Source organism: Melitaea cinxia, chromosome 21 (genome assembly GCF_905220565.1).
Source record: "Melitaea cinxia chromosome 21, ilMelCinx1.1, whole genome shotgun sequence".
Lineage (NCBI taxonomy): Eukaryota > Metazoa > Arthropoda > Insecta > Lepidoptera > Nymphalidae > Melitaea > Melitaea cinxia.
The window spans coordinates 6,575,448-6,695,221 of record NC_059414.1 but is presented as its reverse complement, the minus strand read 5'-3'; the positions used below and the strand labels follow the sequence as shown (position 1 = coordinate 6,695,221).

At 31.9% G+C, this 119,774-nt stretch overlaps 7 protein-coding genes and 1 long non-coding RNA gene across 11 annotated transcripts; 3 read left to right on the top strand and 5 right to left on the bottom strand.

Moving 5' to 3' along the window:
• The first annotated feature begins 4,081 nt into the window (after positions 1-4,081).
• Positions 4,082-20,911, top strand: LOC123663984. Its single transcript, XM_045598621.1, has 8 exons — positions 4,082-4,166; positions 8,620-8,675; positions 8,755-8,889; positions 10,154-10,292; positions 10,896-10,957; positions 11,479-11,613; positions 12,537-12,679; positions 20,471-20,911. The coding sequence occupies exons 1-7, from the start codon at positions 4,082-4,084 to the stop codon at positions 12,666-12,668; spliced, it is 744 nt and encodes a 247-aa protein (XP_045454577.1). The 3' UTR covers positions 12,669-12,679; positions 20,471-20,911.
• A 66-nt stretch (positions 20,912-20,977) lies between these two features.
• Positions 20,978-32,499, bottom strand: LOC123663983 (mediator of RNA polymerase II transcription subunit 29). 2 transcript variants are annotated; one of them, XM_045598618.1, is made up of 5 exons: positions 32,177-32,499; positions 31,969-32,030; positions 31,356-31,440; positions 29,850-29,948; positions 20,978-21,204 (listed from the first exon to the last, which is right to left on the bottom strand). In XM_045598618.1, exons 1-5 carry the CDS (start codon positions 32,375-32,377, stop codon positions 21,085-21,087), a joined length of 567 nt encoding a protein of 188 aa, XP_045454574.1. In that variant the 5' UTR covers positions 32,378-32,499; the 3' UTR covers positions 20,978-21,084. The 2 variants fall into 2 exon arrangements, with proteins under 2 accessions (XP_045454574.1, XP_045454575.1); XM_045598619.1 differs by having other exon boundaries at positions 20,978-21,201.
• Positions 32,500-33,716: 1,217 nt separating this feature from the next.
• Positions 33,717-37,604, top strand: LOC123664054 (DNA repair protein RAD51 homolog 3). Its single transcript, XM_045598674.1, has 7 exons — positions 33,717-33,963; positions 34,041-34,171; positions 34,537-34,643; positions 35,064-35,230; positions 35,310-35,438; positions 36,205-36,396; positions 37,464-37,604. The coding sequence occupies exons 1-7, from the start codon at positions 33,919-33,921 to the stop codon at positions 37,494-37,496; spliced, it is 804 nt and encodes a 267-aa protein (XP_045454630.1). The 5' UTR covers positions 33,717-33,918; the 3' UTR covers positions 37,497-37,604.
• Positions 37,504-58,660, bottom strand: LOC123664053 (annexin B9). 3 transcript variants are annotated; one of them, XR_006744755.1, is made up of 9 exons: positions 58,553-58,660; positions 58,266-58,303; positions 56,674-56,850; positions 48,719-48,923; positions 44,349-44,578; positions 42,019-42,115; positions 39,765-39,946; positions 38,183-38,292; positions 37,504-37,774 (listed from the first exon to the last, which is right to left on the bottom strand). XR_006744755.1 is itself a non-coding variant. In XM_045598673.1 (8 exons), exons 2-8 carry the CDS (start codon positions 58,293-58,295, stop codon positions 37,888-37,890), a joined length of 972 nt encoding a protein of 323 aa, XP_045454629.1. In that variant the 5' UTR covers positions 58,296-58,303; positions 58,553-58,660; the 3' UTR covers positions 37,504-37,887. The 3 variants fall into 3 exon arrangements, 2 of the variants coding, with proteins under 2 accessions (XP_045454629.1, XP_045454628.1); XM_045598673.1 differs by lacking the exon at positions 38,183-38,292 and having other exon boundaries at positions 37,504-37,938; XM_045598672.1 differs by lacking the exon at positions 38,183-38,292 and having other exon boundaries at positions 58,553-58,656.
• A 1,109-nt stretch (positions 58,661-59,769) lies between these two features.
• On the bottom strand, positions 59,770-62,034 carry LOC123663824. The gene is made up of 3 exons (XR_006744708.1): positions 61,946-62,034; positions 60,365-60,565; positions 59,770-59,959 (listed from the first exon to the last, which is right to left on the bottom strand). It is a non-coding gene; the product is annotated as an uncharacterized LOC123663824 (long non-coding RNA).
• A 1,262-nt stretch (positions 62,035-63,296) lies between these two features.
• On the bottom strand, positions 63,297-74,275 carry LOC123663823 (protein Pixie). The gene is made up of 12 exons (XM_045598461.1): positions 74,202-74,275; positions 73,757-73,971; positions 73,137-73,352; positions 72,392-72,599; positions 71,840-72,026; positions 70,926-71,047; positions 70,201-70,301; positions 69,655-69,832; positions 66,027-66,148; positions 64,911-65,107; positions 64,326-64,560; positions 63,297-63,466 (listed from the first exon to the last, which is right to left on the bottom strand). The coding sequence occupies exons 2-12, from the start codon at positions 73,967-73,969 to the stop codon at positions 63,419-63,421; spliced, it is 1,827 nt and encodes a 608-aa protein (XP_045454417.1). The 5' UTR covers positions 73,970-73,971; positions 74,202-74,275; the 3' UTR covers positions 63,297-63,418.
• A 607-nt stretch (positions 74,276-74,882) lies between these two features.
• Positions 74,883-80,175, top strand: LOC123663906 (copper homeostasis protein CutC). Its single transcript, XM_045598549.1, has 4 exons — positions 74,883-74,982; positions 78,288-78,433; positions 78,990-79,031; positions 79,131-80,175. The coding sequence occupies exons 1-4, from the start codon at positions 74,946-74,948 to the stop codon at positions 79,707-79,709; spliced, it is 804 nt and encodes a 267-aa protein (XP_045454505.1). The 5' UTR covers positions 74,883-74,945; the 3' UTR covers positions 79,710-80,175.
• Positions 80,176-84,167: 3,992 nt separating this feature from the next.
• On the bottom strand, positions 84,168-117,387 carry LOC123663989. The gene is made up of 7 exons (XM_045598624.1): positions 117,185-117,387; positions 112,103-112,311; positions 93,206-93,381; positions 90,336-90,442; positions 89,482-89,669; positions 85,010-85,122; positions 84,168-84,743 (listed from the first exon to the last, which is right to left on the bottom strand). Exons 1-7 carry the CDS (start codon positions 117,385-117,387, stop codon positions 84,519-84,521), a joined length of 1,221 nt encoding a protein of 406 aa, XP_045454580.1. The 3' UTR covers positions 84,168-84,518.
• Between the last annotated feature and the right edge of the window lie 2,387 nt (positions 117,388-119,774).

Sequence of the window (119,774 nt, the reverse complement as noted above, 5' to 3'; positions counted from 1 at the left end):
CATTAATGACTTTTAGGTAGGCTTCATGTAGGCATAGTGATCTGAAATCGATTCTTCGGACCAAATATATCGATTTTTTAAATCGATATATTGTACTGAATCGATTCAGTGTATCGATATTTCGCTCTTGAAATCGACATTAGATTTTTTCTGTTTTGGTAAAAACCATAAAACTATTTACAATTATCGGAATGTACTCGTGATACTATGGCGTTGCCGGTTAAAGTGTTAATTACTCAAAAACTCGCGAAATAGTATTCCTTGTAGCCTCTTTCTTAGTGTATTCACTCCAAATCTATATCTATTCTTCATATTTTCTCTTTCTATTATTCTTATATTTCTTATTTATTATATTCTTTCTGTACCCGACCGGTTGTTGTATCTATATTGTATAAATGCATATGGAGTCAGTATTTTTTACTGGCATTATTATTTCTAATATTTGTAAATGTTCGAATGCTTTGAGTATAACAGGCCTCGGTACTGTTTGGTTTGATGAGTTTGGTGGTTGGTGGATGGTTTGGTTTGGTGATTCTACTGCGGAGTGAGCTAGCGAACCATAAGGCTTCTGCAAAGGAGGCAATGTAGGGCGGTAGAAATTGGATTCTACTGCTTTTGACAGAGACCAGAATTGTCTACTACCAGGGGGGTAGGAGGCAAGTTTTGCACCTATACGACGGACATGGTCGGATCGGGATCTTTGCAGTATCCGCTTGCAAGACTTAGCAGCTGAATTGAAAATGAAGAAGCTTTCTTCCTCGTGCGAACCCTCCGCGCTTCAGCTTTGCCATCGCGAATTTGTACCCAAGCTTGGCAAGCTGACTCTTTAAGGGCCTCAGCAGGGGCGCATTCAGCATTGTACCGGGGTCGGGATTTACGGTCGAGCGACATTTTGGAAAATGATATAAAATATTCCATTCCCTGCCGAATCACGTCTGCAACTGCCTCAGACGAGCACGAGAGGTCACCCGAGGAAAAACAGACTTGTCGCCAAGAGAAAGATGCATAGAAATGCCGCATCTCTTTCCAGTCTGCCAACTCATATCGCCATACTCTTCTTGTGCCCCTTGGACAGTTGTCCGGAGGAGAGCAGTTCGACACGGATTTCACCAAATAGTGGTCGGATGATCCCAGCGGGACAGATACTGAGACCCATTGTCTGTTCGGATCTGTAGTTAGCAGAAGGTCCAGGCAGTTGGCTGTATAGCTAGCGGTACCCGTGTTGCAACCCGTACCATCTGGGTGAGATCCAGTGCTAACGCAAATTTACGCACCTCCATCCCAGCATGGCATGTTTTCTCATACGGAAACAACCACTGCTCGTGGTGGACGTTAAAGTCCCCGAGAAAAACAAGTTCGCCGTCAGTTACCTTTGCTGTGCTTTGTCTGCCATCTCTGTAAGCTGGTCGAAGAGTCTGGTCGTCTCCTGATCTCTACTCTGCGACTGATAAATACAATCAGTCTAAAAATTTTTACAGTTAATTTTTCTACAATGATAGCACTGTGCAGTGCTCGCTGTGCATATCGGAACAAACCCCATATTTCTTAACTTTTTAATGTAACAAACATATTTAGAAAATAAATGTCTTCTTTTACACCTGATCTGATACTTTAATATGGTAATAAAAATAATTTAAGTATCGAATTGTTTATTATGGTATCTTTTTTGTTTTTCATAAAAGGGATTTTTATTTACATTGTATATCAAACTCGAAAAGAAATCAATTTTTGTGAAATCGATCTTTGGGACATCGATTTTTTTATGAAAGGATTCATAAAGCTACGATTCAAATCGGTTTAAAAATCGATCTTTTTTGGAAAGAATCGCCAACCCTACTTTTAGGGACCTAAATGTTAATGTCAAAATATAATATAAAGTACAAAAGTTCGATAATCATTATAGTCTTGCATTTCATCTCATTAATAATAATAAATAACTTTATTGCACACAGTAAATAAATAAATAAATAAATAAATATCTACACAATACACACACGGTCGTCTGTTCCTAAAGTAAGCAACTTAATGCTTGTGTTATAAATAACAGCCGACTGGTATATAGCTACAAATTTTTTTTTTTTCGATAAACATACTTATAAATAATACATATATAAATATATAAATAAATATTTATATTACACCCAGACTCGGGGTGGGAATCGAACCCACAACCCTCGGAGCAGAAAGCAGGGTCAGTACAAACTGCACCAACGGGCTAGACAGTAACATATAACAATTACATAAGAATAAAGCTTGAAGGGAAAAAAATACATCGCATGCAACGGGCGGTCTTATCACTAGATAGTGATCTCTTCCAGACTACCCACCAGAAAGGAGCTTTTATTTAACTGTAAATAAATCAAAACGTTTTTAATTGGAACGAAGTTCCTTACGGCAGGCTTGACATTTGGCTGGGCGACCGAACTGAAAAAAATGTGATACTAAAACCGTAAGAAAATATATAACGGAAGTGACGTAATATCAGTCGCACGACTGTATAATATGACGTTTGTAAAACTAAAATATTACTAGTAAACTTTTTTTTTAATTATTTATGTAATTTTATACTGTCGAAAAAAATAAATAAAGACATGTTTTTTTATTTCACTTAATTGTTTGAATTATTATTATTATTTTATTTTATTTTACGGTATTTGTTATTTTCTAAAATACTAAATTTCCTAAATACTTTTATGTAATTAATTAAAAACCAATCAACAAAATTAAAAAAAAATCAAGAACTAGAAAATATATAAAAAATTCAACATATTTTTTTTCAAATTGTTTGCTTCTATACTATCCGAAGGAAGTTCGTTCCTACCTGGTATCTCATGACAACACATAATTTCTTTTAAATGTTTCATGCATCCATTTACTTATTTTATATAATAGCTTTTAATGGTAAAAAAATGCACAGATGATTTTGCCAAAGTCACGTAGGATGGACGAATATTAATGCTGCATTAATATTCATCTTCAATCAATCATTCAATCAAATAATCATTCATTTGAAGTCATTGTCTGAAATTAAATACGTCTGAAACAATTCATCTTATAAAAAAGAAATAGTAATGAAGTTGATTTACCGAATCTACATATTCCGAATCAATAATAGCTTCACAATGACCATAATTAATTATAATTGCAAAATGACGAAAAGTCTGCTGGGTTCAGTGTGCAATTTATGTTTCCTTTAATCTTTACCTAATTTAGAACAAGCAAAGAGATTAGCAAATAAGGGCAAAAAGCTAAGGTAATAAACGTTGCGTAATTTGCTTAGGTATTTATTTTGAAAGGTTGTAAAATTAAAACCAGTTCGAAAAACCGATTGAACGGTAGTTTTCTAAATAAACTATAAGTACTTAATAAATATTTACATAGAGTGACTCTTAGAGAGATTAAAGCCTTTAATAGATGACTACCAATTAATCTCCTGTTTTATATGTTGCGAAGCTATTGAGATAAAAACGCGGGGTAGTAAAATAATAATCATATAATTTTACTTTAAATTAATAACTTAAATTCGTTCATTGAACAGGATGCAGTAGTTTCTTAGACATAGTGGGAATAAGGGTATGATGGGGCTGGCATGTCTGTGTATACAAAAGTCCCTCAAAAAAATAAAGAACAAAAAAAAGGATACTTCATAAATAAAACTTCTAAAAACTTATCTTAAGCTAGTAGAATTTCTGGTAAGAATCGGATCACGCTTCTTTTTAATTTTGTTCTGATACCTATTGCTATGAATGAAAAACACAAAGGTATTAATTTCGTTCATTATTTTCTGTCACATATTTTGTTGCCTACATGTTCCTCTACGACGCCGTTCAATTTAAAAAGGCGAAGAATTTGAAATTGTCACTGTAGAAGAAAAAATAAATTACCTGCTATGTATGAGATGTTTTTATCATGGGCAACCGGCATTTGAAAAGGTTCGCGCCTGTTTACAACTATTGTATCAATTTACAAATAAATCAAATGGATAGATGTTTATTTTGTGTAGTTGAGTTTCGGACACCGTTGCAAACGGACGGGTGGTAAAATAGAACAAGCGCGGATAGTGCTCGTGATAAATACGAAAATGGAGTTAAATTTTATAACAACCCTTATAAAGCACGATGTGAACCACAATGTGAAACAGTGTTTCAAAACGAAAAAGCCATTTAGTAAGTTATGTTTTTATCCTAAAATAATAAATTATTTACTAATAATTATCTAATAATTTAGTAGTTAAATGACATTTCAACAATAAATAATTTTATAATTATGTATTATTTCCACTTTTTCATACTATATATAATACTTTATTTCATACAATTTAAGACTACAAGAGACGCGTACCGCGTAAGCTTTTTTATATAAACCTTCAAGAGCTTTTTGGAAAGACGGCCCAACGTAGAAGCTTTTCTAAATATTTTTCAGAATCTATAAAATACTTCCTATTAACTCCATTGCATTTATTTATACAAATTATTTCGTAATCTATATTGTTATTATTGTACTTTATTTATTGATTTGTTAAAGTTAACAACCTAAAGGATAAGCTTTATTTTCTTTTTAAAGTTAATATATGTGCTTACACTCGTAATCAAGTTGTTTGTTCATTTGATAACGAAACATATTTATAATACTTAATATCTAATAGAGATGGCTGTATTGTTTTGATATAATTATAATGGAATATTGACCTCTTTTACTTAACGTCTTGTTAACAATTAATGATGAATTTATAAATCTTTTTAATAATTATATTTTTACATGTATGGTTTTAATTGTGTTATCGTTTCTGAGTTGAACTTTTTATGATCTTTTCTTCCAAGAATCTACTAGAAAACATATCTTAATGAAATAAGTTGTGTCTTTACAAACATACCTACTTTAAAAAAAAGGTCGTAGTTTGTAACCCTCTTTACACTTTTGGTTAATACCTGTGAACTAAACTAAATAAATATCATTTATTTTATTAAAAAAAAAACTTTGAAGCTGTAAAAATATTATTTAATTCTTCGTTCATTCTAACCTCATAACTCTAATTCTAAATTACAACAAATAATTAATTTCCATATAAAGAGTTCATTGAACTTTATGATTCCACTCATTTGTATCGAATACTTATTAAACTAGGAATCATTATTTGCACATTCATTATCTTATTTTACGTAGTAGTAGCCTAATTTTAACATGTTAAGTACGTGACTTGAGGCACTGTCAATAGTTTCTAGAAGGCGGGCGGTGCCGGCGACCCATGTGCATCCCTAATTCCCTTTGTAGCGTGTATCCCCTTGGCTAAACCGGTTATGGTTTTAAACAACAGTTTTGAGAATTTCAAGATTTTCCCATTCATCGTCATTGTTTTGGACAACAATCAATCAACTTATCAACATATCAACTTAGGACATTATAAGACTATGTGGTATCGATGTGAACTAAATTAAAACCTTTAATCTGACAAAACGTTTACCGATACATACGTTGTACCAGGAGTCTCGAAATGGTAACTCAGGACCAAGGCTATCGGCGTTATTTCAATATTTTTATTAAGTCTTAAATTTGAACTAATCTTAGCTCACATTATGAGTGCTACGACACTGTTGTTGTACGTATGAGTGTAACGGATAGAAAAAAACGTAAACGTAAAAAAACGTAACGAAACAAACGTAACGAGCAAAAACGTAAACTAAACTCGTGTAAACTATATTATAGAGGAGAGGGACTACTTGTATCTAAAGATTATTTAATAAAAAAAACTAAAGTATAAATCTCTCTCAGTACGCGTAAAAAACTAGGGATATTACGGAGTTCCGTAATATCGGTAATAATTATCCGTGATAATTACAGATGTCCAAAATAGAAATCTATCCTTGCGGATAAACCGCAACCAAATCCTATACTTACAACTGTATTAAAATATTCGAATCCATAACCATATTGGAAATTCCATTTCCGTAACATCCCTGTTAAAAACTATCGAGTCGTTACTTAACTATTACTTTAGTTATGTATGTTGATTGTTGGTATGTATTTAAGTCAGTTTACGTGTACATAATCGAATAAACTCTATTCATTTAAATATACTTACAATTGTCATATAGTAATACCATATTAAATAATATTGATTATATCGCTTTAGCCTGTTATATCTCACTGCAGGGCATATGCCTCTTTCCCCGAGTAGGAAAAGGATCCGAGTTTAATCCACCACACTGTTCCAATGCGTGTTGGCAGATATATTTCCTACTATGAGTAACGGTCACTACCAGGTGTACATGATAACAACCAGGACCGAAGGCTTAACGTGCTCTCTGAGGCACGGTGGGAAGACCCACAAGGACTGCACAAACACATAGACCACGTCAAACATCTGTATGGTCAATAAAATGTTTGTCATGTGCAGGGATCGAACCCGTAACCGCCGTCGCAACAGCCACAAACCAGTGCTGACAAAAATGATGTATTGTGTCAATAAATTGTAAATGAGATACATTAACATGGCAACAACTAATACGCCTTAAATAAATACACTAATTTATTAAATTATAAACATTACAAATAACAGTCATTAGTCATAGCCTTGTGCTTAATGGAATATTCTCATCGTCACAACGAAATGTACTAAAATAACAAACTTTCATTATCATTATAAACTACCTTACATAAGTAATAAATAGAACATATTTAGTGCCCTCTTGCATTATACAGAATGTTCGATAACACAGAACGTGATCTATTACACCTAGAAAACTCCCCATTTGAAGGAATGTATTTAGGAGACTAGTACAAGTACACCAGGTATAAGAAGTTCCTTCTGAAACCTATTGCGCGTTCGTTAAGTTTTAGAGCATGTTAGAATATAAATTCTCAGTGCGCTCTTATGTATAAGTTTTTAAGGGATATACCGGGAATTAGAAATGAAAATAGCGGTAACTCCTGTAAAAGTGTTGATATGATACGGACCGTGAAACCTTAAAAACTTACTCATAAGAATGCACATATATTTTGGCAACTTTGCAGACGCCTTAGGTATGGCCGCATAAGATAGCCAGCGTAGTGATAAACGGCTTAGCTCAAGATAAGACAATTATTAAATCAGGCGTTCAATTTAAGATTTACGCGCTCAAACAATATCTCAGCTTCATTATTTGAGTAGTTAAATACATATATTTGTATACAAATAGATAATACATTTTTAATGGCAGTTTGACAAGCCTTTTTTGTTATTTTTGGTTTTACTTAATATTCATAATATTACAATAGATAATTAGTACCTACATAAGATAGGTAGATCCGATATGGTAGAACAAAGCAGGAAATATCCTGCTCAAAATCTGGAGTAGCCCAACTGGGGAAGTACCTCGACCTTACGAAGATCACAGCTAAATAATACTACTTTCAAGAAGTGATGTGTTTCTGTGGTGAGTGAGGTGACCAGAGCTCCTGAGGGAGACTGGGGATAGGGCTTATAGCAACTTGCGATACTTCTGGTGGGTGGGTCTGAAAGCTACGGTAACTACTTACCATAAGGTAAGCCGTACGCTTGTTTACCGACCTACTTGCATAATTAAATAAATAAAAAATTATAAAAAGTATTCCTCATTCGACTTTCAAATGCATTTTACCTAACATAAATTGTTAAGAATAAATTTTGCTAACAAATTTTGGATTGGATAAAAATAAATTCTAAAATAGAAATTCAAATGTAAATTACTTATTGTTTTTTTTATAAATAGCAGTTACAAACCTTTACAGTGAACTAGCTGTGCCTGCGGCTTCGCCCGCTTTAAATCAGTGTGTCACAAAGTTTTCCCGGCAAATTTTCTGTGAAACTCTCATCAAAATCGGCTTAGCCGTTCCGTAAACCTTCCTCTTGAGCCCTCTCTCCATTGGTGAATCCGCATGAAAATCCTTTCAGTATGGTTCGTTGAATTCGTCAGAATTGTGATAGTATTGTAGTGTAAATATATTTATATTGCCTGCAATTTAGTTTTTAATATGGTTCTATATAAATATATGCCACGGAATAGCGTAACGAGGAATCCTCTGTGACTCCGTGACGACAGGGACGACAAAATAAAAAAATATTCTACGTAAAGGTTAGATATTGTAAAAAATATTTTTTTGGTACTACGTATAAGTGATAAATATAAATGTTTCTTGAACACAGAGTTGCGAACGCGGTTATTTTCTTTTAAGCCGACCTTGCTGTATATGTTTCATACAAACTATCGACCCCAATTAAACGCCCTTAGCGGTGGAATATCACAAAATCTGTTCACACACATCACAGACGTCTACTAACTATAATCTACCTCCCTGCCAAATTTCATCTTTGTCATCCAGCTGTTTTTGAGTTCTCGTGATGAGTGAGTCAGTGACCTTTCTCTTTTATATATATACTAGCGACCCGCCCCGGCTTCGCACGGTTGCAAAAACTATCAGTGTTTCTCTACTATATTATGAATGTATTATACATATAAACCTTCCTCTGGAATCATTTTATTTACTAAAGGCAACCGCATCAAAATCCGTCGCGTAGTTTTAAATATCTAAGCGTACAGACTGCGGAAAGCGACTTATACTATGTAATTAGACAAAAATCTAATTCAAAGTTTTTGTTTACAGTTACTAGAAAAGAGGAAGTAATGGCAATCAAAAGTAAATTCCCAACTAAAATACCGGTAAGTAGCCTATTTCAAACCCAAGTTATCTTGTACAGCAACATGTTACCAGGTCTTTAACTAATATTTTTCATTTCAGTTAATAGTGGAAAGATACTACAAAGAAAGGAATCTACCAACGTTGGACAAAACTAAGTTCCTGGTCCCAGAAGATATTACGATGTCGCAATTCCTAGTGATTATTCGAAACAGGGTTAAAATAAAGCCAAATCAAGTATGTGAATACTACATAATAAAATTAATAATATTTAAAAAATGTGAAATAGTTACGTATATGACATGGCCTTATGGCTAAGAAGTGACCTCTTCCAAGCAATCTTTTTTAGAGGAGATGATATGCTGAATGTAGATGTTCAGTTTGATTTTTAGGTGCATATACGTAAGAACTTAGAGACAAATAATGAGATGAGCAATTCAATAAATATCAGTTTTTTTATTCTATTTTGCTTAGAATATAATTGTGTCGAATCAAACGTAATCAAAAGGTCAACTTCTTGACTTCTCGAGTTGACGCACGTGAGAAAAGCATAATGTATTTTTATCTTAATTGAGGTTAACTAATCAATAACAAACAGTCAGACAAAAAAAAATAATAATTAATAGGTACCTATTACTTATCGTAATTGCTTATTTGTATATTATGGTATTGTTTGTAGTGAAGTTAAACAAAGATTGATTTTTGGATAACGACGTTATAAAATCAGACATACCTACTTATTAGTAAAATTTCTAAATAAATAGGTACAAGGGTAACGGATGTAATTGAAATTGCATTTAGCTGAAATGCATTGAAATATTTTTAACACGAATCGTTAAAGATCGTTAAGAGTTGTATTTGTATCTATATTTTGATTGTTTTCATAGCATTATACCGTATGAACTATGAATTGGTTTTTTACGGTACAGACACTGCTGCATTTTTTCAAAAAAAGGTCAGCTATTTATAGTGGGGTAAGAAACTCCCGTCGAGACATTTTAAATGAAATGCGCATACCATATAAATAAAATATAAAAGAGGCATAGATAGTAGATAAATATTCAAACATAAAGAAAAGCTAAATTAGTAAAGCTTTAAACTTTTAACTTCGTAATTTTTCCTTTTAATCATTATGAAGTCAAAGTCTGGTTGGATAAATATCCGTTGCTATAGGAAAATTGCATATTTTCATATTTTCAATTACTGTAGTTTATATTGTAGGTACCTAACTGGTTTTGAATTTTTTTCTTAGTAACTGTTTAGTCTCGTAGCGTTTCTTCTCAGCAGATATGGAGATGGTTGTAACTCTTTAAATAATGATTAAGCACTCTTTAGGTTTATTAAATGAGGCTATAATTTTTGATAGGTACAATCAAAAGGGACGAAATTTTCGAAACAATTACTGTCTTTATAAAAAAATATAAATTACATTATCTTCGATCTTGTTTAACATCACTTAGTATATTCAAAAATTAAAAAATGTTTATTTTTAAATCATCAGGCCCTGTACTTGATAATCAACAACAAATCGATGTTAAGTATGAGCTTGACTATGGCACAAGCTTACGAGCAGTATGGCGATGAAGATGGTTTCCTATACATAACCTACGCATCGCAAGAAGTTTTTGGTTACCAAGACGGTAAGTGTAAAAAAAAAAACATTACAATATTTATTCATCTTATTGTTTTAGTAAGATGGCGTTGTTTATTTCAAAGCTGGATTTGTAAGAATAAACAAAAATCACTAATTATCTATACAAATAAACAAAATTGGAGTGTCTGTTTGTAATAATAAAATAACCCCTTTTGACAAAATTTATATGGATGTATACACAGTACATATACCAAAATAACATATTTTAAAATTTTTGTCAACTGGAACAAACAGACAAACATCTGTCTGTTTTTTCCGGCTAATCTCTAAAACGGCTGAACCGATTTTCACCGGACTTTCACTGGTAGATAGCTGCTATAAGGAGTAACTAAGGCTACCATTATTTTACATTTATTTATTTATTTTATAACTCTGCGAACTGAAAAATATTTTTTTGTTTAAAATGCCACGCGGACGAATACCCGGGCACAGCCAGTATGATAATAAAATTGAATATGGATAATGGCGGTAGTTTGTAATATAAAAATTTGCTTGAGAATAATATGTTATAGGAATTTAACTGCAAATTCTAATGTTTTAAAGTGTTGATTTGATTGATTTATTGTTTAATCATAAATTGTTTTGACAGATATGACGGAGCCAAGCAAGGAAGTCCAAGTGATCAGGGACAGATTTCCAAACAAAATTCCGGTGAGTGTCTGTTCCAAATAACCTGTGTTTCATTTATATATATTATTTTAATTATTCCAAACATTTTTGTATTGTGTGTGTTTGTTTTCTAATTGGGTCTAAATGAAGTGTTTTAAAATAAACATTTATGATAAGTGTGTTTATAAAAGTTCAAGTTCAAGATAATTTAAGGCCTATTTTTGGAAATAAGATTAGCAAATAATAATAGTAAAATAAAAAATACAAGATATTATCTTTATAGTGTTTTCGAGAGCTAACTTATCAATACGAGTATTATAGCTTCAAACAACTATTGAATAATTGTATAAATTAATGCTTGTTTATACATTGTTAAAATCAAAATAGTAGGTACATTGACCAAACAAATATAGTAACTCGAGAGCGAGGGATGACCTCCTTGATTAGAAAAGGGTTACTAGATAAAAAAAAATATTTAAAATATTAATGGTTTATTTATTAAAATTTAATATAATAAATAAATATTCTTATTATAAAATTCTGTGATTATTTGTTCTATTTAGCTGTACGTGGAAAGATTCGCAAATGAAAAGGATGTCCCAGTACTAGGCAGGAATAAATTCTTAGTACCGCAAGAGCTTACGATGTCACAGTTTCTGTATATCATTCGCACTAAGATGAAGTTAAGAGACTCCCAGGTATGTGCATTTTGACAGTGTATTTATGAAAAAAAAAATTATGCCATTATGTGACGCTGTTTGACATTGCGTTGTTATCGTACCTTGGTCGCAATGATTTTGTGACACATTTATGCAAATTGATGTCACAGAGATCGTTATATTTTTGAATGGAAAAGTTACATTAAAAACAAACTGTCCAATAAAATTGGACTAGGTTTTTATCTCACTCTTATTAGAAGTATTTTCTTTAGTGTCTTCCACTAATCACGTGAGGCTCGAAAGGAGAGGTGTTCAAGGAGGAGGGGCTCTATTGAGATATAACGTTGAACGCGCAATTTTTAAACCAAAAAAAAAAAACAACCAACAAACCTCCAACCTTGATGCTTATCTTGAAATAAGTGTCATTAATTTTCCAAAATTTAACCTAATTATATCATTATACCTGTATTGCAGTGGCGTAGCGAGGGGGGGGGGTCAAGAGGGGGCATCATGTCCCCGGCGCTAGTACATATTAGGGGGGGGAGGTATTGTGCCCTGGGCGCGAGTTAAGCTCGCTACGTCACTGGTGTATTTAAAGATTATATTCTGAAAATTTGAATTTAATTTGCATAATAAAGTGTATCTGATTTTTGGTTATGGAGGAGGGAACTCCAAAGAAACGCTGACTGCGTCAGTAAAATTTTGCGTTTTAATGTTATAGGTACGAGTATAAAGATATCGTACGCAAGTCTGGTATTACAATCGTAGTTAAATTGCAGGTTTTCTATTGTTTATATAGTTTAAAATAGACGCCACAATGAGACCATTGAATAAACTTAGTTTACTGAAGAAGAAAAAAACAATTACATTAACATTGTAATATCAGATTTTCTTTTCAATTACAATATGATTTAAATTTACATCATTCATTTTCATCATTATCATTGATACATTTTTTTTAGGCCTTGTATCTGCTGATCAACGAAAAAGTGATTGTGAGCCACAGTATGACGATGGCTCAAGCATACGACCAATTCCAAAGTCCAGACGGGTTCTTGCACATAACTTACGCCGCACAACAAGTCTTCGGTTAACAACACATACGGTCAGTTTTACTACCATATTTATGTATTTATTTTTTTGACGTGAGAGCGTCTAATAAATCAATGAAAGCCAGCTGCATGCACGAAAAAGGATCAGTTATTGTCCCGTTACGCTCATTCTACGCTGGCGCCGCATCTATCTCTCTTGCACTCGATTAGCCTATGCGTCCGAGGAGATGTTTTGTTATGATGTTGTCATGTTAAACTATCGCCCGTAAACAAACTTTACAGATAACCAATTTTTTTCTATATATAAAACAGTTAAAGTCCAGTTTCTAAATTCATAAAACGAACGTTTCGTGTTTTGAATATAGGATCGGAGCTTCAATTATTCTGTAATATTTTTATTTTTTATTTATAAAAAGGGACCTGAAAGTAAACGTGGTAATTATTGTATTTATGTATTTAAGTTATAATGTACAAAATTTAGAAAATTCATGTTGCTAATCATAAACAATCTATTATCATAAGCATGATTGTGAACAATCAATGTTTATGATAATAGAAATGAGACTACTTTTTTACGGTCATGTTTAATACTGAAGTTAGGATACACAAGTGTTATCACAGATAAAAAAAAAAAAAAAAAAAAAAAACAGGTGGACCATTTCTTTAAACTTCCTACACTTAATACTTAAATCAAAACAGAAATCTCGTGTACTCTCCCTGAAAACCAATTATTAAAGTACTGGACATTTACATTTTGACAGTGGCTCTGTGTATAACAGCAGGGGCGGTCAACGTGACTCAATTTATAAAACATGTCGATACAATTTTACGTCGTCTAGTAATAAAATCCGGTGGATATTCATTACATCATTTCAGCCTAATACAGTCCACTGCTCGACATAGGCCTCCGCAAGTCTCCTCTCACAATTTAATATGTCTTACAATTTTATATGTCCTTATCAATCCGGTTTCCATCCCTCCCAAAGCACTGTTGGAGGATGTGCGGTGTACAATGGATCAAACCAAGCTCACTGCCACAATCCTGCTAGACTGTAGCAGTGCTTTTAACTCAGTTGATTACGACATTCTTCTTGGTATTCTGCGTGCAGTTAACATTTCACCTGCAGATATGGACTGGTTTCACTACTATCTTTCTGGACGTCAGCAGTGCAGCGGAACGTTACTTTCAACGGCAACACGTCAGATTGGATGGAACTTACTGCTGGTGTTCCACAAGGTGGCGTCTTATCTCATTGCTATTTTCTGTGTTCATTAACAATGTTTCTCGTGTTATCACTTCTCCATTTGTATGCAGATGACTTACAAATATACAGACACTTCCAGTTGACTGAGTTGCATAAGGCTGTTGAAAATTTAAATAGTGACCTTGTCGCAGTTCAGGACTGGGCTAGGTCTTTTGGTCTGGTGGTCAATCCTGCTAAATCACAAGCTATCATTATTGGAAGTAGTCGATTAAGAAGCAGACTTGACTGGGAATTGGTTCCTAAAATCTCGTACTCTGGGGTCCCAATTCCTTACTGTGATAAAGTTAGGAATTTGGAGCTCATTATGGATTGCAATTTGTCATGGGCAGCTCATATCAGCGAGGTCAGCAGAAGAATACACTACACATTTCACTCTCTCAAGCGTCCTCAATATTTTCTTCATTTCCAAACCAAAATTATACTTGCGCAAACCCTTCTACTGCCTATCCTTGATTATGCTGATGTATGCTATCTGGATGTGACTGAGGAGCTACTTACAAAGTTAGAACGACTCCAAAATCTTGCCATAAGGTTCATTTTTGGCCTGCGAAAATTTGATCGCATCACTCACTTTCGTGCTCAGTTAAAATGGCTCCCCATTCGTCTTCGGCGTGATATGCGCATCCTTTCCACTCTCTTTAATATCCTTCATGATCCAAATGCTCCATCGTATCTTCGATCCTGATTTCACCTGCTGCCCTGATATATATGTATATAGAATCTGAATCTCGGAAACGGCTCCAACGATTTTCATGAAATTTAATATGCAGGAAATTTCAGGGGAGATAAATAAATCTAGCTAGGATTCATTTTTAGGAAATGTCGTTTTATCCTAGTTTTTAGACAATGAAAAAATGCTACAATATCGTTAGAAAACGAAGTTAAATATCGCAATTATCAAAAATTTGTAATAGCTCAGGTAGTAAATCGGCGGGGTCGTGATCGACCGAAAAGACCACGATTCAAATCCTCAAATTTCCATATCGATTATTGTTTTCTCTTTTTTTTTCTAAATGCACTCGTTATTTTTTATCTAAATAGCCAGTTCTTATTTTTTATTATTATGTCGGTAAAATCGAAAAACATTATTCATATTTTATCATTATTATTTTTTAATTATTTTTTATTTTTGATTTTTTATATTTGTTTATATTTTTTTATTATTGTTTGTAAAAAAATATTCTTCATATTTTATAAATATGTAATTCGTACTTTTTTGGCATAAAGTTATATGTCTTCAATAAAGATAAGAGTGGAAGCTCCGCAAAAACATAACAGGGCTTAGGATGGTGTGTAGGGTGGAATTTGATTTTTTTTTATATCTGTTACATATTCTCCTATAAGTTTAGTTTTTAGTTATTCGATTAATTAACTACTTGGGTGAAAGATGCTAGGTATTGATGAATGTATGTATGTGAGTTTATTTTCATTACATTTATATTAATAACTAAATAAAAAATATGAAATAAGAGTAAGTGAATATACTCTATAAATATATCTGCAAATTTATCTTTTAGACTTTTGCTGCAGTGATTGCCATATTTGTTATTGTCTGTATTGTTCTAGCATGTGTTTCTGTACAATATTTCTTTTTCTAAAATAAGTAGTTTATTTGATTATGATGTCTTATAAATAAACACACTTTCCAAAATTGATTTAGCAGGATTTCCAAAAAACCAGTCTTTATTAGGCGCAATAATGAATCATGAAGGCCGAAAAAGGCAAAATCGCTAAATATGTGCCTGAGTAAAAAAGTAATTTAAAAAGTAAACAGGAACGAGGACTTCCGTTGCAAAACTCGATAGTAGTTGTTTATATGCATACTCCACACTCTCGATAGCACGAAAAATAAATGCATTCTGCCTCCACTGTTGCTACCCTTTTGGTAAATAATCAGGCAATCATATTGTCTTGAACCCCTCTAAGTTTTGCTACTTGAAAAATTTGTTGACATTTTTTTTTTACTTTTGGCGCAGTTTGTAGTGGCTCTGCTTTCTGTACCACGGGTTGTGGGTTCGAGTCCCGCCTGTCTGGGTGTAATTGTAAAAAAAATGTGGAGATAAAGAATACGTTATGATCATTACCTCTCGCGTAATAATAATATTATATTTTTATTGTACTCCAAAACGCAATCATACACAGTAATAAAAAAAAGATATACAAAGGCAATATATTCGAGATTATAGACGAGATATAATTTGCTTCAAATAAACTCATAGCACATTGTTAATCAAATAAAAAGAAGACATGTTAATTTAAATGTCTCAAAATAAGGCAAAAGCTTATTCTCCGATCGATTACAACAAAAGTTAAGTAAATCAATTTATTTATTGATAACGAAATCATATATTTACTTCGCTAATACATCAAATACAAACAACTTTATCTTGCTCCTCAAGAAATATTAAAGATGATTCGAGAGGCTTCGAGTCAGATTCATAAGATTTTCGTTTCAAAGATTAATAATTATATTTTCTTTTTAAACTTATTCGGTTTCAATATTGTAAGGTAATAATTAGGTGTTGATTTAATAAAAAAACGGGCCGATTAAGATATTACTTAACATGTTTTGTTCCTTTTATTTGCTGATAATAAAATAAGTTAATATTACTTATCAATTCTGATTTCAAATATGTAGGCTGGATATAGCCAGGTGTTAGCCCATTAAGGATTCGTTTTTGTTTTGTTTTTTTTTTAAAGATATATAGGAACCGGACTTAAGGCAAAAAAGTTTAAAAACATAAGTTTACATGAGAAGAGAAATTATCAGATGAGAACTCAAATATTAATAGACTATTTATTCTACCTCTTTAGCAACAAACGCCATTTATATATATTCACATTACATTAATGATGGTCAACAGCGAACAAGTTGGGGATTTTAAGATTTTCAATAAAGTTATCGTAAAACGGACATACAGTTTTGATTTATTAGTTTGTTGTTTTGATAACGCTCAACTTACAATGTTGGTAGGCACATTGATGTGGAAGAAAACATGCATAATTTACACTTTAATACGTCAAGCCGTTTTATGCACGAGATAAAAACTATAATGGCAGCACTGATAACTCAACCGTTACTGTCTAGTTAGACTTGAATTAATTGCTTGAATTACGTTTCAATACTTATATGTCATTTCTGAAGGACGTGTTTATGAATGGTCTTTTTTTTAATTTTTCGTTATTGACACACGTGAGTGCACTTGGCTACCATCCGTAAAAAAAAGTGATAACTAGTCGCAAAAAATAGCATTATGCTATAATGGTGCTATATTAGTAATAATCTACCATACGTATTACTGAAGAAGAAATGATACGAATTAAACAAAATCTGGTTCCATTTGAGCGTGTTGCTAAGGAGATAACTTCAAATGTATTGTCCATTGGCCATTATCACAAAGGGTGATTGCCCCCGCTTTAATCGACATAGTGACCGGAACTATTAAGTAATGTTATACGACCGCTGTAATATTAGCACATCTATGGCATTATTTCATTATTTGTTTCCATGCATACGGCCATCTAACTGATAAACCTTGAAAATTTATTCAGATAAGAGTGCTCATTTTATTTATAACAAATTAACATTTTTTTTTAATAGAGTATAAACTCTAACTATAAATAATTATGATTCTAATTCTACACAAATTAACGTCATATTCAACTGTTACTTTTTTAAACAATAATTGTTATCTGCATACGACATTATGGAAAATAACGATCCTTGGAAACAATTTAACTAAATGAAGCTATTAATCAACTTGCAAGGGACAACTCCCTATCTTAATTACGACTGAGTTCCTTTAATAAGTATTTCTACAATTTATTTGTATTTAAAGTTAAATCTATAATATATATAAAAGCGAAAGGTCACTCACTCATCACGAAATCTCCGAAACTATAACACCTACAAACTTGAAATTTGGCAGGTAGGCTCCTTATAGGACGTAGACATCCGCTAAGAACGGATTTTACGAAACTCGACCCCTAAGGGGGTAAAACGGGGGTTGGATGTTTGTATGAAAGTCCTATGTTTTTGAAGTAAGAGACCTGAAATTTAAAATGCATGCTCTATAGATGGTGAGAAAGTGTCCAAATAATGTATCTTTAGAAATCAACCCCTTTTTGGGGTTGAAACGGGGGATGGTACGTTGACTCACTGATCACGAAATCTCCGAAACTATAACACCTACAAACTTGAAATTTGGCAGGAAAGCTCCTTATAGGACGTAAACATCCGCTAAGAACGAATTTTACGAAAATCTACCCCTAAGGGGGTAAAACGGGGGTTGGAAGTTCGTATGAAAGTCCTATGTTTTTGAAGTAAGAGACCTGAAATTTAAAATGTATGCTCTATAGATGATGAAAAGGCGTCCAAATAATGTATCTTTAGAAATCAACCCCTTTTTGGGGTTGAAACGGGGGATGGTAGGTTGACTCACTGATCACGAAATCTCTGAAACTATAACATCTACAAACTTGAAATTTGGCAGGAAGGCTCCTTATAGGGCGTAGAGATCCGCTAAGAACGGATTTTACGAAACTCGACCCCTAAGGGGGTAAAACGGGGGGTTGGAAGTTTGTATGAAAGTCCTATGTTTTAGGAGTAAAAGAAATTTAAAATGTATGCTCTATAGATAGCGAGAAGGTGTCCAAATAATGAATCGTAATCTATATATATAAAAGAGAAAGGTCACTGACTCACTCACCACGAGAACTTAATAACCGCTGGATGGTCCATCCATCCAGGATGGACAAAGATGAGGCAGGGAGGTAGATTATAGTTAGTTGACGTCCGCTAAGAACGGATTTTGCGATATTCCACCGCTAAGAGGGTTGATAGTTTGTATAAAACATATACAGCCTGAAAATAAAACTAAAAATGTGGTGTATAGAGAGGTTTTATAAAAATAACTATTAAATTATACTAAATTGTGCCTTTTAAAAAGTTACTCAGTTTGATAAGCATTTCAAGTGACTGAAATAAAAAAATAATTTGCGTTAAGCATCTTAATAGTAATGCATATCTTCATAACCACGCGGACGTAGTCGCAGGCGATAGTTAGTGTATTATAAAACAAAGTCCCCAAAAGTATATGTGAAAGATTCCTTCAAAATCTACTGAACGGATTTTCATGCGATTTCACCAATGGAGAGAGGGTTTGGAGAGAAAGGTTTACGGAACGGCTAAGCCGATTTCGATAATAGTTTCACTGGAAGTTTGCCGGGAAAACTTTGTGACACACTGATTTCTACGCGGGCGAAGCCGCGGGCACAGCTAGTATATATATATAAATTATCTATTTCATTAAAAGTTAACTTCTACCAAGTAGATAATGATTTTAATTAAACTTTCAATAAAATCTAGGTACGAGTCAATTAAAACAGACACGGTCAGGGGTGATAGATTATCACAAATATTTCTCTAAAACATCTAGAATCCTGTATGCACTAGTTACACTCAGTCGGCGCGGCCAGTGTTCCTGGGCCCGTATTATTCCACGGCACTCGTCAATAAATTATTTATGTCACAATAATATCTTTATCTCTCGGGTCGCGTACACAAACAACAGGCCGAGGAGCGAGGACTCGATACCAGCGATTGATGTCCTTTCTTCTATCTACTGCCCCCCGGGGGCTGGCTAGGTGATTCATTTGCATCAAGATGTCCTAACATATAGTCATACACTAGAATTAGTCGCTATTTCACTTAAAATTAATATTATCACTATATTAAATGTTCGATTCTGTCATTATATTTATTAATACGTGAAGCAAAATCTTTGTACCCCTTTTTACGAAAATTGAGCGGACGGAGACGAAAGCGAGAGATGTGATAGGCTAAACGATGGGCAGAGCGACAACTCGGCAATCATTGTTGTGATATTTGCTCTTATTAATAATAAATTAATAAACGCTTCACACTCAACGGCCCCCAGTAGGATTTTCTCCTGTGTTGGGGTTCCGGAAACACACACAATATACAAGCACAACGCCCAGACTACGACAAACATCTATATGGCCGATACAAATGTCTGTCGTGAGCGGGAATCGAACCCGCGACCGCCAGCGCAACAGCCAGTGCTATGACTGCTGCGCCAACGCGTCGTCAAATCCGATCATTCTCTTATCCGAGATTGATATGTATTTATCAATATTATTTGGTCAGTATAACTTTTAATGAAATAAATAGGTTTTAGGAGAAACTAATGGAGTTTAAGAAGTAAATAAACTAGAATTAGAATAAAAATAAAGTCAGAAATGAAACGTATTTATTTCCCGCCACAACCTCTATTAAACAAATCAAATTGCCAAATCAAACAAAAATCAAAATTTACTTTGTGTAAGATAATGTTAAAAGGAATTAATTATGAATCTGTCATTGTTAAATTATAGAAGCTTGCCTGTGCCTTGCAAAGCATTTTGAAGTTTTTGAAGTTTACAAATACCTTTTTATTCATTATATTGCTCAAATATTACTACTTACATAACATTTGAAAGGTTCAACAATTATATATTTGTTTGAAACATAATAAATAATCGTTTTTTTTTTAATTTAAATTTATTTTTTCTTTACAGGTACAATTTCTGGTCAATAAAAGTATATGAAAATCTGGCATTTAATGAAATGAATCTATTTTAAAGACTGATAGTATTTTATTTTTGTGATACATCTAGTTTATTGTAGTAGTAGTAACAGTTTTTATAATATTTTCCTATTATTGTAATGATGTAAGGCCGGTAATTCATATATTATGTCTTAATAAAAGAAGTAATTATTTTAATTTTATGATCTGATTATCTGTTTATTTTTAGTGTTTCATTTAAATTAATAATGATATTTAATGAAAACCATTACATGATTATTATATGTATAAAATATCAGGAATATTTATGATCTCAAGATATTATAGAAATTTGGCCGCTTGCCATATGTTAGATTTATGAGTGGAAATATTATTTTGTATATAATAATATTTGTAATAAAGAGTTTTATATAAAATTCATAAAATATACCTAGGTAACTGTTAAATGAAATTTTAAGGTTTGAGTACGTTTTAAAAATGATTTATCAATAAAATACGATTAAATTTAAAATATTCGTGTATTTAATTAGATTATAAGTAGTCTTAAAAATACAGATTATACAATAAATATTTTTCACCTTCCGTTGTTGTTTTATTTGTCTATGGTCATTCAGCGGGCGAAATGTTTTGAGCGGCGGCTACGAGCGTGTCGTGGATATCTTTAGCGTACGAGATTTGAAGTCGTACTGTGTTTAAATACTGCGGGTAGCTGAGAGTTGTTTCCTGCTGAATAAAAAAAAAAACATTCATTTCAAAGTTTTTTGTTTATTTTTATTTAATTGTTGCTCATTGATGGTAAAGTTTTGTACCTAGCTAGTACTTACGAAACAATTCGTTTTGTAATAAAATACTACTATGATATGAAAAGTCTGATTATAATTGTGTCGTAATTAAAGTGAAAATGAATAAATAAAGTTAATTCTTAAAAATAACCTTGTTTTCCCTGGGAAGGATACTATAAACTCTTCCCTGTTACTAAAGTATCTTCCCCTGTGCTGAGTATTTTCCCTGGTCACTTATAGAACAAGACCATCACTTCAGCCTATTGCAGTCCACTGCTGGACAAACCCCAAGTTTGCGCCAGACATTATGGCGCGAACTCATGTGTTTTGCATGGGCATGGGACTATGGAGTCACCACGGTGGGCAGGCGGGTTGGTGACCGCAGAGCTGGCTTTGTCGCACTGAAGACGTTGCTGACACAGGCCGAAGGCGGGCGTCTTCGGCCTGTGGATTTCAAAGCCAGCCGTTGGATGGTTATTCCGCCATCGGTCGGCTTTATAAGTCCCAAGGTGGTAGTGGAACTTTGTTATCCCTTAGTGGCCTCTTTCGACACCCACGGGAAGGGAGGGGGTGGCTATATTCTTTAGTGCCATAACCACACAGCGAAGAAGAACGAGATAAAACCAACTTTATTGGCCACTTTGTAAACATTTTCAAATTAGCAGTGTCAATAAAAACATGAATCCTTGAGTAAAAAAAAAAAAATACCCTGCCGCCACTTCCATTAACTTAGAATGACCTATAAGATAGATTTACCGATTTATTCGCTAGTTTGTAGCACAGAAGAGCTTATGTTTCATAGGACTAAGTTCTGACGCTCATACGGTTTTTGATATTACCTACGACACTTTATTTTCTGTTCTACGTAAAAATAGATATAATGTCTTAGTTACAGATTTCTGTAATCAAAGTTTACAATTAGTAATCAACTTAGTGAATGATAATTTAAAAAAAATTGTAAGCAATCGATAAAATACAAAACTAATTAAACCTTCAACAGCTTTTCACGGTAACTAATTATTATTGTGGCTTTCTCCACAATATCTAAATGTAACGTAAAAAAATGCAACTCATAAACTTTGTAATGTGCGTACATATATAAGCAGCTGACACCTAACAGCGCCCAAATATGCGTTCCTCTTATAAAATTCGCCTCCAACGCCCGCAGCGTTTTTTACGTTAGTGGAACAGCAATTTCAGCGGTTGTGGTTGATGGCGTTGTGGGCCTTTAGTGGAACGCGCCATTTATCTTATGAATTTTCGACCAGGAACACGTGACACGTGTTGACTGAGGCAAGTTTAACATTTTTACCCATCACAAAAGTGCACAACACCGCTAAAGAATTTTTCATTTCAATAATTAGTACCTGGATGACAGAGCTTTGCTCGTTTGTTTTTGTGAATCGTGTTTATTGGAATTTATACATATATAGGGTAAAAAGGGGTATTACCGGTCAGGCGACAATGCCGGTCACCGCAATATTTTAAAAAATACCGTGTTAGTGCTCTCTCATGCATTGCTTGAGTATGGCGTAAGCGTTCCCCGCGCCGATGCTACGATCCCCGCTCAGTTCCAAGTAAGCGTCAGGCAGAATCACACGTCAGATTGTTTCGCGCCACTTTTTTATAACTTTTTGATCACGGAATTTAACATGTGAGTGTCTTATTTTGCGTATTTTATTCTTTGTTAGTGGTAATTGTTGCCATTTGTTTATTTATCTACACGTTGAGTTATATATTTCATGCTGTTTGGGACAGGTTTTTGTTAAAATTATTATAAATCAGAAAAGTATAAGGATGGCTAATGCCGGTCATGCTGACCGGTATTACCCGCTAGTTTTTTTTACAAATAGATATTTTAGACTTTTTTATTCAGTTATTTTTTATGTAATTTCCTTTTTAGATGTCGGGATTTCGAACTAGGAGAAAAAAATTGAAGGCGAAATGGAGCCAAGATGATATAAATAGGGCATTTAAGCTTGTCGAAGACGGAACCGCGATAAGAGAGGCTGCACGGTTGAATGGTATTCCATTTTCAACCCTTCAAGAAAGGCTTAAGAGCAAGAACCAGGCGTTACCAGCTATGGGAAGAAATCCAGTCTTCACGAAAGAACAGGAAGCGGAAATGGCAGACCAAGTGAAGTTTCTCGGCAATATATTTTATGGCTGCACTGCCATTCAAATAAGGAAAATGGCTTATGAATACGCTGTTCATAATCACATAAAGCACAATTTTAACAATACTTTAAGAATGGCTGGGAAGGATTGGCTTACAGGATTTATGAAGCGAAATAAGTTGTCTGCTCGGAAAGCTGAGGGCACGAGCCTGAATAGAGCTAAAGCTTTTAACAAGCATGAAGTTTCTATATTTTTCAAATTACTTGAAGAGTTAATGGAGAAATATAAGTTTTTACCAAGGAACATATTTAATATGGACGAAACTGGCATCACATCAGTGCATTACCCGGGAAAAGTGATAACTGAGAAAGGCCAAAAACGTGTAGGCTCTATAACCTCTGGTGAAAGAGGGACGACAGTTACAGCTGTGTGTGCAGTAAGTGCTATTGGAAGTTACATTCCACCAATGCTTATATATCCTCGTCAGAGACATTCACTGGCACTGGAAAACGATGGTCCACGTGGTGCAGTATACCGGTACTCGAAAAATGGATGGATCAACGAAGACCTTTTCATAGATTGGTTGAACCACTTTGCTGCTGTCACAAAACCTTCTAAAACTGAGCCAATACTTCTCATTTTGGACAATCACAGCAGCCACATTTCTTTGAGAGCTTATGAATTTTGCAAGGAGAGTAACATAGTTATGCTGTCATTACCACCACACGGCTCCCACCGGATCCAGCCCTTGGATGTTTCCATTTATGGTCCTCTCAAAACTGCCTATAAGCAGGAATGCAATATTTTGATGAAAACTGAATTAGGACGAAAAATCACACAAAACGACATTGCCTCGCTTTTTAGAAAAGCTTATCAAAAAATAGCAAGCATCCCAAAAGCTGAAGCAGGATTTGCTGCTACTGGAATATATCCCCTAAACCCAGACGTGTTCACGGATGAAGACTTCCTAGCTGCTGAAATTTTAAACAGCAGTGAATTAATGATATCCGTAGAAGAAAGGCGCAACCAGGATAATAAAACTCCAGAAGTTCAAACCATCTCACTGAACACAGAACCACACATGTCATCATCCAATTCACCATCACTTCTCATGGACCAAAACCAAATAGCACCAGAAACTAATATTGTGGAATCTACTCAAGTTCTGCTCCCTTTCATAGATAATGCCACTCCATCTACTTCAGCAGCTACCGCCAAAGATCTTCTACCAGTTCCAAAGAAATCCACAAACAGTAAGAAAGTGCAGGGAGCCTCTCGAAAACAACATGCAACAGTACTCAAAAATACTCCTTTCAAGGAAGCTCTGATACAAAAAGAAGAAAGAAAATTGACGAAGGAAAAGAAGAAACAATGTGGCGTAAAAATGAAACTAGAAACAAAGACAAGGAAAAGACCAGCTAAACCTGCTACTGTCAGAAAGGTGAAAAAGAAGCTGCTTCAGGATAATAACAAGGATCAAAATTTATCAGACTCGCAAATCGATATGGCTGACGTACGCGATGATGATGACACCGATGTCGAAGATCTTGAGAACAAATGCATGTTATGCGACGATTATGGTCGCAACAACGAGCTTTGGTACAGGTGCGTACAGTGTGGCCTTTGGGCGCATGCCGAGTGCTCGGGTTATGAGTCACCCGAAGGCTACGTGTGCGATTTGTGCCGATAAAAAGCTTGACCGGCATTGCCAACCTGCCGACCGGGATTGCCCGCCATGTCGGTCAATACCGGTCAAAGTTCTTTTATTTTTAAGAGTTGATTATGGATTTTTTTAAATTAATATTGATCTCAATGGCTGTGATTTCGTAAGAAGAATACCTTAAGTTATGTTTTATAAAAGTTTTTTAGATAAATACTTATTTTTAACAGATTTATAGTTGTTTTCATTTAAGTGACCGGTAATACCCTTCTTTACCCTAATAACGGACCCGGCAGACATTACCCTGCTCGGAAAACAGATGCCAAATTTGATTCACACCGATAGCAACGCCACCTATCGGGTCCAATTAGGATAAAAACTACCAATAAGTTGAACCTAATGTAAGCATCTGTAATGCTTATAAAATTTGATAAAAATTGATTCAGTAGTTTCGGAGTTTATCGCTAACATACATCGCGACACGAAATTTATATATATATATATATATATATAAACGAGATATACTCGTTTAAAGGTATCAGATAAACATTAGGAACAAATGACAAAAGGCTTGTCTTAAACAATATAACTTAATTATCAATAGTTACTAAACAACATAAAAATATAAATATTAATAAAGCACTGGTTTATAACTATTCAGGGTACTACAGAAAAAAATTATACATGCAATAAAATTCCTTGATAAAACCGTATTATGGTTATGCGATAAACTCGAATAATCTGCTTTCCACAAAATATAGGAAAACTACATAACAACCACTGATTAAACTATCAACTACTTACATCACAAGTAATTAATGATACAAATAATAATAGTTAGTACTTTAATAAATAAGATCGTGACTTAAAAAAAAACATGACCCTATAATATTCAGAGTGTCGAATAAAGTAAGATTTATAATATACAGCTTATTACGAAAAGCTACTGAGACCATAAACAAACCTCATCGGTCGCGTAACTTTTTTTAAATACCTAAATATACGTCACACGGTAAATATTTTTATTGTTATTTAATGTGGGTCACGCTGAACATGACCTAATTAAATGAAATGTTATATTTACGATTGATACTTTAAAGATGACCCCGTATATTTTTTGATGCTAATTAAATGAGAGTTTATGATAAGGTTTCAAACTCACAAACATGTTTATTTTTATGCTTAATTATCGCCTAAGGAAATATTTATATCTAACTTATCCGTAACTACCGTAAACATAAAAGTACTACATATATTTATTACTTAAAGATTAAAAAAATAACACATGTTTATTAAAATGCATATTAACGTTTTTTTAACCGACTTCCAAAAAAGGAAGAGGTTCTCAATTCGACTGTATTTTTTTTTAATGTATGTTACATCAGAACTTTTGACCGGGTGGACCGATTTAGACAATTTTTTTTTTAATCGAAAGGTAGTGTTTGTCAATTGGTCCCATTTAAATTTATTTGAGATCTAACAACTACTTTTCGAGTTATATCTAATAATGCGTTTTTACTTGACGCTTTTTTCGTCAACCTATGTTGTATTATACCGCATAACATTCTACTGGATGTACCGATTTTGATAATTCTTTTTTGTTGGAAAGGGGATATCCTTAGTTTGGTACCATAAGGAAACCAGGATCTGATGATGAAATCCCAGAGAAATCCAGGGAAACTCTCGAAAATTCGCAATAACTTTTTACTGGGTGGACCGATTTTTAATTTAATCGAAAGCCGATATTTATCATGTGCTCACATTTAAATTTCATCGAGATCTGATTTGCACTTTTGGAGAAATCTTTGATAATGCGTATTTACTTGACTATTTTTTCGTTTACCTACGTTGTATTACTTGTCGATATAATTGAAGTCGGTTTTTTCGGAAGGACAATTATTATTATCAGTATCATAATGAGAACTGTCAGTTTATAATTTAGCTTACGATTCAGTCTGTAATATCCCACTGCTGGGCATAGGCCTCTTTCACCATGAGGGAGAAGGATCGGAGTTTAATCCACCACGCTGCTCCACTGCGGATATATTGCTTACGAGTAACGATTGCTATCAGGTGTATATGATAACGACCAGGAGCGACAGGTTAACTTACACTCCGAGGCGCGGTCCACGCGGTCGGCGAGATCCACGAGCACAGACAATCACACCGGAAATAAATATTCGAATCGAACTCGTGACGTGCTTCGGTGCCGCCGACAAGGCACATGCACCATTACACCAGGACGGTCGTCATAACATATAATTATCTACTACTATTATTATATTTTAACCGTCCCTGAAGCAAAGAGCCGCGTAAGGAAAAAAAAATAACCTTACTTAGTAATTGTAGTATACCATACCATACAGATGTTACCACCAGATTACAATTTAAAGGGTTACAGCGAACATATTAGAAGCTGACAATTCGCATATTAATAAACAAAAAAATGTTTAAATTAATAATGTACCTAACATGTACCTATCTAAGTTTTATTTTTTGTCTCATGATAATATTTTTCGTCGTTTAATTAGTGGTAAATAGCATTTGTTTCCAAGGCGTTGGCATCATATACCGAATATAAGTAGGTGTGATTTCTGAAGTTTATCAATATAATAATTTTGTTAAAGCGTATTTATAATTTTTACAATTAATTTAACTTCTATTTATTCGAAAATTCTTCTTTATTATTACAAATAATATAACTTAAAATTGCTATGCGTTCAACTCAAAAAACACAAGAAGGCTGGACAAATTCTAACCGATGTTTATTTAAAGTTTTCTAATACATTGTAGAAGGTTCTCAGACTGAAAAATTAAGAAATTGTGCAGAAATTTGGAAAATTTCCGAATAAAGTTACGAATATTTCAACTTCATACGTTTGGCGGTTCGCAGCACAGTATAGTTCGCGTCATGTAAAAAGAACGCTGAAAGAAACTGGGGGGTGCGTTTGCGCATGGGTATACTCGCGCACAAAAGTACTACTGTTTTATTTTTTAATTAGGCATTCACTCGCGGCTTCGTATAATGGTTATCGGTAGGTACATTAAAAAATACTAGAAATACCAGTGCGAATAATTCGGACTAAATAAGTATAATAATTAGCACTTTACAAAATTACATTTTTTTTAAACAAAAGCAATAACAAATTTTTCAGTTATTGAAATGTCGTATTCAAAAATATTAATTATCTTTACTCTCGATATTCCTATCTTAATAGTTTTTATGTGTTTAAAATGATAAATTGATATTTGTTTTTTAGTGAAATAAATAGTAAATGGAGTTTTACAAGTGTTCGTATGCTAATGTCTTGTGAAAGTGAGTGATAAATGCGGAAAAAACGTGAATTACGATTGACAGTGGTTTGTTTGCCAAATAAGACTGTTCCAAAAAATGGACAGTACGAAAAAGTTTTTTCAAAAGTTGGCAACACTGTAAATCGCCTTTGTGCATTTCAACAACCAGCGTTCTTTTTACATGACGCGAATTATATATTATAAATAATTTTTCTCACTTCTCTATGTAAAACTATTTTGTAATTTAAAACTTTTGTGCGCGATAATATTTTGAGTCGACGTCGAACTGTCCAACCAATAGCACACCGGTAAGGATGCGACACGTGATAAACACTCCCATCTCCTACCTCATACCACCAAATAGACCGATAAATCGCTCGCTGCGCAGCTTCAAGGCCAGCGTTCTTTTTACATGACGTGAACTATACACGTCGGTCGGGTCAGCTAGTGTTATAATATATTTTGCAAACAAAGGACACAAGATGGTAACCCTATTCATATGTGGCATGTGACAAACAAACCGCGGAACTGGAAAGCCTTGTTGATAATATTTATTGCAATATTTATAAACGATTACAGAGAATCGAGGTTACTTCACGAGATAAAAAACCATTATTATTCATGTCTCAAATTAGTTAACTTTTATAAAGTAATTCTTCAATTTAAATCAAAATTACAATAGAATAATATATATATATATATATATATATATATATATATATATATATATATTAGCCAAAATGTGTGGATAAATCACATAGTGATTTCCATCCATGTTCACTGGCCGTACAATAGATAAAATGTATGAAAAATACACAATTACAATTTCGTACATTTTGACACGTTGTTGTTGTCTCTAACCCTTTAAATTTTTTATTAAATTCTTTGTACACCGCTTTTAAATATTTCCGTTCATTTATAAATATTAATTATAACTACATCTGAACAATACAAACGCATCTTGTAATAAATTGTACACTCAATATTATTTAAATAATTAAGAATTTTTATATCTATTTATTATTAGCTGTGGCCGTGACTGCGTCAGCGTGGAATTAAGAAAAAAGTATTGTTACGTTCGCAGAGGTACAAAATAAATAAATATCTAAAATAAAAGTAGCCTAAGTTACTCCTTATTACATCAGCTATCTGTCAGTGAAAGTCCAGTCAAAATCGGTCTAGCCGTTTCAGAGATTAGCCGGATCAAACAGACAGATGTTATTTTGGAATATGTACCGTGTGTACATCCATATTCATTCAGTAAAAAGCAGTTATTTTAATATTACAAACAGACACTCCAATTTAATTTATTTGTATAGATTTTTGTCATGAGCGCATTACATCAAAACTAATAAACAGATTTTGATAACAGGCGCCCAAAAATTTTCCTAAACTTAGCCAATGGGAAGATCTAATCTATTATCATTTAATTTTTGACAAAGTTAATTTAATGCAGCACCATGTTATTACGATCTGACTTAAGAAAAGCGCGTAATACATATAATATGAATAAGTACCTGACTAGTAGGTCCAGAATCCAATCTCGATGGCATAACTGTGAGTGGAAGGTAATGGGCTGCAGACTGTGCTTGTTGTATACACGTTGTTGCTGTTCTCTGAAATAAAAGTACATGTATATTAATATCATGAACAATTTAGTACACTACAAAACAAATTTCCTTTATACCACCATAGGAAAAATTATTAACGTAGACAATAAAAGAGAAAACAGAAATAAGAAAATGTTCTAAAAGAGGTTGTATCGCGATCTCTTCCTGGCAGCAATATACTAAAATCTTAATAAAAAACTTCTTTAAAATGTTACATAATGGATTTCGTGGAAATCGAGTAGTGACTCAATATTCCAATTGTAGTGTATGTACATACAAATATTGCATTCGGGAGTTTCCTACTTCGATAGGCCTCTTTTGTACTTATAATTAGTTATTTACTTATTGTATAAATAAACGTATCAATGGAGGAGCTAATGAAGTAGAAAAACGCATTTACGCAATCGTACGACATATCGCGTCAATGTGATCGAAATATAAAGCCATTAACACACGTTATACAACTTGGACTTTATTTTGAGTATGAACATCATAGTTACTATTAATTGAGCATTATTTGCGATCATATTCTAGACAATGGCTTAGTTATAATTAAGCCATTATCTAAAATTTAAATATAATGTCCGATTTAGGGGTTTATGAGGATGCAAAGGTTTTTGCAGATATGTAGATGGTTATCTACATAGGTCATAAAAATAAAAAAGGCCTTTTAAAAAAATCAGATTTGTTTACATTTATTATAACACTACTCTGACCTCAAGGCGTGATATTTTATGGCCTGTATTCCTTCTTTATAGTTTAGATTTCTAATAGCAAATTATTACTTCCAGAATTTATCTATTAAAAACAAACTACATTTTTCCCTTCATAACATTACTATGCTCTGGTGTTGCTAAATATAGTTATTATAAAGAGTTTTACTGGTTACATACAAAATGAACTATTACTAAGCAGAACTAAGAGACATCAAAAGATAGGTATAAATAAATTGATAGTAAAGTATTCTCGAATGAAAACCCAGCCTAACCAATTAAAAGTACATTGCTTGTTATTATAAGAGTGATAGAGTCAAGCAAAGAGATCACAGATAATGTCTATAATAAGTAATTCTGATTGGTTGCCGGGTCAATAAGTTAATTGTTACACTGAGATACATTCTTATTTACTTTGACTGTTACAAAGTAACATGTAAGTAAATACAAAGTGTTAGAAATTTCCAAATTTTAGCATTATTAGGTGATAATTTATATGATTATTGAATGTTATGAATTGCTTTCACCTATGCATTGGTCATTTGAATGGCATTTATATTATAGCACTATTGTTAAGTTTTCTTTTTTAATTTCTACATCTACCTCAATGTTTCTTATACATTGTAAGGTCAAATGGTAGATAGGCTCTATTTTATCAATTATATAACCCATTAAATTTAGAAAAAAACGTTTAACTTACCAGATGGAGTTCCATTTGATCACAAAGAGAGAAGAATTCTTCCAAGTTTTTATCAAATCTCGGTACAGGATTGTCCATACCTTTTCTAAAGTTAAAATATCTCTATTATTTACACAAATCATACCTATTCTTTTATATATATATATATATATATATATCTTTACCTGTCTTCACATTTTTTTAAATTTGGTCAATTTTAAATTTATTTAGTAATGAGCTGTAATTTCTTACTTATTTATATTGTTCACTTATAATTTCGACTATAATATGCCTACCTACATGTGCTTTATATAAAACGCTAAGCTAAATAGAAAAACGACGCCTAAAAAGATGCATTAAATAAGATGTTGTATATATAGATTTGTAAGATCAAAGTCTGAAGGAGAGTCTCTTGGGTCAGATAGTTAATACTTAGTAGTAGTAGTAGTAGTAGTAGTAGTAGTAGTAGTAGTAGTAGTAGTAGTAGTACTAGTAGTAGTAGCATTTTCAGAACATATTCAAGGAAACATATTTTCATGAAATTTAAATATAGAACAAAAATATTTTATGATCATCTATTTTATAAATTCTTCCATATTGAATAGATCAATTTTTTATTGACTTCATAACTTACTGAGTATTAGAATCAATGTTGTAATTTTGATGTAGAATTTGGGCTGCAGATTTTAATGTCATCTGAAAAACAACAGATTTACTTTTAGTGAATATTAATAATATTAGGTATTTAATTGCTTTGAAAAACATATCAATTAACATTTTATTTTAGAGCACTTAGCCTGTTCTAAATATGACTGAATAGCTTTACAAATTTAATTACTTACGGGTAGCGATTCACGTAGAGAACTCATCAGTGTTTTAACTTTAGTTATGTTATCCATTTTGTCCTGTTGGGGCTGCTGAGGCATTGCTGGCTGCATTTGTTGAGGTGAAGGCACTGGCATAACAGAAACAGGCATTTGCATACCAACATTAGGATTTGCACCTACAGGGTTCATCGGCACGTGCATATTCATTTGATTCATGATTAATGTTATTTATTAGATAAGATAAGGATTTAAATTTCTTTACTTAAACTTTCAATTTTCAGTATTTGTTTTTTTGTTTAACATCAAAATCATCAGTCAATCAATGTCATTAATATTTGATAATTACCATAGACTATCCAAGAACTAGTCAGAAATATTACCACAACACTTAATTAAGAAAATTTTATTATGGTATTCCCAAATCACTTTTTTTTAATTAAATTATTTAAACTATTATAATCTTCCTAATCTCTATTACTCTCAAGCAGATCATCTATACTTAATATTATAAAGCTGAAGAGTTTGTTTGTTTGTTTGCTTGAACGCGCTAGGTCCGATTTGAAAAATTATTTCAGTTAGATAGCCATTTATCCATGAAGGCTGCTGATATATATATATCACCACGATAAGACCAAAAGGAGCGGAGCACCAATAAAGAATGTTTAAAAAACTTTTTTTTTTCTTTTTAGAGCTTCTGCTGCGTGCGCTGTGTAAACAGTTAAAGATTAGAAAAATCATGAGAAGTTCTAAAAAAAGTCCATGACCAATATCAAAGTTGTCAAGTTTGGGGGCACTAAAAAGGTATTGTGCCCCGGGCGCGAGTTAAGCTTGCCACGTCACTGTATTTCAATCGGAAAAGGGCAACTCTTATTAATAGTTCTTTACATCAAAATGATCTTCAGGCACATATTTAGTATCTTTAGAGCCACTTAAATCACGCTTTATTAGTTTGCACCACTTTTTTTCTTGTTGGTATATTTCGTACACGAAAAAATGAGTGTGCTTTAGACCACACTACTAAAGTAAAACTTCTTTAGCTCCATCTAACTTATATAGGTATCTCTTATTATTATGAAACGACTTTTTCGGATTTTATCGCGATATTAGGTTTTTTTGATACCCGACGTTTCGAATACTTTCAATCAACCATGGTTACAGGAGGACTGATGGTCTCTCTCTCAACTTCCGTTCACTAGCCCGATCACACTTTTCGTAACGCTCTTGTCACTCATTTACCAGCTTACTCCCCAAGTCCACACGGCTGACTATCTATAATGTCATACAAGGAAACATCTGAGAAGGATCAGAAGAGAAGCGATGTGTCCCGGCGTGGACGGCGAAGGCGTCGTCGTCTCGGCCTCCTAGTTCCTTCAATGCCCGAGGTAAAATAAATAGGGCCAGTCCTCGGGCTGTGAACGTGTGATAGAAAACTCGCTTTACCCGATTCTAACCCAGGACCCGGGTGTCTTTTCGAAGAATTATCTTGCGTAAAAAAATAGCCTTTAATCCTTTGTTATTGTTTGATAGGTTTGATTTCGCTACTAGCAACACTCAACACATGTTTGTCAAATCTGCGGTATTTTCGAAACTCTTTGTTAAGAAATTACCTATAATTGTAAATATACCGATTTTGAACTTTCATGTATTTTTTGAACGCTGACTCCATTATAATTATTTTCTAATTATAAGACTCGCAAGTAATAACTATAAATACAAAATAGGTTCTTTAATGACATTCAGTTATAAAACTTACCAAAATGAGTTCTGATTTTAAAATATATAACGCAACCGATGTGTGGCAAGTGAGGAAAATATATCATATTAAAAAAAAATATTATTAATTTTATTATTCTTTTCTATATGATATTTATGTTTCTAGATTGAAACAAGCTTACCTTCTATACCTACATTTAGTCAAAGTCTTGATAAAATTCTTGGTACCAATGGAATACAACTAGGATCACTTACAGAGTTGCTTGGTTTATCTGGGTCTGGAAAAACTCAACTATGGTTTGTAATTTAAACATTTTCTTGAGTTGTAATTTAAAATCGTTTGGCACGAATTTAAGGGTAAGAAGGGGTGAGGGGAGCGGGAGTCCTCCTCAACCCCACATGACGATCACAATACAAGGTAATGCACCATTCTTAAAGAAAAAGAAATCCCAATAATTATAATTCCATTCCGTGACATCTCCAGCGCTGCAAAAGCCCTTCGCTCTTGCATTAAAAATCAAACATCTCTTACCAAAATTCGTGCCAAACCATTCTAAATACAACTCTTTTCTTGAATAATAAACTAAACATTTTTGCCCTAATTTACATAATTATTCTGATAATTTTTATTATGATTTTATTGATAAAATTGATTTTTTTAGTTTACAACTTTGTGCTTCTGTACAAATACCTAAAGTCCTAGGTGGGCTTAATTCTGAAGCTCTATATGTTGATACCAATGCAAACTTTACAGTAGAGAGATTCAAGGGTGAGATTTCATGTAACCTTTTCTACCTTTTCACCACCATGAATTGATCACACTACATTAATGAATCAAAAAGTACAAAATATTCTATTTTACTATTATTATTCAATGTGCCAAACTCTTGACAATTTTAGTTTTCACACAACAAACTGACCTTGTTTAAATGGCACATCAAAATGACCCTGATATTTTTAGTGTGCTCTGAGTTTATAAACTTTATATAAATTGTTTGCAATATTAACAAAGTTATCATTGATTAAAAAAAATTTTAAGTATGATTTTCTTATTAATATGTTCATCCTGTTTTTAAAAAATCATTAGAATCCGTAAATATATTAAAAGCCTCTTCAGTATAGTGGTGTTGGAAAGGTCAATGAAATGCTACTATGAGTACTATGTATAATATACTATTTACTTGTTTAGAAATATTATTTTCTAGCATAGCAAAATGTCAAGCAATTATGGGTTCTTCAATATTAATAAAAGAAGAAGATGCGCTGAAGAAATTCCATTATGTAAAAGCATTTGGTCTAGAAAACTTCTGTGCATTTTTATATCAAATACCTAATTTTTTAACAGATAAGCCTCATGTAATGAACATATAATACATGATGTTATTTATGAAATGTACATCAGATTAATGTATGTATGAATTCATTTTATTTACAGATCAAGCTGATAATCATTGATTCAATAGCATTTCCGTTTAAAGAAGGCATATCTTTGAAGCAAAGAACTGGTTTACTTTTTAGGTTGATGGCTGGTTTACAAAAGATAGCCTTAAATAAACAAATTGCTGTAATATAATTTTAATATGTTTATTTTTTATTATTTTTAGCATACTATTTAATATTAATTAAGTTATACAAAAGTGTCTGGTCGACTTGGTATTAAGTTGTAACCACAGCTTACAGATGCAAGATATAGTGCAGTCCGTAGTTAGCAACGTGATGCTCCTCTTGTTGACGCTACCTTACTCATTATGTAAACATAGCACACACTTGAAAACAGTATTATTTAACTGAGATCTTTTGTAAGGGTGAGGTACTCATGCTGCTCTGGATCCAGAGCGGATTTGAGCAAGAAATTTTAAAAAATCTTTACCTAACCTCATATTAATGATGTGACTAAATAATGGTTACTACTACCTTATGGTTTAGTATTAAATAGTAATAAAGGTTAAATTATTAATATCATTTTTGCCCAATTAGTGTTTTTTTTTTTTTTTCTATGACCGAGTCAGCAAACAAGTATATAGCGCACCTATGGTAAGGGGTTACCGTACCTTATCAACACTTGTACCAGGTGCGTCACGCTGCCAACTGTACCCCTGACCCTCCCTAGCTTTAGTCACCTTATTCACCACTGGAACACGACACTAATTAAGAGCAGTATTATTTAGCTAATTAGTAGTATTATTTAGCTTATTAGTTTAGTAGGTTGAGGTGCTTCCTCAGATGGGCTGCTCCACATTGTGATCAAGATATATATGCATTCATCATTTAGGTAGGGACCTAAATGATGAATGAATGAGGGAAGTAATCTTATCACAAATGTATTTTAGGTTGTGTTAACAAATGAAATGACTACCAGAATAGGACTATCAACGGGAGCTATAGTAGGTTCTCTTGGGGATACTTGGTCGCATCGTTGTAACACTCGTTTACTACTGACTGCTCCAGAACCGCTTAGAAATTTAAGATTAGCTGTGATACTTAAGAGTAATGTTGCAGCAGAGGGCGTTGCGAAGTTCCAGGTAAAATTTGATTTGTTTGATTGTTACCTTCTATCACACTTTCTTTTTTGTTGTATTAGTTGATAAACTACTCAAACAATAGCCCTCATTACACAGGCACAAACACGTAGACCTTTAAAAATAAAAAATAAAGTCATTTATGGGCATCGAACCCGCGATGGCGAGCATGTCAGACAGTTGCTGTACCATTGCACTGACGCATTGTTATGTTTTATTATAATAATGTTTATCTATTATAGATACCGCTTTGGTCACGTCTCATACATTTTACCTAAGTCTTTTAGTGAAATGTAGCATGCTGCATGATGCAAAAAACAGCTTTTAAATATTTGGACTCATTATGCTCATTTAATAAATTATGTAATCAATGTATGAAGCCAATCATCCATACTGATTATTGAAATAAATGTTTTATTTTAGTTTTTTGTTGTTAAGTGGAAACACAACTATTTTCGAACAGGCTGAATCTTTGTGAGTATTTTCGGTTCAACGAGACCACAGAAAGAAAGAGAGAGAGAGAGAGAGAGATAGTTCGCTAGTTACCTATCTCAATATTCTCATTGAAAAAAAATTGGGATATAAGTAGATGTATATAGTCTTTCGTATGGAAAATATTTTTTTTACTGTTACGTCATAAACCGTGGGTTTAAAAATGATGATTTTTTTTTTAAATATTTTATAATACTTAATTAAATTAATTTTAATTGTCGTTTATATTCAAAATTTGCTTTTTAAAAAAAATTACAAAAATCATAATATTTTTTCAAGAACCGTGTTATATAGAAAATTATAGACTCATTGTTTGACACAATTTTATGCAGCTTTATATTTCGATGCTTAAACAATTGATATTATTCGCTATGAATCCTGAGCTGACCCGTGTGGATAATTCCATACACTAAAACTATCCCTTAAAAACGGGCTATCACAATACTTACAAGAATTTCTTAAAACTGTTGTTGCATCTTTCAAAAATCGCGTACTAAAACTATCAGTTTTAACATAACTCATCACTTTAAAAAAAACACTACTTAATTAAGTTTTATATAATAATTGTGACTTTTCAGATAACGAGCGATGGTATTCGGGACGTTCAATAAAATACAATTAAAACATACGATAGTTTTATTAATAATGTATTCATGTATATATTATTATACACCGTAAACAAAACTACAGCACCAATAAATATCTCATTTTCACAAAAATATCAAGCTTTTATTTCTACACATTTTAACAGTTATATAAAGGCAGTTTCATATCGGAACTTATTCTTTAAAAGTGCAATACAAACATTCAGTACATTGAAGTCTTATAATGGGTTTTCTTAAGAAACAATAGTGAGTAACACCCTTTTGTAGTCTCCTTTCGTATCATCCTGCAAAATATTACATTTATTTCTGTTATAGAACTATTCAATAACATGCAATGTTTATATTCATAGAAAAATAACTTATATGCAAATAAAAAAATATAATTTATTTTGCAGGACTAAGCACAAAGTGTGACTAGCACATTCTTGAAGTCACCCCTTAGGTCTTCCTGTAAAGATATCGAAAAACCAACACTGTAACGTTAGCATAAATAAACTGAAACACTGAACAGAAACTGGCCCATAATTTCTATTAATCTATCACACGGCGTGCAATATTAGCATGAGATTACAAAACACACAGATTCAATAATTAATAGAACTTAAATATAATAATCTTTCAAAATGCATCAATAAGTATATTGTACCAATATATAAAGAATAGGGTACGGATAGTATAAAAAAAATATTTACACCATAGAGGCTATACATGTAAGTGGCGTCTGTAATTAATCTTAATTAATCTGGTAGCCTTAGTAACACATTGTAGATAAGAGATGGCCGAGAGAACCGTCTATCTCCTCCTGAAAAATGGCAACACTACTTGTAAAAAAAAGCAACATCCACGCTGAGGGACCAGGCACCATGCGACACTAAGCTGTTAGCTACTGTGCAGAGAAAGTTACGTGACAATGATATACAAGAAGCAAAATATACAGATCTTTGTGGGTAAATTACAACTGGCATGGATAACCTACAGTTTGATCGCATTGAAAACAAGTTTACATGTCTTCAAGACAGATGTTGAACTTTGTTTCCAGTGGCCACCGTACCCTAACTACCTAACAATTGACAAAAAAGAATTTAAATGATTAAAATCTAGGTGATCTCAATCGCTGTCTCCCAAACATCCTTGACCACACAATTTACTCAACAATGGTCAGTAAAGCCTTCTTGTAATCTCCGGAAGTGTCGCCCTGCAATCAAAATGTTTCACTATTCTGAACGTTGTCTATTTACTTTCTCGAAAATGCCTTGTTTGTTAGAAGATACAAACAAGACCAATAACAGTTTTAAAATCTATACACTTGGACTACTTTTTGTATCGTAAGCACCCATAAAATATTGTTTTTGCAGTTTGGCTTTTTTAATGATCATAATAATTCTTAATTTACAGTCATTATTAAATACTTTTTATTATTATTAGACATTTATTTACACTTCAAAACACATTGTTAGACATATTTAAAGAAACAATGCACATGATACATTAACAACAGAACTATTGACTGATGTATTATTTTGACGATTTTATTTATAAATAAAATACCATACGAATAAATGAGAAATAGACGGATCTGTATACATAAATTGCTTATGAGTGATAGACAAACGCGTTAAATGGGAAAAGATATTCATAAAGTACGCGTCTTCTCATGCTGATTATTATAGTAATCGTAAAAAGCATTGTGTTACATAAAAAAACTTGCTAATTTATATCATAGAAAATATGGGTCAGTTTGAGTATCTTGATTATAATATTTATTTTTAGGTTTTCCATGCTGTTAGAAACAATACAACAACTATACAAATAAAATATAATGTTAGTTCCTTGATATGAATTATATCAAATCTAATGAATGAATGTTGCCCCTCTACATAAATGATGGTATAAAATATTTCTGATGGTGTATGTGGGTTAATCACCTAGAATTTTCCTAGAAATGTGGAAAAAGCCGATCAATGATTGTATACACTGAAATCACACTGGAATATTAACTGAATTGGCAGCTACTAACACAACATAAACGTTAGTATAACTAATTGTAGGACTGCCATCGCCTACATTACCAAACAGACTGTCTATAACCCAAGCGTTTGGGTGTAATTTAATTATTTACGTGAACTTGACTATTGAGTTTCTCCCATAATGTCCAAATTATAAAAACTCTTGACACCTGATGGCAGACCTACGCAGTCGTCAGAAAAATCAAATTAACCCATACCAAGTGAAATAATTTCAAGTTTTTGCAAATATATATAAACGTGTACTTACAGCGATCCAATCCTCCAGTGGTTTGCCGTATTTGTCTAAGAACGCCTGTTTAATGTCACCCAGGTCGATCTCGGAGCGGCTTACAACAATTCTTATGAGGGTCTTGTCGTTAGTTCCCAAACCCTTCATGGAGTAGTACAGGCGTTCCGCGAAGAAACCGACCTTGCTCTTTACGCATTTGGCTAGAATAAGAATTTTATTTTAACTTCTTTAATAAATAAATATCTACACAATACTCACACGGTCGTCTGTTCCTAAAGTAAGCAACTTAATGCTTATGTTATATGTACGTAACAGCCGACTGGTATATAGTTACATAATTTTTTTATCCAATAAACATATTTATAAATAATACATCTATAATATAAAAATGAGTCGCTGAATGTGTTGCTAAGCGCAAAACTCGAGAACGGTTGGACCGATTTCGCTAATTCTTTTTTTAAAATATTCCTTGAAGTACGAGGATGGTTCTTACGGAGAGAAAAATTCTAAAAAAAAAAAAAATTTAAATTTCCTGAAAAAGTCTAAAAACAACACTTTTTATACTTAAAAGTCAATTTGAACTTTAATACCATAAGATAAAGTTTGTGTTAGGCGATACGAAGTTCGCCGGGTCAGCTAGTATATAAATAAATATTTATATTACAACCAGACTCCGGGTGGGGATCGAACCCACAACCCTCGAAAGCAGGGTCACTACAAACTACGCCAACGGGTTAGTCTAAATAATTATTTTAAAATATCTGCAAACGGGGTCTAAAGTTCACGTCTAAAATACAATTAAAGCAAAAAATGTCACGAATAAGTGTAGATAAATATTATATAGGCATCTTACTTTAAGAACTTTTCTGAACAATATCATAAAATATTTTTTTATTTTTGGAATATATTTATTTGTGTTGTATTTATTCTCGACGATTTTCATTAAAAAAGGGGTTATTTTAGTATTATTACCAAAAAGTTTACAACACCTATCGAATAATCTAGAGTTAGGAGGTTATTCCGTAACGAAATAATCATTGTATGACTCAGCGCAAGGTCGGAGATGACTTCCTATTCTGGTTAAAGCATGACCTTCACTTATACGTCATTTATGACTAATGATAAATGGATAGATTCGTTTCCCCCCTTTTTACTCCTAATTTTTTAGAATCAGAATTCTATTATGTAAGAATTTTTTAGAACATCAGCTTACAATGTATCCCTTGCAAATTGTGAAATTGTGTACCTTTTTACGAAAGCTACCAAAATGTTAATGCTAAAGTAAAATAATATAATATGACAGACTAGTTTCGTAAGTCTACAATTCGAAGGTGTGCTATAATACGTAACGTGACCATTTTTTTGGCTCAAAACAGGACTTCGGTTTTTTTCGTAAAGCAGAATAGCTTTGTTTGTTTATTTATTTACCAATTGTACTATGGCTTGTACAGACGCGGCTATCGCTATTCTGATAAAGGTGAGTTCAAGGTCAACACATGTATAATCTGATGTTTACTGTGTATGATGTAACAACATCAGCAAAAAAACATGCTTTTCCTACACTTACTCTCATTGATTTTATTTATAAAGGTTATTTATTACAAAATAAAGAGCTTATGGACTCCTGTAAGACCAGGTGCATTACAACCGCTTTGCCGACCCTATCCCTTTTCCTCCCTAGGAGCTGGCTACCTTACGCACTACAGGAAGACAACACCAATTTAGAGCAGTGTTATTTATATGTAATCTTCTGTAACGTTTGTGGTACTTCTCCAGTCGGGTTACAGAGTGTAAGCAATATACTTTGATGGCTGATAAAATATTTGCGCTATTTTAAAAAAATGGAGATTTTTGCGTCCCGGGGCTATTAATGAGGAAATCGGGACATACTAACGAAAAAACGGGACGTCTGATCACGTAAACTATATAGGTAAGTTACAAATCAAAAATGGTAGAACAATAAGTTGGAATATAAACATAACACAAAGTTTATGCAGGTTAACGTTTACTATCATTAACATAGATTCATTCTGATAAAAACTTAAGCACACACGATTTTACTCGTTTATCTCAATGTATTTTCACGTTATCCGTTACGTGAAAATACTCACGTGAACTTGCTTAATTAGTAAGTACGTACCTATTGCATGTAAAAGTATCCTAAATAGCTACAAATAAAAAGTTACATGGAAACAGTCTAATTATGATTTATAATAAGTAATTATAATTTCAGTTCGTTCACAGAAAAACTGCTAATTAATAATGAACTTACCAATAGCAAGCATGCCCTTCTCGATACTTCCAGAAAATTCCTTCTTGATGGTGTCCTCAATATCCTTACCGGTCAACGCCTCGTACTCGGCGAAGATCTGAAATTTAAACATCACGAAATCTATCGAATTGTAGAATTTGACACCTAACGAGGTGAGAAAAATTTAAATTAAAAATAGTTTCCGGCGGGTTGCGGGTTCGACTCCCGATTGAAGTGGATAATTGTATTTGTACAAATGTTTGGATCTTTCGACTTTGCCTGGGAGAGCACGTGTGAGCTGTCGGTCCCGGCTGTTATCATAGACACCTGATAGCGAACGTTACTCATAGAAAGGAATATATTCGCCGCCCCGCTGAGATGTAGCGGGGTGGATTAAATGCAGACTCTTGTCCCTAGATTGAAAAATAGACCTATGTTCAATTGTAGGATGTTATAAGCTGAATCTTCATCATCATATAAAATCTAGAAAAATCAAGACTAAAAACTGGAAATTACTCTTAAAAGAAAAAAAATAAACTATAATAAAATACTAAAAACTACAATTAAAATAATCAAGAGACCAATTCTTTTATATGTAAATTTGATAGAACACAGTCATACAGACTTTAAAATGTTAGTCCGAACTCATCATTGAGGTCAACTATTGTCTCTATATATTTCATTACGAGTCCATCACACTTAACAATGTGTGATGATACAATTATTTATTTATATATAGAACATGAATATTTCATGATCTAAGCGTCTGCGACAATGATTAAAAACGGAGGAATGATTGTATGTCTGTAGAATTGTATGACTCAGATGACTTGAGACGCGGCATTCGAATGTTTCTTATGACTTCATTAGCTCATTATATTCCTTATCGGCAAATACCTTTGTAAGTTTTTTCATTATTCTCTTAAAATCAACCGTATCAATGGAATGTCATATGATTCTAAAATGTACTAGGTAAATGTGATTATTTTGTGTTTTCGTATAAAATTAATTATCAATAAGCGCTGACTGTAGTGGGTCTATAACAGAACAAACATTTGTAAAAATAAAAAAATGAACCGACGGGAATTGAAATTGCTGATTTTGATGAAACTAATAAGTAGTTGCTTCAATGCACCAGTATAATGCTACCGTACAATTATTGCAGACAAATTATTATTATTTATAAATAATGTTAGTTCATTCACGATACGCGTATTTAGTTTCAAGGAAATCGTGAAAATGAATACATTCTATCACCATCAATATATATAGGTATATAATATAACTACAAATAAGATTCAAGGTGAACTTAATGTTTAATACAAGTGAAAAAAATAATCACTAAATTGTCCTCTAGAGACCTAATTATAAATTGAAATCTTACTACAAAAAAAAAAAACATTTTAGTTTATTTCTTAATAGCTTCATGTTAAATGAAATGAGCAGCTAGACGTTGATAATTAAAAGGAATTTATTTACATTTTTAACTCATAATATGTGTAGTGTAATGGGAAACGGTAAATGGTATTTGATGACGAACACATAATATGCAATATGATAATTTACTTGAAGTTAACGAGTTAAAAGGAAGTTAAATACAAAAGATGGTTCTTTTAATAGCGTATCACCTTACTAGGGGTATAATGTAGTTATACGCTATAACTTGCGGTTTTATTCGCGGGATAAGTACACTGTCTTGTTCTGTATCTATAGTTTGTGCATTCAGTTGCGCCATAATCGTTTCACAAGTTCCTATATTATGTTTCTTTCTAGACATAATATTTTATGTATAATATAGTACCTTATGTTTAATTATATAACTTAAGAGTTTTTAATAGATAAAGCATATTATTCGGTTAAGGTTAAATTATAATACACACATTATTGACACGACCTAAATTATGTAAAGTGAAGTCCCTGATCAAACTAAACTAACTGCTGAAAATGGCGATTCTTCCCAGCAGAATCTACACCCGTATCGATATTAACTTTAGACTAACTATAATTAAATTTTTAAAGATAACTTTTTTTTAAGATAAATCTTTATAACTGGTAAAATGACAATTCAAAAGTGGATTTAAATCGTATATGAATAATAGGAATTTTTCGACTATCTCATTGTATCTTGTATATTATTAGCTATGCCACGAGCTATTAGTCGCAATAAATTGAGGAAAAAACGTACAAAAATATTAAATTATAATGTTATATTCATATTATAAGTATTTCAATAATATTATAGTTTCGATGAATGAATCTATCCAACACAAAAATAGATTTTTTTTTATTTCGCGTTCAAACAAATTCTTTAGCTTTATAATATTAGTATAGATTAATAGAACGTAACTCACCTGTCTCAGCTGTTGGTATGAGCGAGTGACAAGAATGGAGTTGAACACTGACTCTTCAGTTCCCCACTGACCCTCGCCAGCAGCAGCTAAAGCCTCAGCGTCGGCCTTGGCTGCCCCTTCATCCACACCGGAGTTCTCATCTCGGTTGGCCATGCAAAGGGACACGCATAGACGCTTGAAGTGACCCGACGTGTCGCCCTTTAGGTCCGATTCAAGGCTCTTGCCGTATACTGTTAGGATAAAATAATCGATGTTGAATTTTGTTTATAAAAAAAGGTTTTAAGCATGTTTTATTTTATCAAATTCAATGATTTATAAACTAATACCTACCTACTTACAAGTACAATTTTAAGTAGCTTATTCGTTTTTTTTCCAGATTGTGTCTGTACATTACACAGAAAGCAAATAGCTATCGTAAATATGTTCGTAAGATGTTTCCGTTGTTTGAGGATCAATTTCTATTAACAAAGCGCAATATGACTAAAATATCGAACGAAATTTGATGTGTACACTAGAATATTCATCGTTTAATAGTAACAATAACCTTTTATCAATCAATGCAGCTGTAAAACTATCCGACTGAATTTGACGTAATGAGCCATCATTAAAGCTTTAGTGTAAACATGTAAAGTATATCATAAAACTAAATTTTACGTTCAAATCCGCCTAATTAACTTGCCGGCCGTTACTTTCCCATTGGGTTATGAATGCTAATAGAGTATGACGTTACATGCATACCACATGACCTACTAGCTCACGGTCAGAGGCGATATGTTAAAAATAATAACTAAGTAATACATTTAATTATATGCGGTTACACCTACATGACATTCAAGTTCCATTTCCATTCCATTTAAATTAATATATTGTATAAAAAATGTATCCTTATTTCGCTTGGTCAACCTACCAGGACTTTACCGAATCTTAATTTTAAAGTTATCGAAAGCGTTATAGAAGGTTCTTACGTAATGCAAAAACAAGAGTATCGTACAAAAATTGGGAAATTTCAGAAAGCATATATTTAATTTAAACATCACGCGAACAACATTTAGCGATTGACAGATATAGAAAGCAGACAGTTGAAAAGTATCAATTTAAATAGCATTCCTATAGTATCATTCCTGTAGTTATGCCTGTGTTTAAAAGTAAACATTCGCAAATCCTCATGTAGATATACAAAGACTTCAATGTCTGTGTTTGTAAAACAACAAAATTAATGCTTTCACGCGGGAGCATACATTATCTTCTATACGATAATAAAATTATAGCACGTAGCTAGAATTGTAAAAATTTACATGATTAACGATGGTTAATACCCGTACATACAATTCAGACGGTGTAATTGTTTGGTCTTTTATACTAGCTGTCCGCCCACTGCATCGCTTGCGTTGATTACACGATTTTGGCGCTCCGTTTTCTTTCTTTAAAATTTAGCTTATGTCAGTTTTCTACTGGTAAAGAATGTTTAAAATCGATCCAGTAGTTTTTTTAGTTTACCCATTGCAAAGAAACCAAAAATTAAATAAATAATATTATAAAGAATTTTTATATAACTACCCTTTCTGATCCGACTGATGAGTCGTGGACGTTCCTTTTTAAGCTACAATAGTATGTAACTATGCAAAATAATGGAATGTGCATATAAAATAATCGATTTGCAATTTAATAATTCACTACAAAGTGCTCTATTTATAGGCGTATCGCGTGTTAGTTAAAATGAATCGAGCGCAATTTATTGGAACTTATCGTTGGCAATGTATAACATATCGGTATTGAAACATTTTATTTATTCAAATGTAATATTTTTATAATAACTGCTAAAACATGGCCGATTATATCATCACTTTTTCTCTGCCAACTTAGTACGTTGACATCATCGAAAGTTAGTTTTTATAACTCCACAGTGTTTACAAAAAAGGATGTTTCTTAATAAAAGCTATTCTTTATAAATAACGCTCACACAATGACAAGCGCAGAAGTCTGTTATAGTATTAAAATAAAATATTTGTCAAAATTCACCTCGTATCTAGGACAAACCGATTATATTACATATACCTACATAGCTAATAGCTATTTATAGTAGGCGTCTACTCTAAGAGATAAATAAAAGTTTTAATTACTGCTCCGTTACTATAGATATTACCTATACATCAAGAACTTTCTCCCGTATTAAGTTTTGATATACACCTAATTTGTAGATATTATTATTGATTCTCTTCTATGAGTCGACGCAAAATATTTTATATTCTACGTTACTTTATAACGTGTAACTTGAAGATTATAATTGTTTGCTGGCAAACGAAAAAAAAACCGCCTTCAATTACATCGACAAGCAAGCAGCAACGAGTAGCATTCAACGTAGGTAGACGAAAAAATAATCAAGTAAATACGCATTATCAAAGCACTCCAAAAATTGTAATCAGTTCTGGATGAAATTTAAATGTAACCACATGATAAACATCGGCTATCGATTAAATTAAAAATCATCAAAATCGGTACACCCAGTAAAAAGTTATGGGGATTTTCGAGGGTTTCCTTCGATTTCTCTGGGATCCCATCATCAGATCCTGGTTTCCTTATCATGGTACCACACTTAGAATATCTCATTTCCAACAAAAACTCCTTTTTTGAAGTCGGTTACAAATATAGATTTATTACAGATATTATTATTAAAATCGGTTTAGTATTAAAAATAATAAATATCCTTTGCTTTTGACTTTTTAAATAAATAATTTATTTTTAATCATATAGGTATATAGGTGCAGGTATAATTATTTATATTAGAAAATCAACAAAACTTACGTCGTAGATAAGAAATGATGCGGCTTTCACAATAATTTTATTTACGAAAGCACTTTACAAATTGTCAATATCGGTAATAGAATTACTTGGTAAGACGTAAATCGATACATTCTTTGCGTGAACATGATATACCTAAATACTTTTATTATCTCTACTAATATTATAAATGGGATAGTAACTCTGTCTGTTACGCTTTTACGCCACTACTAAACTGGTTTTTATAATATTTGGTAGAGAGATAGACTAGACCCTGGGAAAGTACATAGGCTACTTTTTATAGCGAAAAATCGCTTGAACAACTTGACTAAGGGATAAAAATTTCATGAAAGTTCATCATAATCGAAGATAAAATTTTAATATAATATTAAGCTTGGTGTTGATAAGAAAAAAAATAATATTTGTTCTAGCATTTTTGAAATTAAGGCATAAATAAAGACGAAATTTAAGTTCCAAAAATCCATCAAGTGTGCTAAATAAGGGTCCTAAATAATATTAAACATTGCCTAAAAGAACTATTCGAACCAAAATCAAAAGCAACTTTATTCAAATAGGCTTCAAAAGCACTTTCGTATCGCCATTTTACAAATTAAAATTTTATAGTGATTATTCGTTTTTAAAAGTAGAGCCAACCGGTTCGGAATGTCGATTCTGCAGAGATGAATCGGCAATAAACTCCGCAGTTACTCTTTTGAAAATAATATATAAACTGTGTTTTAGTACAAAATTAGTAATACATACAAATACATATTCTTCAAGCGGAGGAAGTCACGGCAAGAAGCAGTAGTTAATAATAAAAGTAAAATTTTAATCAATTAGATTTCTATACCAACCTGTTTATACATATAAAAATTAGTTCACAAACATACATTTGCGACTTTTATTTCCGTTTTGTAAGCGTTTCGAAGAATTTATATAAAAATGTGCTTATAACGGTATATTTAAGTAATTAACATATTATGGTTGAGGAATTCGTTTGAAGACATTTCAGAATGTATATATGGATATAATTATGTATATTATTTTATGATTACGTTTGGTTTTCATAAATTTTATTTATTTTATAATTATTTTTACACCCAAAGTATAAGCGATTGAAAACAGATTGCTGAATATTTTTTTCATCACTTCAGCCTATCACAGTCCACTGCTGGACATAGGCCTTCACAAGTTCGCGCCAAAAATGGCGTGAACTCATGTGTGTTTCCCATATTCACCACGCTGGGTGAACGGTTCCCGCAGGGCTGGCTTGTCGCACCGAAGACGCTATACTTACGAATAATTTGGAAGATTTAATATCGAAAGGCGAAATGCGTTAATATTTACGTAAAATATATAAAAGCATGTATGATTTATCGTTAAATATTACATTAGAAAGAAGTTTTTATTCCGTTATAGTAGGTATTGACCAGAGTATAACTTTTAACAAACTGCTTAATTAGTTGTGACAACACTGGCTGCCCCAGAGGGGAATATTTTTGTAGTTTTGTCTTTATTCTATGTGTTTCATGCCACTGTGGGCCGTTAGATATGAAGAGATTATTTATTTATTATAATTATAATATGCTTACATTGTTCGTAGAAAGCAGAAATAGTCCTAATGCCATAGTTGGATAGGGTGCAGAGGATTTCGATGATGGCTTCTTCATCGGTTCCCAACCCCGATACAGCGTCATGCAACTCCTTGGCGTAGAAATGAGGTAGAGGTGTCATGAGAGCTACGATCACATTCTCGAGGTTACCGGTGAGTTCACTCTTCAGTTCACTGATGAGGTCCTGTCAAAAAGTATCTATATAGAATGGATATTCATTTACTTAGAGCTTTGTATAAAACATTTACCAAACATTAATTTGTTTTCAAATGAAAAAAAAATCGTCTTCAATTGACATCGACAAGTAACACATCATTGGTAGTCGAAATTTATATATATATATATATAGCTCAAAAACTAACATTAATCGGACTATTTTTGATTTTAAAAAAAGAATCATCAAAATCAGTATATCCACAACCTCGTCATTTTTTGAAGTCACCCTTATTTTAGTTACTGATTGGATTCTAGTCAGTTATGTTGTGTAATTATATGCTTCCTAAACACATAAGCTATGTATTTAAAATAATTTCAACGAAACGGTATATAATGGAATTAGCGTGATCATACAAAAAACTGTTTCACATGTTTTATAATCTATACATAGAATAAAATGGTAGGAAAGTCAAAACTGTATATTGAATATTTTTTTTAAAGAATACTTAGGTGTGATCTACAATCGATAACGAAGCCAAAAATATAGTTTTTAGAATTTTTGTCTGTTTGTCTATATGTATGTCCGGGATAAACTTAAAAAGTACTGCATGAAATTACTTCAAATTTGGCACGAATATTATTAAGAAGTCGGGTCAACATATAGGCTACATATTATCACGCTATCACCTACGGCGAACGAGCAGTGAACCTTTATTTCTTCAATGCACTCTGTAACAACGTGTAATCTAACGACGAATATTTGTATATTGTTGTTATTATGTTAATAATCATGCTATAAGCTAGCTTCACACTATAAATAAAGACATCCTGTAGTATATTTAGTAAAAGCATTGCACCCGTGCGAAGCCGGGGCGGGTCGCTAATGTTTTATAAAACTAAATAAAATGATTATATTCTGTATATGCTTGATATTTTATTCTGCATAGAAAGACGATTCGTACAACCTACAATTATACTGTATATTTTATGTAAATGTATTTTTATTCAGAATCAGTGGCACCGTTCAGCGATGATTGAAAATAAACGAGAGCTAAAGAACTAATATAAACAAAATAGACATTAAAAATAACACCTGTAGTAATTGTATTATATTAAAGGTATAATATCAATAAGATAATAAATTATAGCTGTATAAATAATTAGATCAGGTATATTAATTAGGAGCTGCCTACAACATACTACAGCTTCACAAAATTTACTGTTTAGTTATTTTTAAATAAAAATAATTAAAGGCCTTTACTGTCTAGTAAGTTTAAAATCCCCGCACTATCCGCCGCGTAGTGGATTAAGCTTTAATCCTTCTCCTACACGGGGGTATTGATGCCCAGCAGTAGGATGTTACAGGCTGAAGCGTAAGTTTAAAATAAAAACAAATAAATGTCAAGGACTGTTGCGAAAATGTTGTGTTGCGAAAATTGTATTGCATTAAAATCCTATAAACTAATATCTTAACAGCAGTGGGTGTTAAGTCTGCTAATACTTATTCATTAATTTAAATGGATGTGAAGGTTCCCAAATTCATTACGCTTAAAACTTTTCTATCAAAATTTCATGTTCGTAAATATATAGATCCAATCATTAAAACAGACTTCGTTCACACGATCATGAGTCAAATAACAATGAAAAATATTCGTTATAACGATAGATTAGGAAAGCAGTATTAATTATGCTTTTTAGTTATCGTTTTATGTACATTGATAAGGCAGGGTCATAAAAACAAAATTGTGTAAACTAAATTGTATCACTTTAAATTAAATGAAAACTTTACCTACCTACATATCACATGTACATTTAATTAATATGGTGAGTATCTTGTCGATTTTTCTCAACACAATCTACTGCAGAATTGGTGGTAGCTTGAGATGAACTACAATGAATTAACTAATGTAAATAATATGACTCAAAAAGTACTTTTGAAACCTAAGCGAATGTTTTTTTTTTTTTTTCTTTGTATCAGTTTTGCAGTAAAAGAAACAATTCAAAATACGTTTGGTATTTTAATTATAATGTGCATACATTTTAACTATATTACACAATTACCTAACTATATCATTACATAGGACATAAATAAGTATACGCAGTAGTAATGTACCTGACGCTGAGTTATTATTAAATTGATTTTAATGTGGAATTTTTTATATGTAAACAAACAAAAATATAATTTATTAATTGATAATATAATTATACATAACGGGTTATTCTACAGTAACACCTTTTGTAAGAGTGAAAAGTGTCTGTAGCAAGTAAACATTGATAAGATTAGAATAGCAAACGTTGAAAACATGCATTTATCGTGTCACCTTCTGAACACGATTGACAGTTTGTTTACTTTATAATTCCTATTTTTAATTTTTTTTTTAATTTCGAAAGATAACATTCACGAGGTCTTATTTACCGGTACTCTTTTTTTATAATGGAGTCTCATGAAAGTTGTGCTTATCGGAGTTTTATAATAGAAATTACACATACCTTGAAATATTTCGAAGCATCCAATAATTTCGTGAACAAAAAGGAAGGAGACTTGTACAATCTAATGAGATCTATTTATTGTTATTTTACTGATTTATATTTATATAATATACTAGCTGACCCCGCGAACTTCGTATCGCCTAACAGTCGATTCTTTAATTTTATTAATTTTTTTTTTGAATTTTTCTCTCCGTAAGAACCATCCTCGTACTTCAAGGAATATTTAAAAAAAATAATTAGCGAAATCGGTCCAACCGTTCTCGAGTTTTGCGCTTAGCAACACATTCAGCGACTCATTTTTATATTATAGATAGATAGTCGTCTGTTCATAATTCTTTATTCATCTTTTTTACATTGGGAAAAATCCATCATAGATACCCTCCGGCGAGGGCGCGCCAGAGGGTTATGTCAGACTCGTACTGACTAAAAAAACCACAACGTGTGAGCAGACGTCGTCCGCCTGGATGGGGCGAGAGGGGGTCGCGCTAGCATTCGCCACCACGATTAATTTATACCTGTCTTAGGTAATTAATTATACGTCATATTTCTCTACAGCCATACTCGAGTAAAAAGAAAAATCATTACCGACTGGGCCAACAACGGGCTAGTCTCTTGACTACTTGGTCGGTTGTAGTGGTACCTAAGCGATAATACATACAGCGTAATAATCCTGAATCATTATTATTATCATCAGCCAACTTTTTACATACAATAATTATTGTATATTTTTGGCATAAAAGAACTATTAATAACTCAAATCTCATTCCCTAAAAATGTCATTGACTCACCAGATGGGGGAGGAGTCTAACTTATATAAAAATAGCTCAAGTAACTTATGAAAGTCAAGTATTTATTTTATTTTTTAAATAAATATACAAATAACTTGTACAAAGCTTTAAAACTTAGCTTTAATACTTTATATTTTTTTGCTTTAGTACTTGACAAACATTTGTATTGGCCATACAGGTGTGTTTGCCGTGGTCTGGGTGTTAGTGCAGTCCTTGTGGGTCTCCCCACCGTGTCTCAGAGAGCACGTTAAGCCGTCGGTCCCGGTTATTATCATGTACACCTGATAGCAATCGTTACTCATATTAGGGAATATATCCGCCAACCCGCATTGGAGCAGCGTGGTGGATTAAGCTCCGATCCTTCTCCTATACGGGGAAAAGGACCTGTGCCCAGTACTGAGATATTACAGGCTGAAAATTGTATTTGCATGTCAAATCTAAAGCTTACTATATTTTATTATATTAGTATAAATGTAAAAATTACGTTGTTTTGATTTTATAGAAAAATCATGTATGCTTGTATAATAATATGAATAATGTTTTTATCTAAATAATAAATAAGACGTAGGTATATAATATAAATAATTGTATAGTAAACAAATGAAATCATTTTTATTATTGTGATTAAGTACGTATTAGTTCTTAGTTGTATGTGTGACAAATTAGGTATAGTCTACACCAAATCCTAGTTTTTTCCCTATTTCTCGAGGAATTCTTAGCATCGCTAATACCTATATCCTCCAGTATTCTTGCTTCACGTTTATTGATAAGAATCAAAAGATATAATTGAAATTAAACAAGTAAACCTTCAAAAAAACAATAACCAAGCTTGTTTTACTATTATCATACTTTAGTCTGACTCACTGTACTTAGTCGACGAGGAAAAAATATTCAAGGTCGAAACATTTGTAACCTGTAAGCGAATTGTATGTTCATTAGGTACACTAGTTAGATTAGAATTTTCGTGACCTAAGACTAAAATATTTTTAATTAAATTTAAATAAAATGAATATAATATCCCTTGATTTAATAAATGTTGTAAATATGTAGAATACTGTAAAATTGATTATAAAAAGTATATAGTTAGATTTTTTAATACATCGATTATTAACTGATAACAAAAAAAAAAAAAATTAACAAACATTAGGCACAGACTTTTACGTATAAACACTACTACACTGCTAGCGTAATTTAATATAAAATTTGACTTATTATGGTTTTTTAAAAATATAATCAAAGATACGTGCTGAATTTATTATTTAAGTTCATTACTTCTGAGAAGAAATTTTTCTACCCTTCCCCACCCCTTGTCACACAATGTGATACTTCCCCCCCATTAACGAGTGACGCAATTCATAGATGACCGCAGATAGCGCATTCTTCTCTTTATATTATCTTTTTCCTTCTTTCTTTGTTAAGCTATTAGCCTTCACTACTGAATGATGTGATTCATTAATTTAAACTGTGTTTATAACTGTTTGCCTCGCTATACAGGGTGACTGGTGAATTACTATCAATATTTGAGGACGTGTTATTTGAGGATTATATATGACGAAAAAAAATTACATATAAAATAAATATTCATAAACTTCTAAGTAAAGTTAACCAACAGTTATCTCGCTAATTACGCGTCGTCTGGACGCCCTAGCTGCGCAGTCGTCACAAAGCAGGTGTGTAGGTATAGGTACATTTAGTTATCGCGCGGTCGTTTACCTACGTCCAAACACCGCCAAGTGTTAACAGGGTAGCAGGCTACTTTTGATAAACCAGTATGATCCAATCCCCCTTCATACTTTAATTTTAGCTTAGGACAGGCAAAAATACCAAAATAAGATTAGGCCGACCCCTTTCCCTTGATAATTTGATAAATATTAATTTATTACGTAAGAATCTAAACGACAAAATGAAAACACGTTTGGTTTGTTTCAATGTTTATTTTTATTTGTACTTTAGGTAGGACTAATAATTTTTATTTTTTGGTAGTAATAAACTTTGGTTTTAATTATGATCTTTACCGACATAAGATATTCAGTCTTAACAAAAAAAAAAAAACTACATATTCAACTACAATATTAAAATTTATCAACGAAATAACGAATGTTGTTTACGAAAGCAAGTGACAACTAGTCGGCACTCACTTTTCAAGGTATTTTCACTTTGCGCATTTTTGTAATTTTACCTAAGAACTATCGGGATTCGAGACTAAAGACATGATCGACCCCCTCTCCCCCTAAATCGTCTTACGTAATAAATGAACCATACTTATTGTCTTTTACACGATATAACACGAACGGGTCACTTTTAAGTACTCTGCATTTGTGTATTGATAAGCCATACCTAATTACTTATGACAGGTCACATTCACACGAGACATATTAGGTATACGCGTAAGATCGATCACTAGGCGCGCGCGCGGGAAGATGGACGTACTCCAGCGTACAAACCTTATGGCGGCGCTCGCCCAACTGACCTAGTGACCTACTAATCGAATTTAGGGGGGAATTAGCATTGGCGGGGGTTGCGGCGGGCGGCGGCAAGCGGCACAGTACAAGGCCAAGGCCGCACGCGCCGCCATTATGGCTGAAAATTAATGTGTCTACATTTCATTTATTTAAATTGAAATGTGTGGGAATTTTGTCAAAAATTAAGTACCTATTTTTTTTACATAATTCGAATGAGAATCATGTACCGAGTATCCTCTGTAAATATTGATAGTAATTCACCAGTCACCCTGTATAAAACACTTACTCATGACCATGGGTTGACTGGAAAAAATCTCTTTCAGAGATAAGTCCACCTTTGCCATAAACATTATTATTATGTTGTTTTTACATGTATTTTTTTAGTGCAATAAAGTATATATATATAAAAAACGTCTCGCGTGATATTATTGGATTTTTTAAAAGATGAGACCATTCGAGAAGTCCTGTATAGTAAATGTGCAAAACGATGGTTCCTAAGTATACTGAGTCAACTAACAATTTTCGATAATTTAATTTTTTAAGATATTAATAACATTTATTTCATTTCCTATCTACCTATGTTAAAAAAGATCCTAAAAATAAAATTATCCCTATAAATAACGATTCCTAAAAATAAAATTACGAATACGAATAAAATCATAAATAACGAATAAAAAAAAAACCATTATTTCATAAATTAATAACATATGTAATATGAATTTTATTTTACACAGTTTGAGGCTATCAATATAGTAATTCAAAATGATTATTTTTTTTTTTGATTGTGTTAACATTTGAAATATTATAAACCTTACGCTCTTATCGACTTGCTAAATTCCTCCCTATCGTAAAGTTATTAGAAGTAGTATACTTAGGAGCCATCGAAAAGTAGGTTTAATCGCTAAAGAGCGGTTTCTTTCAGTCACCTTTACGATACCGGGACATTTAAAAAGTTAAATTAGTGCATGGGAAGTCATATGGATAAAAATACTCTCTTCGGTCATCGGTGTTATATGGAATGATTATGATCTTTTTACTTTAACATTTAATTGAATTTCAAACGGTTTACATATCGATATACATAAAATAAAACAATGTTTTTGTTTATAGACAGAATATTAATATGCCTATATTTTTTAAGATACGATTTTTGCTATCGTTGAATCAGCAAAAATATTATTACTAATTACTTGCCAATTATTACTGCGGATAAAATGTCCGCTTACTCCATAGTCTTAGCTTAGAATGTAGGTCTTAGAGTTCATTGACATAGGAGATTTTTTTTTACGACGGTTTCTTAACAGGTAAAAGATTTAGCTCGTTATATATTTAAAAATTAACAACAATACGCGATATACTAAAATTAAAGTATTATACAAATTATAAATCAATTATTACGATGTAAATTCATTTTGATGAATTGGAATAATAATTTTAACTGTGATATTCAATCCAGTGTTTATGTAACTTAATCGTTAATAGAAAATTGATCAAAAAACATTACTAAAGCCAAATTCATATATGTAGAAAACGGTTCGTTTTGTCCACAATTAGTTTTTATTTAGAACAATCATTTTAATAATTTGGTTTGTCAATTTTTTTCTACGGAGCAAGATAAACAAGTAACCGTTTTTTGCATATAAGCAACAGGGCTATACCGATGTAACTAAATTCTGAAACTGATCTACTTAAGTATTTCAAATTATATGAGTTGTTAGCTGCAATTCACTCATAGAGTAATTTAGTGTTTTTCGTACTTTATTAAACATAACAGATAAAATAGGTCTGCCGGTTTAATTTTGCGGTGCAATTCCATTGCATAGGATTATTATACGAGTAATGGTGAATAGAGTTAGATGAGTTTCTCCTATATTATTTTTTGACATGTTCTCTCACCTTGTCAACCTTATTTATAATTTAAAAAAAAAAAATCGATTTTTTCCTTTAAACAACAAATGTTACCTATACATGCGCCATAATCGACTTATCTATCATACAAAACAGGGTAAACCTTCTTAAAATAGTTAAAAAAAGATACCTTTCCATAGTTGGTTTTGAAGGTTTCGGCGATTTCCAAACGTTGGACGATACCACGGCGGCATAGAACGTCGATGATGGCCTTCTCATCAGTTCCAAAGCCCTTCATAGCCTTGCGGAGTGTTTCCGCATCGGCAGCCGCGTCGAAGGGATCCGCGGGGTAAATCGTGGGGGTACACTATAAAAAAAATGAAATTATTAAGATATGTGCATTTAGTGACGTTGTATTTTATACAATATATCACCAATTTTATATTTAAAACACAGTTTTGTAAAGAGTAACTGCGGAGTTTCTTGCTATTCTTCTCTGCAGAATCTATATTCTGAATCATTAATTAAGAAAAGAATAGAAGATATAACTTGAATGTGTAAAAATGACGATTCAAGAGTGGCTTTGAAGTCTATTTGAATAAAGTAATTTTTAATTTTGATTTTAAATTGCCGGCCAAATTTTGAGCGCTGGAGTGGAGCACTCGTAATTAAAGTAAGGGTTCTTTATTATGCAGCGCAACAGACACGAAGTTTAAAATTCAACATTGTAGTTTTAAAACGGTATGCAGTTAAAAAACGCGCTATTTTTAATTATTAGGATAATATTAAGCCACAAATTTAAGTTAATCACATTTTAGAATATGCCATTCTATAAATTATAAATTTTAGGCACTTTTTATCAAAATATTTTCGTAAGGGGACATCCATTAATTACGTGAGCTCGGAAGGGGGGGGGGTCCAATGAAATCTCACCAAATCTCATTTAAACCGAGGGGGGAATAATCGAAAATCTCACACCCACTTCAAAAAATATAAAATATTACAGATATTAAAATATATATATATATATATATATATATATATATATATATTGAGTGTTCGTTTTGCCCGCTAAAATCTATCGCATGGCTATTAAAATCATTTAGTTTAGTTAATTTTTTTTTTAATTTAAATAAATTAGCTATAGTATACCGGAACAGTTTATTATTTCGCGTCAATCTCTATTATATTCAGCGTCAATTTCACGTAAGGGGCGGGGGGGGGGTCCAGGCAAATATTACTAAATCTCACCTAAGTGGGGAAGGGGTCTAAACTGATCGAAAAATAGCTCTCGCAATTAATGGATGTTCAATATTATAATAAACTCTTTATGCTACTTTCATACTAATTGCAAATTTATTATTCACTTTTTAACTCTGATACACTGTCTTTCGTGACTACGGGTGAACTCAGTACGTGTAGGTAATGGTGGAAAATTGTACCTAGTAAGTAATATTTTTATTGTTCAATCTGTGATACGTCCACGTCCCATGATAATTATATTACTTGCAAAGCTTGAGATTCATTTCATAGTAAGTTCATAATTGTTTATAGCTATTAGAATGTTTTACAGGTACAGTAGAGAAAAAAACAAATGGTTAAACTATCAAAATATTTTAAGTCTTATTCACATACATGTACATACCTGTCTATATTTAATTTGTTTACCCATAAATTTTATAAGAAACCCGCTTTAGCAATAACCTTGCCCCGAAAAGATGACATCATCTCGTGAGAATCGATACAACTATAGATTGTTCCACAATGTAGGAAGAAACTCACCTTGTACGGGTAATACTGTTGTCCGCTCATGTTGGTTTCTATAACAAAAATGAATAGGTAATTTGGTGAAAACACAAAAACTAAACACTGGAACGCTTTTGCGCTATAAACCGACTAAAAATAAACTACAATCACGCGAACCGGCTTTTGCGATTTGCATACAAAAACGCGGATATTTTCCATTTATTTAATAAAACTAAAAGCTTAAAAATATACAAATTTTACTTTCATTATTAAGGACATTTCTTGTATTAATTTAAATACAGAAATGAAGTGTAAATACATACTTTTATTTAAATCGGCGACACACCCAATCAAGACACAAGCGAAGTCCGAAATAAACACGTCGGCGTCGTCGGTCGTCGAAGTCGAACGTTCTCTGTTTGGTCGGGCGAAATCGTAATCGAGGCGTTTTTGTTCGCCCTCTCACTCACTGCCGTAAACAGGACGCGCCAACCGTTGGTTTATAAAATGAACATTTAACGTAATGTTCTACAAAAATGTTTACTTGACCGTTGTCAAGTAAACATATTTGTAAATGACAAAGTATTAAGTAAAGTGACAAAGATAGACAAGATGTTATTTTTTTTTTATAAAGACTCAACAGAGTCACAGTCAGTCGACAGAGTCACTGGTTAATAAGACAAGATGAGAGAAATTAATACGCGGCTATATATTTTATCTTCGATTTTTTTTTAATTAGTGATGCCTATGGGCCATTTTATTTCTTAAACAGATCTAAAAAAATAATTATAAAATGGTAATTTTTTTTACGGATGAAACGTAATATTTATAAAATTAGCGTCACAAAGATGTGAAACGTTTTTGTCGAACAGTCACCAAGCGTATACTATAGAAACTACAAAGGTTGTTACATGAATATCGATTTTGACATTGCAAACTAACTAGATATCACTGGAACGGAAATCTAAAGCTTTAGATTTGTATAAATATATTACGAGACTTAAAAATTAGTTTGCCAAAGAAGTTTCACTTCTGACATGTGTACTTTGTACGCATTTTTATTTTTATTTTTATATCGTAATTTTGCCCATTTTAACTTTATCTACACTATCAGATGTTCATTGGCTGTGTAGGTTCATAGCTTATCTTTAGAAGCCAAACACAAATATGATATCTTTGTTAAAATTAAAGTAAGTATGGAATTATTGATCTAACGAGTTCTAGATTACCAAAGCACCAAAGCTATGCAATTCTACGATTGAATATAGTAGCAACAGGATACAAAATTTCGAATCAATCTGAAAGTGATGCTCTATTTTTGAGAAGCTCCCTACTTACATTGCTACACAACTTCAACTACAACTTACACTGTCTAAAATATAAAAAAAAATGAAAAGAGTATAGAAATTAATAGACTAAAAAAATTTTTCAAACGTCATAAATAATAAAATAACTCATCAACACATCTTCTATTAATACAAATAGAAAATTTGATTGATAGCGGTTTATTAACTACGACTCCACAAATAGATACGCATGATAAATTTATAACATCTTTATTAGTATTAATGAAAGCACATAAAAGCAAATTTTTAAAAACTATTGTTATCCTCTGTCTCACGTAAGCGATGATGTCACCAGCGTCAAGCCGCAGGCCCTCACTGCGTTGCGGGGCCGCCGCGCCGGCCGGGTAACACTCATATTGCTGCAACAGCCTTACAGGCTTCTTTCTAAGTAGGAAAGCTTGTATATTTATTATACCTAATTGCATATTTTTGTATGCATTGTTTGTTAGTAATGGAAAAAAGTATACGACCTATTGATTGATGATTTTGTAGGTATAGAAATATCGTTAATTTGTATTGTTTGTTTGTTTGAAGTTTAACACCCATCGGATTTAGGTACAAGAATATTTTTTCTTTACATTTTAACAAGAATTATCATCGAAATACTCTGCGTAATATATACTTATAGATTAACTAAGCAAACGAAAACGACCAAAAATCATTAGATCAATACCTAAATAAATAACTCTCTTACTAGATTTATTATTTTTCTACAAGTAATTCTATCCGGTTTCATATAATTATCCTTTTAAATTATTGATAAAACTTAAAAGTGTACCTACTACATACAGCGTACGTGCGCTTCTCGGGGGCCGGGCGTCGTGGTAGAACGCGAAAGCGACCCCACGGGGTCACACTAAAAGGTTTCGCCGGAAAATAGATGGGGTTTTGTTTGATAGTCTGGCAGTCTGCTGGAAGCTCCAATTATTATATAATTGGGAGCTCCAAACTCCCGTCGCGTCGGCGGCGATGCTAGTGCGTAAATTCCATCTATAAAAAACACAAACAGGTGGATCAACCTAAAGGCTTAATGAGCTTAAGCCCAGGAAAATCCGGATAAAAAGGAGTCCGATGCCTTAAAAACTAGACGATATTTATTTTTATTTAACATTTATTACGATGAAGCACTTTCCGCAAGACATTTGTAGCAGGTCATAGGGACACAATAAATTATTGTCAGCAGAAGCTTCTCTATTGTATGTTTTTTTGTTGTACAATATCCACGGCCTCATAATTAGAGTGTCTTTTTTTTAAAAACATCTAGCATTTTATTGCTTATGCAACAATTAACGTTAGCGGATAACGGCGACCGCAAGCGGTTTTTTATTACATTGCAGCATTGGCATAGCGTTATCCATCAAATAGCGTTATCCCTTTAATAGCGTTATCTGTCAAATAGCTTTTTTTATAAATTTATTGTACGACATCCACGGGCTCGTAATTGCTAGTGCCTTTTTTTAAAAACATATATAGTATATGTATGTATGTATGTATATATGCCATATGCATAAAATTCGATTTGTTACGTGGGTCAAAAATACGAAATCATAATCGTCACGGATCTTATTCATCATTATTAGATCATCAGCTTGAAGGAAATCATGAATCAGTCTGCGTATTAAACATTGAAATGAGTTAAACCGTGACGTAGGTCGTAAAATATAACACGTATAGTTACCAATACGTTAACTTACTTCCCTTAGTGTAGGTACTTCTTAATTCTTAAAATAATTTTGTAAATTTAATTTCAGATCTTAATCCCTTAGTAGGTTGGGTAGGTATAAAATTATTTTACGAAACCAAATAAACTAAAAAAAAGCCTATAAAAATATGTTGTTGTAAAATATTGCCTATGAATTATAAACATAATATCTCCAGTAAATTACTATCCGCATTGAAAAATGCTGCAGTGTATGCAAAGTTACTTGGAATTCTACACAAACGTTATCTTTTTATTTTGAAGTCTTTTTGCATATAATAAGCTACCACGTGTCGATACACCACAATCATGCATTTAGCAATTTTATTGAAAATTACACCGCGTCCGTTCTTTTCTATACTCGTACATATGTACCTATAAGTACTTGTAAGTTCACATTAACCCTAAAGAGACACACTCACATTCTCTAAGGAGAAAAACAAAATTTCTGGATAATAAACCCACTATCCTACTTTAGAGACCTAACATAAGTTGTCACGACTTTGGTTCAGGCAAAACAAAACGATATATTTTTGGCGTAATGCGATGGTAGACAGCTGCTATTTTTTTTTAATTTAAATTAAGGAACTTATTAGAAATTTTAAAAATTGATTGTTAACATTCGAAAACAATATTATGGAACTTGTTAGTTTTATTATAAGTTTTTTTACCTGCTCGCAGAAAGCCAAATGATGGTTGTTTGAAGGATGTTCTAACATTGGCAAAGTATAAAGTACCTATTTATAGAAAATAATGTCGAACCCGCGACAATCAGCGTTTTAGGCGACTACACTCAACACTATTTCATAAGTTATGGACCGATTTTGCTGTAGCAAAGTAGTTTTTTGTTGCGAAATTATTTATAAATATTATTTTTAGGGTAAGTTGGTGAAAGAATAAGATGTCAGTGAGGATAAGATACAACAATAAATTATTTTAAGTCACTTTTAACCCATAATTTTTATTTTGCACTTAAATATGACATCTACACCGATGTACCCTATAAATGTATTTATTTATTATATATACAAAATTCCGTAGGCGTCCCGCTTTGACACGAAAAAAAATGGTCACGTTATCCATAACGCATCGAAGCATTATATGAAATTATGTACCATCTATTTTTAGTTCCACTTTGGCATGCGTTCAATACAATTGATTAATGATTTATTAATCATTAGGTACCTACTTAACTACATTACTCAGAATCGAAGATATTGATAATTTTAAAATAGGGAATATTCCTATATAAATTTAAAATTGATTCTTATCTGTGATAGTGGTTTTATTAGGTTTTAATACAGGTAACTGCCATGGGTTTGCAAAAATATACTCTTTAAGTGAACGTCCAAAAAAAGATACTGAGAATGTAAACGATGATGGTTCGCTAGCCATTGTACAGCATATCTTATTATCGCATAACTAATAAATTTTAATGTTTATTGCACACGTTTATTTAACTTAGCTAAATTATTGAAAAAAAAAAACACTGAATTTATTATCTCAAAGTTACTAGGTATATTTATCAGCACGGAATTTGAGCGCTGATGTCAACTTTACTTCAAAAATTTTAATGTAAGGATATAATATATAATAAGAATACTATTTTATTTGATCTTACTTTGAAAAATTGGACACTGAAATGTGAAACCAAAAATTTATTTTTTATTGTCTGTCTGTATGTATATGTATCTTGGCCGCTCTTCACACCGAAACTACTGAGTAGATTTTATTAAAACAGGGCACGATTTGAGTTTATATTACGAGCTACGATTCTGGATACCTTTTATGTAAATTCAAATATTTCATTGCGAGAAGAGATGAAAATTATATATGTGTACACACAATTAAATTAATAAATGTGTTGTCCGGTATTCTTCTTTTTGATTTAATTTTTTTTGGTTGTCTGCATTTGCTTCAAAGATTGTTTCGTCAATATTCAAAAGAACCCTCAAGGACCCCTCAGCGTGACAATGGTGAACAAAGTCCTAGATAGTAGGATTATCCAAAATAAATAAAACATTGTAAAAAATTGATTTATTACAGTAATACATTCATTTGGAAATACACAGATGGCAGACCATCAACATTGTGACAGATGCATTAGCTTCAATATACATATATAAATATCTTTATAACAGCAATTAGTCTTCCAAGAAGAAATACTGGCCTGCCCGTTTCTGTTCTATGTCCTGTAAAAACAAGTAATCATTAGTAAGATTAATAAAACTTTCTTAACATAATTGTGTGTGTACAAAAAATTTATACTATTAAAATGGTATAAAAATGCCAGTACACCACACATAAAAACAATCTGGTAAGTTACTGTGGAGATAAATAATGCTGCTACTTTAAGATGTACTTTTTTGAGTAAACTTACGTAAAAATGCATAATGAGAAGCTCTTCAGTATTAAAATACTAATAAGATTATTATATTTTGATAACTTATATTTTTATTGGTTAAAAATATGGTTAGTATCTTGCATAGCATTATTAAATCTATATACTTTTATTCTTTACACAGCTTTGCGCTAAGTACACTTTAAGTATAACATATTTTGAGTATTGTTGTATTTAGTTCTTTCAGTGTTGAATGATGTAATCCCATATTAAATAAAAAAAGAAAAAAAAATGGAGACAATGTAATTATGGAGAATTGGATGTTTTTGTTTTGTAAAAAACAAAACCTATGAATGAATTTTTTATTTAAGATAAGGAAAGGTTATTTAATGTAGGTATTCAGAATAACAGATGACATCTATACTATCATCAAGCTGACTTTGTTTGTTTGAATCTGCTAATCTCAGTAATTATTGGTTAATTTTATTTTGAATTGTCCATTTACCGTGGACAACTATAAGTTATATAATATTTTAGTACTTTTTTTTCAAATTAAAGCGGACGAAACTGCAGGGCACAGTTAGTTTGTTATATAGAAGATTCAAAATAACATATAACTTCTTATATACTGAAATTCTTTGAGTTTTATAATTAGACAGTTGAAAACCTCAAGACACAGTATCTACTTAACGATAAGGCTGTAACTATACCTTAACTGAGGCATGCTTATTGATCCTAGGTCTGAAATTGTTCGGATCCCGTCTGAACGTAATCCCAAGGAGCTCTAAGAACTTGTTCATGCCATTGAGTAGAGACTGCGGTGCATGGGCTGTTGCATAAGAAGAGGGTGTTCCTTCAAATACTATAACCCGATCAGCTAAATACGTAGCCATGATGAAATCGTGCTCGACTACGAAACCAGTCCGTTTAGCGTGGAGAATGAATCTGAAACAATTATTATAATTTTATGCATATTATTATAGTGTTGGATAGTTAATGTTACCTTTTAATTACTAAAAAAATATTAAAATCAGTATCATTTTAAAGTTCATTATCCTAATCTCTGTAATATATGTAAACAATAATTATAAACTAGATATTCCACGTGGTCCTAAATAAAATTTTAAAAAATTATATATAAAATCATAAACTGTATTAAAATAAGCATGCATTATTTTTTGCAATCATAAATTGAATCTAAAAATGTATGCAAACCAATAAATAAACTGTATTACAATAACAGACCCAAAAGTGGATCAGTCTGCACAAAAAACTAAATTTGACCAAATATTTACCGTTTTATAACTTTAGCAGCAACCAAACGTTGTTCAGAGTCAAGGTATGCTGAGGGTTCGTCAATGAGGTAGACCTCAGCTGGTTTTCCAAGGCAAAGCACCAAAGCGACACGTTGCAATTCACCACCAGATAGATTCTGTACCTCCTGGTCCATGATCTCTTCAATCTTCATAGGCTTCATTACATCTGTTATGAACTGAAATAAACATTATACATTTTACATAACAATATTAAATAAACATTTAATAATGGATTTGATTTATAATTCCACTAACTGACCTGGTGAACTTTGTATCACCTTATTTTTTTTTTTTCTTAAATATAATAATTACACATATCAAAATAAAATATAGCCTATCTTTCAAGTTGGATCAAACTGCAATGGTGTGCAAATTTGAATAAAATCAGTTAAGTAGTTTAGGAGTCCATTGTGGACCAATGTGATGCGTAATTTATATATCTTAAGACTAGCTTTGCACCATTGTTAACACACGTTATTTTGAGGAAATACCATACTAGAATATATAGCTTTCCTTAATTGTGGACTATAAGAGACAAAAATATTTTTTTGTGTCCAACACCTCCCACAAATAGTCCTTGATATTAGCATGTTCAAACAAACTCTTTAGCTTTATAATATTACAATTTAATGTTCTAAATCAAATCAATACATTCAATACAGGACAACAACAATAAAGAAATAAACAACAAAGAAACTAATGTTAGCTAGGTTAGGATTATGCAATAGAAAATATCCATTAAATTTTTTTTTATAAAAAATACAATAAACATTCTAAAATATTCTTCCATTAAAACGGTGAGCAAATTATTATTAAACCTTTATTGCGGATATAGTTAACAATGTTTCTTACAATTCATGTTGATCGACAATATTACAAAAAGGGTACATGCTAACGTATATCTGCGTGTCTTAGGTGAGCAAATACAAATCATTAAAAGCACAATATAATTAAAAATTAGACCTTGCTTTATATGCAAATAGAATCATGTAATATATATTCGATTGGTCAATAATACTTTTTAATTAATGGACAATACAGAATAAGAAAATTTGGATAACACGTAAAATAATTTTTCATACACAAAATATATACCTGTGGGTGTGTGTATGCATCTCTAATCTTGTCATGAAGCAGACTGCGCACTAATCCTTGAGATTTTGGCGAGATTTTCTGTGGCTTATAACTAATATGTAGCTGAGGCAATTGGTTTGCACCTAGAACCCATTAGAACATTTTATAGGATTAATGGCATGCTGCTAACAAATTCTTATAACCTAACCTAAATGTGATTTTTTACAAGCTTTTATTTAACTAGCAATGTATGTATTATGTGTTTATTTGGGTTAAATCTTTCAACTCAATCTTTCAGCAGATATTTTTAACCAATTGAGCTAAAATTTTGTATACAAGTTTAATTTGGATGACAATGCATAGTTAGCTTTGTGACGTCCCTCTAAATCCAACATGGTGGCATATCCAAGGGGAACTAGTTATTTAAAAATAATTGCATAAAATGCATGCATATAATGCATTAAAATGCACTTCTACAATATGGGTATCAAACGAAAGGGTATGCTAAGAATAATTTGAATAAAGTGACATCAGTCTAAATCCAATATGGCAGACTAAATATTTTAGTATAAGGGGTCGTTCATAAAATACGTGAGATGTTTGAGGGGGGGAGGGGGTTGAGTCAAATCTCATCTAATCTCACGTTGGGAGGGGGGGAGGGCCTCGACAAATATAGTAATATAACAATAAAAATACTATTTTGGTCCAATCCAGATTGTACATGGTTAAGATTTAATCTTAAGCGTAATCGTAATATGATTAAGATCATTCACTAATTCGTTCGAAAGAAAATAATTTCATTCATACTTCGATGTTATACATTTACTGACTGGTAAACCACCATATTTGTTTTATACCAACGGCTTAGGGAAGGAGCAGATGATTTTACTGAAAATCATATGGCATGATTCTCCATGGATTGATTAGAGTTAATATTCTTTTTTTAATCACAGTAGTTACGATTTAGATATTCTATTGTTAAATTTTTATTACACTTATAATTAAACTCTCAGCAATGTTGATTACTAGTCTTAACTAGTAAATAAAAAATAATCTCATCAAGGGGGGAGGGAGGGACAGAAAATTTAAAAAAAACCTCACGTAATTTATGGACACCCCCTAACAGTTTTTGTTTACATTAGTTCAAATATGGGTGAAATTGAATAGTAGTATATGAATACTTATCCATTTAAATAATTTGATAATTTAAGGCTGATAATGTAATGAGTAAATTCCACTTTAAATGATTCAGATCGGACTTTTCGTTTAGAAGTTATGATGGGTATAAACATTCTACAAGTAAGAAAAGTGACACAGTTTGAATAAAATGTCCTATGCTGTCTAATAATAAATACAAATTAAACTATTATCGTAAAATAATCGATTTTAAATTTAAAACTATTAGATTATTCTAAATTAACCTGCAAACAACCTTGCAACAATAATGCCTTGAAAGAGATGAACAGACTGAACAACATGTCCAGCGATAACAAAAAGTCAAAAATAAATTAAAAGTAAAAACCTTTTTAAACACAAGCTTTCTATTTGAAATTTATTTATAAAAAAGAAAAAAATTCTTTAAAACTTTTACTATCTACTCACAAAGACATTACACATAATTTATTACACATATACATTAAATGAAAACTGTAAATTTTACATTTCTATTAATAAAATGCAATGTAACCTACTACTTAATGGCCTTACTTTCTTTATTAATTTGATTAAGTCATTGTATCTGTAAAGATACTCTTTCTCTTTTTGTTTATTTGGATCAAAATGTACTACAAACATATAAGATTTTTTTAATATATATTTACATTTACCTTCAGGAGTCATAGATGCTTCGGCATGTTTAAGACACTTTTGAAACACGGGATGAAAGAATAAATCAAATAATTCAGTTCTAGCCATTATAAAGCCTTAACGTTTACTCATTGACACAAATTTAGCATTAACCTATATAGTTTTAACACTAATGTAATCTACATCTTATACGAAATATGTATTTTTATTATTTTTCAATTAACGCTTTTTCACTGTAATAATGTTAAAATGATGAAAGAGTAACGTTTTAAAAGCAATTACTTCAGTAGATTTCACGACAAAACCGACATTATCATTTGACATATGACAAAGATTTGACAGCTAATTCGTGTTGCCACATTCTATCATTTCAACACTCGGATACGCTTACTGGAAAAAAGTTCTCGTCCGGAAAATACAAAATTATTTTGTTTAAAAAATTATTGAATGATGATAACATTCAAATGATTAATTTCCTTACGAATAGTTATTAAAATTTTATAAGGTTGACAAACAAATAATAACTACTAATGTATTAATTTTTATATACTTAGTACAGGTTTTTTGATTTGTTATTTCAATGAGCATTGTGTGTAACTAGAAAATTTTTTATCTGACATAAAATTAATTTAACCTTTTTTTTTTAAATATATTACATCCAGACTCAGGATGGGAATTGAACCCACAACCCGCGCCAACGAGCTAGTCAATTTATTTAAATTGAAAATTATAATAAGGGCAGAAACTATAACAACAATAGGGTACTTTTGGTAGTGAAAAATAAATTATAAAATTTGATAATAATTGAAATTTATGAAGAAATACACTTAAATATTCTGATTTGGAAACATAAAAGCACATTATTGTTTAATTATATTGAAATTAAAAGTCGTATATTTTAATATGTATATCACGTGACCTAAAACACGAGCCGCCAGGTAAGCTATACCAGGTATACCTTATTTGAAAAATAAGTTTAGAAAGTGTTAGGTTATGTTTTATTCCTTATGTTACTGCCAAATTAAGACTTATTAGTTTTTTTTTAATGCTAGTATTTTTACTGTTAGACACTACACACCAACGATAGCTATTGTAATTCATTATTTTACACAAAAACACCAAATATTTGTAGCTAGTAACGTTGAACGACAAAGAGTATATGTATAAGGTATTGAACTTTTGACGTATTGAATGAGTTCAGTCTTTTGACGCGACTTTTATTATTAACTATATTACGTCACCAAAATGGCTGATAGCGTTTTCGGGGAAATAAAAAAGGTTTAAAATGTAATTTAATTTTATGGCATGAAAGCGCGTTTATTTTGCCGAAATATTTTTTTTGTGGCTTTTTATTGGAAAATCCACATTTTCAAGTACTTTTTCAAACATAGTGGAATACCCTATGCTTGAGCTAAAAAATAAATGATTTCTTTTAATTTAAGAATTTATTAATAACTTTTACCTTTGACAAAGGTAAAATTGTATTATTAAAATAATTCAGTTTGTTAATCATTTATTCTATAATAAGACAATTTTAAAGTTATGTAAATGGATGTCTTTTATGGATGAAAAAGCAAAATTAGGAGTAAAGTAGTACTGTAGTATTCAAGTTAGTTAACTATATCAATACTAATCTTACAAGAAAATCCTACCAATAATGCAATATGTATAAAATGTATAATAGCATAATAATGTAAATAATTAATTTAATTGGAAGAAATGGCTAATTAGGCATAAGTCCACTCATTGTGCTACACAGACTGTAATTATCTTAAAAATGATTAATGTGTAATATGTAGTTGTGGTATATAATAAAGTGTAAGTAAATAAATAGTATAATTACCTTCATCAGGCTCCAAGTTACCGGCTAACATTCTGATAAATGTTGTTTTACCAGTACCATTCTCACCAAGCAACACTAATATCTCAGAATCTGAAAATTCTCCTTGCATCACACGCAGGCTGAAGTCACCCATTGATTTAGTCATTTCGGGGTAATCATAGTGGTTCATCCTTTTTATCTGTACAATTTGATTAAAACATTTAACATGTATATATATGTATATATGTATATATATATATATATATATATATATATATATATATATATATATATGTGTGTGTGTGTGTGTGTGTGTAAATATATCAAAATCTGTGTCCAAATTTTTAGATTTTTAGAAATAATTCATAAAGATGTTGACGCTGATTTTAGTATGTCTTAAATAAAGATAGATGAAAAAAAAACTTTCATTCTTAAATTAAAGTGGGAATCCATATAGAAATAATCTTTAATAATAATTAAAAAATGTTATTGAAAATTGTTCTTTATACTTTTTTGCTTGTTGTGAAGTACAAAACAGAATATTTGAGAAAATATGCGTTTAACAACCTCTTCCTCTGTAGCAGATTCTGCTACCTTGAAGACAAGTGATTCAGTTCTGAATCTCATATTTTCAGTGGGCACAAACCCATCAAGGAAAATATTTATACCTGAAATTGTTATTTCCATTAGCTGAATTGATATAAAATAAAAATAAAATATGCATATATTCATCATCATCATTACAGCCTATACAGTCCACTGCTAAACATAGGCCTCTACAAGTTTACACCAAAAATAACGTGAACTCATGTGTTTTGCCCATAGTCACCACGCTGGGCAGGCGGGTTGACTATATATTATTATATATTAATACATGTTAATAAGAATGTTCTTCGTTTATATGACTTCAACTTTGTTTTTTTTTTTTTTCAACAATTCATTCTAAAATTCATGTCTGATAGTAAGTTTTTACTTATAAATAAGAATTTAAATTTAAATAGAATGTTAAATTATATGTTATTTCTATTCAACATGGTTTTTTTAGACTACACAAAAATATAAAGACAACATTTAGATGGTAACTTTTGTAACTCAATATTTCAAATATGTTTAGTTTACATGAATATTTAAGTAACAAACTATAACCATTTCATATTAACAGATAATGAAAATTAAATTTTCAACAATTACACCAATGACAACATTTAAATGTAAAACTGTTTGTAAACAATTTTTATATTTACCCTCATTTGGAAATTACCTACCTAATTACAATATTTTTAAATACATACCTTCTCGAACGGAGAAAGGCATAGTAACCACACCATAAGCACCGGGAACACCATATAAACAGCAGATGAAATCAGACAAATAATCCAAAACTGACAAGTCATGCTCTACCACTATAATGAACCTGATAACAATTTCGATATAATAAATCATTGCACTTTAAAACAAAATATTTTAACACAACTAGCAATGCAAATTTTTTATTAAGTAGATTTAAGGCCTGTTTCTATAATCAATTTAAAAATCGATAAGTTTTGCTCATAAATTATTTACTTTTGAGCATGTTCTTTTTTTTAAATATAGAAAGTGAATTTTAAATGCCTTTCACTAGTTCCACAAAATACCACCAATGCAGTTTAAGCTATGTATTTAATTATATTGTCCTTTATTTATGTCATAATAAGACATTTTACTATCCTATATAATAATTACATAGGAGGTAACAGGCTTTGTAACATAAAAAAAGGTTTAAAATCAAACTAATGTGTTTCCTAATAGTGCATTCCAACAAATTATCCAATCATTGGATTCATTTATCAATGCTATCCAATACAAATATACAGACACAGAGATAAGATTAATGTTAAATTATATTTATAACTAACGTTATATAACAGGTACAATATAGATTACATAGATGAAAGTTAAGAAAGTATTAAGCCATTATTTTAATTTTGCTATAATATTGTGAAGGATGCTGTTTCAATAACTAATTCCTATTGAGATTGGTACACAAATGTGATGAAAATAATGTATACTAATGATATATTTAAGTTTCAATAAATAAGTATGAATCTAAAATGTTCATATGCATTGTCATGCAGATATGCATAATTTTATAAACCCAAATAATATTAAAATTCTGACTAAAGTGTGTGATCTTCTCTTTGTATTTATAATTGAAAACACAACTTACTTATCAGGATCTATGAGCGAACGTATAGTTCTAGCTGCATTCAAACGTTGCTTGACATCTAAGTAGGAAGATGGTTCGTCAAACATGAATATGTCGCCATTTTGTATGCAAACCATGGCACAAGCGAAACGCTGTAGCTCTCCACCAGACAATGCCGCAATTTCACGATTACGAATATGGGTTAAATCTGAAATCATCAAAAACTATGATAAAATCTAAAGTAACCACAATAAATTAAATGGAAATATGATTTAATTTTTTTTAGAACTATATGTATAAAAAAATTAAATAAAAGTTGTTGTAAAGAATATGCTTAACCTAGTTTTTATTTATAGTGTAATTCTACTATTATTACAAATAAATGATATTTTCACAATGAAGACATTAAATTGCAAATAATAGAAATTTCTAAATATTTTAAAAAAAAAAAAAAAAAAACTAAGAATTTAGTATTTTATTTCACTAAACAAATATTTCTTTTGTTAATTTAGTTTCTTCAGCTACTTCATAAAATTAATTACCATAGAAATGTATAAACATAAAAATATTTACCAAGCATAGCACATATTTCAGCCTGATTATTTCTTTCATCCTTCTTATCGAGCAATTGACCAACCGTTCCTTTCACAGCTTTAGGAATTTGATCCACATATTGTGGTTTGATAAGAGCCTTTAGGTCATCTTCAAGGATTTTAGTGAAGAAGTTTTGAAGCTCAGAGCCACGGAAATGAGACAAAATCTCTTGCCAATCTGGAGGGTCCTGGATAAATGGAAAATTATTATGATAAATTTATACTTTTTATTTGGTAAAGTAGGAATTGTCTGAGTTTTATATAGTTAGTGTTTTTTAATATTCTCAATTTTTAATTTTTTTGCAATTAGATTAAATAAATAATATTAAATTTAAAAGCCAGTCTCATTATAATATTACAAAAATATCTGTCTGAGTATGTAGAATGGAATAATAGTGGTTTTTCAAATTGTGGTGATGTTTTTGTTTTTTTAATTGATCCGGGGTGTCTGGTTGGTTGACTGTTCGTGACAACGAATGTCTGTTGTTTGGTTTTTTTTTATTTGGTGTTCTCATGTAAGTGATGTAATTGTCTTCATGAGAATAAATAATCTTTAAACCTAGCCTTATTTAAAGCATTATATACAAAATTAATTTCATAAAACCAATTACAGTGATAACATTTTCATAAGATTATACTTTTTAATAGTAACAGTTTAATTTGAGACAATTCTTATTTTTCTCCCCCTTTGAACATCTTATTAATTGCCAAATTTTAGTACTTACAGCATATCTACCCAAGTTGGGTTTTTGCTTCCCGGCAAGAATCTTCAAGGCAGTTGACTTTCCAATACCGTTCTGACCTACAAGACCAAGAACTTCTCCAGGTCGTGGTATCGGCAGTCGATGGAGTTTGAAAGAGTTCTTTGAGTATCTATGAGTTGTATGTTTATCTAAGTTTGATGGGATGTTAATAATGGTGATAGCATCAAAAGGACATTTCTGAAATAATAAGGCATTAGTTGATTAACTTGTTATACATTAAATGAAATACATATTTTAAATATAATTCAATCCTAGCTATACAAGATCATCATCAGTTGATGAATTTAAATTTAAATTATTAAAATTACCTATTTCTTCAAGAAATTTCGAAATTATATTGTAATTCATCTTTACTGTTAATTTCCCATTCAAAATTATCGTTTTAATATTATTATTTAATTATAATTATTCTTAAAATTAAACTTATATAACTTATTGGAGTGTTAGTTTGATGAGTTTCATATGACTATAGCTAAATCTTCAATTCGTTACAAATATATTTTAAGTTAGATAGCCATCGTTAAAGTATAGCTCGAAATTTTACTGAAAGAATTGTGTGTTTACGGTAACATGTTACAAACCTTGACACAAATACCGCAACCAATGCACAGTTCTTCTGATATGGTCGCGATCTTGTCGTTAGGAGTTACTTCGATGCAAAGCTTTCCCATACGCACTACAGGGCAACTCTTCTTACACTCCTGCCTACATCTTTTCGGTTTACAGCGATCAGCATTCACAATCGCAATACGTGTAAGTTTGTCCGTCTCCTCATTGGCTTTTTTACGAGACATCACTGACAATCAAATATCACAAATTAAAACACAGTAAACTATTTAATTTTGCAATTTTAATATAAAGTTTATTCGATATGCCACGATTTCCAAAAACTTCAAAATAACCTCAACTATTATCATATGGTAGATTATAATCAATAGGTAATCACTTAAAATATTATTTTTAACCATTTAATGCGAATGTGGCAATTGTTTAGCAAAAGTAATAACGATATACAATTCTAAATACCTAATAAATTACAGCGAACGTTGGCTAGACTTTGCCTACGTTCGCGTGTCCTTACGTCTCGTAATGTCAAAAGGAACAATATTGAAGATTGTTTCACTCAAGTGAAATGACAAATCGAAAATCACAGGCGTTTGGATAATCGGTAGAATAAAATGGTTAGTAGAGTTTATATCAAGAGTTATGAGTAAATATAGTTGGAAAATCATATACCTTCCTATTTATTTAAAAAACTAGCTACATAATTGAATATACAAATAAAAGAAGTAAAATTATGAAATAAACTAACAAAATAACTAATACACGAATAATTAATATTTTTTAAAGTAATTTAAAATTTCATTAAATCGATTGAAAATTCTTTTTATATAAAATCGATTATAATTACAAATCATATTGGTAACGTGTGAGGGAGTCACTAACTTAAATTTTTTTTGAAAAGATTGTTTTTTCCGACGTGACATTGGCGAAATGATATGTGTCAAACTGACACAACTAAAAGCCATTACGCAAAGAACTAATAAAAAAGATTGTTTTTATGTTTTAAGTTGCAAAAAAATAAACCAGCATAACGATTAACAAAGAATTGAATTAATTAAAGGTTGTATTTTTTAATTATAATTCAAAATTCATGCCAACGTGAAAATATATAATAATTCATTTGAGGCTTAAGTTTAAAAAAGTAAACTTTTATAGTTTTGTCTGTTTTAACGAACTAAATATTAATTAGATTGCTCTTCAAAGACAATGTCGAAGACTGATGATAAGGAATTTGAATCGAAAAGTAAGTTTTGTATAGTAACCTCAGAACAGTTAACTTTATAATAATAAACAAGTAACATTGTTGTAGCTGACTTTCATTACTGTCGGCGAATAATCAATTATTAATATTTAAATTAATAAGGTAAAGCTTTAGATTAGGTAAAATCGAATTTCGGGACCGTGGTGGAAGGGGGGGGGAGAGGGTGGGGAACGCTACCCCTGGTACCACTGTCACACCTCAGAACCCCATGGTTATGGATCTCCATAACCATGGGGTTCTGAGATATCCATGGTTAAAGTTTTGAGGTTAGAAGAAGAATTTCGAAAGTTAGAGGAGCGCTTGGCTCCGGCGCTGCGGGAAGTGTAGCCCTTCCGCACTTGCGGGCGAGGGCTGCCCTCCCTTCGCGCCTCCGCTGCATAAAAAAAACTCTAGGGGTAGGACAGACCAAGACCACGTGGACAGTGGGGTGCTCAGATTCCGTTTTGGGTATTTTTCGAATTTCTAAACCTATATTCTAGCACGCAATGTTACTAATTTTATTAGAATATTATGTCTGACGCGTTATTTTGTTTAAAAGTGTCGATTTGTCACACAATGCAAACAGTACGAGCTCAAAGGTATTATAATAGCTTTAAATTCTTCTTCTAACCTCAAAACTTTAACCATGGATATCTCCATAACCATGGGGTTTTGAGGTGTGACAGTGTTACCTTGTATAGATTCTCCTACACCCTCCACCCTCCACACCCAAAAACCCCATAATTCGGTTTTTCTAATTCGGTTTTACCTAGTCTAGATCTTAGCCAGCGACTGTTATAGCTAAATATTTTTTTGATAAACATAGACAGAAATAATACATAAACAAAAAAATACATCGGAATCGATCCCACAACCCCTGGAGCAGAAAGCACTACAAACTGCGCCAACAGGCTAGTCAAATTATTGTTTATCTTATATATATAATTCTCCTAATTATATATAATTTTTACTATTTATAGTTTGTTGTATAGTTTGTCATATTAATAGAAGGAAAAGGAATAAAAAGAGTAAAGGTTACTTTCTTTAGTTAATTGAAGATAATGACCTAATTTTATTAGTAAAATAGTTTTAACATAAAGAGAGGTTACTCTGGTGTTTGAGACTCACATTACAATGCGTGTTAAACTTTAGATGTTGCTTAGTTATTTATAAATATTTCATGTGAACTCATTTGTAATAATAATATATTTTTTATTGTGTGTAATATATGTGTAAAAAAACACAAATCAATTTTTATGAGTAAACATTTATTTTTAAATATTGTGTATGAGAAATAAAAAAAGTGTTATAAGTTCAAGATCATATAGGTTTCAAAATACTATTCGATTTAAGATTAAGATGTTTGACTGATTTGTTCATTACAAGCATAAACCAACAAATTTTACTAAAGAACATTTTTAACAAATACATCAATTTTTGTTACCAATTTTTATGCTCTTTTGTCTATTTACCAATAAATAAATGCACATTCTTCATATATTTTTTTTGGAGTTTAGTCTTTAAAGAATCGATTTTCATATAGGGTCCCCGGTATGAAATAAATATGAGGAATAAAATCTATTGAATGAATGACCTCATTACGTTTTTCGGAACACCATCGTAGACGACGACCTCATTAGGTTCCGATAGATTGCGTTATTTGACTCGTTTATTTGCCATTTGATATGGTATTAATCTTTTTCTTAGACTAGTAAGCCTTTTTTGTGGCTATTTAGACAATCAGAAGAAGTAAACTCCAGTCGTGCGTCGGAGCTGACACACATTTTTATACAACTAGGTCGGAAAACAAGTGTACGGCTCACCTGATGGTAAACGCTTGTACGCCCTAGCTTGTACGATTTTATTTTTGTGTTACCCACACATTAGGAAATTCTAAACATTTTTTAATATCATATAAAAAATCGACCAGCAGGGATCAAACCTGCATCTCCGACTCACCGTGTCGGTGCTCTAGCCAATTACGCTATGGAACGATGTACTCGCTAGATCGAAACTATTGATATGATGATTTTATATTCGGTCTAAGCGATATTAAAAAATGTTTAGAATTTCCTAATGTGTGGGTAACACAAAAATAAAATTGTACAAATTAAAAATAGCATGGTATCGTCTCCTGTCAAAGATTTTCATTGTAATATGAACCTTTGAATGTTTACGGGTTTCTGTAATGCTAGCTCTACACTCTCGTCGAGGTTAGGCGAGGGAACGCGAGCACGAGAGTCTAGTCGGAGCCCTCGCGTCACATCGCCGCGCCTCGCCCCGCCTCGTCTAGAGTCGGTTTTTTGGGCGCGAGTCAAAGGTCGCGAGGTCCGGCGGTAGACGAGGCAAGGCCCGGCGTCCACATTCTCGCGTTCATTCAGTCAGTATGCCTGTCAGTATGTTACGTGTGTATAGATGTTATCCACCAGCGCCTTCTTCTCCTACGCTTTTTAACTTTATAAGTGTGATATACGTTAACAAAATTCATATACGCAAAGACGCATAAAGTCTGACTGAGGTAGGGCACAGCAGGAATTTCCTGTTCGACCTCGACCTTACAGAAGATCACAGCAAAATAATACTGTTTTCAAGCAGTATTGTGTTCCTGTTGGTGAGTAAGGTGACCAGAGCTCCTGGGGGGATTGGGTCGGCAACGCGCTTGCGATGCTTCTGGTGTTACAGGTGTCTATAAGCTACGGTAATCGCTTACCATCAGGTGAGCCGTACGCTTGTTTGCCGACCTAGTGAAATAAAAAAAAAAAAAATATCTGCTACTATTTGCTTATTTTTTGAAATTTTAACTTAAAAAATTTAACCCAGCAAAAAAACTAGCAAAATTACTTCGTAGGTACTTACTTTGTACTTACAAGTATATCTTCGTCAGTAAGAAACCAAGCAGAAACAAAGAGAGAGACGTGGATAAGAGAGATACAAATAGTTAAGAGTTATAGTATATATTAATAGTTAAGTTAAATAGTAAAAGAGTTAAGGTGGTATATATCTGTAACGGTAAACGCGATAGTTTCTAAAGATAGGAATAGGTGATGATGTACGGATGAGCTGAATTATTTTGGCTAGTCTATTTTCTTCCATTATAATATGTATGTCACTCTACTAGTATTTTCTCGGTGAAAGATTTTTTAAATCTTTCCAGTAGTTTTTGAGTTAATCCATTACAAACTAACTAAAAATCAAATATTTTATCTTTATAATAATAGTAGATGTGTATTATTCGAGATGTTTTCGTGATTTGTTATTTTTTTGTCAGCTTTCATTACTATTAATAAATTAGATTTTCTACGTTACAGGTACTAAATTAGAAGTGTGTATAGACTCTTTGGAATCAGCAATAAATGCTCTAAATGGTGGTGCAGATGAGTTGGAATTATGTAGTTCACTCGCAGAAGGCGGTTTGACTCCTTCTCCAGGACTTGTTAAGGAAATAACAAAATTAGTTAGTAAAGTTTAAAACATACTCTATTAAAATATTGTACTAAAAAAAATTACAAAGTGTATTACTTGGTTATTTAGTTATTAAATTCTTTACATAAAGTATTCAAAATATTAATTTACTAGCCGACCGTTTATTATATTAACCAAATACCATACTTTAAAGAACAAATTTTATAGCGCTTAAATAAATATGTTGCTTCAACGCCATCTATCAAAAATCGAGAAAACGTCGTCGATAGACTAAAATAAGACTAAATTAATATCGTCGAAAGACTAATAAATTGTTTTCTAAGTGGCGATAAATGGCGCTAGTTTATTTGGCATTTTGATATTATATTTTAATCTTTTGATCCTTTGCTGAATTTTTTGTTCAGTTACAATAAAATATAGCCTATGTCACTCCTGAATAGTGTAGCTTTCTGTTAGTGAAAGATTTTTCATGATCGAATCAGTATTTGCGAAGATTATCCCCTACATATAAACAAAGTTATAAACTTTACCTCTTTATAATATTGGTATAGATATTTTGCTAAATATCTTTTTATGTTTTCTTCTAGATTAAAAATGAAACTAAATGGGATAACCTGCAAAATAATAAGGTACGTTTGGTTAAAGAATGATTGAAATTAAGTGATTTTAAGTAAAACATTTTTTTATGAAATATGGAATAATATTTAACAGTTCTGTTTTGCTTCTAGAAACGTAAAGTAAACGTTATGATAAGATGCAGAGGAGGATCAGATTTTTGCTATAATGAAAGCGAAATGAAAACAATGCTCTCCGACATAGAGTTTTACAAAGAACTTGGCGTCGATAGGTTTGTTTTTGGAGCACTAACAGATGACCAGGAAATTGACATTGTAAACTGTACTAAAGTTATAGAAAAAGCACGCCCCATACCAGTTACTTTCCACAGAGCATTTGACTTGTGTAAGGATCCTAGGACTGCCGTTGCAGATATTATTTTTCTAGGATTTAATAGAGTTTTGACTAGTGGACAAAAAACCTCTGCCGCCGACGAGATGGCTCTTCAGCTTCTGAAGTTCTTATTAGCGAATTATGGTGATAAAATAGAAATAATGCCTGGTGCTGGTGTAAATTGTGATAACGCCAATGTTTTTGTAGAGTCGGGTTTTTATATTATTCATAGTTCTTGTAGGAAAATAAAGTTGTTGGTTGATGTTAATAGTGATTTGAAGATGGGTACTAATGAAATCTACGTGACGGATGAAAGTATTGTAAAAATGTTGAAAGAAATTATAAAAAGTCATTCATAGTTATGTGTTTTAATACAGTTAAAAGAATAATAACAATAGTACCATTTATAGAGATACATGAGTAGGCAACTCATCTCAATGATTTTCAGTTGTTTGGGAACCATTTTAAATAAACTAGGTTGGTAGCGTCGGCAGTCTTAAATAGTTCAAACTCGTTTTACAAAATTTTCATAAGTAGAGACATAAATAAAAGACTAAAAGCATATTTATTGTGAATTTTATGCTCAAATAAAAAGCTGGTGATGTAGAAAATCTCAGAAAGATCGTTCCTATGTCGTTTTTTTAGAGTCAATAAATATTGCGTGGTGTTTCCCTGTTGAAAAAAATCGCATACAACCCCATAAAACATTGACAAATGCAGACCAATTTTTTATACCGAGTTATGAGATCTGTGAGAATTTGGCAGTTAGGCGCTACGTTTGTATATTCTTATATAACGAGGTGAAACTAATTTTATTATTCATCATTGAATACATTAGAAATAGAACATTATACATTAGAACTTAACTTTTTTACTTGTTCACCAGAGTTGCGATTTGGCGTTCTAAAATCTATCCCTCGGGCGTAATTTGAATTTGAGGTAAAAAAATATTATTGGAAATAAATACGAGTGTGCTTTAGACCACACGACTGAAGTCAAACTTTCTATTTTCACTAAAATATATCTCCCTATCAACTTCCGTTCGCCTCGCCCGATCTCACTTTTCGTAACTCTCTCGTCACGCATTCGCTAGCTTACTCCACAAGTCAAGCGTGCGTAAAGAAATTTTACTTCAAAAATCCTGTTCTTTTAGAGCAGAGCTAAATGTCTTTCTAAATAGTAACAACGTCGATAAATATGGCTTGTAATTTATCATTACGTATTTTTAGGGAAGTATTTACAGAGGCTTAATGATGCCATTAGTACCCCAGTCAGAAACAGATACAATATCGTGGCGAAGGTTAAACGACTCCGGATACCATGAAATTTCATATTAGGCATAATATAGGTAGGTTGGTACATACCTTTTTTTTTACGTGGGGAAAATCCTTCATGGATACCCTCCAGCGCGGGGGCGCCAGAGGGTTGTCAGACTCCTACTGACTAAAAAAACCACCACGTGTAAGCAGTCGTCCGCCTGGGTGGGGCGAGATGGGGTCGCGCTAGCATTCGCCACCTCGTCCCGGTGGTAGGCCCGGACAAAGCCTCTGGGCCCTGGCACAATCGTGGGGTGGCCTCGCTCACAACAAGGCCACCCCTCAGACGTGTGGGATCGTATCGTCCGGCCGGCCGAAGTCCCCCGACTATCGGCCGGCAAGGTAGGTACATACCTACTCTAGCTTTCATTATAATATATTATTTTAAGTTTAAAGTCTAATACTACATACTATATGGGTGCATATTTCATTAACATTTCTTATACGCTTCAGCCTGTAATATCCCACTACTGGTCATAGGCCTCTTTCCCCATGTAGGAGAAGAATCAGAGCTTAATCCACCACGCTGCTCCAATGCGGGTTGGCGGATATATTCCCTACTATGAGTAACGATCGCTATCAGGTGTACATGATAAGATTTCTTATAGATGTATTTAAATAATAGAATAAAAGAACATCCTCAACCGTACACCATTTTGAAAAACAGTCATTTAAACAAACACATAGTAATATACACAGGTGGGCTTATCGCTAAGCTTACAGACAACCTGATTGAGGAAAATACGCAAAAAAAGATAGGTAGTGTAACTATACTTATTATACTGCCCAAATGAACAAATGAACTCATAGAAAATAAATATATGATAAAACAATGTTTGTTAGTTAGAATGTGAGTAGTAATAGGTTTTTTCTCTTTCAAATTTTAGATGAAAATTTTTGTAGTCGAGTATTCTGTTCTCGACATAAATTAATTTGGTCTGAGTTTTCAACGTCTCTTCTTCAGGTCTAATGATGTTATTCGTAAATGATTTAAATACGAAAGTACAATTTGTCTAGTATAAGGTTGTTAAGAATGATTGATGTAGAGGAAATTTTTCAAAGAATCAGCGAGGCGTGTCTCTTGTTTAGGTCGTGTCGCTCAATCTTTGCCCTTCTATCAGTCATTGTTCGCTTGTTCTTAAAGGAAGGGTTCTTAGTTCCTCGTGATACGTTTGAAAAGTCTTAGGTAATTTAAATTCAGTAAGTATTCTATCATTGAATTACATGATAAAAATTTGTTATTATTTTCTGGAGTTGGGTATGATTTTATTCCTTTTTTTAAATGAAGGCGGTATAATATAACATCCGATGTCAAAAATCGATTTTATTGGTTTAATTATTACATCAGCGCAAGACTCGCGAGTCCGTGACCATTTATGGTTCGAAAACCCTCTGAAGGCGTAATGTGAGACGACATTTCCATTTATGGCTCGCTACAGAGAATACTTATATGGTTAAGTGACTGTCGCTTTAAATACGGTTTTTTTTTAAATTAACTAAGCATAGACCTTAAAAACGCGACTACTATAGACAACTCACTTCTTGCAGGTATAAAATAAATAAAACCAAGATAATAAAGTCTTAATTTATTTGCGTGAATCCAAGTGAACTTTTCACACTAATAGTAATAATAAGTTACGTCTAGGGTATAAAATAAGGCTGTACCGTGAAATGTGAAGACGCTTAATTTAAGGCAGTTCTTGCTTATCTTGTTGTGCAACTTAGGTTCTGAAATGTAACTTGTAAACTATAAGTTACAAAACAAGACATATTATTGTACACTAGTTTATTATTTACATAGTAAAGTATATGAAGCTCCTAAGTAGGGGAACACCGGGCAAGATGGGGTAGTTAAGGTTTAAAGCTCCAGAAATCGTAGGGGTTCATGGTTTCATAATCATATTTATTCTTAATCAGGCTTGTATTTATCAATCTTACATATTAAATTTAAATCAGGAACACAGCACCATAGAATTGTTAATAATATAACAAAATGTAAAATATGACATATCACCCCATCATGCCCGATAGGTCGGGTAAGATGGGGTGGGCCTAATGGGCAAGATGGGGTATAGCCATTCTCTCGACTATTCAGGAGTGCAGAACTCGCAAATGAATGTTGCTTCGGCATCATTATCATCCACTCCAGGCGCAGCCATAATGTAACCATTTACCACAAGAAGAATAAGCAATCCAACCTTTCTTGGAGTCGAAATATAACCCTGTAGAATGTAGGCATGCAGTGTTTTCGGTTTCAACATCACTCTTTTCAGAAGACGACTGTCTAATACGTTTCTTTAAATTATATTTCTTTGTGGCTTTAGTCTTGAAATAGGTTTTGTTTCTCTTCCTTTTTCTGTTTTCGCTCCTTTTTTCTCTGTCTGATTTCCTTGTTTTGCTTTTTTAAACTTTTCTGTCACATTTTTTTTAAATAAATTCTTCTAACTTAACTCTTAACAACTTCTGTTTATAGGGTGAAGAGGTTATGATAGTAGTTTTACCGCGTTTTTTCGTCACTTTTAATGTCTTCTTGGTCACTGGAAGAGGCAATAGTTGCTTTGGGCTGGCTAATGGACTAAATTAGGCCAATAAGAAAACCTAGGGGAAGGACTCAAATTCAAATATGTGTTAATTTCAGTTGTACTAGTTGTCACAACTGTTGAAGTAGCAGGATCTGTAACAACAACTGCAGTGCTCGTTGCTGTTGTTGTAAGAGGTGCTGCCACAGTATCTACAGTTCAGAAAAACCCGATTTCTATGTCTAGTAAATAATCCATCAAGCTCATCCTCTTCTTCTTTTTGCGAAAATACTGGTACCCAAAGGTACCTTTACATTCTTTTTTAGTTTTTTTTACCTTTCATTCCAATGTAGTTTGTGACACTAAGAAAAATTTTGTAGCCAACATATATCCCATTTCTCGCTTCAAAACAACTTTTATCGCCTTATTCAGTGCTTCCCTTGACCGTTTTCCTCTTCCTGAGTTTCTTTTATAAACATATATGACTTTTTTTAAATATAAACCATCTTGAAATAATATATAAAAAATATAAATAATCAAAATCGTATCAGGCAATATGGGGTATCAGATACCCCATCTTGCCCGTTGATTCGTTTCAAAATTAATATTCAAACAAAAAAAAAATTGAATAATGTTTCATAACAAAACAAGTTATTACCTGTTACTGCAATGTACTGTAGATAGGATTAACCGAGGTGCCGCTTAAAATTCACCAAATACAAGTTTCATGCACTACGAAACGTACATATAAGAAATTTTAATACGAACAAACGAAATCTACTTTTCGACGATAACTAAAACAAATGAATAGCCACCATGTTAGTACTCGTGTGACTAAGAGCTGTCGTGACGGCCAGTAGCGAGATGGCAGAGCGAATGAGATTGATCAATTTAAATCACCTGAAAAGCCTGATGTCCCGTCTTGCCCACCACCCCGTCTTGCCCGGTGTTCCCCTACCTAATGTCAAATTGGTCAAATTGCACAAGGGTAAAGCGATTTTTTTGTTTGCAAGCGAATTATTTTATTGACTAGGTTATTTTATTACTATTTATTATTTATTTGCCTAACTTATTGTTTAGTAATTCCGTTCAGTGCAATTTTAACGTGAAAACACTTTTATAACTCTATGAAGTTAAATCCTACTTGTAACTTACAACAGTTATTTTAATTCTCATCAATAGTTGTATATGTACATCCAAGTTTCATAAGAGTAGCATTAATTTTGTATAGTAAGGTAGTACAATAAATATATTTAAGCTGTAAAGTAAAATAATTAATTATCTATAAAAGAATCTTGCTAATAGTATTTTAAGTATTTTCTATAAAAATTTACTATACAATAACTGAATGTCTATTAGTCTTCTTGTCTGGCGCGTAAGGTTCTAATTTTGCTGGCTCGGTGTTTAAAGCACTGTAGTCTACGGGAAATGGAGGTTGAGGCAGAGAATCCTTAGGAGGAACTAGCACCCACTGTCCAGGACCGTTGGGGTTCTTTCCCATCAACCAGTTAGTGAAGCAGTGAACATAGGTACCATAATCGAGAATTAGGTAGCTATTCTGAAAGAAAAAGTAAAATAAAATTAATGTTATACCAAACATAGTTAATAAGTAGCCACCAATAAAATATAGAGTAGGTATAATTTATGCAATTATAATTTTACCACGCAAGAATTCATAGAAGAGTTCAAAGATATTACGAAGTAAGACGATAAAGCAAGTGACAATTTATTAGAGATGCTCAAGTATCTAGTATCTATTAAGCTTTTTATAGGAACGAAATTTTTCAGAAAATATACAAATAATAAATAAGCGTTGGTATTTACACTAGTCATTCTATCATAAGCTGTATCAATGATTTCTTCAACTCTGTTAGCCGGTAGACCGATCACGGAGCGATAAAACGCGGCAAGTGCTGTCTTGCTAATTTCTCCTGTATCTGTATAAAAAATAAAATATCAGCTTATTTTTGGTGCATTAACTTTTTTTTTTCATACAAACATGGATATAATACATACAATGGAACATTTTAAGCAGAAAGGTATTGTTTATATTATTAAAATTCGAAAACTTGATAATCGTTATAGGAATCTTGAATAAGGAATAATTTAGGCCAAATTATGTAGGAATATAAATAATTAATAATTATTATACAATAATTATTTAGGAAAACTAAATTTATCATTGACATATAAAGTATATGCTTCAAATAAAATGTTCTAAAACGAATTTAATTAGTTTTACTCCTGAACGAAACTGATTAATAAATATTATGTACTACGTACCTGAATGGTAAATAAAAAAATAAATGTACAAAGACAGTTAAAGTATATTAATATAAAAATAAAAGGTAAAGGTATATTTATCTTGTCTAACGAATACCTAAGCAATTTAAGTAATTATTTATTTATCGCTTCAAATATATTGACTTTGGCAATTCTTTTTAATTGAAAGTTATATTATTAAAAAGGAAATTTCCTTCAACACTAAGCAACTAAACTGAAGTTAGCAATAAAATGTAATAGCGTAAGTGCATAGTTCCTTGACAGTTTCATTGTTGTATGCGTATACAGACCTCCTAGTGGGTTATATGAGTACTTTGAGAAAGTATTGGAAGAAGTTTTGTTAAAATCAAATAATTCTAATAAGGCTATTGTTGTATGTGGGGATTTTAATATTGATTTATTAGATAATTCTAATATAAGTCTGAGATTTAAGTCTATGCTTCTATCATATAACCTACATAACTTATTTACTGAACCCACTAGAATCACTGCTACTAGTGCTACATGTATTGACAACATATTTACAAACTGTAAACCTTATTCTAAAGCTATTATTAATAAGTTAAGCTCAGACCATTGTGGCCAGTTAGCTTCCTTTTCTTATTCTTTAAATGTCAACAAAAATATTTTAAAAAAGACCTTTGTACCTATAAGTGCTACACGTATGGAGAAGTTTAGAGGTAGTATTGTGGCAAAACTTCCTTATTTATCATACATTAATGACCCTAACTACTTATATAACTCTTTATTTAAATTAGTAAAAACTGAATTTTCTACAATATTTACTTCAAAAACAGTCAATTCAGGGGGTCTCTTGACATTTGGTGAATGGGCAACTACTGGCATATATAAGAGCAGGCAAAGGCTTTATGAATTGTACAGTGAAAAAGCCTATAATCATAGTGTATCGTTTGCTTCTTTTATAAGTGCCTACTCAAAAATGTTTAGAAGAGTATGTTCCATGGCAAAATCCTTGTATATTAAAGACAAAATAAGAAATGCGCATAATAAAATTAAAATGACATGGAACATAATTGCTTGTGAAAGTGGAAGAGTCACAGATCGCAGCTTCGATTTTAAGTTAAATGTCAATGATAAATTTGTTACCTCAGACCGAGAAGTTGCATCTGAGTTTGAAAAATTTTTCACTGACATTCCGCTTTCAACAACGCAATCACTTAATTCGTCTCCAGGCATTGCCGAATTTTTGCTAAAGAAAAACGTTAAAGAATGTAATGTAATATTTACATTTAAACCTGTAAACCCCAAAGATATAATAATAGCCTTCAGAAGCCTGGACGTCAAGAAAACAGCTGATCTATGGGGTTTATCTGTAAAAGTCGTTAGTTCGATAATTGATGTTGTCGCACCTCATCTAGCTACTATATTTAATGGCTGTATAGAACATGGTGTGTTTCCTGATCTAATGAAACACAGTAAAGTAATTCCTATTTTTAAATCAGGCAGTACCCTAGATCCTAATAATTTCAGACCAATTTCAGTACTCCCAACATTTAGTAAAATTTTTGAAAAAATCATCCTCGGGCAAATGTTATCGCATTTTAATGCACACAATCTACTACATAAGAAACAGTTTGGTTTTACAAAAGGTCGCTCCACAACAGATGCTAGTGTTGAGCTAATTAGAAATATTTTTGAGGCATGGGAGAGGTCGCAGGATGCTCTTGGGATATTCTGTGACTTATCCAAGGCCTTTGATTGTGTGCACCATGAGACGTTGATCAGGAAACTGCATCATTATGGGATTAGAGATAGGGCACTCAGCCTCCTGAATTCCTATTTGAATAATATAATACAGAGGGTTGATGTAAATGGTAAGAGATCTCCTGGGGCTCCTCTGGATATGGGGGTTCCACAGGGCTCTATCCTTGACCCATTTCTCTTCCTTATTTACATAAATGATTTGCCATTTTTTGTACAGGACAGGCATGAGATAGTATTGTTCGCTGATGACACTTCACTTATTTTTAAGGTGAAACGTAATTTACTTATGTACGACGATGTAAACGATGCTCTCTCAAAGGTTGTCTACTGGTTTGATTCAAATAATTTATTATTAAATAACAAAAAAACAAAATTAATAAAATTCACGACACCTAATGTTAAACTTGTTGATAATGGTGTAGAATTGGGAGGAGAGATGTTAAAACCGGTGGAGTCCACTAAATTCCTAGGCATCACTATAGATTCGAAATTGCGGTGGGATCTTCATGTTGAGGGGATAGCGAATAGGCTCAGCTCTGCAGCGTTCGCGGTTAAAAAAATTAGACTTATTACTGACGTAGATACAGCTCGCGTAGTATATTTTAGTTATTTCCATAGCATTATGTCATATGGAATCTTATTATGGGGAAATGCAGCTACTGTCAATACTATTTTTGTCCTGCAGAAAAGAGCTATTCGTGCAATTTATAGTTTAGGCCCTAGAGTATCATTAAGAGATAAGTTTAAAGAAATAAAAATATTGACTGTTGCTTCTCAATATGTGTACGAAAATGTTATGTATGTTCATAAAAATATACACGAATTTCCCAGGAATTGCGACATGCATAGCATTAATACTAGGAACAAACATAAACTTGTAGTGCCTGTAACTCGCTTACGCCGAGTCAGTAATTCCTTTTATGGACAATGTATACGCTTATACAACAGGCTCCCAGAAAACGTTCAAAAAGCTTCTATTGCTAAATTTAAAAAAATTGTGAAAAAACGATTGTGTAGTAAAGGATATTATTCGATTAATGATTTTCTAGAAGACAGTACGCCTTGGGAATGATGTGATCGCTTCCAGGCTGTTTCAACTTATAAAATTATTGTTCAATTCGATTTGCTTTGGGAAAAAAAACATTACTGTAAAAAAAAATGATATTAGTCCCGCTGAGTTTCTTCCGCCAGTTCTTCTCAGGTCAGAGGCTTCTTCTTTCCGAACTGGTAGTAGACTCATGACGTTCAGTAAGAAATTGTAATAATTTTATGCTGAATAAAATATTTTGATTTTGATTTTTTGATTTTTTCAACCTGTTAGCAGAAAATTAAAAGCACTTAATTAGGTTTCGCACTCCACAGGCTTAAATGCCTCACTGAAATCTAAAATTGAAAATTATCTTTCCTTTTTTACCAGAAAACCGCATTGCAGACCTAAATGGAGCGAATGAAATGTATCTAGTGTATAAGGAATACGTTCTGCACTCATTTCACGTAAGAGCGCAGTATAATTAATTATCAATTTCTCAACTACTTTTCCACAGTTGTCACAGTCGTTTCTTATTATTTTGTTCCATTATTTATTTAGCAATTACTTACAATACTGCCGTGCTTAAGTAAAAGGTAATAAAGTATGAACATTGAAATGTAAGAAAGTTGAACTCAAAGTTTTTGATTTGAATGAACTGAATTTAAGTATGGTATAACAATTTTAATATATGTTTTTAAGATATTAATAATTATAATAATAATAATACACTTTATTGTACTCCAAAAATATAAATAATACATAGAAAAGAAATAAAGATTCTTATATCGCTAAAAAGCGATCTCTTCCAAACAACCTTAGGGCAAAGACAATATTTTACAATTGTAATCGTAAGATAATTGTAATATCGTTAACATTTCACAAGAGTAGTGAAAAACCGTTACTGCCAAATTTATTAATAATTTTACTACGACAAATTATTTCATATTGTTATTTGTTTTGTAGTGTTAGTAAGAACGATCGATCAAATATACCATTATTTATAACAGGGCAGCCTATGTATATCAGTTAATATAACATTTTCCTTGTTTGCGTATTAGAATGTGTCGCAACAATGATGTTTACTAAAATGTAATTGTTGAAAAGGTTTTCCAGCTGTTTTTGTCAATTTTATATTAAAAACAGTTTTACTTCCAACTGTTCTATAATTTTATTAATAATATGCATAAAACATTATAAACAAAATTGATTAAACTATTTTTAGAGCTCGTCATAAGCAAGAAATATTTTATTTACTCACTCTCTCTATCGACCACGTGAAAAAAAATCTTGCATAGGTATTGTAAATAAAGTGGCAAGTCAGCGAATCGACGCATTTCACTAAGGTGTAAGGCCCACCGCGCCAGCCATCCTTCGAGCGTTGTTCTTCCTGGCATCCCGCCAGCTTCTGGTCCGCAAACCCTTCTGTAGTATGCTAATTCTGCCCATCTAATAGGTAACAATTCATAAGTTGGTACGAAACTAAGTTGTACGTAATTTCTTCTTAGTTTAAAAGTTACTTTATTTACGTAGGTTTAAAGGTACAAGTATACGCATTCAGCATGTACCTCACAACCTACTGCTGGGCGTAGCCCTCTCTCCACGTAGGAACTATTGAAGCTTAATCCACCACGCTGCTGTACTACGTGTTAGCGGATATGGGAACATATATGCTTTGAGTAACGATCGCTATCAGCTATTTATGATAACAACCGGGCAAAATGGTTAAACGTACTCTCCGAGACATGGTGGGGAAACCCACAAGGACAGACATCCAAACTGGAAAGAAATGTTTATACAAGTAAAAATATCCATTCCGAGAGGGAATCGAACCCGCAAACCGTCGGTGTTTTAGGCGACTACTCGCAAAACTACACCAGAGCTGTTGTTGTAGAAGTATAATATGTAGTTTGGTATGCATAATACAACGCCGTCTATGTTACGTAGTATAACACCTAAACATATATGATGCTTGGTAACTCAAGTTCGCCTTGAAAAAATTGCATTTGTATAAAATGTCGATTTCTGAAAACGAATCTTTGATGTCGATAAATTGCTGTAATTCGTTACGGCATTGCTTTTGCTTACGTTTGTAATTAGATCAATCCTACTTACTTGATAGGCAACGGGTTGAGGAAATGCTCGATAAATTCTCTCTTGACTTCTAAAAGTATGTGAAATTCTGACGAGTTGCTAGACCAGTCGGCAAAGTGGGCAAGCTTCTGTAAATACATCGTTAGTTAATTTATTTGATCTAATTGTAATTTTATGTAATTGTAATTTGTGATTACCGCTTGTACTCACAAAGTTTTATTTTAATCTTATCTTATATCTTATCTTATACTATTAAACGAGCAATTCTTGTATATATATATATATATATATATATATAATCTGAATCTCGGAAACGGCTCCAACGATTTTCATAAAATTTAGTATATAGGGGGTTTCGAGGGAGATAAATCTATCTAGCTAGGATTCATTTTCAGAAAATGTCGTTTTATCCCTGTTTTTAGGGAGTGAAAAAAATATGGTTAGAATACGAAGGTAAATTTCGCATTTGTCAACTTAGTTGCAATAGCTCGGTGGAAAATCGGCCGGTCGAGATCAACCGAAAAGATCATGGTTCAAATCCACATGTCTCTGATCAATTATTTTTTCTTTTTCTTTTTCTAATTGCACTCGCTATTTTTTATTTAAATAAGCTGTTCTTATTTTTTATTATTATGTCGGTAAAATCGAAAAATATTATTCATATTTTATCATTATTATTTTTTAATTATTTTTTATTTTTGATTTTTTATTTTTATTTATATTTTTATTATTGTCGGTAAAAAAATATTATTCATATTTTATAAATATTAATTCGTAAATATGATTTTCAAAAAAACACGATTTTTTGGAGCGCCTATCAGTTTTGAGAAGCAATTACTCTCAATCTTGTAATTGTGTATTTTATATCAATTTTTAATTTATCGTTATTTTTTATTTTTATTTTGTGTTAATTCATTATTAGTAATTGTGTTTGCGAGCAAACGAAAAAAAAAATCGACTTCAATTACATCGACAGGTAATACAATGTAGGTACACGGAAAAATAGTCGAGAAATACGCATTATCAAAGATTATTCCAAAAGTTGTAATCAGATCTCGATGAAATATGACCACATGATAAATATCGGCTTTCGATAAAGTTAAAAATCATCAAATTCAGTACACCCAGTAGTATGTTAAGTATTATGTAGTTAATGTAAAGTTATGCGGATTTTCGAGAGTTTCCCTCGATTTCTCTAGGATCCCATCATCAGATCCTGGTTTCCTTATCATGCTACCACACCAGGGATATTTCCTTTCCACCAAAAAAAAGAATTATCAAAATCTTTTCATAAACGACGAAGTTATCCACGAACATACATTAAAATATATATATACTAGCGACCCGCTCCGGCTTCGCACGGGTATAAAATATAATTATAGCCTATGTCATTCACTGAAAAATGATTAAAATCGATCCAGTAGTTTTAATTTATTCATTACTGCCCGTGGCCCGCACGCGTTAACTTTAGAGTAAAAGCCGGCCGGAACTGCCGCAAACGCTACGTATCGCACGTAATATCTTCAAAAATATTCATTTAAATCATATGCTGTAAAGGGCCATATAGATCTATATTAAATCAACACTGTATTTAAGGTATTTAATTAGATAAGGATTAATGTTGTATTGGTTAAAATCGCTTTGAAAATTAGCAATTATTTGTCGTAAAAAGTAAATGACAAAAAAATGTTATTGTGGGATATCCATAGATAGATAGACATATACCATAGCGGGTTTTCTGTAGAACTTTTCAATGTGTATAATACTTAGTACATTATTTTGATAAATCTCGTAGGATTCAGGCTGCGTTTGCAATGTAAGCGGAAAAATTGTAATTATTTACGACATTACAATAGATGTTATTATAGATATAAACCTTCCTCTTCAATCACTCTATCTATTAGAAAAAACCGCATCAAAATCCGTTGCGAAGTTTTAAAGATTTAAGCATACATAGGGACATAGGGATATAGAGACAGAGAAAGCGACTTTGTTTTATACTATGTAGTGATATATATATCGCAACTTCGGTGCAACAAAGTCACAACAGCTCATTTCTTAATTTTACAGGAGAGGACTTTTAATTATTTTTTTTCGCTTTTACTTCCTCATTTCTGGATTATTATTTATGGTAGGTTTGAAATCTTTATAAAATTAATAGTTTACTTTCTTTGCTGTAGTTTAAAAATCTTATATTAAATTACCAAAAAGTCCTAATAAAAGACATAACAAAAAAAGTGTCCTGAATTGCGACTTTGTTGCACCGAAGGTGCGATATATATATATTGAGTTTCCTTCATCCGAATTGAGTAACCTCCTCCTTTTTTTGAAGTCGGTTAAAAAAGACTTCATCCAAACCGGCAGCGAATCATTTTAACTCTCTCTTCTACTAATAATCCTTCACATACACATACATACATTACAGCCTATACAGTCCACTGCTGGACATAGGCCTCCACAAGTTTACGCCAAAAATAACGTGAACTCATGTGTTTTGCCATAGTCACCACGCTGGGCAGGCGGGTTGGTGACCGCAGTACTGGCTTTGTCGCACCGAAGACGCTATAATCCTTCACGATTTACTAAAAATACCGAGCGGAGCTCGGTCACCCAGGTACTTAGTTATTATGTACGGAAAAAAATTATGGAATTATCTTTTATAAGTAGGTATCTACTAGTATATATCTGCGAATTCGTCTGTATGAAATCATGATTTTAAGCTATGTCTGGATGTTAGACTGTATAACTGAATTTTGTTCAGGCAGCTAGATGAATGTAACCGTATATTATTAATAAGGCTAGCTACTTAGTTGCAAGGCTAATTTAATTGACCTCATTAAGCTGACTCTTATAGGTATTATATTTACAAGACAAACCTTATAAATATTTACCTCAAAAAAGTTATCAAAGTCCTGATCACAGATGACGTCATCACGGTCATGGTCCAGAAGCTCGGTGAAAAATAAAGTCATTTTGTCTGTTTGTACGGAACTAAGTTGAGCCAACGGTTGTTCTTCTTCTAGGTCCAAGCACTCTAAATCTTCACTGCATCGATTCACCCATGTCGCTGTTAGGAGTAATAATATATTGTTTTAGTGTTGTTTTAAACGCTTCACACCCAACGGCCCCAAATAGGATTTTCTCCTGTATCGGGGGTCCGAAAGCACAAAATACGAGCATATACGACCGACCAACAGAAACGATATATCTTATAATTGTATTATATTGTTATATTTAGTATTTACTAAAAAAATAAATATTTAAAGAGTTACAGGTTTAAGTTAAATAAAAAAATATTCATAAAGCTATTTTTTTGTTAAGAAATTCAAGCTTTTTCAATTATAAAAATTTATTATATGTGAAATTCACAAAAAACCTAACATTTTCTCTTCGAGCGTATCTATAGAATTTCGAAATAAGCCTTGTTTTCTACATAACACGAATTTAGAACACATACACTTGTTCTCCTCGAATTATTTCAAGTACAGTTGCCTTAGAAATTTCGCGGATATCATTTCGTAAACGAGAAGGTTAGTCTCCCAAATAAGAATGGGTTTTATAACTTATACAAACAAAATAACATATATGTCGTAGAATGAGAAATGCATAATTTATTGTTTAAATAACATTGTTTATTTAATATTAATTTAATAAATTTTTGTAATAAATGTCGTGAACAGAATTTGTATTTACAATGAAAACACTAATATTGTCCGATTATTTCCGCTAACCCACGGTGAAGCAGCGTGGTAGATTAAGCTGCGACCCTTCTCTTACATGCAGATAGAGGTTTATTCCCAGCGGAGGGATGTAACTGACTGAATCGTGATCGTCAGATTATTTCAAAGAAAAAATAATTATGCCAACAAATAAAATACGGCATTTTGTGAGTAAAAATTTCACAGAAAATTTTTCATATTTTAATGTTATAAGATACATCATATGACATTTCTTTAGTTGCGTTTGTCTCGTTTTAGTCGTCATAAGGGTTAGCTATCTATTTCGACATCGTCTGAGGGCCAGACACGATCTTGCTCGAGACACCCTCAGGATAAACATTCAATCTGAGCCGTCCTATAAAGAGCTCCAATTTCCACAGTTAGCTTTCAGTATCCTCTAACCGATAACGTTGTAATAATCGCTAAGGCTAACAGCAATGTTTAGTTATGCGTAACATATTTATAGCTTAATTTTGTCACGTTTAATGTTTTTGCATAGGAAGTGAGAAAACTAAGTAGGACTAACGGTAAGTATTTATTATTTACGGGATGGAGAATTTTGCTAAGAAGGACATCGTACAGCGGGTAAATTTTATTTTTAATTAAAATAACATCGGGTATCAAAGCTTCGACATTAACTTGATGCGATTAAATAACGCGTATTTACTTGACTATTTTTTCGTCTACCTACGTCGTATTAATGTAAATAAATGTTTAAAATATACACGAAAAAACAGTCAAGTAAATACGCTTTATCAAAGACTATTCACAAATTAGTCATCAGATCTGAGTCAAATTTAAACAGAACCACAAAAGAAGCACCAGCTGTCGGATAATACAAAAAACTTCAAATTCGGTGAACTGAGTAAAAACTGATGCGGTATAATATAACGTAGGTCGACGAAAAACTAGTCAAGTAAATACGCATTATTAGATATAGCTCGAAAAGGACTTATCAGATCTCAGATAATATACCTCCTTTTGATTAAAAAAAGAACCATCGAAATCGGTCTACCCAGTAAAAAGTTCTGAGGTAACATGCATAAAAAAAAAAATACAGTCAAATTCAGTACCTCTTCTTTTTTTGAAATCGTTTAAAATACAAAAATTTTCAAATCGGATTTTAATAAAAAATAACACTGACATAAATAAGTTATGTCAGAGAAAGTAATAAATATTCGAATGAGTACCTAAACATATTGAACAAAGTTAGACATTATAGATAGAAATAGTATCAAACCCTTTTTAATGTTTTTAATGTACATCACACAAATTTAATATATGTGTATTAAACTGTTTTAGATTAAATACACAAAGGTAAAGTCTCTCTGTGGGCTGTGGCGTTGGTTCCAACACCGCACTGCGCAACCTATTGTGTAAAAGTTAAATTGGACACGTGTTTATTTGAAAACTGAAATGTCTTGAAACCTTAGCTGTCTCTCGGTTATATAAAATTTTTCATTGGTTGAACTAATTCCCCTTTTCTATTTTCTTTTTTATTTATATATTTTATGTTAAATAATTTATTTGCCCATTCATGGTAAAAATCTCGCTTTCATACAATAGGACATAATTTTATTAAATTGTTGTTAAATTCACATTATTTACATCAATTTTCAGAGTGAAATAATAAATACTACATAATAATTTTTAAGGTAGGGACAAATCACGACTTTGCTTTATCCCGTTTTCTTAACATTTCTTATTAATATTAAGTCATTTACTTACATTAAATACACAAACACAAACAACAAGAAGTTTTATACTTTATGGGTTCAAAATTTGGTGTTTTGTTGCAAGTTACCTAGGTATATGACTTTTGCTTTTATGGTAGACAGGCGTAACAAAATTCTGAGTCCCGTGAGCCTACTCTTTAAATTACGCAACTGCCAGCGCAACCGGCACAATCCATGTCTGTAACCGTTGCGCCAACGCGGCGTCTTTATAATATTAGTGCAGATTATTTATGATAATACTATTAAGAGGTAATCAATCGAATATATTGCATATTTGATGCCCGCCGTTTGACACATCCATCGCAAGAACGCTTCACGATACGAATCTGAGCTTTGTCTAATGAGAGTTGGAGGTTTGGGTGAGAACTCATAATTCCTGTTGTTCAAAATGCCGCCGATTCTGCCGATTTCTCGCAAGTTTTTTTATTTTTTTCGAGTGAGTAAAACATAAAACATTTAGATTAAATGAATAAGGAAATTATAATTTTCAGACATATTTATTTATCACGAAAAAAAAAACATTTATTTTATATCTATAACACTTTCAATTTTCGGTACAACAAATATATATTTATCTATTGTACATGTATCTGGCACCATTTCACCAAACTTAACATTATACGGAATCAAAATCTTTAGTTCGTTGTACATTGTATACCAGACAGCTTCACGAATATTTAAAATTTTCGGTAATATTCTTATATCGACAAAATCATCTGTTTTTTCGTCTTGACGCACAATTGTATACAAAATTTTATCTTTAATTCTCACTTCAATGTTCGTATCATCCATTCCATCAATCGAGTATACTATCATGTAACCAAACTTTTCGTAGATTTCCGACGCCGTGACAGCATTATTAAGGCATATCGTTTTCACGAGTAGGTCTGCAGAATAGATTAATTCGGCGATTCTATCGAAATATTCGTCCTGTGTCACGTATTGCGCAGCTTTTTCAAGTTGTGTATAACCACTGTGTCTGTATCTTGATCTACGATGAGTTTTGGTCCTGTGACAATAAAACTGACATAATAGAAGTAATGTCAGAAATAGCGACAGCCATCTCATGGCTACAACAATTCTTTAATTTTCCGTGACAAGTGTTTCTCGTTCCGAAACAATTCAGACACTGAGTGATGTTGAGCTGAGTTTCGTAATAAAATTGTCTATTTATAAATTATAAATTAAACATTGTTACTTATCTTAACCTTATTAAAACGCTGAGACATTATCCTGTAGCTAGTTAAGCAAATCTTTAACATGCCTTAATTTACATTTATAATTTTCTGTAACTAGCGGTTAATCTGTCAAATAAGAGATTTTTATATACGCTGTACCCTGCTCGTGTTTATATATATATATATATATATATATATATATATATATATATATATATATATATATATATATATATATATATATATTATCTTCTATATTTTAATTTTGGAACTTTTTACAGCTAGGCTGAAAATGTAATTATGCCTTTTTTTAAGAGCCATTTCACAATTTTAGGCTCTGCAAGTTTAGGTAAATTTGGTCGCATCGCGCGAATCGTACGAGCCGCGCGATCTTTGTGCTAGTAAGTATAGTGTGACAACCAAAAGACCATCTTGATCATTTTCTAATGTATAATAAAAATTAATAACTATGGTATAAAATGTTTTTTTACATAATTAATTTGTTAAAACATATCCGACAAACATATTAATTAACAAATAACAAGACAAACAGATTGAAATGCCTATTTGTATTGATAGTGTGAGAAAGAAAATTAAATTATACATTTGTTTACAGAAATTATCATTATTATATTATTTTACAGTCATTTTCGTAATATGTTTATTTAATTTATATTTTATTATGAAAGTATTAAGAGCCATTTCACAATTTTACGCTCTGCAAGTTTAGGTAAATTTGGTCGCATCGCGCGAGTCGTACGAGCCGCGCGATCTTTGTGCTAGTACGTATAGTGTGACAACCAAAAGACCATCGTGATCATTTTCTGATGTATAATAAAAATTATAACTATGGTATAAAATGTTTTTTACATAATTAATTTGTTAAAAATTTCAAGTATGTTATATAACAACAGTCAATAAATTTAAAATAAAATTAAAAAAATCAATTTTATGAAACAATTTTTTTAAATTGATTTAGTTTTTTCAGTTTACGAATGAATCTAATATTTACGATATGAATAAAAAAGCATTTAATGACATCGACACCGACAAACATATTAATTAACAAATAACAAGACAAACAGATTGAAATGCTTATTTGTATTGATAGTGTGAGAAAAGAAAATTAAATTATACATTAGTTTACAGAAATTATCATTATATTATTTTACAGTCATTTTCGTAATATGTTTATTTTATTTATATTTTATTATGAAAGTATCAAATGCGTTTTATCCGCTATAACAACAGGCGCTTGGCGCGTGTGAGCGAAAGAGACGGCTGCGCAGAATTTGGCGTGGACCTTACCTCTAAGAGCGCTAGCGCTCGACTGATTTACCGGGCTTGATGCGTGGTAATATATACTATCTTTTTATTATTTAATATAAAATGTATTAAAAATAATTACATCTTTTAATTATTTTTTTTGTATTCCTTAATGATGTAAGTTTACTTTGATGAAGATAGTTCGTTAAAATTTCTTAGTTTTCTAAGAGAAATATCGCTTTTAAAATCGTACTTATTTGGAAAATATTCGTAACTTTAATTTTTTTTTATCGTTTAATAGAGATACAAATGGAATAAAAATCTATGATAGTGGACAACAAAATTATATTCCACATATTATGATATTTTTTTAAAATGGTTTCAACGTAGAGGTTATTGAAAAGTAGGACTTCAAAGTATACATTGCGACCGTTTACCCAGGGAGGAGGCTGATGAAAAGGTTAATAATTTTATACACATAATGTAAATCAAAATTCTGATCTGACTATGGACTACAACAAAGGTTGCTCTATTATATTTCAAGAATATAAATTACATTATTGCATCCAACACTGAGATTAACGACGTCAAAATATTACAATTTCGCGGATTGTTACCGATTTTTGTGAAATGGCTCTTAAATGCGTTTTTTCCGCTATAACAACAGGCGCTTGGCGCGTGTGAGCGAAAGAGACGACTGCGCAGAATTTGGCGTGGACCTTACCTCTAAGAGCGCTAGCGCTCGACTGATTTACCGGGCTTGATGCGTGGCAATATATACTATCTTTTTATTATTTCATATAAAATGTATTAAAAATAATTACATCTTTTAATTATTTTTTTTGTATTCCTTAATGATGTAAGTTTACTTTGATGAAGATAGTTCGTTGAAATTTCTTAGTTTTCTAAGAGAAATATCGCTTTTAAAATTGTACTTATTTGGAAAATATTCGTAACTTTATTTTTTTTTTTTATCGTTTAATAGAGATACAAATGGAATAAAAATCTATGATAGTGTGCAACAAAATTATATTCCACATATTATGATATTTTTTTTAAATGGTTTCAACGTAGAGGTTATTGAAAAGTAGGACTTCAAAATATACATTGCGACCGTTTACCTAGGGAGGAGGCTGATGAAAAGGTTAATAATTTTATACAAATAATATAAATCAAAATTCTGATCCGACTATGGACTATAACAAAGGTTTCTTTATTATATTTCAAGAATGTAAATTACATTATTGCATCCAACACTGAGATTAACGACGTCTTAATATTATAATTTCGCGGATTGTTACCGATTTTTGTGAAATGGCTCTTAATACCAGAATTTTGATAACTGTGTCATATAATTTAATTTAGGTTTTGATGATTTTTTATTGATGTTTCCTGACAGCTTTCTTTTAGAAGTTTACATATATTTAAGTACAATAGACCTTTGAACTTAACCTTTGTGCTGTGTGGCTACGGCACTAAAGAATTTAGCCACCCCCTCTCTTCCCGTGGGTGTCGTAAAAGGCGACTAAGGGATAACAACGTTCCATAACCACCTTGGAACTTAAGAAGCCGACCGATGGCGGGATAACCATCCAACTGCTGGCTTTGAAATACACAGGCCGAAGACGGGCAGCAGCGTCTTCGGTGCGACAAAGCCAGTACTGCGGTCACCAACCCGCCTGCCCAGCGTGGTGACTATGGGCAAAACACATGAGTTCACGTTATTTTTGGCGTAAACTTGTGGAGGCCTATGTCCAACAGTGGACTGTATAGGCTGTATTGATGAGACCTTTGAAAATGAGAAAAAGTGAAAAAAATTATAGTAGGATGAAACCCATTGGAAAAGGAAGATAATACAACGAAAATGGAAGGAAAAATAAATTACGGGTGATCTGTGGTCAGGAAGTGGTTGAGGGGGGGGAGGGGTTAAGGGTAAAAAACGGTTTATCTCGATTTCCGACTGAACTGCAAGTCCCATGGAAAAAAGTTCAATGGCAAAGTTGTAGGTGGTAAAAAGAATTACAACTTTTGTCGTTACAATTTTTTCACATGATCTCAAAATTCATGTGAAAAATTTAAAAAACCCAGTTTTTTACCACCACGATTTTTTTTTAAAATTTCGTTGCATTCTCTTTCTTTTACAATAGATTTCATCCTACTATATATTTTTTTGGTTTCAAAAGCTAAAAGCACTGGTTTATAACGGTTTTTACAAGATTCAAATTAGTTCAAATGTTAGAATGTTCATCTGATATACATGACATGACATGGTTTGTAGACATGAACCAAATTAATTGTATTAGCATAACATTGCAAAACAAGCTCTATGTAAAGCAATCACGTGTAGTAAAGGACGATCCAATTACTTTAGTAAATTATAATTTATAAAATAAAATGCTATAATTGTGATTGTTAGATCTACTTTTATGTACAAAAAAATCTAAAACTAGTAAACGATTTTTACTATTTTTAAATATAAGCTTTGTTATTTAGAAATGACATTAGCTAAAAAATTAGAAATTGGCCTTGAATGTGACAAGAGAAAGTACACGAGGGATAGCTTAGTATAAAAATAACGGTTTTCGCATAACAATATTTTTTACAAATCAAAGATTACTTTTTTAAAAATCTGTAAAACTTTGCACAAAAATGATTCAGCGTTTTTGTATGTTGTAAGAAGTTTGACCGAGGCTTGACCTGTTATGGTTATAAAGAACCCTATCGATTTTGTTCCTTAAGTTTCTTGGATATTGTTCTTTGCTATCGGACCTTTATAGTTTCGTTGTTTTCATCGCAAAGAAAATTTGGATTTAGTCTGATAGTTGCATTTCAGGTTGTAAAATTAAGTTAAGTCTGCTAAGTTATATGCTGTGAAGTACTATTTATTCACATTGAGGGAAAATTAGTACATGATTGAGAATATTAGTATTAAAAATGCAATGAAAATCGATTCGAAATTTTAAGCCGAAATGAAAGCATAGATTAATGGCTAGTTTTCTTAAAACTTCTTCTATAGGTCATTTCTTAACAATCCAACACTACAATTAGGTAGGGATGTTATTTTAATTATTATTAATATATATTTTTCGATAAACAATAATATAAATTTGTTTCGAAATTTTATAATGTAAGTAATATATATTTACAATTTAATTATTATTCTAAACATTTTTGAATATCATATCAAAAATTGACCGCTCCAGCGGGATTCGAACCCGCGTCTTCGACATACCGTGTCGACGCTCTAGCCAATTAAGCTATGGAACGATATACTCGCTAGAGCGAAACTTTTGATATGATGATTTTTACTTTCGGTTTAAGCGAACCGTGGCGCCGTCTATAGTGAGTTCTTTACAGAGACTCGTAACTATTCAAAGTTTCATATTACAATGAAAATCTTTGACAGGAGACGACACCATGCTATTTTTAATATGTACGATTTTTATTTTTGTGTTACCCACAATCAGGAATTCTAAACATTTTTTGAATATCATATCAAAAAATTGACCGCTCCAGCGGGATTCGAACCCGCGTCTTCGACATACCGTGTCGACGCTCTAGCCAATTAAGCTATGGAACGATATACTCGCTAGAGCGAAACTTTTGATATGATGATTTTTACTTTCGGTTTAAGCGAACCGTGGCGCCGTCTATAGTGAGTTCTTTACAGAGACTCGTAACTATTCAAAGTTTCATATTACAATGAAAATCTTTGACAGGAGACGACACCATGCTATTTTTAATATGTACGATTTTTATTTTTGTGTTACCCACAATCAGGAATTCTAAACATTTTTGAATATCATATCAAAAATTGACCGCTCCAGCGGGATTCGAACCCGCGTCTTCGACATACCGTGTCGACGCTCTAGCCAATTAAGCTATGGAACGATATACTCGCTAGAGCGAAACTTTTGATATGATGATTTTTACTTTCGGTTTAAGCGAACCGTGGCGCCGTCTATAGTGAGTTCTTTACAGAGACTCGTAACTATTCAAAGTTTCATATTACAATGAAAATCTTTGACAGGAGACGACACCATGCTATTTTTAATATGTACGATTTTTATTTTTGTGTTACCCACAATCAGGAATTCTAAACATTTTTGAATATCATATCAAAAATTGATCGCTCCAGCGGGATTCGAACCCGCGTCTTCGACATACCGTGTCGACGCTCTAGCCAATTAAGCTATGGAACGATATACTCGCTAGAGCGAAACTTTTGATATGATGATTTTTACTTTCGGTTTAAGCGAACCGTGGCGCCGTCTATAGTGAGTTCTTTACAGAGACTCGTAACTATTCAAAGTTTCATATTACAATGAAAATCTTTGACAGGAGACGACACCATGCTATTTTTAATATGTACGATTTTTATTTTTGTGTTACCCACAATCAGGAATTCTAAACATTTTTGAATATCATATCAAAAATTGACCGCTCCAGCGGGATTCGAACCCGCGTCTTCGACATACCGTGTCGACGCTCTAGCCAATTAAGCTATGGAACGATATACTCGCTAGAGCGAAACTTTTGATATGATGATTTTTACTTTCGGTTTAAGCGAACCGTGGCGCCGTCTATAGTGAGTTCTTTACAGAGACTCGTAACTATTCAAAGTTTCATATTACAATGAAAATCTTTGACAGGAGACGACACCATGCTATTTTTAATATGTACGATTTTTATTTTTGTGTTACCCACAATCAGGAATTCTAAACATTTTTGAATATCATATCAAAAATTGACCGCTCCAGCGGGATTCGAACCCGCGTCTTCGACATACCGTGTCGACGCTCTAGCCAATTAAGCTATGGAACGATATACTCGCTAGAGCGAAACTTTTGATATGATGATTTTTACTTTCGGTTTAAGCGAACCGTGGCGCCGTCTATAGTGAGTTCTTTACAGAGACTCGTAACTATTCAAAGTTTCATATTACAATGAAAATCTTTGACAGGAGACGACACCATGCTATTTTTAATATGTACGATTTTTATTTTTGTGTTACCCACAATTAGGAATTCTAAACATTTTTGAATATCATATCAAAAATTGACCGCTCCAGCGGGATTCGAACCCGCGTCTTCGACATACCGTGTCGACGCTCTAGCCAATTAAGCTATGGAACGATATACTCGCTAGAGCGAAACTTTTGATATGATGATTTTTACTTTCGGTTTAAGCGAAATTAAGCGAAAAAAGCGAAAAGTTTCGCTCTAGCGAGTATATCGTTCCATAGCTTAATTGGCTAGAGCGTCGACACGGTATGTCGAAGACGCGGGTTCGAATCCCGCTGGAGCGGTCAATTTTTGATATGATATTCAAAAATGTTTAGAATTCCTGATTGTGGGTAACACAAAAATAAAAATCGTACATATTAAAAATAGCATGGTGTCGTCTCCTGTCAAAGATTTTCATTGTAATATGAAACTTTGAATAGTTACGAGTCTCTGTAAAGAACTCACTATAGACGGCGCCACGGTTCGCTTAAACCGAAAGTAAAAATCATCATATCAAAAGTTTCGCTCTAGCGAGTATATCGTTCCATAGCTTAATTGGCTAGAGCGTCGACACGGTATGTCGAAGACGCGGGTTCGAATCCCGCTGGAGCGGTCAATTTTTGATATGATATTCAAAAATGTTTAGAATTCCTGATTGTGGGTAACACAAAAATAAAAATCGTACATATTAAAAATAGCATGGTGTCGTCTCCTGTCAAAGATTTTCATTGTAATATGAAACTTTGAATAGTTACGAGTCTCTGTAAAGAACTCACTATAGACGGCGCCACGGTTCGCTTAAACCGAAAGTAAAAATCATCATATCAAAAGTTTCGCTCTAGCGAGTATATCGTTCCATAGCTTAATTGGCTAGAGCGTCGACACGGTATGTCGAAGACGCGGGTTCGAATCCCGCTGGAGCGGTCAATTTTTGATATGATATTCAAAAATGTTTAGAATTCCTGATTGTGGGTAACACAAAAATAAAAATCGTACATATTAATTATTATTCTTTCAGCGTGCTAGATAATTTGGCACAACAATAATAAATTATGAAAATTCAAGGCGCCATATTCTTTCTGGATTCTTAATAAGCGTTGATGGAATACAGAGTATTTATTTGCTGAGCATAATGTATGATTATGATTGACGATAGCGGTTTTCATTATCTGATAACGTAAGCTTAGTAAGTGTCTACTTTAGCAGTGATGCATTTTTAAGAGAACAAACAGACATTTTTAGAAACTTGTTTTTATTTCTTTGAATATTTTTATAGTTAGAATAAAATTCTGAAATGTAGATTCGTGTAAAATTAAAATTTTTATTAAACCTCTGTGTCAAAAATGACACTTTAAACTTAGTATATTTAGTTGCACTACAAAAGCATATATTTTGTAATAACGGCCGAAAAAAAATATATGCTATATTTTGTTTCGGCCGTTATTCGAAACCATAAAACGTATACTCCATAAATCTAGTGATACGGACAGGGGTTTTCAATAAAGTTTCCCACGAGTATTTATAACTCGTGTTTTAATGCACATTTTGACGATTTAAAGTTGGCTAGTTTTTTTTCCGGATCATCTAATTAAATGAAAATAATCACCAAAATATACACGCGAAACTTCCGATTGGCTGCAACAAATTGAATTAGTCTTTTAATGGTCGTTATTGTCAGAAAACGTTTGTATTAAAAAAAAAAAAAATTGCGTAGAAACAAAAAAAGGTACTACGGGTAAGCTTGCCTCATATAAATATGGAGTACAAAAAATACTAATTAATGCATCTATATATTAATACGTGAAGCAAAAAATTTGTACCCTTTTTACGGAAATTGCGTGGACGGAGAATGAAATTACGCACAATTACCTATAGTTTATATAGAGAAGGAGAGCAGAACGCTAGTATTTTTTTAATTATGCATAAAAAATACATTAAATCAATTTAAAAAAAAACATTACATACACTGCCATGTATTTGACACACACAGCACGTATATATACGCTTTTCTTTATCATTATAGAAGTATAGTCTTCAACAACAGAACCTTAATAATGTTCAAACATATAATTTCAATTAATTATGGTCGAATGAACATCCTACTAATATTATAAATGCGTAAGTTTATATGTATAGATGAATGGATGTTTGTTCCTCGTTCACGCAAAAACTGCCGAATGGATTTTACCTTAATTAGTTCTAGAAAAAAGTCCCCGACAGAATATATCTATCTTCTTTGAGTAAGCCATTATCAACAAAACCGTAATATCTCAGTAAACCATAAAATACAATAAAAATTTATTATACATTTCTAATGCACATTTGGTAGTAACAAACTGATTTTTATATCAAAATAAATACTTTCATTAAACTTCGTGTTTTACACTACATGATTAAGACGATTTTTAATCTATACAAATAGTAATAAAAATTAAATTGAAGTTTTTGTTTGTAATATTAAAATAACCGCTTTATACTAAATGCATATGGATGTATACACATACACGGTACACCAAAATAACATTTTTTACAAGTTTTGTCTGTCTGCCTGTCTGTCTCTTTGTTCCAGCTAATCTCTGAAACGGCTGGACCGATTTTGACAGGACATTCACTAACAGATACCTAATGTAAGAGAGCAAGGAGTAACTTAGGCTACTTTTATTTTATAAAGTTTTTTAACCGACTTCCAAAAAAGGAGGAGGTTCTCAATTCGACTGTATTTTTTTTTTTATGTAGTTTACATCAGAACTTTTGACTGGGTGGAGCGATTTCGACAAATTTTCTTTTAATCAAAAGGTGGTGTGTGCCAATTGGTCCCATTTAAATTTATTTGAGATCTAACAACTACTTTTCGAGCTATATCTAATAATGCGTTTTTACTTGACGCTTTTTTCGTCGACCTACGTTGTATTATACCGCATAACTTTCTACTGGATGTACCGATTTTGATAATTCTTTTTTTGTTAGAAAGAAGATATCCCAAATTTAGTACCATGATAAGAAAACCGGGATCTGATGATGGGATCCTAGAGAAATCGAGGGAAACTCTCGAAAATCCGTAATAACTTTTTACTGGGTGTTTCGATTTTGATAATTTTTAATTTAATGAAAAGCTGATGTTTATCATGTGGTCACATTTAAATTTTATCGAGATCTGATAACTACTTTTTGAGTAATCTTTGATAACGCGTAGTTACTTGACTATTTTTTCGTCGATCTACGTTGTATTACTTGTCGATGTAATTGAAGTCGGTTTTTTTTCGTTTGCGAGCAAACACAATTATTATTTTATAACTCGGCGAACTGAACAATATCTTATTTGTTAAATTTCACGCGGACGGAGTTGCGGGCATAGCTAGTAATACTATAAGGTTAATAAAATCATAATGTGTATGATGATAGAGTTAGTACAGGATTTTTCCTTATATTTGTGATATCCACACTTAATAACACACATAATTTTATTGGCGTGTGTAACAAATTATTATTATTTTTTAATTTGTAAAATATACGTCAATTCATAATAATAATTTCAATTAAAGATATGAATATTAAACTATAAGAGAAGTAATTTGACTATTTAAACATGTGACTAGAATAATGACTGACACGTGTTTTGAAGTAGTGCTTCATCATCTTCATCACTTCAGCTTATCGCAGTCCACTGCTGGACATAGGTCTCTACAAATTCGCGCTAAAAATGTCGTGAACTCAGGTGTGTTTCCCATAGTCACCACGCTGGGCAGGCGGGTTTTGAAGTAGGTAGATCATATAAATACCTACTAAAAATAGCTTAAGTTACTAAAAATTTCAACTCTACAGAAGCTAAATTAAAAACTATACTTAGGTACTACAAAAATTTAAAAATTATTATTTAAGTTCTATTTTAAATTTAACTCTGTGGTATAAAAACTATATTTTTCATTACCTATTTCGTATTTCATATATATTTCGAAAGGGCTTTTCGTGCCAAATATATGTCTAGCTTAATGAATTTAGGTTGGGCTTATTATGAATCATTTAGTCATTACATGAAAATAACATACAATAACGAAACGTTATTTTATCAACGGAAATAGTTTTAAACTTATAATTAAGATTTTACATGAGGAAATTCAACACACACAAACTAAATATCTAAACAAATAAATGCGTGTCTTTTTAAATAATGTAGTTTTTATTTATCAATTATTTCAGCGAGAAAATTGATATCTAAAAACTCGTAGATAGCAAAATTTGTATTGGTATAGGTACTAATCAAACAACCATAGTTCCACCAACCAACCAAGCAAATTCAACCAACCAAGCAAATTGTCGAGCACAGCCTCAAAATGGCGATCCATAATAGGGATGCGAATGTTATTGAGGATGTGCTCGCGAAACTGGCGGCGGGCGCTGTTTTAGAAAAATAAGACTGGCCGTCGACAATGCGGTAAATTAACAATGTAGAGTCACACAATGTAAAGTATAAAGCATGTAGTGTGTTTTAAAATAGTAATGCAGCATGTAGAAAAAAAAACCATATTCGTAAATAATTATCTTAATTATTAACCTACATAAATATATATGTATATATATCTCTCACGGTCAGTTTTGGACTCACCATCGAATTAGAGAAAATAAGCTTTAGTTCGTAATTTGAAGCATGCAATGTTGAAAATAATACGCCTCAACGCTTGAAAATTAAAATGTAAATAAAAAAGGCATGGGCACTCAAGAGCCCCTGGATATTAAAATTTAAAAAAAAAACCAACCATAGTAACTTTTGGTATAAGGCTCTAAAAATAATCACAAAATTTATCAAGAAATTGTAACGAGAATGTGAATTTAAATAAAACTTATATTATATTATAAAAGACTTATTTTATATTTATGTTCGTTTACTAAAAAAGGAATTTTGAACAAGTTGCAAAGTAAATATTCAATGAGTAAAGACAAATCAAACGATAGGTACGTCCGTCCAAATATTCCTTTATTCACTGTGACTCGAAGAGATACAAAGAATAAAACATTTCTGCCGTATAAACTGCAGCTCGCGAATTGTGTCATATTTTACAAAAGCATTTATCTGAATGCAAGTACGAATATTTTCACGTTCCATTGCAAAACATTACTCCTCACCCATTATTTTTACTCGTATAATAAATGAAATTCATACAATCTTTATCGTACTTACATATTTTAGGGAACGTTTTAATTATTTTTAAAAATATTAAATTTCAGTGTTAAAATAACCGTAATTTATCTGGTGCAGACATATCTGAATCGCTTTTAACGGTCCGTTCGATAAAAGATTTACGTTCGTAGTTCTTTTATTGGTAAAGCAGAATGTACAATAATGAACTATCGGTTTTCATACACTTTAAAAAATGGATTACAGATTTAATATTTTTATAATTGAATTGTATAGATGAAGAGTCACTTTTGATATTTTTTTCGGCCTTTACCTACTTTCGGTCGTTTAGTAACTTTTCCTTTTTCCGTAATTTGAGACTTGACATTTCTAGTCATCATACTTTCAAAAGTGTAGTAGCCTTTTTCTTTTGAATTACTTTTTCTAGTTGTAATTTTTTTGTCATCGCTAGTCACCACATCCTTCTTCACTTTAGAGATATTTCGTTGGTTTTGTTCGTTAGCATCCATCGCTTTAGAGTCTTTCCTCATTTGTTAGTTTTATGCGGTAAATAATTGAAAGTGCTTTACGAATTTTCATTTTAAGCCTACCGGATCGCAGAAAATTTATTTGTCAATGTCAAAATTAAATATGAATAAAATAAGTTTTTAGTACCACTTTATGGTCAATTTGTTATTGATTATGCAGAAAATAAACATTATATTACAAAAAAAAATCTTTTACAGTTATATTCCTTATATTATGAGTAGAATAAAAAATTGATTAGAAATTTAAATTTTTGTAAATATCGACATATAGAACAAAACGTTAAAATTTTAAATTCCTGTATAAAGTAGGCAAAAACGTTAAATACAAATGATATTCGTTTATAAAACCGTATTTGGTTACAGTATTCACCTAATTATACCTTAATATTACTCACATTACTTAATAAGATAAAGAAAGTTAAAAACTAAAGCCCGACTACGACAAAAAGTTTTAGGACGTCACTTTATGTCCTTTAGAGGGCGCCACATTCCGTATAATATGACACCATATAGTCTATAACTAGTAGACCATTAAGAAGCTTCTAATGATACCTCATTTGACTAAAAATTAAAAGTAGTTTGGGAGATAGGAGGGAACAGATAAACATGCATACATACATAGACTGCTAAATTTAGAGCTCTTTTCTTGGTTTTGCCGTAGTCGGGTAAAAAGGTTAATCTACTAGATAGTATTTTTCATGTTTTTCTGTTTCAATATGATAAATAAATAAATAAATATTTTATAACAGACACACACGGTCGTCTGTTCCTATGGTAAGCAACTTAATGCGTGTGTTACAGGTAACAACCGACTGGTATAACTATATATATATTTTTCATAAATATACATAGAAATAATACATATATAAATATATAAATACAAATATTAAACCCAGACTCAGCCGGGAATCGAACTCGCGACCCGTGGCACAGAAAGCAGGGCCACTACACTACAAACTGCGCCAATGGGCTAGTCAAATAATAATTTAAGATAAATTTCGAAGTCGTGAATAGTGCAAAAAAAAAAAAAAAAAAAATATAAAATATTTAAAGCAATATGGTTAGAGTTTATTTGCTTGAAAGCAATAATATCTCTATTTAACATAAAAGGAAATGAGAGGCCCATCGTCTTAATATAGTTTAAATTATGATCTTGGAAATTAGATCGACCAACTATGATATCGACATGAAGTAATTCATGGCTTTACGGAGTCCCTTCCATATGTATTTGTCACGAAACAGTATCAAAAAAAACTAGTCTGTAGTATAAACTGAAATATTCTATAACTAATTTTTACATATGATACAGGAAAAGACAATAAAATTCAATTAATATTTAATTTCGTTATTTACTTATATCCCTAAAATATAACATGAGTTATTTAGTCGTTATAAATATCATATTATAAAGGAAAAGACAATAAAATTCAATTAATATTTAATTTCGTTATTTATTTATATCCATAAAATATAAAATGAGTTATTTAGTCATTATAAATATCATATAAAGTACATCAAATTTTAGACATGTAAATTTATTACAAACTAGCTGACCCGGCGAACTTCGTATCGCCTAACAGTCAATTCTTTAATTTTATTATTTTTTTTTTTAGAATTTTTCTCTCCGTAAGAACCATCCTCGTACTTCAAGGAATATTTTAAAAAAAGAATTAGCGAAATCGGTCAAACCGTTCTCGAGTTTTGCGCTTAGCAACACATTCAACGACTCATTTTTATATTATAGATTACAAAAGGAGTTTTTAGTGCAATACAAAATCACTACATAGTATAAAACAAAGTCGCTTCCCGCATTCTGTATGCTTAGATCTTTAAAACTAAGCAACGGATTTTGATGCAGTTTTCTGTAGTAAATATAATGATTCAAGAGAAAGATTTATATAAAATAAACGCTTCACACTCAACGACCCCCAGAGGATTCTATTCCGTGTCGGGGGTCCGAAAACACACACAATATACAAGCACAAACGCCCAGACCACGACAAACATCTATATGGCCAATACAAATATCTGTCGTGAGCGGGGATCGAACCCGCGGCGGCCAGCGCAACAGATAGTACTGTGACCGCTGCGCCAACTGGATTTATTGTCAATTTTATAAAATAAATATACGACAACATTCGTAATTATTTGTCATATTTTATTAAACGCTTTGTAACTTCAGTGTTTTATTATTGCTGTTTCCGTTCATTGTTTTATGATATTACACGTATTTCAGAACAAAAATAAACAACTATACACACATTTCAATTTAAATGATGTCTATTATTTAAGTGGTTTTATGTTCATTTTTATGTCATGTTATATTTTATTTTTTATTTTAATTATTATTTGTCTATCATTCATTAAATTAAATTTAACTCGAATAGAAAATGTTGAAAAACATAAAATTAATATATTTTATTTTTATACAGTTTTTTATATTGTGTCACCGTGTTGCTCTATGTGTGTCACTCATGCTGTTGGATTACGTAATAAAATAAAATTTAAAAATATTAATATAGGACCAAGAAGTTTTAACTACAGTTTTATTATAATTACTATTATTCTTTAACTACTTTTATTTTTTTTTCTTTCCAATTATATTCACATGTATAATCTATTATTTGTATAGCTTTATATCATATTTTTATGTTAGTATATAATATCGTATGTACTTTAGTATTATTACTTTAGAAACTCAGTGCACTGTTAAACTTTTAATTGTTTTTGCTGCACTGTTTATCACATAAATTGTATCTATTTTTTCTCTGTAAATAAATGAATAAATAAATTAGCATCTTAAATATATCCTCAGTTATAAATTGAAATTTTTATTTCTGGTGGTTTTCATTTTCAAGATTTTTCTTTCGTTGTATGTAGTCTTGCTTATAATTAGAGCTAATGAAACAAACGTATGTATATTAATTGTATAAGTTTTATTTTATACTCTTAGTAACCATGATGTAAATAAATAATTTTAAAGTATTTATTTTTTAAATACAAGCTTTTATTTAAATACGCAAAAAAGAGTAAAATAAACATTTCCTTTTAAACTCTTACTAGCAACATATAATGTCATTATACAATTTATATGATATAAAATCTTGTCGTCCGGTTTAAGTGCTCTAAAAATTTATTTTAAAATTTTAAAAATTATTATCAATTAAATTAACTTTTGCATTAAGTAATATTAACATTAAGCTTATAAATAAACAAACTTACTCCAGACATGAACACTCCACCCGTGATGTTTCCCCTCTTCACTCTGCCCCGCCGCCTGCATCTGGTTCTCCGCTCCTTCAGCCTCAGGCAGCGTCCTCCACCTCTTTAGCAGTTCCTTGGTCTTATCTTTCGTTTTATCGCATGCTTGTTTCCAGTTGGTGAAGTATTTACGCGAGACTTTCGGACTTAAGGACGATTTCGAATCTTGCCTGTAAAAATAATAAAGTTATTGTTATATATAATAAGGAAATATTATTTTGTTGTAATTATGAAAAAGATTAGACAGTTCCAATCCATCAAGATGTATTTGTACGTATTTGCGAATATATCTAAATCTACATTCTTTAATAAAAATTCGGTGGATATATTGAAGATTTTAGTATAACTCCATTCGTTAAACCGCTCATTCGCTAAAACTATGAATGCTTTTATGAAGATAAAACGATAAAATTGCTGTATTTAATAAAAATAGAAAGAACTTTTTAAATTGAAGTCGCAAAAAGAAAAAAAAATACTTTAAAGTGGTTCCTATTACGCAGTAAGCTTACGGTTTTTGAAGCAGTTTAAAAAAGAAGATTTAAACATTTAAAAAAATTGTAATAAACATAATTTTATATAATAACTAGCTGGGCTCGCAACTTCGTCCGTGTGAAATAGTGACTTTACATGTTTAACGTGATTCTTAAAATTGGCATAACTTTTCATTTATGAAACGATTGACATGAAACAAACACTAAATCAATAAGTTTTGATATTTGTTATACACTAGCGGTACTGCGCGATTTTACAGTCGTTAATTTAAGGAAAAAAAAAGAGCCTTCTTCAGTAAATGAGCTATCTAACACAAAAAAATATTTTTTCAATTCGAACCAGTAGTTCCTGAGATTGGTGCGCTTAAACAAACAAACATATAAACTAATTTTTAAGCTTCATAATATTTTATAATATATAGATATTTTAATAGTTTTATTTATTTGAACAAGTTACGATTCAATTGTTGTTAGTTCAGTATTCTTCATTTGTTTATTTGAACAAGTAACATACTATTTCTGGGATGATGATGGAGGAAGGATTGGAGAGTAATCCATTGCGGGTTAGCGGATATATTCCCTATTATAGTATGAGTAACGACCGCTATCAGGTATTTATGATAATAACCGGGACCGACAACTTGGGGAGACTCACGATATCCAAACCGAAAACAAATATTTGTACAAGTACAAATATCCATCCCGAGTGGTAATCGAACCCGCAATGGTTTTTTAAGGCGCCTGCACTCACAACCACTCTAGAGCCGCTGTTATTATATATTCATATACTAAAGTTCAAATACTCTTTTTCAAATTTGGATTGGATGACACTTCATCATAATAATAAAAAGCTGTTTGACAAATATTAATTCATTAATTAAATATATATATTTTCATTAGTCTTTAGTGAAAAGTTAGAAAAGTTTCATCTTTAATGAACGGTGCTACTTTTGTAATTAAAACTTTTATTATCATGTTAAAATTATTTCTTGAAGAACTTTATAAAAAAAATAAATAGGTATTGAGCTTTATTTTATTTTATACGATAACATTTAAAATGATATATTTTTATTAAGAAGTGTTTAGCTTTTATAACGTTAATCATCCCTTAGTCGTTATCGTTCCCCTCTGTTATAGATCGAATATAAATAAACATCTATAAAATGCCTCCTGTGTCGGGAGCGAAGAAACACATGCACACACACAATAGATTAGCACAAACGCCCAGACCAGGCGATCAGTGATATTAATATTTTTTAATTAATGGAAAATTGTCCATCTTTTTTTTTGAAACTATATAACTGTGTTTGCTCGCAAACTAAAAAAAAACCAACTTCAATTACATAGAAAAGTAATAAAACGTCAGTTGACAAAAACAATTAACAAACGCACTACGATCGTCGTCACTACGATTTTCGAGGGTTCCCCTCGATTTCTCTGGGATTCCATCATCAAACCCTGGTGTCCTTATCATGGAATCACCCCTGGAATATCTCTTTTCCTACAAGAAAACTTTTATCAAAATCGGTTCATAAACGATGAAGCTATGCTCGAACATACATATATATATATACCTATATATAACCTATATATAACCTATATATAACCTATATATAACCTATATATAACCTATATATAACCTATATATAACCTATATATATATATATAGGTCGAATTGAGTAACCTCCTCCTTTTCTGAAGTTGGTTAAAAATAGCGATAACTAGCGCATCAACCATCTATCTGCAATTACCAATTTAAAAAACACGTAGTCATTTTGAAAAAAAAATAATGTAATGCATTAAAAACTTTTTTGAGTGTACTCGTATAACAGCTGCAAAAAGGTAATTTGTATTAAATGATTCGCGAGATTTTAACAACGTCAATGCTTTTAAAAGACTAACGACACATTCGCAATTTGAAACTCATCGATCATTCGTCGGTTCGAAATTAAAATCGAGTTAGCTGCTTCGTTACCCTAATTTCTCTATTTACCAGTTTTTGATTACTATCAAGTAAAAATAAAAAGTTTTTCAAACGAATTTTAGGTTTGAATAACAAATAAAATGAAATTATATGATGAGACATAAACGACACAAACACAAGACAAAAACTAAAAAAAAATATATATGAAAAGAAAAAATAGTTAAATTGCACAGCAGTGTACTGCCACAAAAATGAATAACAAAATATCATCATCATCATCATCATCACTTCAACCTATCGCAGTCCACTGCTGCCCTTCTTCGGACTGTGTATTTCAAAACCAGCAGTTGGATGGTTATCCCGCCATCGGTCGGCTTTTTAAGTTCCAAGGTGGTAGTGTAACTGTGTTATCCCTTAGTCGCCTCTTATGACACCCACGGAAAGAAAGGGGGTGGAGTGAGTTATTTAACTAAAAGTTGTAATGATTCAAATAATTGTCAAGTTTCAAATTTTGCTAAAATGTAAGCAAAGATGTTATTAAAAGTTAAGTACCTATCTCAAGCGCGTATCAAAGTTATCTTCCTTGTAAATATTTGAATTTGAAATATACTTCAATCCCGCACAAATAGGTTAATATCATAGCAATTTGTTAACTCTGAAATCAATTTGATAAGTGTGTCCCTTACAATATAGGTATATCCCCCAACATCCAATTAATGGATTAATATGACGTACTTATATAATATTCCTAATTTAAACAAGACTACAGTTTCAAAGGCAATTCAATGTGGTTATTTTGTACAAATTAATAATGCTAGAAAGAACGAGCTGTGCTTGAGATATTGAAAGGTTTAAAAGCCAAGCCAAATTAATGACTTAAATACTACTCATTAAAATGTCTACTACCTACCTATAAAGGTTAGAAAAATGTCTGTAATATTATCGTGACATATAAATAAATATATTTATAATTGTGTTTGCAGGCAAACGAAGAAAAACCGACTCCTATTATATCGACAAGTAATACAACGTAGGTAAACGAAAAAATAGTCAAGTAAATACGCATTATCAAAGATTTCTCCAAAAGTGCAAATCAGATCTCGATGAAATTTAAATGTGAACACATGATAAATATCGGCTTTCGATTAAATTAAAAATCATTAAAATCGGTACACCCAGTAAAAAAATATGCGGATTTTCGAAAGTTTTTCTCTGGGATCCCATCATCAGATCCTGGTTTCCTTATCATGGTACCAAACTAAGAATATCTCCTTTCCAACAAAAAAGAATATATATATATATATATATATATATATATATATATATATATATAAAAGAATATATATATATATATATATATATAAGGTCAAATTGAGTAACCTCCTCCTTTTTTTGAAGTCGGTTAAAAAACACAGACGTCCCATTATTGAGCATATGCCTCTTTTTGCACGCAAAAGAAAGGACGGAGCAAAATCATGTATAGCACGTAAATTACAGGTATTTTTGTCTGAAATACGAGTAGAATACGAAAGCCTTCGTTGATTCCTTCATTTATCACGTCATTCACTCTCAATGTAATGATCTCCCAAACGGTAACTGTACTTGTAAATTAGTACTGAATATGTGATTGAGATGGCTAATGATGTTAAGTTTATGCTTAAAGATACATATTAAACAAAAATATATATAAAATAATACATATATAACCAAATATACTTATGTTATACTCAGAGTGAAGGCCGGAATTGAACCCACAGCTCTCGAAGCAGAAAACAGGGTCATTGCAAACCTTATAGTCTTAAGCTGTTGTTACATTATTATTATTCTTGTTAAAGTTTTCTTATTTTTAAACCTATTAATGCATTAATTTTATTTTAAACGCCATTTTTCTATATGCTTATAATTACGCTAAAATATAAAAAGCCAAGATACAGAATAAAATTATTCTTTACTTTTAAAGAGCGTTAGCGCGAAAACATTTAAAAACTGAAATAATGTTATCTGTTGCAAATAAAAAAGTAGGAAAACTAATGTAATTAAATTTTGAAAATAGTGATTTTATATTTATGTGTATTTTTTTTCATATCGAGATGATGAGTTACTATTTATAACAAGTATGTCCTTTGTTCTAGACGAGTTAGCGCAGCGGTAATAGCACTGGCTGTTGCGCTGGCGGTTGCGGGCTCGATTCCCGCTCACGACAGACATTTGTATCGACCATATGGATGTTAGTCGTGGTCTGGACGTTGTGTTTGTGTATTGTATGTGTTTCCGGACCCACAACACAGGAGAAAATCCTACTGGGGATCCGTTGAGTCTGAAGCGTTTATTAATTCTATGTAAAGAAAATAAGTAAACGCTAAATCAAATTATGCTAAAGCGGGTTTGGATTTGCATCAACATGTTAGTTCTGCACTTGATCTATTGCAAAATTAGATTTTTTATTGTAATCTAACTGCCTTGAAACGTAAACGTCAAGATTATTTAATGATAAGTATCATTAAATAATCTTGTTAGATTATTTTACAAACATCCTTTAAAATTAACAAATTTAGATTTACCTTAGCGACATTATGTATTCTATGTGTGATATCGATGAAAATTTCATATGAAAAAAAAAAGAATTACCGCTCAAGCGCCTCTCTCGATGATTCGCTAGCCCTTGACAGCCGTCGTTCTCTTCTCAAACCATCGTCGCTCGGGGACTTGTCAGCTACTCTGAGGTCTTTTTCTGATTTGCTGCTGGATTTTGTCTTGCCTTCCTCGTCCTTCCTAAGAGCCGGGTTCACGGGCGACAGACTGCCCGGCTTATCATGACGTTTCATCTCCATATTTCAGCCTGGACGGTCATCATCGCTGTTCGGCTGTAGAAGAAAATAAATTTAATGTTAAAAATTAAAAAGTATTATACTTAATACCTAAAACACGTTATTTGGTTCAACATAATATAATTATAAAAATAAAATTATGCAAGACAACTAAGTTTATAATAATTGACAGTTTTTTAAGAGTAGCTGAATAGTTTGTTATAAAGCCTATTTGAGTAAAAATATGATTTTTAAAAATTACGAGTATACACAAAAAAATTCACTCTATAACCATATTTTTTTTTAAAATTATTTACAGTTAATTATTGTATTCAGCATTTCTGTGTGAAGATCCCATTTTCAATTCTCTGGGTACAAATGGTACGAGTCGTAAAGTTAAATCATATAATCAAAAGAATTGAAATAAATATTATATAATTTTAAATAATTTAAATAAACATTACTCATCATCAAACCAAATCTATTTTATTTATTGTTATGTTAACACAGGCATTTCATGAAAATGTGTAACATTTTGGAGTAGAAACATTGTTTTTGTCGCGGGAAATGAAAGGATACGTTTGTGTATCCCCACGGTACAGTAAAAAGTATACCTTTATATACACATCCTTTCAAACATTATTAAGGCAACAGTAAGTCGACCTTAAACAAAAAAAAAATATAGGTATTAAACGAAGTTTTCCTACTACCACAGTTATAATTTGAATTTTTCATTTTAACTGTCGCTCGCTCGGATTTACAGAAAGTACCAACTTTATTCTCTTCTGTTCTCAATGGACTTATGAAACAAAAAAGTTCTGTTTGATAGTTCTTTTTATAAAGCTACGGTTCCTTAAATGACGCATTATTTATTCACGTTTAAATATATATGTGGTATACCTATTTATAAAATAGATTACAAATAAAAATGTTTGTATCAAAGCCAGTGACACCTTTTACAAATTGTATAATTTGTAAATATTACATCTGTTTTCTTCACAAAAGAACCTCATAATTTTTTCCCTTTGCCTCGGGAATAATAAAAAGAGATGTCCACCGCGCGAATGGGTCGAGAATATCACAAATTAATAATGAGATCCGTTGAAGCGAAAGTCATATTTGGATCGAACAATTTTTCACCTCAAAGAATGTCCTTTGCGATGTTTCTTGTCATAATAGCAGTTTTTTGTATAAATTAAATTACAATTATTTTTCACTTTTATTTGACTTATTTTTTTACACTTACAACGTTTATACGTACGTACACTTAAAATTAACATATAATTTGACATAGTACAACAAAAACAAAATATCACTCACATATACATAAGTATATCAGTAACAAACTGTAAACAACATTTGTAAGATCATGAAAACAAAAACGATAATACATAATAAAAACAAAAAATAAATAATAAAATTAAAATTAAAATCGATGTCAGAAACAGAACCTTAAACGGAAAAGTTGTTATGAATTGATTGGTTGTTAGAGACATTAGCTGGAAGGTAGACTGATTATAGTTGAAGTGGAAGTGGTATGGAACGAAGGTAAATGCCATACAATACATTACAATCTTAATCACTAGCACCACGATACAACTTGGATAGGATGATTTAAAAGTTTGTAAAATTTTTACAAGAAAACATGATCCCACTCCAAACTTCTCAAATGACGTCGTATGCCTGAGGCTGCAGGCCGATACGCTAGAAGTTTCGTTTACATAATGAGGAGTTTTAGGAATAACCGAGATTATTGTTAAAAACATCTATGATATGCCATACGTCTTATTTTGCCTACGAGAAATTTTGATGTGAATGATAGATTAAAAAAAATGGAAATTTATTAATTGTCAATACATTGATAGACGCGTCGTTTAGTAATGGTTGTATGTCTAAGTCATGAGTTATTCAAGGATTGGAAAATTACATTTACATATTTTTAAATAAACAAAATGATTACTTTTACTATTATTATTAAATACATCAATAATCTCTTATAAGGTGGATAAAGTGTGAAGTGTTCGAAGCCTAATTGCCTAATTTAATCAATTCATATTTGATTTATGTTGTTTATAATTCTCTTCAATAAGAAAAACATTTGGTATATTTAAATTAAATTAAAATTGGTATTTTAAGTTAATTAATATACTTTCCTTGATTAAAAATAATCGTTTTTTAATAAAAAATTTAATTTCATCCGTATACAGGCACGTAAGGCCGATGTAGCAACAGCGTTAACCCAATTGCTACGGCTGCGATGGTAATCAATTTACTCGTCACTTAAACATGGCTGTTTGTTTTACTTGTCGCCTGCACACTCTCGCACGTATTTTGTACCTACGGAGACCTAATTGCATTTAAAAGCCATGTAACGTACAAAGTTATGTGTTCTTCTTTATGTTTTTATCAGT

What these genes read in the sequence shown, in the direction of transcription:
- LOC123663823 (XM_045598461.1), bottom strand. Translation starts at nt 73,969, where the DNA reads ATGTCTCGTAAAAAAGCCAATGAGGAGACGGACAAACTTACACGTATT. An exon ending in GCCTTTCTCCGTTCGAGAAG is followed by an intron (nt 70,302 to 70,925) that starts GTATGTATTTAA and finishes TAACAATTTCAG; the next exon opens with GTATAAATATTTTCCTTGAT. An exon ending in TAACTTGGAGCCTGATGAAG is followed by an intron (nt 66,149 to 69,654) that starts GTAATTATACTA and finishes AATGGGTTCTAG; the next exon opens with GTGCAAACCAATTGCCTCAG.
- LOC123663983 (XM_045598618.1), bottom strand. Translation starts at nt 32,377, where the DNA reads ATGAATCAAATGAATATGCACGTGCCGATGAACCCTGTAGGTGCAAAT. An exon ending in CTCTACGTGAATCGCTACCC is followed by an intron (nt 32,031 to 32,176) that starts GTAAGTAATTAA and finishes GTTGTTTTTCAG; the next exon opens with ATGACATTAAAATCTGCAGC. An exon ending in ATCAAATGGAACTCCATCTG is followed by an intron (nt 29,949 to 31,355) that starts GTAAGTTAAACG and finishes CTTTTATTTCAG; the next exon opens with AGAACAGCAACAACGTGTAT.
- LOC123664054 (XM_045598674.1), top strand. Translation starts at nt 33,919, where the DNA reads ATGAGTTCTGATTTTAAAATATATAACGCAACCGATGTGTGGCAA. An exon ending in TACAGTAGAGAGATTCAAGG is followed by an intron (nt 34,644 to 35,063) that starts GTGAGATTTCAT and finishes TTACTTGTTTAG; the next exon opens with AAATATTATTTTCTAGCATA. An exon ending in TTTTAACAGATAAGCCTCAT is followed by an intron (nt 35,231 to 35,309) that starts GTAATGAACATA and finishes TTTTATTTACAG; the next exon opens with ATCAAGCTGATAATCATTGA.
- LOC123663984 (XM_045598621.1), top strand. Translation starts at nt 4,082, where the DNA reads ATGGAGTTAAATTTTATAACAACCCTTATAAAGCACGATGTGAACCAC. An exon ending in TTAAAATAAAGCCAAATCAA is followed by an intron (nt 8,890 to 10,153) that starts GTATGTGAATAC and finishes TTAAATCATCAG; the next exon opens with GCCCTGTACTTGATAATCAA. An exon ending in TGAAGTTAAGAGACTCCCAG is followed by an intron (nt 11,614 to 12,536) that starts GTATGTGCATTT and finishes CATTTTTTTTAG; the next exon opens with GCCTTGTATCTGCTGATCAA.
- LOC123663989 (XM_045598624.1), bottom strand. Translation starts at nt 117,387, where the DNA reads ATGGAGATGAAACGTCATGATAAGCCGGGCAGTCTGTCGCCCGTGAAC. An exon ending in GTGGAGTGTTCATGTCTGGA is followed by an intron (nt 93,382 to 112,102) that starts GTAAGTTTGTTT and finishes TACTCCTAACAG; the next exon opens with CGACATGGGTGAATCGATGC. An exon ending in TCACGTGGTCGATAGAGAGA is followed by an intron (nt 85,123 to 89,481) that starts GTGAGTAAATAA and finishes TTTTTTATACAG; the next exon opens with ATACAGGAGAAATTAGCAAG.
- LOC123663906 (XM_045598549.1), top strand. Translation starts at nt 74,946, where the DNA reads ATGTCGAAGACTGATGATAAGGAATTTGAATCGAAAA. An exon ending in TAAGGAATTTGAATCGAAAA is followed by an intron (nt 74,983 to 78,287) that starts GTAAGTTTTGTA and finishes TCTACGTTACAG; the next exon opens with GTACTAAATTAGAAGTGTGT. An exon ending in ATAACCTGCAAAATAATAAG is followed by an intron (nt 79,032 to 79,130) that starts GTACGTTTGGTT and finishes TTTTGCTTCTAG; the next exon opens with AAACGTAAAGTAAACGTTAT.
- LOC123664053 (XM_045598673.1), bottom strand. Translation starts at nt 58,295, where the DNA reads ATGAGCGGACAACAGTATTACCCGTACAAG. An exon ending in AACAGTATTACCCGTACAAG is followed by an intron (nt 56,851 to 58,265) that starts GTGAGTTTCTTC and finishes TTTTTTTTATAG; the next exon opens with TGTACCCCCACGATTTACCC. An exon ending in TCAAAACCAACTATGGAAAG is followed by an intron (nt 48,924 to 56,673) that starts GTATCTTTTTTT and finishes ACTTTTTGACAG; the next exon opens with GACCTCATCAGTGAACTGAA.